The sequence below is a fragment of the Sarcophilus harrisii genome, chromosome 4, assembly GCF_902635505.1.
Source record: "Sarcophilus harrisii chromosome 4, mSarHar1.11, whole genome shotgun sequence".
Taxonomy (NCBI): Eukaryota; Metazoa; Chordata; class Mammalia; order Dasyuromorphia; family Dasyuridae; genus Sarcophilus; species Sarcophilus harrisii.
The window spans coordinates 284,099,730-284,203,480 of record NC_045429.1 but is presented as its reverse complement, the minus strand read 5'-3'; the positions used below and the strand labels follow the sequence as shown (position 1 = coordinate 284,203,480).

General features: G+C 41.1%; 8 protein-coding genes across 22 annotated transcripts; 3 read left to right on the top strand and 5 right to left on the bottom strand.

Annotated features, from left to right (window-relative positions):
• The first annotated feature begins 36,484 nt into the window (after positions 1-36,484).
• LOC100934526 (40S ribosomal protein S18) lies at positions 36,485-42,374 on the top strand. Of its 2 annotated transcripts, none has more exons than XM_003768950.4 (6): positions 36,485-36,592; positions 37,139-37,237; positions 41,591-41,677; positions 41,768-41,869; positions 41,957-42,048; positions 42,255-42,374. In XM_003768950.4, exons 1-6 carry the CDS (start codon positions 36,590-36,592, stop codon positions 42,328-42,330), a joined length of 459 nt encoding a protein of 152 aa, XP_003768998.1. In that variant the 5' UTR covers positions 36,485-36,589; the 3' UTR covers positions 42,331-42,374. The 2 variants fall into 2 exon arrangements, with proteins under 2 accessions (XP_003768998.1, XP_023358683.1); XM_023502915.1 differs by lacking the exon at positions 36,485-36,592 and adding an exon at positions 36,599-36,734.
• Positions 42,375-43,977: 1,603 nt separating this feature from the next.
• Positions 43,978-44,934, top strand: B3GALT4 (beta-1,3-galactosyltransferase 4). Its single transcript, XM_023502916.2, is given in 9 exon segments — positions 43,978-44,026; positions 44,028-44,051; positions 44,053-44,125; positions 44,127-44,208; positions 44,211-44,271; positions 44,273-44,311; positions 44,313-44,665; positions 44,668-44,717; positions 44,719-44,934. Coding segments are annotated over 9 exon segments (909 nt in total). The 5' UTR covers positions 43,978-43,991; the 3' UTR covers positions 44,911-44,934.
• A 1,975-nt stretch (positions 44,935-46,909) lies between these two features.
• Positions 46,910-65,175, bottom strand: WDR46 (WD repeat domain 46). Of its 2 annotated transcripts, none has more exons than XM_003768951.4 (15): positions 64,963-65,175; positions 63,367-63,645; positions 62,856-62,939; positions 62,535-62,647; positions 62,261-62,348; positions 62,015-62,076; positions 61,571-61,675; positions 61,294-61,444; positions 60,982-61,117; positions 60,480-60,579; positions 49,014-49,327; positions 48,278-48,372; positions 47,883-47,978; positions 47,294-47,407; positions 46,910-47,162 (listed from the first exon to the last, which is right to left on the bottom strand). In XM_003768951.4, the coding sequence occupies exons 1-15, from the start codon at positions 65,020-65,022 to the stop codon at positions 47,046-47,048; spliced, it is 1,914 nt and encodes a 637-aa protein (XP_003768999.1). In that variant the 5' UTR covers positions 65,023-65,175; the 3' UTR covers positions 46,910-47,045. The 2 variants fall into 2 exon arrangements, with proteins under 2 accessions (XP_003768999.1, XP_012404414.1); XM_012548960.3 differs by having other exon boundaries at positions 62,535-62,644.
• A 72-nt stretch (positions 65,176-65,247) lies between these two features.
• On the top strand, positions 65,248-66,994 carry PFDN6 (prefoldin subunit 6). Its single transcript, XM_003768953.3, has 4 exons — positions 65,248-65,700; positions 66,065-66,135; positions 66,221-66,345; positions 66,801-66,994. Exons 1-4 carry the CDS (start codon positions 65,637-65,639, stop codon positions 66,928-66,930), a joined length of 390 nt encoding a protein of 129 aa, XP_003769001.1. The 5' UTR covers positions 65,248-65,636; the 3' UTR covers positions 66,931-66,994.
• A 1,093-nt stretch (positions 66,995-68,087) lies between these two features.
• Positions 68,088-75,249, bottom strand: RGL2 (ral guanine nucleotide dissociation stimulator like 2). Of its 3 annotated transcripts, none has more exons than XM_031965086.1 (17): positions 75,084-75,249; positions 73,766-73,849; positions 73,205-73,383; positions 73,042-73,092; positions 72,643-72,940; positions 72,093-72,344; positions 71,805-71,908; positions 71,549-71,633; positions 71,368-71,439; positions 70,735-70,809; positions 70,526-70,558; positions 70,296-70,417; positions 70,068-70,163; positions 69,833-69,944; positions 69,444-69,740; positions 68,929-69,043; positions 68,088-68,785 (listed from the first exon to the last, which is right to left on the bottom strand). In XM_031965086.1, exons 1-17 carry the CDS (start codon positions 75,228-75,230, stop codon positions 68,574-68,576), a joined length of 2,334 nt encoding a protein of 777 aa, XP_031820946.1. In that variant the 5' UTR covers positions 75,231-75,249; the 3' UTR covers positions 68,088-68,573. The 3 variants fall into 3 exon arrangements, with proteins under 3 accessions (XP_031820946.1, XP_012404410.1, XP_031820947.1); XM_012548956.3 differs by lacking the exon at positions 75,084-75,249 and adding an exon at positions 73,974-74,882; XM_031965087.1 differs by lacking the exon at positions 72,093-72,344.
• Positions 75,250-77,712: 2,463 nt separating this feature from the next.
• TAPBP (TAP binding protein) lies at positions 77,713-83,221 on the bottom strand. Its single transcript, XM_003768955.4, has 8 exons — positions 82,984-83,221; positions 82,626-82,823; positions 81,693-81,938; positions 79,310-79,705; positions 78,684-79,025; positions 78,483-78,572; positions 78,140-78,177; positions 77,713-77,835 (listed from the first exon to the last, which is right to left on the bottom strand). Exons 1-8 carry the CDS (start codon positions 83,129-83,131, stop codon positions 77,824-77,826), a joined length of 1,470 nt encoding a protein of 489 aa, XP_003769003.3. The 5' UTR covers positions 83,132-83,221; the 3' UTR covers positions 77,713-77,823.
• A 479-nt stretch (positions 83,222-83,700) lies between these two features.
• On the bottom strand, positions 83,701-87,127 carry ZBTB22 (zinc finger and BTB domain containing 22). Its single transcript, XM_031965094.1, has 2 exons — positions 87,030-87,127; positions 83,701-86,125 (listed from the first exon to the last, which is right to left on the bottom strand). The coding sequence occupies exon 2, from the start codon at positions 86,056-86,058 to the stop codon at positions 84,196-84,198; it is 1,863 nt and encodes a 620-aa protein (XP_031820954.1). The 5' UTR covers positions 86,059-86,125; positions 87,030-87,127; the 3' UTR covers positions 83,701-84,195.
• An 816-nt stretch (positions 87,128-87,943) lies between these two features.
• Positions 87,944-94,115, bottom strand: DAXX (death domain associated protein). 11 transcript variants are annotated; one of them, XM_031965078.1, is made up of 10 exons: positions 93,887-94,115; positions 92,957-93,648; positions 92,447-92,600; positions 91,096-91,351; positions 90,120-90,948; positions 89,790-90,004; positions 89,413-89,614; positions 88,724-89,210; positions 88,389-88,602; positions 87,944-88,117 (listed from the first exon to the last, which is right to left on the bottom strand). In XM_031965078.1, the coding sequence occupies exons 2-10, from the start codon at positions 92,967-92,969 to the stop codon at positions 88,058-88,060; spliced, it is 2,430 nt and encodes an 809-aa protein (XP_031820938.1). In that variant the 5' UTR covers positions 92,970-93,648; positions 93,887-94,115; the 3' UTR covers positions 87,944-88,057. The 11 variants fall into 11 exon arrangements, with proteins under 11 accessions (XP_031820938.1, XP_031820937.1, XP_031820939.1 ...); XM_031965077.1 differs by having other exon boundaries at positions 91,096-91,285; positions 92,957-93,055; positions 93,887-94,103; XM_031965079.1 differs by having other exon boundaries at positions 92,957-93,055; positions 93,155-94,101.
• Between the last annotated feature and the right edge of the window lie 9,636 nt (positions 94,116-103,751).

Genomic DNA, 103,751 nt, shown 5'->3' with positions numbered 1-103,751 from the left:
TGAATCATTTCATTGTTGAAAAGAACTAAGTCCATCACAGTTGATCATCACATAATCTTCTTGTTGCTGTGTACAATGTTTACTGGTTCTACTCACTTCATTTAGCATCAATTCAAGTAAGTCTCTCTAGGCCTTTCTGAAATTATCCTGCTGATTGTTTCTTATAGAACAAGAATATTCCATTATATTAATATACAATAACTTATTCATACATATCCAGAGCATTTATATATGTATACATGTGCACATACATACACCTATATATACATGTACATGTGTATATGCACATAGATCAGGATTTGATATAATTGCATGTATAAATTGTGTATCTATCTATCTATATATAGATATTTTTTAAATTACATAATTGACCTCCTATTTTATATTACTTGCCTTTCTGCCTAGTGAAGAAATCATCAATGATTACTTGGATATTGGAGAAATGATGTTCACTGGGAGGTCAGATCTTCATTAAGGATTATCAGTTGGCAGGCAGGTTGCTCACATATTGTGATGAGAAAGAGATTGCTGCAGACTATTTGGGAAGAATATAAAGTATTGGGCAAAAGAAAGAAGAAGAATCAGATGCAGTATTTTACTGTGTTAGCTGCCTGAATCTCAAAGTCTTTCTTTCTTAGTACCCCAAAGAGAAAACTATTAAGGAGAAATTAGTAATATCCTCTCTCTTCTTGCCAACTGTTGTCCAAGGACTGATGAGTGAGTTTAAAACTCTCATTGTCATTAGGATGGATGGAAGAATGTGTAGAGAGCCTATAGAGAGTCATTCTTCCCAGAAATCAGGGACTCAGTGATAACCTTCTTTGGGAGAGGAAATTATCTACTGGTACTACAGACTGCTCTACACTGTTGTAGACTGAACAGTAGGGCAAAGGGCTCTCTGGTCATCTAAGGTTATTTTCACTATGACATGACCAATTGGCTAAAGAGGAAGTCTTTACTGGCTGCCTAGAACATGCCAAATCATGCTAGGGGCCCAGTGTAGAACAAAAACAAGTATTATTGCATATCTGCTCACACCAACCCATTTTCAGTTCTCCTTTATATTTTATCTTCTCTCCATTAAAATATAAACAGGCAAGGACTTTCTTGTTCGATTATTTATATATCTTCAGTACTTGGCACAATCCCTGGCATACAATAAGTGTTTAATAAATGCTGTCTGTCTCTATCTGGGTCTCTTTCTCTTTGGTACAGTTATTCATCCACAAATCTAATTTCCACACAGCCAATTTTATCTGCTTGAGGAAGCAGAGATGGAGGTAAGAAAAGTGCCACCTGTGGTCTTGCATTTTTTAGCCACTAGGAACAAATTCTGAAAGCTTGTCTGATCATTTTATTTTTATTGTTATTATTGTTTTTGTTTTTTTCTGAAGCAATTGGATTTAAGTAACTTGGTCACACAGCTAGGAAATGTTAAGTATCTGAGGTCACATTTGAACTCAGGCCCTCCTGAATTCAGGGCTCATGCTCACTGCACTACCGAGCTGCCACTTGTCTGATCCTTTTTCAGACAACTAGCATCATGGACAAGATAAAAAGAATCTTATTTGTATTTATGACCTCTTCCTAATCTCATTTGGATTTCCAGTGTTTGGAGAAAAAAGAATCTTGGAAACGGAGCACATGGTGGAAGCAGGGAACCTTAAGCAAAAGGGCTGAGGACCTGTCCTGGGCAGAAGATCATTTCTACCCAGAATCTTTGAGTACTAGGAACACTTAAAGAATCTCATTCATTATTTAATTAGAAGATTCCTCCCTACATTTCATTGTTCCTAAGAGAAAAGGAGCATTTTCTCCCATTTATTTAGGAGCTAGTTTTTGCTTGCCTGAAAAATTTTACTTCTATGAAACTCAGAAAAAAAGTGATTATAAAGAGGAGAGACATTAACAATGACTGTAACAATGATTGATTGTTTCCGCATAGGAAAGATTATCTATTTTCCTTTTCATGTTAGTCTAGATAAAATAAAGTTGCAGTAATTCCATACTGAATGATTAAATCTATTAACAGGGAAAGATGTAGATAGAATTCACAATGTCCAGGGCATAGAACTAGATCCAAAAAATACACTTATGTTATAAATTTTAATATTTGATCATCAGTTTTAAGACTGAGAGGAAGGGACAACCCTGTTGAAGATGGAAAAACCTTAAGAATTTTGCAGAAGGAGGCTGGCTGAGCTTTGAGCACTTTCTAGTGGCCAACAAGCATATTTAAAAAAAACAAACAAAAACCTTATCCTCCCCACTATCTAGGGTGGGACTATCCCTCTCACCCCTATTCTCTCTCCCCTTCACATTTCATTCCTCCAGTCTTGAGAGAAATAGCTATAGTATATTGGAGTCCAGCTCCTGTACTGATTTAAGGTTGTGAAAACATTCTGGGGCTAGGCGGAGAAGTTCGAATTATGAACTCTTCAAAGTTTATTGATCAGAGAGACAAATATACATATATACTCTTAGACTTGATATAAAGTACACTCTTTGAAGTTCCTATAATTTTCTCTAACATGAAATCTATTAAAATGTAAATGATTAAGCCCCAGAACTTGGTTACTTTTTTACTTAAACAGAGATGCAAATAGTTGAGATACATCAGTGTAAAGTTTATCATACCTTTGTCTCAAGTATCTTTCTCCCAAATGCCTTTAGTCTCTATTATGGACTGTTTTTCCTGTACTAAATTCAAAGGTTTGCCTTTAATCCAAAAAGTCATATTTGCATTTTGCTTCAGTTGCCAGATTATTAATTTATTATATTGACAAGCAGTCTCTGCTATTTCAGTAAGAAAAGGGAGTTTTGGTGAGCCAAGTTACTGTAAGATTCAAGACCTGGAATGAATTTCTGGCCCTCTCCTGGCCCTCTACAATAGTAGAGCTACACTTTTATGTCCAAAACAGATTCTTTGCCTGAGTGACACCATGCAATATTCCAGCTAAAGAGTATTCATGTTTATCACATTACTGAGAATTGAAGAATCAGTGTTTTCTGCTGTTTTAAAGTGGCTCTGCAGTAACAACTATGCTCCAGATATTTTAGGAATAATAGATGCAGAGAAGTTAAAATTTGGAGATTTTCTCAGTGCTTGAAAAGTAGAATTATTTGAAAAAGAAACTCAGCTTAAGGGCCAATGCATCTTTCTTCATCCCTTCTAATTTTGGTTGTAGTGGCTTTCTTCTTCCCTTCTTTCCTTCCCTCCCCCTCCCCAAAACAGCAAGCAAATCTGCTATGTGCAATCATATTTCCATATTTATTACTTTGTGCAAAGAAAAAATCAGACCAAAAGGGAAAAAAAAGAGGGAAATAAAACAGAAAAAAAAAAAAAAACCCAAAAGGTGAAAATGCTATGCTTTGTTCTACATTCAGTCTCCATAGTTCTCTCTTTGGAGGTCAATAGCATTTTCCACCCCAAGTCTATTGGAATTGCCTCGAGTTGAATTGAATTGTAATCTTGAGAAGAGCTATAGCCATCACAGCTGATCATGACACTATCTTATTACTGTATATAATGTTCTTTTGGTTCTGCTCACTTCACTCAGCATCAATTCATGTAAGTCTTTCCAGGCTTTTGTGAAATGCTTATCATTTCTCACAGAACAGTAATATTCCATTATATTCATATACCATAACTTATTCAGACATTTCCCTACCAAACATTTTTGTGCAAAAACTTTTTAATTTAATGTAATCAAAATTATCCAACTTACATTTCATAATGTTCTTTATCTTCTGTTTGGTCATAAATTCTTTCCTTCTATATAGATCTTCGAGGTAAACTTTTCCTTAATTTGTTCTCTTAATTTGCTTTATGTCTAAATCATGTACCAATGTCAGTCTATGCCTAGTTTCCGCCACACTGCTTTCCAGTTCCTCAGCAGTTTTTGTCGAAAAGTGAGTTCTTGATGCTGAGTGAAATGAGCAGGACCAAGAGATCATTATATACTTCAACAACAATACTATATGATGACCAGTTCTGATGGACCTGGCCATCCTCAGCAAGGAGATCAACCAAATCATTTCCAATGGAGCAGTAATGAACTGAACCAGCTACGCCCAGAGAAAGAACTCTGGGTGATGACTAAAAACCATTACATTGAATTCCCAATCCCTATATTTATGCCCACCTGCATTTTGGATTTTCTTCACAGGCTAATTGTACAATATTTCAGAGTCTGATTCTTTTTATACAGCAAAATAATGTTTTGGTCATGTATACTTATTGTGTATCTAATTTATATTTTAATGTATTTAACATCTACTGGTCATCCTGCCATCTAGGGGAGGGGGTGGAGGGTAAGAGGTGAAAAATTGGAACAAGAGGTTTGGCAATTGTTAATGCTGTAAAGTTATCCATGCATATAACCTGTAAATAAAAGGCTATTAAATTTAAAAAAAAAAAAATGTTGAATAATCTAAAAAAAAAAAAAAGAAAGAAAGAAAAGTGAGTTCTTATCCCAGAAGCTGAAGTCTTGGAACTTATCAAACAGTGGATTGCTTGAGCCATTTACTATTGTATCTTGTGTACTTAATCTATTCCACTGATCTACCAAATTATTTCTTAGTCAGAACCAACTAATTTTGATGATTGTTGTCTTATAATAAATATAGTTTTATAGAAGGCAAGACCACCTTCTTTTGCAGGTTTTTTTCATTAATTAGCTTGATAGCCTTGATCTTTTGTTCTTCCCGATGAATCTTATTATTATTCTAGCGCTAGTGTTTGTAATAGGAACTGGATGTGGGAGTTGTATAGGAATGGGTGCTGTATTTTGTCAAGGATTTTTTCCTCCATCTATTGAGATAATCATATGATTTCTGTTGGTTTTGTTAGTGATATGCTTCATTATGCTGATAATTTTTCTAATACTAAACCAGCCTACACTTCAGACCCACTAGGGTTGACCTCTTTGGAGCAGAGCTGGATCCCTCTAATAAAGTATTATTGGCTAAGAGTTCTGCCTCAATTTCCCTTTTGGCCATTAAGGGTGATTTCCCCTACTATCACAAAACAATAAGATAGCTTGCATCATGTACCAAGGTAAGATCTAAATGGATCTATGAGAGATATTAAAAAATCACATCAAAAGAGAAGCAAGGAAGAAATTGCTTTTTAGATTCATGAATAAAGGAAGAAGAGTTCATGGGTAAATAATCAATAGATGATCACAAAAAAAGGAAAAATTTAATTATGTGAAATAGAAAAGGTTTTACCCAAGCAAACCCAATGTAATAAAAATTAGAAGGTAAAAGGGTAACTGAGGAAAATTTTTTGCAACAAATTTCTAATAAAGGATTCATGTCCAAAGATATATAAAGTAATTAAAATTTATAAGACTAAGAGCCATTCTTCAATAGTTAAATGGCCAAAAGATATATCTATACACACATACACATGTGTGTGTATATATGTAATACATATATGCATATACACACATACATATATACACATACCTACAGTGTGTGTGTGTGTGTGTGTGTTTCATAGTCCATATAGAATTTGTCTAGATGTGGTTCTCAGGGAGGCATGAATATCATTTAGCTTTAAAGTCTCATCCACCTACCCTTTTCCAAAGCAGATTTTGATTCTTGCCTAATGGAAAGCATGAGATTGGAGCCAAAGCATAGCCATTTTGTTTTTCTCAGAAAGAGGGACTTCCAGGCCAGAACCGTATGAGTCTATCCCTCCCATCTATTGTTAATCTAGATAAATAATTTAAACTTGATTACAACTCCTTAACATGGAAGGCATGTTCAATATCCAAAACTATAGAATTATTATCTCAAACCAGATTGCTAAATCAGATGCTCCCTCCTTCCTAGCTACCACAACACATTTAATTCCCTCCCTTGTTTTTATGCCTTATAGTTCTTATAGCTCCAATACTTAGCAAAGGCCCTACTATGCAGTAAGCATGTAATAAATTATAATTATTTTTTTATTCACTCATTCACGTGGATTATATATAATAACTATGTAATATATATGTGTATATATATACACACACACACGCATAACAATAACTAACATTTATATTGTGCTTTAAGGTTTATAAAGTCCTTACAAATATCATCTCATTTGAGCTTTAAAACAACCCTAGAAGGTAATCTCTATTGTTAATCCCATTTTACATTGAGGAAATTGAGGCAGACAAAAGTTGACTTGCCCAGTATCATACAGCAAGTATTTTAAGGCTGGATTCAAACTTGCCTTTTTTATTTTAGGCCTAACACTCTATTCACTGAGCCATACAAATGTTCACTAGCCCTGTGTAAATGTACACACATCTATAATAAGAAATATTTTTCTCATATTAATAATTATTAATTAAGATTTTCCCTTTTCAATTTCCTTACTCTGAAATAAACCTTTGTAGGTTATATAGTCAATCTTCATGAAGGACATTGGTGATAGATGAGATTACCCAAATCCTCTGGTTTATCCTTCTTACCCCACCCCTTTTTCAAGGAGAATTTAATCTAGGTGGACTCCATATCCCATCATCATACATTATTCACTGATTGGGTATCCTATGTAAAAGTAGTCAGGCTTGAGATGAATCTGTCTTTGTCAGTGAGGATATGATCAGTCCCTACTTAGAATAGGTCCACCTTTCTTTATAATATTCATTTTTCTCACTAATTGTTAAACAATCAGAATTGATTACCAGTTGTCAGAAACACCCACTCTTCCAAGGACATATAAGCATCAACAAGCCTCCATCTTTGGTTTACTGAGAGTAAGACCATGACCATCCTTTTATTAATTATTTCCTCTCCATAATTAATAAAAGAATTAATTACCCAGAAATTGTCTCTCAAACTTTTCACACATCACAATATATAATTAAATACACATATAAGTATATTTATAGAAAATGGAAGTAGCTACAGTTATAATTGAACAAGACTTATCAGCAGCCACAATAAAAGATCACGCGTCCTAGAAATATATAACAGCAATGAAAAGAACTAGGCCAAAAATATCATGTCCAGCAAAATAATCCATAATGAATTTTTTTAAATGGACATTCAACAAACTTGCAAATTTTCAAGACTTTCTTTTAGCCAAACCCAAACTCAATTGAAAATTTAACATATAAGAGGCAATATCAGTTTTAAGGAACTTAACTTGGACAAATTGTTTATGTTTTTTACATGGAAATATATACCAAGTGTTTAAGACTGATATCAGCAAATGGGAAGCTCAAAAGAAAGATTGGGGCAGAATTGAGCATGATCTAACTTTAAAAAGCAAAATTGCATAGGAAATGGTTAAAATAGTTACTACATTACACAAATGAGGTTCAAAGTAAGAATAGACACAGAGGCATTAGAGGGAGAAGAAGGGCTTGTAGTTCTGAAAACTTAATCTCACCAGGAATGGATGAAATAGGCAATACTACATATATACCATGAAGAGTATAGTACTCTCCAAAATCTATAAAGAAATAAGGTGCATGAGTGGAGGGAGAAACAAAGTATGGGGGAAAAAGACAAGGGAGGAGTCCATGGGTAGGGGAAGGTTAGATAATAGCAAGGTAAGTTAAGGAACAGAAATAAAGCAGAAGAGTCAGCAAGGATAGGAAAGAAAAGACATGTACAAACACTACAACAAGGATCAGGAGTAGAATTTATTAGAAAAAAAAGTACACTAATAATCATTGATCTTAGACAAAGTCAAATTCAATAAGAGAGAAATCTATATTATATGTCAGTCATTCTAATATTGTTTTAGATGCATGATTACATATGGGTAAATATGCATGTGTGTATGTGTCTGAGTATATGTAGCATATACATGTTACTCTATGTATATGGGTCTGTAGGTGGGTATGATTGTATATGTATACATGTGTGGGTATGTGTATATATATAAATATATCTGCGCTTAACTATAATCTGTTTGGGAGAAGTGGGAGTAGGGATGAAAGGGAGGGAAAAGAATAAAGTAAAAATATATTTGAAGCAGAGAATAAAAGAGCAGTCTACAAGGAAGCAAAGAAAAGAGGGACACTCATGAATATAATTTCTCCTACTATTATATATCCTTTCTTGAACTGGTAATTTATTATTATACATTTTAATCCTCCCTGATGTTCTGCTGGATACATGACTATGTTCTGTTTTGTTTTATTTTCCTTTTCTGTTTTTTTTCTATTATGTATGTATTTTTTTCTATTATGTTTTCCTTTAAATAAAAAAAGAAAAAAGAAAGAAAATGGAACTAATACTACATCATTGGGGATGAATAGAAAAAAGTAGCCTGATCCTCTAAGAAATAGCATCAGGAATGCTAGGTCTCTGAGTTTGACTTTGATTCTTGGAAGAATTCTAAAATGCATTATTAAAATATTAGTAAGCATTTGGAGAAGGAAGAAATGATCTTTTAGAATCAGTCTAGCTTTATCAAGAATAAATGATGTGGATGTAGGTAACATGCTTCATTATTCCTTCCCTGGAATTCTGAGTTATCAGTTTTCAAGTCTTTCAAAGCTGTTTTTATAACATTAGGTTGTTTTTTAGAAGGAATATTTAAATGAGTCATCTGTGAACAAAACAGAATGAAAGTCTCTGAAAGCAGATTTCATTTATGTCTATATCACAAACATCTATGAGAGTTCCCAGAATGTAGTAGACACTAAGTAAATGCTAGTTGATTCAAAGAATACAAGACCTCTATATGTATATAGCTATACCTTCTATATTTTTATACTTATATTTCTACCTTTAAATACTTAAAATAGGAGAATTCTCTAAAAGAAAGGGAAGTATATTAAACTTGAAAAGTAGCACTCTTTTATAAAAGTCTTTTTGATAGTTTAAAATATTTTTTCAGATTCTGAAACAAGAAGGAAGAACTCAGTTTGTGAAAAACTAAGAATGGTTATTTAAGATTAGGATTAGAAGCAGGTAAGCGTAAATTGTGTTTTTTGAACTAGGTCAAGAAATTTAGATTAAAATAGCTTGGGCTACAAAGAATTCAAGCCACAAAAAAGCACTTGTGTTTATTTACTAGTTTGCATTACATGATGAAATCTGAAAATTTGGTTAATTAGAAAAGTTACTATAGTATATGTTTAAAATGTTTCTTCAAAACACCAGATTTTTATGTGTTTTTCAGTATTAAAAGATTCCCTAGGGCAGCTAGGGAGTACAGTAGATAGAGAGAGCACCAGCCCTGAAGTCAGGAGGATCTGAGTTCAACAGACACTTAATACTTCCTAGCTGTGTGACCCTGGGCAAGTCACTTAACCCCAATTGCCTCAGCCAAAAAAAAAAAATGCACTGTATAACAAATGTATCAATAAATTCTATGTCTAAAATAAAGTTTTCTTTCCACTACTAGAAAGAATAAATGATTTGGGGTTCCAAAAAGATGGCAGAAGGTTGTAATTTTTTAAAAGTCCAGCTCTTCAATATTTTCTCTATAAATAAAAATGCCCCCAAATAAATGTTAATTAATTAAAATGGAAAAGATAGAATAAGAAGATCAATTCAAAAGAAAATTGTTTTAGGTAAGAAAAGAGTAAGAAGATATTCAAGCAAAAAATATGATGAACAAATATTAGGGATTTAAATATTCCAAAGAAACATGATCATAAGGGAAAAAATAATGCATCAACTCCACTAGCAATAGAAACAAAGATGAAAATAATGCAAGACTCTATGGAGTTAGGTTTAAAAAACAAAACACCTTATAGGAAATAGGAAATGAAATGAAATGAAAGAGAATTTAATGTCAATAAAGTTCTGACATCTGGAATGAGAACTCATTTCTCCCCTTCCCCCTTTCCCATCTGTGATTTCACCAGTGTAAGAAATTTGCTCTTGTACAAACTCTGTTCACAGATGCAAGTCAGCACCTCATTGGTCACTTATAGTTTTAGAAAACTGTTTGTGGGGGTGGGAGGATTGAGAAGGTAAATAATTTGTGTCTGTCTGTCAATAAAAAGTTACTATTAAAAAAATAATAATAATTTGTGTCTGGTGAGTATCTCATATAATACATGGTTCATAAATTTATGTGCTGCCTTACCAAAAAAACCCAGTACATTTTTGTATTAATTAATTAGTCAATAAGGGTATGTAATATATAATTTCCCCAGTAGGTACTTATGCCCCTGTAATGTTCTGATTAGCTTTCTGGAGGTCTTTGGACCAGCCTTCATTTTAGCAGAGTAATCACCACGAGAATAGCCAGAGATAAAGTCCAAATTCTTTATTATCTCCTTTACAATCTGTCTCCTTCACTTGGGGCCTGGCTAGCTTTCTGGAGGGCCTTCAGACGGGCCTTGGTTTCAGTGAAGAAATGAAGGAGGACAGGCCAGCTACCACAATGGTGGGAGATGGAGTGTCTCTCATTGGCTCTTATATACTCTATTATAATTACATCATTGTAGTTATTAATCTTGTAGAACTATATTAAGCACTAAGTACATATACTGAACTAGAGAACTATTAATCACCAGGCTAAACTAGATCACCATTGTCTCATCAATTCCACTGAGTTAGCAGCTTGTTTAAATCAATCATCTTGCTCTTTATGTGCCACTACCTATGGTCTCCTCATCTCTGATGTATGCGCCAGAAATCCCCTTTAATATATATGTCTCCTACAAACACCAATATGAGCTTCAAATGGTGAGGCATTTTTTATCTTTCACTGATCAGGTTCTGAATTCTTACTAATAAGTTGATATCAAATAGGGATAGGAATAGAGACCTGACCTGTAATTTCATTAATAGAAGGAACTCCCAGATAAAGAAACTTCCTTTGCCAATGTAGATTTGGCACTTTCTATGTTACTTAGATTCTTGTAGCTTACTCAGGGTCACACAGTCAATAGGTGCAATCATTTCTTTTTTACTACATCATGCTGTCTATAAATATATTGATAAAGGAGCTAGGTGGATAGACTGCTGAATCTGGAGTCAGGAAGACCTGAGTTCAAATCCAGCCTCAAACACTTTCTATGGGGCCCTTGGTCAACTCATTTTGACTTTTAACTTCCTCAGTTTTTTTATTTGTAAAATGGGGTTAATAATAACAGCCACCTCCCAGAAATTTTGGAAAGATCAAATCAAATATTTCAACATTCATTTTTGTAAGATTTTGAGTTCCAAATTTTTCTCTATTTCTCCTCTCCCTCCTGAATCCTCATGACAGCAAACTATGATATAGGTCATACTTATACAATCATTTTAAACATATTTCCATATAAGACATGTTGTGAAAGAAAAATCAAAACCAAAGGGAAAAATTACGAGAAAGAAAAAATACAAAAAAAGTAAAAATAGTATGTTTCAATCTGCATTCAAACTTCATAGTTCTAACTCTGAATGAGGATAGCACTTTCCATCCAAAGTCTATTGGATTTGCATTGGTTCACTGTCTTGACGAGAAGAGCTAAGTCAAGTTGAACTTCATACATTATTGCTGTTACTGTATACAATGTTCTGGTTGTGTGCATTTCACTCAGTATCAGTTCATGTAAATCTTTCCAAATTTTTCTGAAATCAGACTGCTCATTATTTCTTATAACACAATAGCATTCCTTTCCACTAAATACCACAACTTATTTGACCATTCCCTAATTGATAGACATCCACTCAATTTCCAATTCCTTGCCACCACAAAAAGAGCTATTATTTATACATATGAATCCTTCCCCCCTTTTTATGATCTCTTTGGGATCCAGCACAGCTGGATCGAAAGGTATGAATAGTGTTATAGCCTTTTGGGCAAATTGCTCCCCAGGATTGTTAGATCAATTCATAACTTCACCAATCGTGCATTAGTTTCCCAGTAGTCCCATATCCCCCTCAATATTTATCATTTTCTTTTTCTTAGCCATTCTGACAGGTATGAGTTGGTATCTTAGGGTTGTTTTAATTTGAATTTCTTTAATCAATAGTGATTTAGAGTATTTTTGCATGGCTATAGCTTTCATTTTTTCATTTGAAAATTGTTGGTTCATATTCTTTGATCAAATCATTTGGGGAATAAGCAGAAGACAAAGGCACTGGATTTGTTAGCAAACCAGGCCATTGAGACTAGAGAAGTAGTACTCCAGTGTGAATTGATGTTAGATTGATGTTGGCTGAAGAAGGTGGAGTTTGTAGGAAATTAAATCTATCTACTTGCTGTGTGAAAAATGATAATGCACAAGTAGTGAAGGAAATTGCCAAAGATGTTAAAAAAACTGGCTCATGTCCAATTTCCTGGTCCTCACCATTTAATACCTTTTAGTGGTCTTGGTCTGGAGGCAGCTGGTAGAAACAAGTTCTTCCATTCCTGCTGATAGCTTTAACTGGAGTCATACAGTAGTATGGCTAGCAGAGATATCATTGTAAGGATGGTAAAGATTGAACCTGGAGTAGTAGGTCTAGTTAGACTTATTAGTTAGAGCATTAAAGGACCAGAATGGACCCCAGTAGAGAAAAAGAACTGGAATTGGAAACTGAGGACAAGATGGTTGAGGAAATATAGCAAGAATGGTGTGAAAGATCTTCAAAAGTTAATAAATAAGAGGAGGGATTGAATAGTTTTGACCATTGAGTGAAGATCTCTCATAAGAATTTGGCCTTGACTTATTCCCCAATTATGACTTGAGATTTTTCAATACAAAATTGAGCTATAGCTAAAAGTTGCAGGTGTTCTATTATCTTAGATAAACTTCCATTTCCTTCCTGTCCTCCCTCCACCTTTATATCAGCATTTAAGTACCTAATAAGGTAAAAAGTGTGTTACTGACTAGTATTCTTTCTTTCTGAGTTCTGGGTAAATTAGAACTCCCCAGCCCAGGGGAGAAATGGTCAGAAGCAGGGGTGCGGGCTTCTAATTAGAATCTATATAATCTTGTGTTTTGCAATTTGCATTCCTCTATTGATATTTTGTCTGTTAGGAGTTGTCCTTTCTCTCAAGATTGTAATAAATCTTTTTTTACCTTTTACCTTGAGTCTCTGATTTTAATTTGGGTAAGTATCATTGTTCCACACACAATTTATAATTATAAAAATTAGATTGGAGAAATTAAACTCCCTCAGTGCATTCAAGATGGGAGGAGAGTGAGACTACAAGTCTCCCTACCTGTTGAGAAAACATCTTATTTCTCACTCTTGTTGCTGGGGAAAAATTTCAGAGTAGGGGAGACATAGATTACACTCTAGAATATATATAAACCTGCTGAGAACGGTTCTTTCTGATCCCAACAGTGGGGGTGGGTATCCTTTCTCAGGAAAAAGCAATAAATTCCTTTTTGCCTCTTCTAAGACAAGTCTATGGTTAATTGGATTGGGGGGGGGGGGCAGTGATGCTTCTCACACAGAACTTAGCAAAGATCTTCATCATGAGCACATCTTTTGTAGGGGAAATATTATCTCAGGGGTTTCTTAGGAGAAGTACCAGGGAAGAATTTGATAGCTCAGAAGGAGAGATCAAGGAAGAGCCAGATGGAATCCACCTGACTGACCAGGTCCCAGACCCTTCTAAAGATATGTTAATCAATATCTCAAAGGTTGTTTAAAGATGGTTAGAGGTTGGGGGGATAAGAACTAGAGGCTGACAAAGAGTTCCATTCTTTCATTACTCTACACAAATGGGATAGTCTGAGACTTAGTTAAGCTTGATAATAGCCAGATGGGCTTCTGCCTGGTAACGGAACAAAGTCCACATTAGAACCAGAAGAACATTGTACACAGTAACAACATTATATGATGATCAATTGTGGTAGACAATCACAATTAACTATACAATGATCCAAGATAATTTAAAAGACTTGTGATGGAAAATGCCATCCACATACAGAGAAAGAACTATACCTTCCTTCTTTGTCTGCATTTTTTTTGCAACATGACTAACATGAAAATTTTTGCATGACTACACATATGTAATTTATGTCAAATCACTTGCCTTCTCAAGGAGGGGAGAGGAAAGAGAGAAGGAGAAAATTTAGAACTTAATGTTTGTTTTTGTTTTTTTATTGAAGCTTTTTATTTTCAAAACATATGCAAGGATAATTTTTCACATTGACCCTTGCAAAACCTTGTGTTCCAATTATCCCCCCCCCCCACCCTCTCCCTTAAATGGCAAGTAATCCAATATATGTTAACCATAGTAAAAATATATATAAATCCAATATAAGCATACATATTTATATAATTATCTTGCTGCACAAGAAAAAATCAGATCAAAAAGGAAAAAAAAGAGAAAGAAAATTATATTCAAACAAATAAAAGAAGTGAAAATGCTATGTTGTGATCCACATTCAAGAACTCAATGTGTTTAAAAAACAAAAGTTAAATTTTCCGTGATCAAAGCATAGTATTATCATCTTTTGTTGTTGTTGTTTGTTTGCTTGGGTTTTGATTTTTGCTTTTGATCTGATTTTTTTTTTTTACACAGCATGATGAATATGGAAATATGTTTAGAAGGATTGTACAGTTTAACCTGTATCACTGTATCAGATTGCTTGCTATCTGAGGAGAGGGAAGGACAGAAGAGAGGGAGAAAAAATTGGAAGGAAAGAAGGAAAGAAGGGAGGGAGGGAGGGAGGGAGGGACGGAGGGAGGTGAGGAAGGGGGGGAGGGAGGGAAGAAAGGAGGAAGGTGGGGAGGGAGGGAGGGTAGAAGGGAAGGAGGGAAGGAAGGGAAGAAGGGAGGGAAGGAAGGGAGGGAGGGAGGGAAGGAAGGAAAAAAAAGAGCCAAAAGAAACTTTCTTTTCCACATATTTTACCATTTTTCCAGCCTACATCTAATCACTCTGTTTCTTTTTGATATCACAAGGCTGATACTGATGAATATTAGCTGAAATGTTAAAGATGCCCTTAGTAATGATTGTAAAGATCTCTGCCTTTGTGTGGAGCTTTGTTGTAGTCCAGAGAACAGCTGGCTGCCTTTGCCATGATCTGAACTGTTACTCAATAGTTTCTCCTCTACTGTGACCTCTCCCAATGGCAAGGAGCAGCCATCACCTTTTCCTGGTCCCCTTTCTGGATACTCTTCCTTTCTGGCCGGGTCCCTCACCCCTACCCAGAGGACCTCATAGGTCTCATACTGCCCCATGACTAGAAGGAAAACTTGTACTTTGCGATCACTACGGGTGAGGAGCCTCCCTCCTCAGACCTGCCTAGGCCTTGTCTTTTCTTCCACAAGGTCCCTGAGGGGCTCAATGCTTCCTGTGGGATTCAGGAACAGTCTCTATCCCTGAGAGCCAATGATTTCTGTTGGAATCTTTACTAAAGTGTTAAGACATTTCTTTACAAAGTGTTAAAGACATTGGAGTTAATTTAATCTTAGAGTTATTTTGGGCCAGAACTTGAAACAAGATACTAAGTGGAACTGATTGAACAATGCTTGTGTTCACACCTGTAGAGAGCTCATAAGTATCTAAGTACTCAATGGAGTTCACACGAGAATTCAGGGCTGGCTTAGTCTGAATTCACATCTCCCTTGAAATTCTTAGGACCAGAGAGCACTCGGGGAGATAACCCATAATCCCTGCCTCGAGAAGGAGGAGTTAACTTTTGGGAGATGATATATTATGGAGGAAGCTCTTGGAGCTAGGGAGAATTTCTCCAGAACATCAACAGGGCTCTGAGACAGAACACTCTGGAAGAAAAGACTACTCGTAACAGACTGGAGATTGAGAAGCCACCAGTCGGTGCTGGCTGGAGGCTGAAGAAAGCAGAGGCAGAAGCCAAGATCTCTTGGAGCCAGGCAGAGAGATAGGCCTCACTTAACCAGGCTAAATTTGGAAGGAGAAATAAACATTTGCAATTTTTACCAGCTGGCTGCAGAGTAATTATTGATTGTAACTTAAACTAAGGCTGCCTCCAAAAAAAAAAAAACCACCACAGATTTCCTCTTCTGCCATCCCCACCTTCACCTCATACCTAACCTCCATCTGCTAACCTCCCCACTCCCACGTTGTAACCTTTTCCCCAGTATGGCCACCTTGGCTACCACCCCCAGAATGAAGTTCCCATTGATAAAATCTCACTAATAGTCCATCCCTCACCCAGGGGCCCCAGTGCAATTATCCATTTTGCAATTTTTGCCAATGACACAAATTTCTAGCTTAGTTTCCGTTGTGATTTTATAATCTGCACCATAATTTCTCTGCCCTCCTCACCAAAACAAAAAAGGAAAAAACACCATCACTATCACCAACAAAATCAACTGTTTACATTTCTACTGCCCTGGAACTTCTTGTTCTTCTTTGGGGGAGACTGAAGAGGAAAACACTTCATCCCCCACAGCTCCCAGTATCTCCCGGCACGACCTGCTCCCTCTTCCTCCTCATCCTGCCTGAGCAGCTGTGATGTGTGTACAGAGGAAGGGCTGGAGGGGGAAGGCGGAGGAGGGTACTCCTAGTGTGCCTGTCTGAGGGTGTGGTATCTATCCCTGCTAAGCTTCAATACCAAATGTTTAAAAACAAATTTTAACATTGACAGAAATATTTTTTTTTAAATGATCTATGGAAAAAAGGGCGGCATATGAGTCAGGTGTAGAGCATTTTGTAGTATATTGATGACTCACCAGACGGCCCCCCGGCTACTCCTAGGTTTGCTACTTCCCCATCCCACTCCTGCTTCTTGGACCCCAGAGACTGTTGCCCGCCCTTTCACTGGAAGTCTATTGTAGCACCTGGAATATAACCAACATTTTCAAAAATGCAAATTTCTTCATCTCATTAAATCTCCAGTTCCATCATATTCTCATTAAATCTCCAGTTCCATGATATGACTTAGTTTTCTTTCAATCACAACTTCCCAAACTCACAGGAAGAGAGTGAGATTATGGGAACTGTGGGTAGGTGTGGGAGAGGAGCTTCTGGGAGTAGTTTAACTTCCAACAAAGCTACCCGCAAGCAGCGGTAAAGTGGCTCGTTTTCTTGTTAAGCTCCTCTCTGGGGTCAAAGGGGGGATTCTAAGGTATGCTCAGGAATCTCATTAAACTTTCAGAAACTTTTTTCCTAATTGGTCCGTCCCCATCCCAATCAGATGGGAGAAAAAATCTCTTCTTGCTTTGGGTCAGCTTAATCCCATGCAGATTTGTTCACAAGTTATATTAGTAGCCATGGACTTTAATAATGTAAATAGAATTAAATACAAAAAAGTATTAAAATAGCAGGCTGCAGTATGGATGGCAATCTGGGAACTAGACTGTTTTCTCCGCCTTGCCCTCCCTTTCCTTCTACCATTCTGAGAGAAAAATAGCAAAATGATACAAATCAAACCTCCCAAAACTTGGACTGGGAAAACTTGGTCTCCAGGAAAGCAAGGTCAGGAAATCAAATGAATAGGCCAATCAATGATTGGCCTAAATACTATATGCCTTGATTTCCCCCTCATCTCCCATCCCTGGTTCCTGGATTTCCTCCTATCAGTATATCTTCTTAATATTAGCATGCTATTCCATCTGTTTTACCTGTCATTATCTATAGATTATTATTTATTTATTTCCTATAATAACTGTATACTTCCTAATAATACCTATAAAATCTGTATACCTTTAGATACTGCAGAGGTATAACTGTATACTACCTAATTCAGTTCTCTGTGAGTTTGAATTTGCCTCTTTGTATTAAAAACAAAAGGACAGTAGGTGGCAAAGTGGATAGAATATCAGGCTTGAAGTTAGGAAGACCTGAGTTCAAATCCAGTCTCAAAAACTAACTAGTTATGTGACTCTTTACTAACTAGCTAACTAACCCTGTTTGCCTCAGTTTTCTTATCTGTAAAATGAGCTGGGGAAGGAAATGAAGTAGGAAATGCCAGTATCTTTGCCAAGGAAACTCTAAATGGGATCATGAAGGGTTGGATACAACAGGAAGAATTGTTCCAAGTTATCTATAACAAAATTAGGAACTCTAGTTCACCTTGCTTATTACCCATATTTTCTGCATCTGTGAATAGACATTTGAAATTGTGGTATATATTGTGGTCCTTTTCTTGAATTTTGTCCCTTGTGAATTACCGATCCACTTTGTTAATATTCTTCCTGTTGTGTATTATGTTATGTCTTGGCAGATATATGTGGACGGTTCCTCCTTTCCCTTCCATTTTCTTTTTTTGGGGGGAGAGGAAGGAGTTTGAGGCAGTTTGGGAAGTTGCCCTGGATCACACAGATAGTAAGTGTTCCCTTTCCATTTTCAATGAAAACTTTCTAGATCAGTTTTGGATGGCTGTAGGGAGAAAAGTTTTAAAGAAAATTCATTAAATGAATTCCATCCATCACTCTTGAAATAATGTAATGCAAAGAGAATATCTCTAATGTAAAATAGCAGAAGTCTCCACATGTAGAGAGTAGGGGTGTTTTAAAATTGTATATTTTTTTCTGGTTCCTTTGACCATCATCACACCTCCTATATTCTAGTTAGTATAGTAAGTTATATAGGTGGCTACTATAGGGCTATTGCAGGAAATAAGATTGCAAAGGAGAAGCTGAAAGTCACATACAAACTATCTCAAAGATCAAAGGAGCAAAATTTACAAATTATTTAGTAACTAAAACTTGCATGCTGGTAAATATGTGCTAAGTCGAGGAAAACCACTTTACATTACAAATACTTGCTGTAAGTTTTAGAGAAATACTGCTTAATTTTTTAAGGAAAAGCTCCCTTTGTCCCTATGTTCTCTAGGGTTTTTAATAGGAATGGGTGCCGTATTTTGTCAAAAGCTTTTTCGGCATTTATTGAGATTATCATATGATTTGGGTTGATTTTGTTATAAATATGGTCGATGATGTTTTCCTGATATTGCTATGCATTCCTGGTATAAATCCCACTTGATCATATTGTATTATCCTGCTGAGAAGTTGCTATAATCTCTTTGCTAATACTTTATTTAAATTTTTTTGTATCAATATTCATTATGGAGATGGGTTTGTAATTTTCTTTCTGTGTTTTGGCTCTTCCTGGTTTAGGTATTAGTACCTTATTTGGATCAGAAGGACTTTGGCAGGTCTCTTTTACCTATCTTGCCAAATAGTTTACATAGTATTAGAATTAATTGTTCTTAAATATTTGGTAAAATTCACTTGTGAACCCATCTGGCCCTGCGGGTTTTTTCTTAGGTAGTTCATTAATGATTTGTTCAATTTCTTTTTCTAAAATGGGACTATTTAACTAATTTATTTCCTCTTTTATTAACCTGGGTAATTTATATTTTTGTAAATATTCATCCATTTCAACTAGAAGTTTGTACAGGAAAAGGAGAAAAGGGAAGGTATAATGAGAAAATTAGTTCACATTGAAGAGGGGCAAAAGAGCTATTACAATTGAAGACAAGGGAGGGGGATAAGCATTATCTGAAACTTGATCTCATCAGTTTGGGCTATAAGAGGGAATAACTTAATCATTCAGTTGGGTATAGAAATTGATCTAACCCTATAAAGTAGGAGAAAGAAGAGAAAAATCAAAGGGAGGGACAGGATAGAAGGGAGGGTAGAAACACTAGGGAAAAAGTTAAGAGGAGGAAAGGATTGATAGAAGAAGGTAGTGGGTTGGATGAGTTAAAAAAAACATCACTAAAAGACGGGGAGAGAGGTGATAGGAGATAAGGTAATGGGTGGAGTGGGTAAAAAAAAAAAAAACACTAGTAAGAGAAGGAGAAGGGAAAATAGGAAATAAGATAGTGGGTGGGATGAGTAAACAAAAAATAAGACTGAGGATAGACTGGAAAGCGAGAACAAAAGAATATACAGGGGAAGAAATAGAATGGAGGAAAATACAAAGCTGGTAATCATAATTGTGAATGTGAATGTGAATTTATGTCCCATAAAAAGGAAGGTAATAACAAAGTGGATTAAAAAACAGAATCTTATATGTTTTCTTTACAAGAAATACCAATTTGATACAGAGAGACATATACAGAGTAAAGGTAAAAGGCTGGAACAGAATTTATTATGTTTCAGCTGAAATTTAAAAAAAAAAACAGGGGTAGCAATTCTAATCTCAGATAAAGCAAATGTAAAAATAGATCTTATTAAAAATATAAGAAATGAAAGTACATCTTGATAAAGGGTACCTTTAATAGTAATGATAGTAAATAGTAATGATACTAAATGTGTATGTACCAAGTGGAAGAACGGGCAAATTCCTAGAAAAGATTTTAAGCTAGTTATAGGAAGATAGAGACAACAAACTATTTTGTTGGGGGACCCCAATCTTCCCCTTTCAGAATCAGAGAAATCTAACCACAAAATAAACAAGAAAGAAACTAAGGAAATTAATAGGATCCTAGAAAACCTAGATATGATACACCTCTCTAGAAAAATGAATACAGACAGAAAGGAATAAACATTTTTCTCAGCAGTACATGGCAGCTACACAAAAATTGACCATACATTAGAGCATAAAACCTCACAATCAAAAGCAGAATGGCAGAAATAGTAAATGTTTCCTTTTCAGAACACAACATAATAAAAATTATATCCAATAATATGAAAAGATAGACTAAAAACCAATTAGAAATTAAATAATATAATTCTAAAGAATGAGTGGGTCAAACAACAAATCACAAAAATAATTCATATTTTCACTCAAGAGAATTACAATAATGAGACAACATACCAAAATTTATGAGATACAGCCAAAGCAGTTTTTAGGGGAAATTTGTAAGTCTAAATAGCTACATGAATAAAACAGAAAAAGACAAGATTAATAAATTAGGCATGCAAATAAAAAAGCTAGAAAAAGAACAAATCTAAAACCCCCAACTAAATACCAAATTAGAAATTTTGAAACTCACAACTCCAACAGCAATGTATTAGTGTCTCAGATAATGATATTTATCATTATCCTTTCCTGTCACCTTAGCCAGTCTGAGAGCTATGTAATGGTACGTCAGAGTCATCTTAATTTGCATTTCTCTAATCAATAATTATTTAGAGCATTTTTTATATGACTAGAAATGGCTTTAATTTGTTTATCTGAAAATTGTTCATATTCTTTGACCATTTATCAATTGAAGAATGGCTTGTATTCTAATAAATTTGAGTCAATTTTCCATATAAGAAATCAAACATTTGCTGATAATAAATCATAATTTCACAATCTCCACATTCAGTTAGACAACCCCATATGGGATTGTTACTCACAGTTTAAGAACTTTTGATATAGAGGTCTGTCTTCATCCTTCTGTACTCTCTGTGGGCAGGGATATGCTGATATAACTTCAACCATTATATTCCTGAAAGAAACATTTTAATGTTAATTGGCATTATCAACATTTCTCCATCTGAAGTCTAGACAATCAGCAAAACAATAAATGAAATCTTGATTTGTAGAATATTTTGAGCTACACTGAAAATTTAGTTTTCACTCAAGCTAGCTCCATCATGACCCTATTTCTCCCTCTCAGAGATCTCTCTATGTGACTTTGGTTATTACCTCTGGGTAGATGATTGTAGAATTTATGAGCAGTGTCACAGAAAGAGTATTGGTTTGGGGGGAAGTGAAAAAATTAGATTTGAGTCCCAGCTCTGATACTTTCTAGCTAGGTAACTTTTAGTAATTCACTTTACTTGGTCTGAGTTTCTCCATCCATAAAACTAGACATTTGGACCCTAAGTAATTTCTAAAGTTGGAGTTATGAACTGATCCTAGGCCCAAAGGGCTATCAAACATCCCAGGGGTGAGCCAGTGTAAACTCTTTGGCCTACACCAAGCTACTCATTTGGGAAAAAATGCTCTTCAATCCCTTGTGAAACCCATTTTCACTGGTCACTGGAAAATAGTATGACCCTAGAAAAGCTATTGGTAGGAAGAAGAGGAACATGTTACAATTGGAAGTAGTTTCACTCCTAGTATAGCCCAATCAGAAAAATTAGCAGAGAATTCAGATCTGTGCAAGTTAATAGACTTTTATTTTGAAGTGGGATGTAAAAATTAGCCAAATCTGAGGGGTTTGAAAAGAATATGGAAACCAAATTATTAAAAAGGAAAAAGTGGGGCAGCTAGATGGCACAGTGGATAGAGCACCAGCCCTGAAGTCAGGAGGATCTGAGTTGAAATCTCAGACACTAAACACTTCCTTGCTGTGTGACCCTGGGCAAGTCACTTAACCCCAATTGCCTCAGTAAAAATAAATAAATAAATATTTTTAAAAAAAAGAAAAAAATGGGGGAAATTGTGAGAATTGGTAGACATTTGTTTTCCACAGTTATGAAAATTAACATGGAGAAATGAAACATATTAGAAAACTGAAACCCACAAGGACATCAAGGAATAATCAAAGGTGTAGTTTTCTACAGAAGTAGTTTCCTCTCAAAAGAATGTAAGCTCCTTGGGGGCAGGGACTGGCTATGTAATGAGTGGAGATTTGTGTTACTTCTGTAACACCCAATTAATGGAATTGGGGGAAGGACTTTGCTTCAGGATAGGAAATAAAATGCTACCTTTGAAGTTTCAAAAGTGTGTCTATTCATCTAGGCACCAGTTCTTGCAAGAATTAAAATAAATTTTTACTGCGTTCATCAGTGAGTCTATGGAGTTCTTGTTAAGATATTTTTAGTTTCTTACATTATACAATGTACAACATAGATTGTACAGAACCATTCATTACCTTAACACAAATTGTGTTAAAACACAAAAAAACAAGTTCACAGAGAAAAAAATTTTAAAGCCTCATAACTGATATGATCCCTAAAGCTTATAACCTTGCTAGCTGCCAGAAAGAATGGGCTAACAGATCTAAGAATAAAATCCATCTAGATAAAATTTTTACTTTATCAAATAACTCAAGAGAATAATTTATCCCAGTACTACAACCTTAGAAAGAATCCAAGAACTCAATTAATATCTACTGAGAAGCTTTAGCTGATAGATTTTTTTAAAGAAACAAGACAATTCTAAAATAGGTGATAACTAAATAATTTTGAGCGAAAATTTCACAAAGTAAGCACACATGCAGATCATTTACATAAAGGAATAGCCAGTACTTGATCAAATATGTGGGGACCTTTGTGGAAGCCCTAAGCTACCTCCATGTAATGGACATGACTGCCCATGTTAATTGGTGGGAGTTATGTTTCCCTGGATTTGCCCCTTCACTGGCAAAAAGAAATTGTGAATCTTTATACAATGGTATGCAAAAAAAAAAAAAAAGCATCTTTAAGATCTAAAGTAGAAAACCATTGTGTTACCTGGGATACTTGTATTGGGTTTATGGCTTCTACTGACCATTTGCTCTGATTATAAAAATTTGTTATAAGAGGAAAAAACAGAGACGAGTATAATAGCTCCATTACAGTCCCAAGAGATTTTATCTCTAATAGCAAATTCTATTAATTACAGGTTAGGGCTAGATACATTATTTTAAAAGTTTAGTATGACTTACATAGGAGATTTTAACATATTTTATATGTTTAAATTTATTCTGGTGCAAAGGATCAATCATTAAACCGGTTTGTAAATTCTTAGTAAACTATAAATCCTAAACATGCTCATTTCTCAGGACTGATGACCTTGCTTACCCTGATGTTTCAAAAATATTGGCAAGCTTACAAATGAAGGGGAGTTGACAAAAGACTCTAGAAAAGGGACTAAACTTACTGTTGCTCACCCCAACTATTCTTAGTGTTTTCGTGGGCTGGGTTGTTTGTTCCCCACTCTGTGAAGGAAGAAAAAGGTGTTGTACACCTCACACTTGAAAGGCTTTCACCTCACCTCTCTTGTTCTACACAGAGTAATTACCAATTCTAGGTTTAATATGATGGCAATCACTCCAAATAACTTAGTTAACAATTTTAGAATTTTCCTAATAGCCAAATAGTCTTAGATAAGTTTCCCTCTTATTTTAGGGAGAAAACAATTTTTTAAAATTGAGATAGAACAGATTTTAAAATTGACTTTTGTTAATGAGATTCGCTAAATTCTGATTAAATGTTCTAGACAAACTGAATTGCTACTTGGTTATTTTCCAATTTACCCAAATCATTTCTCGATTGTGAGCTAGGAAAATGGTTAAGATGCTAGTTTTTACTGACAGGGCCTTCAGAAGTCTGACTCTACATACCTCAAAAGCAGGCTGTTTGGGTTGCCAGAGTTTTTAAAGTAGTAGCAAACTGCTTTTGCTGCTTCCCCTATTTCTACAGGTGAGACAGAATTTGATTTCCCTACACTTTTGAGATGAGAAGAGTTAGCAAACAGAGAGACTTGGGCTATATTGATCTTGTTAGTAATCCTCACACTAAGATACACTCAGGATCATTCCAAGGAGTGGAGTGCATTCCTCTCCATTAAGGAGAGGCTCCTTAATGCCTTCTGGAGTGCATTCCCAAAGGAGCAGAATGGGGGACTCTGAGTCAAGTGAGTCCAGGTGAAGCTTTTTCAAAGAGTCTGAGATAGAGTAGGTCTGACCTTAGGCCTAAGTTACATGATCCCTATTCCCAGAGATCTATGAAGATGGAAGATCAGGTCTTGGACCCAGGTTGCAGGAAGTCACATAATCTCTAGTCCTAGAGGTCTCTAAAGATCAGACCCTAGATCAACTTCAGGAAATGGCATGATCCACAGAAAGCAGACAATATTGGTGACCATTGGTCAATGATGGCTACTTCCTTTTAGTCTAGTCAATGAAAAGATGGGTCTTTTGCTATTTAAACAGCTTTACTACATCCTGCTAGACAGTCCTAGCACATGTTGGGAGCAAAGATGCTTCCAAGGTGGGCTTGGGCTGCTCCCTGCAGGGACAATGCTTTCTGAAGATGTCTCTGATTAATTAATTTGGGGAAGGGGGTCTAGCACCTGTCCCCCACACAAGGAAGAGTTAGCCAAACGTTTCTATTTACCTAGTTTTATTTTCTTAGTTCCAATAATTCTATAACCACATCCATCTTACCTTCAGCCTTTTGTCAAGCTCCTGTTTCAACAATTTAATATACTCACCAAACCATTTTATAAAACTGATTTACCTTCTATTCATACTATTTACCTTTCTTCTCTTACTTTGCTTTGCCAAGGACCTTCTCTTTTCCTTTTTGAATTTACCTCTTTGGCTCAAGTCACTAATCTCCTTGATCCTCCTTGTTTATATCCTCATTAATTTCTTTAAGCCAAGTATTTTCTCAAACTAGAAGCAGAATCTGGATCCCTCTCTGGTTCAGAGATTGTTCCTCAATGTCTTCGAATTTTTTCCTCTAAATTCAATCTATTTCTTCAGTAATCCAAACGCTTCCAAATTACCTAAACAATTTCATTTTCCTTCTAATCTATCTGAAGTTCTTGTCTCTCATTGTGTTCCTTCTTTCATAACCTTCTTCCATGAATATAACATGAATTCAACATGAATATAATGCAACATTACTGTGCTGTAAGAAATTATGAAGAATGAGCTAGATTTTTTATAGGAAGAATAGACAAAAAACAGGACTTCATAGATGGGCAACAAGTTATAACTGGTTACATAGCTTAAAGAAAACAGTATGATTGGTTGCATCATAGATGAGGGAGACAACTGATTGGCTGGAAATTGAAAATGTGGGGCTAGTAACAAAATCTGATTGATTTATAGAGCTCATCTATATCTGACAGGGCTTGTTAGTTGACCAAAGAACAGACTTCTTGCCCATTTACATCTTAGGCTTACTATGTGATAACTAAATCCCCTTAATAATGCATAGGCAGTAAAATATGTAGATATATTTCTTTGAATTAATATGATTTATGAGACAATTAATCTAGAGAAGAAAGCTGAATCTCTGAAATTCTTTTAACTTAGAGCCAAAGACAAGGTCTTAGGTACTTGTATTAAAAAGGCTAGATCAGAAACTATTATGTTGGCTGAAAAAAGGCCAAGAATAACAATCATGATCTCAGACAAATAAAAGCAAAAATAAACCTAATTAAACACGACAGTCAGGAAAACTATATTGTTAAGAAGCACACAAAATAATATGAAAACAATTTACAGCAAGTTTCTATGCTAAAGGCCTCTTTTCTCAAATATAGAGGGAACTAAGTCAAATTTATAAAAATTAAGAGCAATTCCTCAATTAATAAATGCTCAGAGGATATTAATAGGCAGTTCTCATTAAAAAAAAAAAAAAATCAAAAGGGGTAGCTAGATGGCATAGTGGATAGAGTACTGGCCATGAAGTCAGGAGGACCTGTGTTCAAATGTGACCTCAGACACTTAATACTTCCTAGCTGTGTGACCCTGGGCAAGTCATTTAACACCAATTGCCTTAGCAAAAAACAACAACAACAACAACAAAAAAACCCCAAAGCTATCTATAGTCATATAAACACATTCTAAATCATTATTGTCCAATTAGAGAAATACAAATTAAAACAACTCTGAGGTACCATCTTACACCTATTAGAAATGATAAAGGCTGGATGGGATAAAAGGAAAATTAATTTTTCAATTAAATTTAGTTTAATTGAGAGACTATTTTTCAAGTAGTAAACTGGTTGAAACATTTTGAAGAGTTTGGAACTATACCCAAAAGACTATAAAACTATGCATATTCTTTGACTCGACAATGTAAATACTAGATCAAAAAAAAGAACCTATAGGTACAAAAATATTTATAGCAGCTACTTTTGGGATGGCAAAGATCAATTGAGGAATAGCTGAAGAAGTCATGGAATATGATTGTAATGGATTATTATTGTGCTATAAGAAATAATGGGGGAGGGAGGTGGTTTCAGAAAGAACAAAGCAAAACCTATATGAATTGATGCAAGATGAAGTGAGAAGAACCAGGATGCACATTGTGCACAATGACCACAATGTTGTAATGATGATTAATTATGAAAGACTTGGCTACTCTAATCAATACTATGACCCAAGATAGTTCTAAAGAATTCATGATGAAAAAATGCCATCTACCTGCAGAGAGAGAACTGATGAACTCTAAGTGCAAATTATTGTATAATTTTATTTTTTTTGCTTTTTAAAAAAATATATAGCTAATATGAAAATATTTTGCATGATCTCACATGTACAATTGATATAATTTTACATGTGAGAGAGGGCTGGGAAAGAGAATTTGGAACTCAAAATTTTTTTAGATGTTAAAAATAAATTATATATACATACATATACATATACACATACACATACACACATATATGTATTTGAGTATATAGTATCTCCTACCCATAACTGTGAGAGATATCTTTTTGATGTTAACATATAATGGCTTTACAGGAGAACAATAGCAACATTATGCAATGATCAACTATTAATGACTCAGCTTTTCTCAAGCAATAAAATGATCCAAGACCAAAAAAAAAAAAAAAAAGAAAGAAAGAAAGAAAGAAAGAAAACCACTACCTCATGTCAATTCTCACTTGTAGTGGCCAGCCAGTTGAGTACCCAGAAAGTGGCTGTCTTAACACTTTCAGAGTTTTAGGGGTAGCTGTGAGGAGATGAGTTTCTAATACTATTGATCAGGAGCTCCCACTGATGTGCTTATCATTGATAAGAGAATTGGATGGAGTTTTTTTCACAAAATTACAAAAATTGAATTAGAGAAATAAAGTGGAGGCAAGGATGCAGAACAAGGAAATAAAAAATTTTTTAAAATAGGAAAATACAATGGTGGAGATTTAGAATAAGAAGCACTATGTAATTAGAAGTAAAGAATCACTAAGGGGAGGGGGTGTAATGATGTAATGAGGGGTGGAGACATTCTAACCTAACACCCACTCAGTGAGGAATCAGGAGAGGGTCTTAACATTTTTCAAATAAAATATTTTTATTTTGGGAAATAAAAACTGTCTTGAAGTTTCAAAAGTGTACTTACTAACTTAGATACCTGCTTTTGCAAGAATGTAAAATTTTCTTGGATTCATCAATAAATCAGTAGAGCTCTTGGTAAGAAACCATTTGTTTCATTGATAATCATCTAAAGTACTCAAATTAATTTTTTTATTATAGCTTTTTATTTACAAGTTATATGCATGGATAATTTTACAGCATTGACAATTGCCAACCCTTTTGTTCCAATTTTTCCCCTCCTTCCCCTCCACCGCCTCCCCCAGATGGCAGGTTGACCAATACATGTTAAATATGTTAAAGTATAAATTAAATACAATATAAGTATACATGTCCAAACAGTTATTTTGCTGTACAAAAAGAATCAGACTTTGAAATAGTGTACAATTAGCCTATGAAGGAAATCAAAAATGTAGGTGGACAAAAATAGAGGGATTGGGAATTCTATGTAGTGGTTCATAGTCATCTCCCAGAGTTCTTTCCCTGGGTGTAGCTGGTTCAATTCATTACTGCTCTATTGGAACTGATTTGCTTCATCTCATTGCTGGAGATGGCCACATCCATCAGAATTGATCCTCATACAGTATCATTGTTGAAGTATATAATGATCTCCTGGTCCTGCTCGTTTCACTCAGCATCAGTTCATGTAAGTCTCTCCAGGCCTTTCTGAAATCATCCTGCTGGTCCTTTCTTACAGGACAATAATATTCCATAACATTCATATACCACAATTTATTCAGCCATTCTCCAATTAATGGGCATCCACTCAGTTTCCAGTTTCTATTACTCCTCCTATTACTCCTCCACACAAAATTCTTTAGCAATTTCTGACTGCCTCCCCCTTAAAATTCCAGCTCCTTTGCTTGGTATTTGAGGCCTCCATAATCTAGTGCTGTCTAATCTCATCAGTCTTAACTCATATGATTTTCCTTACTCCAGGCAAGGAAAAGTCCTCTGCCTCTATCTAAAACACCCAGTGTCTCTGTACATTAGTATTGTTTTCTATTCTTGGAAGCTCATCTCTAACACTCTATTCTACAATAATTTGTGTCCTATCTTAATTACAAATTACATAAAAGGACTGTGTCTAAACTTGAATCTCTCTTAGCATGGGTTGTTGTTTTTATAAATAAATGCTATTTGTCAAATGGAGATTTACAGACTGGACAGAGATGGGTAAGGAATCAAGTCTTGTTCAGCATGAGTATTAGAATTATCAGGGTCCTGTTCAATGCAGAATTGTTTCCTTTAAGTAAGAGAGTCAGAAGTCAATAAAGTCAAGAGCAAGATATTAATGATCTGTGTAGTACAGGGACATCCCTCTCAGCAGCAATGTTGTGAGATCAGAGGACAATGTGGGTAGAAAAACAGCAAAGGCATCACAGCAATCAGCCAAATAGGATTCTAGATGTTTCTGTAAATTGGGAGTAAAAAATCACAGTGGAACAGCCAAAGGGAAAAGAGGGTCCAAGAAAGAAAGAAAAATTGCTTTCATTTGGCTGTTTCTTTTAGGGGAAGAGCAATAGTAAAGAATATCAAAGAAAGGAATAATTTCTCACTCAAATCTCCCACTCTCCTACCAATCCATCCTGTTTTGTGTGAGAATTCCTTTGTTAGGTGACAAAGGGGGAAAAGGTGGAAAAGACCTATTGAGATCATGATTATGCCCTCCATGTGGCACATTTCAGAATTGGGGCAAGGCAGGATTTAAGAAGCCAAGGTTTGGGGAACTCTTATTTCAGAATTCCCACAGGTCACATTGAGAATGTGTTCTATGAGACTGGAATTCTACTCTGTAATAAGGGGTATCAAAGTTTTAGCCCTAAGTTTTGGGAAATCTCACCAGAATCATGTTGAGAATATGCCCTATCACAGCATGGCAAAGATCATAGTGCTGGCCCCAGAAGAACACTTCAAAGGGATACTTGAAACAAGAAAGGCATTGAGACAGAAGAAGTAGGAGAGGAGAACTGGTAAATCCAGCATCATTCTCCTTATAGGCTAGCAAGTTTTTTCTACTTCACTCAGACTTAGCCTTGAGAAAACAGCAAAGAAGAATCAAGATTGGGAAAACCCCCCACCATTCCTAAGCATCACCATCTTTCTCCAATTCAATGCTGGTCATAGAAAAATACTTAAATGAGTACTAGGGAAATATAAATAGTAGATGTAAAAGATGTCTATAACACTGACATCTTCCATACCCAATTATTCCTTATCTAAGAGAGATGCCTTCTTCGTCCTTTTTGCCCCAGGTTACACTGTATTCCCACTACCCCTGCTCATCCCATTCTCTGCCTCTTCACATCCCACTATAATCCAAATCCCCGGTACACCTCCTACCCTTTGCTCCCCATGTTGAGCTGTATGGGATACCAAGATGGGAGCCTCAAGCTCCATAGGAAAGATGACAGAAGCCTGGATCCCCAAGGTGAAGACTGTGTTTCTACTTCAGAGGGATGGCTTTTGAGAAAAATTGTGATTGGGAAGGGGTAAGAAACAAAGGAACTTGGGCACACAGTTGTCAAGACACAGAATTTTTTTTACAAAGGAACTCCCAAGTGACCAGGTTCCCTTGTAAAGCTTTCATAATTCAAATATCAAGAGCCCAAGTCACTCGTTCAACCAAGACCTCAGTGCTAGCCACCCTCCCCTTAGAAACTAGTGTTTCTCCCAGCAAACCTCTGCCATGATTCCTTGGCTCTCAGGACATCTTTCTTCGATGTATCTTCCACACTCATTAGATCATCTTTCTCAGCCACCTTCTCATACTGGGGAGAAATATGGAGAACAAAAGCTGACTATCTCCATGCTTATTTTTCCTTCCCCCCTTTCCTCAAACAAACAAAGCATTATGTCTATAGCCATCTCCCATGGCTCAACTGAAATGCATCTCAGCAGGGTCCTCCTTCATTTCCCTTACCTCAATTTGCCCCCCTTAACTCCCTACAGTTTTACCTGAACCTTCATAAGCCTCCCCAGGTAGGAATGTGAATAGGATAGATAAACCTTGCCCAGCATTTCCATATACTGGTCCCTGACCTCTCTTGCTGCTGCTCATTAATTTCCCAGCAAAAACAAGACAGAAAAATCTGCAATTTCCATGGGAATAATTCCACAGGAAGGCTCAAAAAACATTCCCCGCCCCCATCTTCTATCCTGGCTCTCCCAAACCCTAATGCCCCTCCTCATGCCCTGTTCCACAATTGTGACCTGTATCTGAGCAAGACAATCTGTGGAATCTGATAATCATTGGTTTGAATAAATCTTCAGAAAAAACTCTCAGATCTTGGCCATAGCCTGATGGGAAAGGATCACACATATAAGGAAAAGACCCACATCCCTCCTCACAGCTAAAGGGGATCAGGGAGAAAATAATAATGAGATTGATAATGGAAACTTCTCAGAGTTTCTGATTATTTCCAAGAGAATTTCCTGGAGAGAGGAGGGAAGAGAGCATTACTTATTTGGGGTGTGGGGAAGTCTTGGGAGGGATATTCTGGATGTCTCAAGGGCCACTAGGGACACCATCATTCTCTTCCCCACCTTGACCCTATGCCAATCCAGGATACCCCTGATATCTGCACAAGCTGCTGTCCCATGAGCTTCCTTCTTTCTGACAGCAGCTGCCTTGGCATCGAACTCTTGGAGCTGTTCCAGGAACTGAAGATCAGTATTGGTGCCTCTAAGATTGCTATGGACTGAGGAGATGTTAAGTTATTGTGTGACAAGGAGAAACTCCCCCTTCCCTGCCCAAGAACAATTATTTTTTTTATCAAGACTCTTCTCGATCCACTGAGCTGTGAGGGCAGGATGGAGTTATATGACTTTAGTAATACTCCTGATTCCCATGGGATCTCTGGCAATACCACTCAAGAAATGTCTGACCCAAGATAATTCCTTTTTTTCTAACCCCTGCCTGATTCAGGTGATTTGACCGAAGGAAATGCTCATCAATGAAAAAATTTCTCAGTTTTACTGAATAATCTTTGTCTACCTCCTTTCTCTTCTCCCCCCAACCCCAGTTTACCTGACTCAAAAACGCTTGATAAGAAAGTGAAGCACTAATCTTTTAAAAACATATAAAACTGGCTCTAATCTGTGATTCAAGTGATTTATATTATCAAATGATATCACGTGACTAGGGCAGAGGGTACATATTCAGTATACTGTAATGATGTAATTGTATATAAGGCTGAGGACTGGAAATAAGACATTCCATTTTTGACCAGCCTCATGATGGCTGTCTTGCCTTTCACTCCTCCACTAAGACCAAGGACTTGGGATGATCTGGAGGTCCTCCAGAAAGCTAGCCCGAACATTACAATTTTCTATCTCCATAACATCTCATATTCACTCCACTTGCTTCCTCCATCAAAATCTCATATCTCCTCTTGCATCTTATTTAGTCTCCCTGTCTCGACTTGACTCAACTCTTTTTCCACTTTAAACCATCTTCTGTATAGCTACCAAAGTAATTTTCCTAAAGTATAGTAAATTTATCAAGCACTTGTGAGTATAAAGTAAGGAGATTAAAAAAAAGAGAAAAGCAAAACAATCCCTGCTTTTTGTATTCTAATAGGGAGAAACTATATAAGTATAAATATAAGTATAACTATATATATATATATATATATATATATATAGAGAGAGAGAGAGAGAGAGAGAGAGAGAGAGAGAGAGAGAGAGTGTGTGCTATAAGATTCCAGCTGCAAGTCAGATGGAAAAACCCAATAGTCCTGAGGATACAGGAGAAAGATAAGTGGTAAACCATTTGGTATGTCACTCCCTATTTAATAAAACTCCAATGGCTCCCTCCTATCACCTTCAAGAACAAATATAAACTCCTCAGTTTTTGCCACCTGTTTCCCTATCTTTCCAATCTTAATATTACTCTTCCTTTATTACTTAATAGTATTAAAATTAATTAAAAATTACTCTCCTCCATAAATTCTACATTCCAGTTATTCCTAGCACAAGACATCCCATCTCCCATTTTGTGCTCTCCCCTCTTCCATATCTGGAATATTCTCCCTCCTCTCTTTCCTTCCAGAAATCTCTGGTTTCCTTCAAAACTCAGTTCAAGTACTACTTTCTACATAAAGTCTTTTCTGAACCCTCCACTTATTAGTGCAACACCTCCCCAAAATAATGTATAAATGTTGTAGGGGTCCCTCTCCTCTCATTAAGTATAAGTTCTTTGAAGGCAGGGACTGATTCATGTTTGTCTCTGTATCATATAAAATTGTTTAGCACATTATAGGCACTGAATAAATGCTAGTTTATTGATTTTGTCATGGACCATGAAAATGGTAGCAGTATTTATATCAATTTAGACCTCATAGAATCTTGATTACATAAGAAAATGGATCACTAAACTCAAGGACTGCATCACAGGCTGTAATCTGGCTGTGCAATGATTCAAAGTTCTCACTTTCCTGGATATGTGAGTCATGGGAAGTTAAGAGGATTCGCAGAAAGGACAGAGGCCCCCAAATCTCTGAAGAACTCTTACTTGTTATGCACCCACCTTCTCATATGTCAGACCTGGGAGAAGAGGAGACAATCTTGGCTATCCCTTCCACTTCACCCCTGAAGTTAATGGGTTTCTGGTGGTCAGGGAGTTAAATGATAAGGTCTAGTGGCATGTTCGAGGTGCTTTTGAATAATGACAGATACACATCCTGAGAGGACTAGAAGACAATCCAAGAGTCTGAGGCTCTGCAGGCATAGGCAGAAAGAAGTAGAAATTAAGATGAAGGGAAAATATCAAATTGTCTCAGTAGGGAAAGATTACTGGATGTAAAATGGAAGAATGGAAGACAAAGGACAGAGAATATTATAGGAAGCCTCACGGTTTTAAAAGCCTCCTTTTACTAAATAATCTTCTAGATTTGTCTGAATGTGAAATCGAGAATTAAAGCACACAGTTCTTTACCTCCCAGAACCCTCCCCAAAGAAATCCAAACATTTGGCCCACCCAACAACTTTCAATTTTTCCCATTTTCCAACCCTTCCTTATTTTTGAAACTTAAAATCCAGAGTTGTACCCCGACCACACCCTCCCCCTTCTCCTTCTCCCTTCCTCCCCCTGATGCAATCTGAGTGGTCTCAATTCCTGGTGGTCAAGATGATGAAGGGACCCCGGAAACTCTAAATATTCTCAAAGGAGAAAATCTCTTTCAACTCTGCCTCAGTGAGGGACCCCGCCCCAACGGACAAACAGTTTGTTTGTCCCTAGATAGGTAGGTGGGGTCGGCTCAATCCTAAACTCACTACACTCAATTCAAATTACAGCTCAAACTGAAACCCAGGTATGAGCCAACTTGGGACTCTACCCACGAGTTCCCTTCAGTTAAAGGTCCCATTATATACTGTATGAAGATGTAATCTGATGGAAGTGGATTTCTTTGAAAAAGAGACCTAATTCAGTTTCAATTGATCAATGATGGACAGAAGCAGCTACACCCAAAGAAAGAACACTGGGAAATGAATGTAAACTGTTTGCATTTTTGTTTTCCTTCCCAGGTTATTTTTACCTTCTGAATCCAATTCTCCCTGTGCAACAAGAAAACTGTTTGGATCTGCACACATATATTGTATCTAGGATATACTGTAATTTATTTAACATGTATAGGACTGCTTGCCATCTAGGGGAGGGGGTGGAGGGTGGGAGGGAAAAATCGGAACAGAAGTGAGCGCAAGGGACAATGTTGTAAAAAAAAAAATTACCCTGGCATGGGTTCTGTCAATAAAAAGTTACTATAATAATAATAATAAAAAAAGCTCCCATTATAAAAGAACCAAACTAAAACCCTCTCTTTTCAGAGGTTCCAAACATGTCCGTTCCATGCTTGGGATGCCAAGGAGCCTCTGCCCACTGGAATATTCTTTCCAGTGCCAACCTCTCTTTACCCTCCCCTATTTCCCTAATGAGATTTTATGCCTCTCTGTCAGGATTTCTAACCTTACTTCCAATCCCCACAATAAACCTCTTTTATCTGTCTAGGTTTTCAGGTTTGTAAATTCCTTTACAGAGAGAATCTCTTCGCCACTAGAAGGGAGTTCCCCAAACTCCCTGCCCTTGAGCTGAATCCCAAGGGGGTGCAGGGGAGCCAAACCTCTCCATTTGGTTCCCTGAACCCCGAACCTGCCACTAAACCTTATCATTTAACTCCCGACCACCAGAAACCCTAATCTCACTCTGGTTCCCTAAATCTAGACCTTATCAAAGAGGTTAGTGGCAATAAGAGAGTTGTTAAGAATCCCCTTTAAATTGGCCACAGGTTTTAGGAGTGAGAGAATTCACTCATTCCTGAATTAGTTGTAAAATGAAAGTTTATTGTTGGATAGAAATCAGTTTCTTGTGAGAAATGGAGTGTTGGCACTGAGAACGCTTTCTCAGTGGGCAGAAGGATCCTGGCAGCTGAGAGTGACAGAGATCTCAAGCTACCTAGGCCCATCTGCAAAGACCTTAGTTGAGGGAAGCTGTTACATTGGGTCTCTTGGGGGGATTTGGGCCAGCCCGAGCTGATCAGACCAGGTGGGACTGGGACTGCTCAGACCAGGATTCTTCAATTGAATGAGAATTTAGAATTTCTGTGGGAGTTGATTCTCTCATCCTGAAAGGTTTGGACTCTATCTCAACTCCTTGGAACCTTGGGAGATCCTGATCAAAGGAGACACAATCTCAGAGTGATCATCCTAAAGGGACCACAATGTATAGTAAAGGAAACAGTTCCCTCCCGCTTCCGGGCACCCTCCCCCCTCCTCCCTCACCGCCCACTTCATCTAGGACGCATTCATCAGATGTGTACCCCGCTCTCGCAGCTGCAGGGGCTCCGGGATCCCAGGGCGGCTCCCCTGGAGAGAGCAATGAGCCAGCGAGATCTAAGGGATGCGCCCGGGCGAGGCAGTCCCCTAGGCACAGCCCACACCTGGTGCAGTTGGGATGCGGTCTATGACAGCACACGCCCCCCACAGCTCCCGGGGGAAGCGATCTTGGCCGCGCCGGCCCCGGTTCCGGCCTCCAGAGCCCAGCGAGGTGAGTGACGGCCCGAGCTTCGCGCAGGCCACAAGCCCCGCCCCCTCCCGCCCGAGCTTGGCGGGGCAGCAGGGCGGATGCGGGCCCCTCACCAGCGCCTTCTCCGCCTGAACCGCGTCTGAGGCGCGGGCCGCGGGAACTGTCACTCCTACCGTCTCTGCCCCGCCCCCTGGGCTACTTCCGCCAGGTGTGTGTCAAAACAAATCCGTCCATTGCCCAGGTGCAGGAGGGGGCGGGAACAAAGTCAAGATTTACAAGACAGTCGCTAGGATGACGCTATGCCTCAAAGGCACGTGTGAAGACCTTCCGCCAATCCCCCGACCACTCGGGGTCCTCAAACTACGGCCGCGGGCCAGATGCCGCAGCCGAGGACATTTATCCCCCTCACCCCGGGCTATGGAGTTTCTTTATTTAAAGCCCCACAGAACAAAGTTTTTGTTTTTGCTATAGTCCGGCCCTCCAGCAGTCTGAGGGCCAGCGAATGGCCCCCTGTTTAGAAAGTTCGAGGACCCCAAGCCGGGACCAGCACACTCCCTGCTCTGGACCTAGATTTCAGTGAACCTTCATTCCCAAACCGATGGAGCCTGAAAGCCCACTACGGAGATGCCGAAAGCCAGACAGCGCGCTGCGGGCGGGAGCGCCGGGCCGAGGAGCAAGAGCGGGAAGCGCACTTTTGCTTTAATTAAGCCTTTCCTCCTTCCCCTCCTCCCCGCCCTCGGGACTGCTCTACAAACGGGGATACGTCACTTCCGCTTCCTCTTCCAGAGGAGGTTCTCCCACCCCTTTCACAGCCATGGTAAGGCTCCCGACCGGGTCTGGGAATCCGGCGACATCGGGCTCAGGGCTTCGCGCACCGAACTGGGTGCCCTTGGAGGGCAGCCCAGCCCACAGGGCTACGGTGTGCCCGCGAGATGGCTGAGCGCGCCCGCGGCGTCAGGGCAGGCAGAAGCTCTTGGGCGCGGAGCCAGCTCCTGGGACTTTTGAGGGGAGGGAAGGGAGAGTGACGCTGAGGGAGGCAGGGATCATCCTGGTCCCCGCCCTCCAGTCTGGGGTGGCTCTGCACTAAGGAAGGAGGCTCCCCTACCTGATCTGGGTCTCGTGCTGACACTCCGCTTTCCGGCTTCTTAAAACTTCAGGGTCAAGTGCGGGCCTGACGGAGCTCCTGGTCCTCCTGCGAGGCAGAGGGTAGCCTCGGGCTTCGTAACTGTTACTGTAACGTGGAGTTTCCCCTTCCGCTTTAGTATTGGTTAATTACATTAATATTAGTATTGGCAAATTAGTATTGGTTAGTTACACCTGTCACTGACTTAGGTTGTTCTTTCTTCTTGTCTCGGTCCTCTAGTCTCTAGTGATCCCCGAGAAGTTCCAGCACATTCTGAGAGTGCTCAACACGAACATTGACGGACGGCGGAAAATAGCTTTTGCCATCACAGCCATCAAGGTAAGGAGCAGCCACAGAGACGAGGGGGAGGGCAAAATGAGTTTTTCACTGAGACACAGAAGAAGAGAAGACTAAAGTTGGGACTTCTCTAAAAGATGAGTGTAACCTAATGAAATGAAACATGGTAAACACTAACGTAGTTTTTGTACGCTAAGTGGTGCCCATCCACGGAAACAGATTCACCCCCACCTCCCAACGGCTGCTCACCTACCTGCCCTCTTTAAATCTATGCGAATCGGTGTATTCTATATACTTAAGCTAACACACACTTGCACAGGCAGAATGATATAGTCTGGACAGAATTTTGTAGTCCTGGCTTCAGGTGTCTTCAGACAGTGAGGAAAATTCCCTTAAGTCTGCCTTTCTTCATCTATGATAGATGGATGAGTGATCTTTTGAAATCCTTTCCAACTCTTAAATGTCCCAGTCTTTACTAAATCTTGAAATGTAGTTGGGAAGATAAATAAGTAGGAAATAATTGCTTAGAAAAGTGCACTAATGGATAAATAACCTAAAAGTAATTTTTTACTTTTAGTAAAAGTAGTAAAAAAAAAAAGTAAAAAATTACTTTTAGGTTATTTATCCATTAGTGCACTTTTCTAAGCAAGAAAAAAAATACAAGCTAGATGCTTAAAATAATCAATTATTTTAAGCATCTAGCTTGTATTTTTTTTTCCTTGAGGCATTTCTAATTTGTGTGTTTTATACCTTATTTGTAATGTCTTATTTTGCTAGACTTTGCCTTCAAGATTACAGCGATCCTCCTGATATTCTTAGTACAGTATTTTTTGTGTAAAAGCTTGTTTTAGTAAAAAAAAAAAAAAAAAAAGTTTTAAGGTGGAGGGGTACCAGTGAGACAAACTTCTCATTTTTAACACTCTTGAGACAGAAATCCTGTTCTTCCCCAGATCCAAATTTCTCTATTTTTATTCTGTAAAAGCATCATAGGAAAGCCTCTATTCTGTAAAAGCATTATAGGAAAGCTTGCTTTGTGTATAACCTTCCAAGTTAAGGCAGTAGGGGAGGTCCTTTTGAGGTTGAAACTGACAGTCGAGGGAATTGGAGTGGGAGGGAGTTAAAGGGAAGGTGTTCGTTAGTTAGTAAACATTAAGTTCTTATTATGGGCCAGGCACTGTACTAAGGATAAAACTGCAAGGTAAAAGACTGTCTGTCTCTGCCCTCAAGGAGTTCACTCTCATCTAAAGAGGAAGATAACTTGTGTTTACACTATCTTCGAAATAGAATTGAGAGGGATGGGAAAATTTTCCTGGTGAAGAGCATTATGTAAGAGTCTCAGCCTTTCAAGATGTGGATTTCACACATTTAAATTTTTTTAATTTCACATTTAAATTCATGTAACCTAAATTGCAGTAATACTTTACTACATTTTCTTCAGCCTTCAATTATACTCTCACTTCCTCTTCAGAACCTTAGTTTCTTTTTTTTTTTTTTTTTTTTAATTAGTTAACTTTTTATTGACAGAATCCATGCCAGGGTAATTTTTTACATTATCCCTTGCACTCACTTCTGTTCCGATTTTTCCCCTCCCTCCCTCCACCCTCTCCCCAAAGATGGCAAACAGTCCTATACATGTTAAATAGATTACAGTAGATCTTGGATACAATATATGTGTGCAGAACCGAACAGTTTTCTTGTTGCTCAGGGAGAATTTAGAAGGTATAAATAACCTGGGAAGAAGAACAAAAATGCAAGCAGTTCACATTCATTTCCTAGTGTTCTTTTTTTGGGTGTAGCTGCTTCTGTCCATCCTTGATCAATTAAAACCAAGTTAGATCTTGTCTTTGTTGAAGAAATCCCCTTCCATCAGAATACATCCTCATACAGTATCGCTGTTGAGGTATATAATGATTTCCTGGAGAACCTTAGTATCTTTAAAGGCTAACATCAGGTACTGTCTTCATGAAATTTTTCCTGATCCCCCTGGTTGTTAGTGCTTTCCTTTCAATTATTGTACTATGGTAGTTCCATTTTGTAGATGTACACTTCTTCAGTAAAGACATGCTATGGTCTCCTTTCCCTTCCTGAGCTAGTTTTCTTGCAAATAAATAGTGAGGGAAATAAAGTGGCTTGCCTGGAAACCCACAGCTAATAGATGTGGGAGACTGGATTTGAACTTGAGTGTTCCTGACTCCCAAGTTCAGCCATCTGTCCCAGTAAGCCTCCTAGCTACCCATCAGTAGCAGTAGTATCAACTCAAATAGGAAGGAGTCACCTTACATTAGGATTCCTGTGGGGCCACATATTTAGAAAACCACATTATTAAGATGTCCAAATCATGTTTTCATTTGGGTCATTCAGGCTACACAGGCAGGGGGAGAGGGGCAGGCTGGGCTGGTGGTTAATGTGCTAGTGTGTGGTACTTTTGCCAAATTCACATCATTAAAATGAGTTGGAAAAAGTTGCATATCATTAATAGCAATTATAGGCAATATTTATATTTTATACAAGTCTTATTTTGGGGGAGGCACAATCTACAGTTGAAGCCAATTTTTGGAGAAAAAGAATCATAAGTGAAGAGGATTTAAAAATATGATTTGAATTTTCTGTAGAAGAAAATTAATGCATTTTGCCTGGAGAAGATGACAGAAAGAAAGTGAAGGTCATAGCTTTTAAATATTGGAAAGGCTGTAAAAGTGAAGAGGGAATAGGCCAGTGGATAAATTGTCCTAGGCTTGAAATCCTGAGTACAAATCTGGCCTAGATGCCTACTGTGTAAGCAGGGAAAGTCCTCTTTTTTTTTTTTTTTTTTTTTTTAAACTCATTGTTTGCTTCAATTCTCCCAAATTGCCCTGTTACTGTTGATAGTACCACTATCCCTCTAGTTACTCAAGCTTGCCACCTACGTCTCATTCTCAAATTCTCAAACTCACCCTATACATACCAAGTTCTGTCATTTCATTGTTCACAGTATCTTGTAGATGTGTTTTAGTTCTATACATATCTGTTTATTCTGATGTTTATCTATTACAGGCCACTCAGGAATGATTTTTCTAAAAATACAGGTTTGATAATGCTACCCACTTTGGCATTCAAAGCTTTTCACAGACCCTCCCAGTCTGTCTTACTCTTTCCCCCAATCCTCTCCCATACATTGCTAGGACCTTTCTAACCCTCTGCATATAACTTGTACAATTACTTGGCCTGCTGCTTCCCCTTTAGAATGTGAGCACTTTGTTTGAAGACAGAGACTATATTTTTGCCTTTATTTGTATCCTATATGCTTCAGAATTTGTGCTAACGGTAAGCACTTGCCTTTTCTTTACTTTGTTCTTTACCCTTTTCTCTATATTTGAAGTGATGCAAAATACTTTATATTCTCTTATTTAGTCTTTATAACAGCTCTGTATGATGGTTGCCCCCAGATACAGATGAGGCAACCGAGAACAGTAGTGTTTGAAGTTAGATTTGAATTCAGGTCTTCTGTCTCCAGGGCTGTCATTCTCCCTGTAAACTACAATACCTAACTGCCATAAAAGGTACAAGGTACCATTTCTCACTTGTCCTGGATAACACAGCTAATAAATGCTTGGAAAAGGTGGAATATGTGTTTGCAGTGTTAGGCCAGAACATTAGTACTGGGGATAATTAGACCACTAAAGTAACATTAGAGGTAGAAGAAACTTTGGGAAATGGTGAGGCAACTTTTAAGAGTAAACGCTCCATATTTTATAGTAAGAATGCATGTAAATTGTGTTATGAAGTAACTCCTCACAGTGAGGAGATAATAGGTGGTTTTGATTGTTTCTGTATTTGGATATACCTGTTTTTAATGAGTCCTTGTCCCACTATGGTCCAAGGTTCTCCTTTGCACAGGGGTAAAAGCTATTTGGGGAAAGGTGGAGATATCAGGGAGGAGTAACAGAAAGATTGCATTCTCAAAGTACAGATCCCAAAAGGTAGATATCCCAAAAAGCTAATGTGATCTTAGCTTACTTTAAGGTATAGTATCCCAGGGTTGGGGAGATGTGCTCTGCCCCTAGTCAGACACAGAAATCAAGAGTACATTTCTAAGCACCAAACTTTATGGAAGGTTGTTAATAGAAGGGGAAGACCTGTCAAGAAAGCTTTGGGGGAAAAACACAAATTTGTGGTTTAGTAGGATTGCTAGATTGGGGTCCTTAAAAGCAAGGACCCAAACCTTTTCTCTCCAAGAACTATAGAACTCCCCAAAGACAAAGAATTGTGGCAGTAAGCAATTGGTATTGCCTAGATGTAAAATCCTTGTGGAAGTCAAATTCCCAGATCCAAATAACTGTTACTCTATACAAATGCTTCTCATTACTGTGTGATTTTGATGGTCTTGTCTCTCCTTATACTGTTTTTTTCCTCCAGGGTGTGGGTCGAAGATATGCTCATGTAGTGCTGAGGAAAGCAGACATTGACCTCACCAAGAGGGCTGGTGAGCTCACTGAAGATGAGGTAAGAAATTACTGGAAGTGGGTGAAGGGAGCATCCATTTTAGAAGGGAGCTTTAAGTTTGTACTACATGCATTACTGCTTCCATCACAGGTGGAGCGCGTGATCACCATCATGCAGAATCCTCGCCAATACAAGATTCCAGACTGGTTTCTTAACAGACAGAAGGATGTAAAGGATGGAAAATATAGCCAGGTAGGCAGAGGAGGCAGGGCAGGGAGGTCATAAACTGGGGCAGTCTTGGGAGGAGCCGGTAGAGAAATGTTCTGTTTACCTATACAGGTTCTAGCCAACGGTTTAGACAATAAGCTGCGAGAAGATCTGGAGCGGCTGAAGAAGATACGGGCACATCGTGGGCTTCGACACTTCTGGGGGTGAGTTAGATGGGAATGTTGAGGAAAGTTCTAAGGACCTAGAACATCCTTTGGATTTTACTTGGACAAACAGTTGGTGATATGGTCCTTTGGGTCAAGGCAAAGTTGAGTTTCCAGGGCAGTAAGTTATTAAAATGCCTAGATTAGCTCATCGGATTTCTTGGCTGCCAACTCATTCTGATTTTTGTCCCTTTTATTCCCTGTAGGCTCCGTGTCCGAGGCCAGCACACCAAGACTACAGGACGCAGGGGTCGTACTGTGGGTGTGTCCAAGAAGAAATAAACACTGGCCTTATCCATTAATAAATAGTTTATATCAAAATTGTCCATGTATATGGTTTCTGTCCTTCCTTAAATGCAAGAGTTTTTAATCTCAGTTAATAAGTCCCTGCTTAATGTAAGATGCTTTTATTAACTTTTTCTCCATGACAGCTGAAAAGAAGACTCAAAATCAAAAGTTGTTTTAGTTATCTGAAACATGGTGCCAGAAGGCTCTGGCCATAGGAGTTTCACCCTCTCCCCACGTATCTTTCACCCTTTTTAAGAAGTCTAGGGGCAACTAGGTGGCACAGTGGGTAGAGCACAGGCCCTGAAGTCAGGAGGACCTGAGTTCAAATTTGGCCTCAGACACAACACTTCTTAGCTGTGTGACCCTGGGCAAGTGTCTTAACTCCAGTTGCCTCAGCCAAAAAAAAAAAGTTTCACAAGACATCTCTGTCTAAATAAGCCTCCTAGTGTCAGCTAATTGCACTCTTCAGAAATTTAGTCAAATTTAAGGAATTTAAATTGCCTAGTTAATTGGATGAGGAATTCCTCCCCGAGGTTTTCAACTGGGGCAGAAAACTGGGAGATGCTGATCGATAGTATGGAGGTCACATCCTTTGCCTGACTTCGAGAGCCTCTGGCATTTTGGGGCACTACTAGCTCTTGGTAGCAACTTCCTATACTGCCCCAGGCGCCTTTGACTGCCAACAATTTCAGAAAGCGCCTTAGGGCTGGTGGAATCTGGCTGTTAGGAAAAGTAAACCAGATTAGACTTTCCTGGGTGGGACTATGACATCACCCTGCACACCCCGATTCCAACCACGTGGTGGAGAAATAGTGGAAGCGACCCCCAATGCTGGAGAGGTTCAGGGAAGTAAGGGCGATGGAGCCAGCGCTGGAGAAAGATGCGGGGGAAGGAGCACTGCACACGCAGCTGCTGAGACAACCTTGTCCCTGAACTGCCGGCCCCTGGGGAGAATGCCTCTTGTTCCCCTGCACCGTGAGGATGGGGAGGGGGCAAGGTAGAATAAGCGTCCCCCCGTGACAAAAACCCCTCCTTAGTCCCAGAATGACACAGAAAGGGAGAGGGAGAGCCAAAGAAAAGCTCAATGGGAGGTAATGGGAAAAGACCATTCAAACCCAGATGAGGGTGGAAGGAAAGAAGGGAGAGAGGGCTGGCTGGACCAGCAGTCCCAAGGCAGAGGGTAACTGTAGTTACTAGGCCATCATGGGGTGTGTAAGGAGAGGGAGGGAAGTTAGGAGGGGATAGGGAGGTGATCAGAAACAAGGCAGGTGCACACCACTGATAACCAGCACAACCATGGAGCCAACATTTAGGGCATGCTGCACTCAAGATAACCCACTTTTAGTACCCTTTGTCCCTCGCTCCCGTTCTACCCTTCCTCCCTAGGCTTTCCCAAACTCTCTTCTGTCACTCCTCCATCTTCTGCAAACAGCACCCGCAGATCCATTGCCCCATATCCATTCCTCTCTTCTGTCCCTATTCTCTCCAGCAGCAGGACTTAGGGAGGAGGATACTGGGACTCAGAGAGGTAGTTGGGGATGAGGCCATCCAGAAGGGTGGGTGAAAATTAGATGACTGTCTTTGAAGGATTTCTGCCTGTATTCCAACTCTTTCTAGTCTCTTCCCTCTCCCCCCTCCTCCAGACCATTTTTCTCATGTTTCCCATCATGTCCTCCTGCCTTCTGCATCCTCCTGGCAGCCTTGGCATTCTTATGTCTCCATATTTGGTCCCTCTGGGTTAAGGAAGGAACTATCCTCCACTCCCCCAATGCCAACTCCAGCTGCATCTGGGCCCCCCACTCTCCTTGCCCCACCTTCTGATTCCAAATGTAGGGGCTTGCAAAAGTTCTGATTCCCAACCTTTTCTTCTGATCTTAGCACTGCACATGAGCATCAAGAGCAGAGAGATGCTATTCAAACTCTTCAAGAGACCCAGTCACTTGGTCTGGACACTCTTTATTCTTGGGGAACCTGATTAGCTGTTGGGAAAACATTAAGGAGGTACTAAAATGAGAAGCACAAGTTGAAGGGGATATCATGCAGGCTGCTTTCATTGACTCATATTGAAACCTTACCCTAAAAACCTTAAGTGGACTGGCATGGGCAGCCAGGTATTGCCCCAGTGTTCATTAGGTCCTCAAGACTGAGGATGATGTTTACATCAATGTCTCTGGGCTTGTGGCTGAACTTGACAAAAGAAAGGATCTGCAACAGAGACATCCTAACAGAGATGAAATCGTTCAAGAAAAGGCCAAAACTGGAGAAAAGGAATCACAGCATACCAATGGGGTGCATCCTGAAGTGCTCCCTCTGTACCTTGGCCAAGTCCACTGAGAGTTTACCCTTCCCCTGTGAAGAGGGGCAGGCATCAGGTGTCAAGGGGTATAGTGACCTTTTGATTGGGGTCCCTTACTCACTTATGGTTCAGGCACTGGCTCTGTGTTGTCAGTCCCAATCCTGCAGCTGATTCTGAGGGTAGCTGGTGATGTGATTCGCGCCTGTCCTACCATTCTGTGCTGGCTTGATCTATTGGTGTATAGAGAGAATGGGAGGAGGGATGAGAGGGTAGAGTAAGACAAGCCAGTGCGACTCCTGGCCGGATTCCTGTGTCTATTCCTCTGACTTTGACAAAGAATAAAGACCAAGGGCTTTTGCTTATCCTGAGTTCAGCTGCTTCTAAAGTATCCAGGGTGCTAACTCGGTCTTCACACATCTGAAATCTGGTTCAATTGTGCTTCATCCTGCAAATCACATCAGTTGGATTGAAAGCAGGCCTGCAACGGTCTAAGAGAAAGATGAAGCTAAGACCTCCCTTTGCCATTAGAAAATCAACTGAGGGGAAAAAAATTAGGTTGTTTAGGAAAAAATAGGTAGGGATCAACTTGAACTATTTGGCCCAGAGAACAGATCCAAGAAACAGGATAGAAATTGGGAGGAAATATATAGATTATTAATCACATGCTATATGTGCCTTACTTTTCTATGTACTTTTTTGAGTTTGAGTTTACTGCCTTCTTGACCTTGGATAAAGAATAATGGCTTGCATTTATTTATATAACATTTTAATCTCATTCAGTCCTCACAACAACCCCGTGAGGTAGCTGCGACTGGTTATCCCCATTTGTAAGATCATGACAGCTAGTGTCTGGGGCAAGCCTCTAACTAACTTGGCTCCAGCACACATTCTCTGTGCCAGCTAGTGGCTGAACCAAATTATTTCACCTCCCTGAGCCTTGGTATCAATATCTTTAAAATAGAAAGGGTTGGATTACATGTCAACAGAGATACCTTTCAGCCCCAGAGCCATGACTGTAATTAAGTGTCTAGTTTTCAAGAATTAGCTATTTACTTCCAGCTCTGGTTTCCTCCCATGGATAGGGCAGGCACATACTTGGGTCAGTTCCTGCCTCTCTAGAAATCTCCTGTATATCATAATGTAAGAGAGGTAAAGGCCTTATTCAGGAGGATCATGTGGGTCCAGATCTTCTTTAGTACACCCCCACCCCCACCCCCAAACCAATAAAGGGCTGACCACTGAACTTTAGAGTCATATTCTTTAAGTCACTAGGTGGTCTGTTAGCAGTATCCACAGCAAACCCAAAATACATGAGTCTTGGACTGAATAGGAAATGCATAGAACATCTATTTCAATGCTACAGCAGGAGTGGGCCTCTGGGATCTAGTCCACAACTGGCCCTGTGGGAATCCTTCCCACAAAAAAAGTCTGAAAGAATAAAAGTCCCACTACAAGATTCCTAATATGGTCATCTAGCCTCTTCTTGGAAGACTTCCAGAGAGGGGAACTTACCCCCTACCATTACAAGCACCCTATTTCCACTACTGGACAGCTTTGAAGATTTTAAAATTTTCCCCTACAGTGATAACAACCCTAAATCTGCCTTTGTTAACTAGACAAAGCAGTTTATTTAGCAGGATTTGGGTTCAAACTGCAAGGGTGCTAGAGAGTTTTACATACATGGTTGAGACTGTGGAATAAAAATAATTACTAATATGTATCTAGGGCCTTAAATCTATTTACCAAGAACTGTTCACTTAGTCTGTCAGACCACTTACAGATAGATTTAAGAGTGTAAGGAAAAACTGAAGTAGAAATATTTAACTAGAATGAGCTACCTTGACAGACAGTGGGATCCCCTCACTGGGAGAATTTCAAGCATGCTTAGAGTTAATTCAGGTATAGGTGAAAAGTCTGTTAGACTGTTGTCTCATATATGTTCTGATTCAAATTCTATGACTTATGGGCTCTAGAAACTATTAAGTTGTGATTTTAAAATAGGAAATTTCTTCTGCTTCTTTCAAAGGAAAAAAATGCAGGGAAGAGATTTCATTTCTGTATGTTTCCATCTCTAGACATCTATAATGATGAACAGCTTTGAGGATTTTAACATTTTCCCTACAGTGACAGCCACAACTAGAAAGAGATAGAGAAAACGGGGAGTATGGTGGCACTTCTCTAGGCTTAAAAGACAAACAGGTTCTCACTTGGAGAAAGCCAGGTTAGTCAAATAACAAAACTGTTTCTCTGCCAAAGGATGGACATCCTCATACAAAGTATCATATAAAAAACCTAAGTTTTTATTTAATACATTCCTCCCCCCATAACTCAGATGTCCAATCTCTTGGGCAGGGGTACAGGAAGGAAGTTCCAAGTCTGTAGCAATACACAAGATCAGAAATCTGGGCCTTCATCAGCGTTTAAATCGATCCAGAGCAGAAGGTGGAGGTCCAGTAGATATGGGAGGGGTTAGTTTCTTCTTCTTTTTCTGTTGTTGATCTTGCTGCTGCTGGCTCTGCTTAACCTTCTCCTAAAAGGAAAGACAGCAAAGTATAGGAGAAAGGCTGGAATAGTTTGATGGGTAGGAGAGCCTGCATCCTATAAGGCTTTCTGTTTTGTTTCATTCTTCACTCCCCATTTGGTGTCCCCAGTTTCTCTTACCCTCTGTTTCTGGTCTTTAACCTTAGTCTTCCTCTTCACCAAGTTCGCTGTTGAGCTCCGTCCCTTCTTTTTCTGCTTTGGCTGGAAGGGAGCCTTAGCTTCAGGGTCGAACCCCTGAGAAAAGAAGTGGTTGGCTTGTGAAACAACAGAATTTACTTTCTGGACATTCCTGACTGAGATAAGGCCATTTCTCTACAAAGGCCTATGTATAGGGAACCAGCAACATATTTGCCCCAGACACAGAGATAAGTCCTGATTTAGATGAGGCTCTGGGTGGTTCAGGGACCATACATTTTCTCTTTTTTTAAAGAGATGGGAGAATGAAGGTGTCCAGAGTTACAGACTGGCCTCTTGGCATCTACCACTTTCTGATTCTGTCCATTATAGATAATGTTTAGAGATGGAAAATGTCTTCCTCAAGGTCACAAGGATCTTAGGGGCAGTCAGGTTTTGTGCTGAAATCTTCTGACTCCAAATCCAGTAAATTTTTTTAACGTACCTAACCTAACTGTTTCTCTAAGAAGGATTTGAAATTGATCATATGGGGGGAGGGTGAAAGAAGAAGGTATATAGAATGTAATGTTCTCACCAATCGCTCTATTTGTTCCTTTTTCTTTTGTTCCAAAGAGATGACATCAATTTCACCCAGATTCCGTGGATCCAGATCAATCAGTTCTGCTGGGATCTGGGGGTGTCATGAAGAAAAAGAAGAGGAAAAAGTTCTATCACAGGTTATTAAGGAAAGGGGATCAGGTTATAAAAAGGGCTCACCCATAGGAATTAACAAGCCTAACCCTTCTTAATGGTCCTCAGCACATATATACCTCTCATCCTGACACATTCCAGTATCCACCTGACCTCCTACACAGAAATATGTATGCATCCTCACAACAGCCTCTACTTTCTCCCTTCTCCTCTCCCCCCAACCCTCCTCACCCGCCACATTCACCTTAGGAGAGCCCCAAAATACAGCTAGGCACTCACTTTCTCCATGAGAGCTTTCACTTCCCATTCCTGACGCTGTTTATGGCTCCTATAGGGGTTGCTCTCGAGTCCATCAAAGTTGGGTTCTCCAGCCCCTAGGAAGTGAGGGAGCACAATTTCAGGTACAAAAAATAAATATAAAAATCTTACCCTGATTCTATCCCCCTCTCTCCAGAGGCCACTCTTATCCTTATGCCCTCCTATTCATTCTTCTTTACTGCCCTCCAAAGCCATTGTTGCTTACTTATGGTCCCCTAAATCACAGGGCATCAGCAGGATGCTGATGTTTATATTGTTCATCTTATTCTCTTGTTCTCCTAATCTCCCATATTTAAGCTTATTTTCAAGCAATTGGGTAGCAGTAAATAGAATGCAATACCTGAGGTCAGGAAAATATATGCATATATACAAACATATATAACTTACTGGCTGTGTGATCCTAAGGAAATTACTCAAACCTTTCTTCCTTTGTAAAATGGGGATAATAACATCATCTCCCTCCCAAGGTTGTTATGAGGATAAAACAAGTTAATATATACAAACAATTTTACAAACCTTACATTACTCTAAGCAAAGCTCCCCATAATTAGTATTAGTAAATGTGGGAACCAGCATGCTAGTGATGTTTACATTGTGTCCTCTCTTATATCTTCCTATTCCTCTTGCTCACTGAGCATCAGCAAGGTAATAATGATGCTTGTGCTATGGCTCTATCTTCAGCAGATCCCCAGCTTACCAGGTACCAGGATGCTAGTGAAGCCTCTGCTGTGGCCTGCCCCTAGCACATCCTCAAAGGGGCAAAACTGAAGGCCGTGGACATGGCCAGGGAGACGATGGGTCAGATATGGCTGGTCAAGGGAGACAAAGTTCCCTTGCCCCTGTGTCCGCCATATATTCACCACATCCCCCATGCCTCCAGCCAACAGTCCTCGCTGTGAGAATGCCAAGTGGCCAGCTCCCTGTGGCAGAGCCCGAGATGTCAGAGGCTGGAATTTTCCCCGAAGGTCAAAGATCTTCACCTGGTGGTCCAGACCAGATGTTGCCATGTACCTGGAAAAACCAATCAATATTTACTGAGCATTCATTCATGTGCCCAGAACTGTACTAGGCTGCTGCAGGGGATATAAAAGAAGTTTGAAGCGGTTATGAGCCAGCAGTTTCTCTTGAGTCCCCTATTATCCCTAGTGTGTACCCTCCTATTCATTCTTCTCTGGAATGGCTTTTAAACTTACTAAGTAGGTGACCTTGAGCAGGTCATTTAACTTCTCATAGTACTCAATTATCTAGTCTACAAAATGGAGTAATTGTGTGATTTCCCTTAGGGTACCACCTCTGTAAAACTTAGAAGTACTCTAGAACCATAAACTATTATTACTGAACAATACCCCAAGAGGTGAGAATTTATTATAGACACAAAGTGTTCAAGGGTTACTAAAAAGTTCCAGGTGGGACAAATAAAAACTTTAGTTTGGTTAGTTGCAATTACCCACCATTCAATAAATCTAAAAACACAAATTACTCAGGAAAGAACTCCCTATTGGCTAATAACTGCTTAGAAGACTGAAAAGGAAGCAGTCTGGCAGAAATAAATTTAAAATGGACATTTAACTTGAATATTAAGATTAATGAAAAAATGAAAAGAAAAACATATCTTTCATGGCTATAGGCCATGAAGTATTTAGAGCCAAACAAAAAATGAAGGCAATTAAAAAGATAAAATAGATCATGTTGATTGAAACTAAAAAATTTCTGCACAAACAGAATTAAAACACCAAGGATAAGAAGGGAAAGTTGTGGAAAAAAATCTTTTTTATCAAGTTTCTCTGAAAAGAACTTGGTATTCAAGATCTATAGACAACTAAGAGGAACATGCAACCAAAAACCTAATATTTTCCTAAGATACTTTGGTCAAAGATACATATGGTTTCCAAAGATACACGAGTTCTTAACTGGAAACCAGAGTAGGCCAAAAGAGAAGTGCAAATTAAAACATCCCAAAACATTCATTTTCTTTAAAAGAATTTTTTAAAAATCTTTTTACTTTTTCAAAACATATGCAGAATTTTCAACATTCACCCTTGCAAAACCTTGTGTTCCAAATTTTTTCTCCCTCTCTTCTCCCTAACTCCCTTCACCTAGACAGCAAAAAATCCAATATATGTTAAACATGTGTAATTCTTCTAAACATATTTCACATTTATCATCCTGCACAAGAAAAATCAGACTTAAAAAACAAGCAAGCAAACAACCATAAAAGGTGAAAATACTATGTTGTGATCCACATTCAGTCCCCATGGTAATCTTTCTGAATGTAGATGGTTCTCTCCATCACAAATCCACTGGAATTGCTCTGAATCAATTTAATGTTGAAAAGAGTCAAGTCCATCACAATTGATCATCATATAATCTTCTTGTTGCTGTGTACAATATTCTCTTGGTACTGCTCATTTCACTTAGCATCAGTTCATGTAAATCTCTCCAGGCCTCTCTGAAATCATCCTATTCGTCCTTTCTTACAGAACAATAATATTCACATATCATAACTTATTGAGCCATTCCTCAATTGATGGACATCCACTCAATTTTCAGTTTCTTGCCACTACAAAAACATTTTTTCACATGTGGGTCCTTGTCCCTTTTTTTATGATTTCTTTGGGATGCAGGTCACATGTAGCAAACTGACAAAGATGATAAAAGGAAGAAATAGTCAATATGGAGAGTGTGGAAAGATGGGCAAATTAATGCATTGTTAGCAGAGCTTCAAATATGAAATCATTTTGGAAGGAATTATGAGATCCCACTATTACTATAGCAAAATATTTCTATGAGACTTAAGAATTACAAACAACATGGATATCCATCAACTGGGGAATGGCTAAACAAACTAAATATTTAACAAAATATTTCAGTGCTATAAGAAAACAGGGACGATAAATGCAGAGAATCATAGCAACACTTCCATGAACTGAAAGTGGTAAAGTAAGCAGAGCCAAGAAAAAAAATATACAATGTCTACAACAATGTGCTCTAAGTGGAATCAATCACAAAACAATCAAAAGTGAGGGATGCAAAACTACAAAGAACAAATATTCTTTCTAGGTATTACATGCCCAGACTGAAGTGAAAAGGATCCATGTATACAAAAATATTTATAGCAGATCTTTTTTGTGTGTGACAAAGAATTGACAACTAAGAGAATGCCTATCAAATAAGGAATAACTGAATAATTTATATTATATAAATATTACTGAATTCTATTGTTATAAGAAATGATGAAGTATTTCAGAAAATTTAGAAAGATTTGTATGAACAAGGCAAGAACAAGTTTTAAGAATGACACTGTAAAGACAAAAATACTCTAACAGGAATTTTGATGAATCATACAATCAATAGCTATAATTCTACATGGCTGATGAAATAGATAATTGACTAGAATAAAGAATTACAAGTTTCTTCTGGGTGAGAGTGGGGGGATAATGATTAACAAAGAAATTTGTTTTGCTTTACTCTGCAAGTTTGTGATGGGTTTTGGTTTTCATTTTCTCAATGTAGGAAAAAAGGGGAGACGTGAGAGAGAGGTAAAAATACAAACTTTAAAAAATAAAACAGAATTTTTAAAAATTTACAAAAGACAAGTATAGACCCAAAATAAAGTTATGAGAAGACATCTTCCTCAACTGCTTTGAAGAACTGAGTGGGAGTTGGAACACTGCATATAGTTCCAGATTTTTTTAGATGTGCTGATTGGTTTTCCCAAGGTTTAAAGTTTGGAAAACTATAAAGGAATCAAATATTAATCTGGGACCTTAATAATAATGGAACTTTAGAGTTGGAAGTAACTTCATAACAACTGAGGGCCCCCCCAAAAAAACCCTATTATTACATACAAGCTAAGTGGTCATCCACTTAAAGATCTGGAAATGAGGGCCAACACCCTTCCTCCCATACTAGTAGGTCTGCTGTACTTCTGAAGCACAGCATCCACTTTTAGAAAGTGATTCCTGACACTAAGGCTAAATTTCCTGCCTTCAAATTCCTAGTTTGGCTCCTAGTTTTGCAAAATCCAATACTTGTAATCACTCCTCCATATGACAAAATGGTTTTCATGGTTTTTTTGTTTTGTTTTGTTTTGTTTTTAATAATTATAACTTTTTATTGACAGAGCCCATGCCTGGGTAATTTTTTTACAACATTATCCCTTGCACTCACTTCTGTTCCGCCTTTTCCCCTCCCTCCCTCTACCCCTCCCCCAGATGGCAAGCAGTCCTATACGTGTTAAATATGTCACAGTATATCCTAGATACCATGTATGTGTGCAGAACCGAACAGTTCTCTTGTTGCACAGGAAGAATTGGATTCAGAAGGTAAAAATAACCCAGGAAGAAAAACCAAAATGCAAACAGTTTACATTCATTTCCCAGTGTTCCTTCTCTGGGTGTAGCTGCTTCTTTCCATCACTGATCAATTGAAACTGAGTTAGATGTTTTCTTTGTTAAAGAAATCCACTTCTGTCAGAATACATCCTCATACAGTATCGTTGTTGAAGTATACAATGATCTCCTAGTTCTGCTCATTTCACTTAGCATCAGTTCATGTAAGTCTCTCCAATCCTCTCAGTATTCATCCTGCTGATCATTTCTTACAGAACAATAATATTCCATAACATTCATATTAAATGGTTTTCATGTTAATGTATTCTCCTATACTCCACCCTCATCTGGAACTGAGGTAGAGGAAAGCTGAATGCATCTGCTATAAATTTCAAGGAGGCCAGGAATGCAGCAACTCAAGTTACTCCTCAATCTTAAATGACTCTTTATCTTACCACTATAGCTGTCCTAAACCTTTTATTTCTCCTAACACCTCCCATACCATCTCTGCCTTCTTCTTTCCCTCTAGCAGAGATCTCCTTTAATATTTTTCTCAGAAAACAAAGCCATTCACCAGGACATCCTCTCTTCTTTATCCGCTAAAACCGATAACTACCATTCTTTGTGAACCTTCTCACCTAAGCTAATGCATCTCCTGGAATTGATCTCACTCTCTATTATCTTCTCCATCAGGCTCTCTTTTATCATCATTGCCCTTAACTCCAATTGATTCTTACAGCCTACAAATATGCCTAAATCTCCCCATCCTTAAAAAAAAAAAAACAAAAAAAAAAAAAACCTTCATTGGATCCTGCCAATCTCTCAAACTATATTCTCTAGTGAGGGGTTATTCTACTTTTTCCTGTTTTAACAGAACAAGTGCTAAAATGATTTTAAGAAGGCAAAATGGGGAGGGGATGCGTGAGATTCTGGGAAGATGGAGAAATTGGATTGGTAAATTTCAAGCTCTTCGGATTTCCTCCATAAACAGAACACATTTGTGTTTCAGGGCAAACAGATTTGGGGGTAAGACAGGGATCCTCCAGATACAACCAAAGAAGACTGAAAAAAAGAGGTGGGGCTAGGATTAACCCATGTAAAGTGCAAACACTTGGCTAGCTCCACAGAAACACCAGTAAGGCGCCCTCAGACTAGCTGGGTATGGCTGGACCCCCAGCAGTTACCACAGACTTTTTCACCTTTGGGACTGCTTTGTGGACTCCCAGTCTAAATTTGAGATTAAGGGAACCTTGGCTGATTAGGAATGCCAGGCCCAGCTATGCTGTGGGAAACGGCCCTGGGCAAGAAGGAATCAATACCCAGTGAGTTCAGAGACAATGGAGCAGAGACTTTGCAAGCTGTGAGCACTTACTGGGCAGTGGAGTTCATGGTTTGGGGTTCCTGGTCAGAGGGGAGAGCTAAGGTGAAGCCAGAGGCACCATCCCTCTTCCCCCCCAGGATTATAAGTACTTACACTAATATCACTTATTTAAAAAAACAAACAAAAGTAACTGGCAAAGAAGAACCCTACCATAGAAACATATCTTCAGAAGAGGATGCTAAAGTAAAAAAAAGCTTCTACCCCATAGAGAAACATAAAATGGCTCCCTGCCCAGAAAAAATTTATAGAATTCAAAAAAAAAAAAAAAAAAATCAAATGAGAGACATTGAGGAAAAACAACAATTAAAAAAAATCCAAGAAAAACAAGAAAATTATGAGGAAAAAAAAGTTAACCAAGTAGAAAAGGAAATACAGATGAAAATAACTCTTTGAAAATTAGAACTGGACAAGGAGAAACCAGTGAAGGTATGAGATCAAGAAATAACAAAACAGATTATAAAGAATGAAAAAATAGAATAGAATGTGAAACATCTTATAAGAAAAACAACAGATCTGAAGAATAGGTCAAGAAGAGAAAATATTATAATTGGACTGCCTGAAAGTTGTGACCAAAAAAAGGACCTTGTCACACTAATGTAAAAAAATAATCCAAGAAAATTGTCCAGAAATGACATAACACAAGGGGAAAGTAAAACCTCACAACTTCAAAGAGATCCTTTGTGGAAAACACATAGGAACATTATTGCCAAATTTTGAAACCCCAGATCAAAGAGAACATTTTGCAAGAAATTAAAAAAAAAAAAATTCAAACATGCTGGAGCTGCAATTAGAATTGTACAGGACTTATCAACAGCCACAATAAAATATAGCAGTTCCTGAAATCATATCTATCTACAATCAAAAGAACTAGGCCTGCAACCAAAAAATATATCCAGAAAAATTATAATATTGAAGAAACAAAACCTGACATTCAATGAACTTGCAGATTTTCAGACTTTCTATTAATCAAACCTGAACTTAAGAGAAAATCTAACATATAAAAGTCAGTATCAAAAATCAATTTCAAGGAACACAGCAACTTGGATAAATCTTTGTTTTTTTTACATGGGATAAACATAGCATATGTTTAAGATTGACAACAACAAGACAGCTCAAAAGAAAGATTGAGGCAGAGGTAAGGTAAAAATAGCAATTATATCATATAAATGAGGTACAGAGAAGAATAGAGCATTAGAGGAAGAAGAAGGGTTTGTAGTTGTGAAAACCTACTCCTATCAAGAACGGGTTAAGTAGGCAACATAACATGTATACCATGAAGGGTATAGCACCCTCCAAAATCTATAAAGAAATAAGGGGACAGTGGATATAGCACCAGTCCTTAAGTCAGGAGGACATGAGTTCAAATTTGGTCTCTAATACTTAACACTTCCTAGGTGTGACCCTGGGCAAGTCACTTGACCCCAACTGCCTCAGCAAAAAAAAAAAAAAAAAAAGTAAGAAAGAAAGGAAGAAAAGAAAAAGAAATAAGAGGGTAAGATGGGTGGACAGGGAAGCAAAGGGTGAGGGAAAAAGACAAAAGAGAGATCCCCCAAAAAGGGGGAAGTTAAGTAATAGCAAGGCAAGTTAGGAACAATATTAAAGAAAGAGTCAGCAGGGATAGGAAAGATATATGTATGTTTGTGTGCGTTGTGTATCTATATATAAATATATCCTTTCTCATAGGATATATAGGAAAGGATAGAATAATCAGCTTGGGAGTAGGGATGAGAATGGGGGGGGGGGCGGGAAGAATAAAGTAAAAAAGGTGTGCAGCAGAGAACAAAAGAACAATTGACAAGGAATGAAAGAAAAGATGGACACTCATGAATATAATTTCTTTCTTGAACTGCTACTTGTTATATATTCTGAATCCTCCCTGATGTCCCGCTGGGCACATGACAATGTTTTCTTTTTTTTGTTTCATTTTATTTTGTATTCCTTTTGTTTTTCTTATTCTGTTTCTTTAAATAAATTGGGGAGGAGGAGAAGGCAAAATGCATATAAAAATTTCTTTTCTGAAATTATTTTAATAAGCATGAATCAATCCCTATCTTCCATTGTACCCTTCCCTAAATGAAGACTAAAAATCTCATAACAAATATGCATAACTCAGCAAAACATCTTCCCATATTGGTGTACTGCCTTTCTATTGTTCAAAAGCTCAAAGTTCAGAAATGGAGTGAATTGTTCATGGAATAGCCAGAAGCCAGAACATCACTGTATTAAAGAATAAATGACAAGGAATAAGGTGTAAAAATGTTGGAAAAGTAAAAGGTTATAAAGTGATATAGCTGCCACAAAGTATTTTGTATTTGATCCTGGAGACAATGGGAAGCCCCTGGAGTTTATTTAATGGGGAGGTGACGTGATCAGACCTATAGTTTTAATAAAATCACTTTAGCGGTTGAATGGAGAAGGATAGAGATTAGAATGAGGAGAGACTTGAGACAGGCAAAAAGTCAACTGGCCAAAAAAAGAAAAAAAAGAATTTTTGTATCTCGGATCATAAAAAAGGGAAAAGGATCCACATGTGCAAAAATGTTTTTAGCAGCCCTTTCTGTAGTGACAAGAAGCTGTAAACTGAGTGGATACCCATCAACTGGGGAATGGCTGGATAAGTTATGATATATGAATGTTATGGAATATTATTGTTCTGTAAGAAACAACCAGCAGACTACTGGGCTTATACCCCAAAGAGATACTAAAAAAGGGAAAGGGACCTGAATGTGCCAAAATGTTTGTAGAGCCCTGTTTGTAGAATGGCTAGAAACTGGAAAATGAATGGATGCCCATCAATTGGAGAATGGTTGGGCAAATTGTGGTATATGAATGTTGTGGAATATTATTGTTCTGTAAGAAATGACCAGCAGGATAAATACAGAGAAGCTTGGAGAGATACTAAGTGAAATGAGCAGAACCAGGAGATCATTATATATTTTAACGATACTGTATGAGGATGTATTCTGACAGAAGTGGATTTCTTCAACAAAGAAAACATCTAACTCAGTTTCAATTGATCAATGATGGACAGAAGCAGCTACACACAAAGAAAGAACCCTGGGAAATGAATGTAAACTGTTTGCATTTTGGTTTTTCTTCCTGGTCTATTTTTACCTTCTGAATCCAATTCTTCCTGTCAACAAGAGAATTGTTCGGTTCTGCACACATATATTGTACCTAGGTTATACTGTGACATATTCAACATGTATAGAACTACTTGCCATCTGGGGGAGGGGGTAGAGGGAGGGAGAGATAAAGTCAGAACAGAAGTGAGTGCAAGAACCTAAATCAAAAAAAGAAACAAACAAACAAACAAACAAACAACCAGCAGGATGATTTACATGAACTGATGTTAAGTGAAGTGAGTAGAAAACCAAGAGAACACCACAAGATTATGTGATGATCAATTCTAAGACATAGCTCTTTTCACAGGCCAGTTCCAATGGTCTTGTGATGAAGAAAGCCATCTGCACCGAGAGTCAGGACTGTGGAGACTGGGTATAGATCACAACATAATATTTTTACTTTTTTTGTTATTTGCTTGCATTCTGTTTTTCTTATTTTTTTTCCTTTTTGATCTGATATTTCTTGTGCAGCATGATTATTGTGGAAATATGTATAGAAGAAATGCACGTGTTTAACATATATTGGATTACTTGCCATTCAGGAGAGGGGGTGGAGGGAAGATGGAGGAAAAAACTGGAACACAAGATTTTACAATTTGAAAAAATTTATCTAGGTATGTTTTGAAAATAAAAGGCTTTAATAAAAAAAAAATCTGATAAGCAAAATATAGACACAACTAACAAAAATATACCACCAAAAGTCTTAAAAGGACTTAAAAACATATAAAAGAATGTTCCAAATCATTGATAAAAGAAATACAAATCAAAATCCTACCTCACTGCCTGAAAATTTTAAAAATACAATAAAAAAAGGGATTAGTTGGAGGAGCTGTGGGAAGTCAGCAACATAAAAGCATTACTGTTGGAGCTATGAATTGATACAACCATTCTGGAAAACAGTTTGGAGTTATGCCAAAAAAAAAAAAAAAAAAAAAAAAAGGACTAAATTGTCCATAGTTCCCAGTCAATACTATGGAATTGACATATATGTATACATTTATGTGTGTGTGTGTGTGTGTGTGTGTGTACATAATCAGTAATAAAAAGACTACTGGATATTTCTACTGGGCTTATACCCCAAAGACATACTAAAGAAGGGAAAGGGACCTGTATGTGCCAAAATGTTTGTGGCAGCCCTGTTTGTAGTGGCTAGAAGCTGGAAACTGAGTGGATGCCCATCAAATGGAGAAATGGTGAAAAATTGTGGTATATGAATTTATGGAATGTTATTGTTCTGTAAGAAATGACCCAAGGATGAATACAGAGAAGATTGGAGATTCGAACTGATGCTGAGGAAAGGCAGAACCAGGAGATCATTATATTCCCCAACAACGATATGTTGAGGATATTTCTTGGAAGGGGATTTCGAAAAGAAAAGATCCAACAGTTTAATTGACAAGGAGGAAAACATCAAAAGAAAGAACACTAGAAATGAATGTAAACGTTTGCATTTTGTTTTCTTCCGGTTATTTATACCTTCTGAATCCAATTCTCCTGAGCAAAATGAACGTTTGGCTCAATATTTATCTAAGATATACTGTAACCCTTTAACATGTATAGGACTGCTTGCCATCTGGGGAAGGGGGTGGAGGGAGGGAGGGGAAAAATTGGAACAGAAGTGATAATGTTGTAAAAAATTACCCTGGCATGGGTTCTGGGAAGAAAAAGTTATTAAAAATAAAATTAAATTAAAAAAAAAAACAAGAGAAGGAAAAAAAAAAAAAAGACTACTGGAATATGTATAGCAGTATTTTTGTAGTAACAACTAAAAGCTAAGTGGATTCCCAATGTGCAACTATACACAACTACTTAAATGGAAAAAATATCAAAACAATCGAAAATTGTGACATCAGTAACTTCCTTCACCCCTTCAGAGACAGAGGACTATAAATTACAGATATGAAATACAGAATATTACAGATGTCAAACTTTATTCCTTTCAATTTTTTGTTTTAAAAGAATGCCATACACAGGGAGACACAGGAGGAATACAACAGGAAATGTAAGTGGCATAAAAACAAAAATAAAAACTTGAAAATTTTTTTTGAAGGGCAATGAAAATATTTTAAATGTATTAATCAATGAATAAGCATTTATTAAGCATCACTCTATGCCAGGCATTGTGCTAAGCCTGGAGTTAGGAAAAACACAAAAAGAAGGACCAGGACTGGGTCTTGAGGTACTCCCACAATTAGGAGATGAAAAAAGGAAATTACCATAGAAGGAGTTTTTTTTTCCCCTCACAACTATCCATAACTGTGCCCTCTAAGAAGTACAAAAAAAAAAAAAAAAAAAAAAATCTAAGAATGATAATTTACCTTTAAAGATAACCCACCGAAAACAGAGACACTAATACATTGTTGGTGGAATTATGAATACATCCAGCCATTCTGAAGAGCAATTTGGAAGGTATGCTCAAAAAGTTATCAAACTGTGTATATCCTTTGATCCAGCAGTGTTTCTACTGGGCTTATATACCAAAGAAATCTTAAAGAAGAGAAAGGGACCTCTATGTCACGAATGTTTGTGGCAGGTCTCTTTGTAGTGACCAGAAACTGGAAACTGAGTGGTTACCCACCAATTGGAGAATGGCTGAATAAATTGTGGTCTATGAATGTTATGGATTATTACTGTTCTATAAGAAATGATCAACAGGATGATTTTAGAGAGGTCTGGAGAGACTTACATGAACTGATGCTGACTGAAACGAGCAGGACCAGGAAATCTTTATATACTTCAACAACAATACTATACGATGATCAATTCTGATGGACGTGGCCATCTTCAACAATGAGATGAACCAAATCAGTTCCAATAGAGCAGTAATGAACTGAACCAGCTACACCCAGCAAAAGAACTCTGGGAGATGACTACGAACTATTACATACAATTCCCAATCCCCATATTTTTGTCCGCCTGCATTTTTTATTTCCTTCACAGGCTAATAGTACACTATTTCGAAGTCCGATTCTTTTTGGACATGTATATGTCCAAACTGTTTGGACAATAACTGTTTGGACATGTATACTTATACTGTTTGGACATGTATACTTATATTGTATTTAATTTATACTTTAACATATTTAACATGTATTGGTCAACCTGCCATCTGGAGGAGAGGATGGGGGGAGGGAGGGGAAAAATCAGAACAAAAGGTTTGGCAATTGTCAATGCTGTAAAATTACCCATGCATATAACTTGTAAATAAAAAGCTATAATAAAAAAAAAAATTTAAAAAAAATTAAGATAACCCACCTTCCCCTTCATTCCTAGTCCTATTCAAGCCAAAATCTCAGGTTCCTGAACTTTAGCATTCAGTGACTCACATGCCAGAGGAATCCACAGCCACAGATCGGACCCCACCATGGTGACAGAGAATCTTAACCAGTGGCTCTTTCACAGCTGGACACCAGAGGGACACAGTGCCTGGAGATCAGGAAGTAAAAAGTCAGAGGAAACAGAGGCCAGATAACCTCACAGGGATTAGACTTAAAGACTAAGGTAAGGGCATAGGAGAAATCATGATGCCTGGAGCCTGAGGTCAAAGTGCTCATGGGAAGCAAAAAGGAAATGTGAGAAGCCACAAGGTGTGACCTGGGAGAAAATTAACCGAGTGAAGTAAAAAGACCACTGGGTAGGGATGAAAGGATGTGATTGTTCCTCCTGCCTTTGTGACGTGACCTTCAGAAAATCACTTACCCTCCCTTGCTCTCAAAGTGCTCAACTGTAGAACAAGGAGGCTAAGCTAAATGATTTCTAAGGTATGTTTGCAGATTTGAACATTTGAATGGCCAGGCATAGAACACAAAACAGAAAATGGTCACCAACCATTGCTGTGGCCAAGATGGATGATGGCATTATAGGGATTCTGAGTCATCACATCCAGACGCCCAGCCCGAGCTGTTAGGGATGCTACAATCTTGCCAACAGACACATCCAAGTAGGTAAGAAACCCAGTCTCTGACTGTAAGGGAGAAAAAATAAGACAGAAGGTCACAACTAAGGCCTCTCTCCCCTCCCTCCAACCCCCAAGGTTCCCACCAATGGGGCACCCTGCCACCAAACCACACCCTGTGTCAAACATCCTGCTCCAAAGATGGAGATGTGATTTCCCAACATTAATCAATGAAAAATTCTCACAGCTGTAGCCAACAGGAAGTGGAAGGGCAGGAACTCAAGTCGAGTGACACGATCACATCTTCGAACACAGTGGAGTTCAATCCCTTGGTTATCATAGATATGGAGCCAGCGTTTCTGGGCAACTGCAAACAATGTCTCAGAGTGTAGGAACCTAGAATCAGGAATCACAGTCCATGCCACAAAATGACCTCAAGCTTGATCAATGACCCCAACTACCTGCAGACCCTTATAAGGTCAGAGCCCCACCCACTCAATGATGGCCTGGGATCCCACTGACCGTATGTCCCTCACAGCTTCCATGACGTTGATTTCACACATTAATTTCTTTGTTATCCAGTCAAATGTGGCTACGTGACCTCTCCGCCCACACAAGGCAAGGTGTCTGGTGGAAGAGAAATGTATATTCCTGTGTTAAGAACCCTCAGTTCCCAGAAACTTTTATTATCTGCTCTGCCCCTCCTCCTTTTCTCCCTCCCTAAGAGAAAGAGGAGGACATAAATATTGGTTCAAAAGAATGCATGCATAGAAAGTTATTAAGATACACTGAAACTCTCTCCTCTACCCAGAAGGATAGTTTGACTGCCAAAGAGTCAACCTCATTGCCCATTGGTGAAAAAGACCAGCCAATATTTGTTAGTTATCTACTAAGTGCCAGGCACTATACTAGAAAAGAACATTATATGAGAAAGATTCACAATATAAACAAGAGAACATCCTTTACCTTCCAGTCCGTGAATAATTGAGCCTATAGGGTCCAAACTGGTGCAAGTTCAGGTCAAAATGCTATATTAGAAAAGTAAGGGAAAGGGAATAAATATTCATACAGCGCCACTGGGTTAAGTACAGAGACAGTCAGAGACCAGACAAACCTGGAAACCCTCCACCCAAACCCAACCACATCATGATACTTATGTCTTCTCCACATCATCATCATCATTATCAATTTCTTCCCAGCTTTCAACCTCACCTTAGCTGCACTTGCAATGTCCACAGCTTCTGCAATGTCAGCCTGGCGGATTGTAGCTGTGTCTTCCCCATCCTCTCCCTCTAAGAATCTGTAAAGGATGAAGGCTCATTGTAAAGTTCATTAGGACAGGGTTGAACAAAACTCAGAATACTGGCTGTGAGAAGGGGAAGAAGAAGATAAGAGGATGACAACAATAACAACACAGTTAGAATGCAGGGGCTGTGGTTATGGACCTCTGAATGCAGGAGCTGCTAAGCAAGTTTGGCTCACTTACCCAGGCTCCTCAGAAAGCAAAAGTTCAGCCTGAGCTGCACGGACACTTGTTTCCTCCTCTTCATCTATAGCTGCCTTGAGCTTGTGTTCAGTCACAAACTTGAGGGGATACTTCTGAGGGAATGTGGAACCAAAGGTCATAGGTTAAGAATCAGAGACTGAGAAATCCAACTTCTTTTAAACACTGATATCCATTAACTGGATGGTGATTCAACCATAAGAAATGGGAAAATCAAAGGAGATCAACAATGATCAACTTCAGGTCTTCCTTATCAATAGCTATAATATTTAGACCCCATTCCTCCCCAGCCTGCCTTCTTACCTTAACAAATTTAGAACTTCCTCTTTGAAACTTCTTTACAGCATTCTCTGAGACTGGAGCTGGCCCTGGGAATGGATCCTGAGCCTAGGGGCAGTGAAATGGAATTTGCATCAGAAATGGAGACTATCTTACCTTTTTCCTCCCTCATGGTTTTATTAATTACAATGCCTTTCCTTTATATATCACTTTGCAATCCAAGGTTCCACCCACTTTTCTGGGGGAAAAACTATTTAGACATAAGGAAACTTATCCTAATTATCCCATCACCTCATACTTTTTTCCAAACTCCTTCCTTTTCTTCTCCAACCCCTTTGTTTACTCTCATTTTACCCTAATGCCTTAATTCTCCAAACAGATCTAACTCTTTCCTTTCCATTCACAAAATCCACATCAAAGCATCTCAGAAAGTGGGCATGAGAGGCAAATCAGTTACTTGCTGATGAGATTCTTTCAGTTTCACCTAATGACTCAAGGAGGATGCAGGCTTCCTCCTTCTCAACCTGGAACTTACCCCAGATAAGGTGTGATTCAATCTCAGCTCCTGTTTCTGATTTGGGCTCAGATCCTTCTTCAACTGCAGGTGCTTCTGGTTATGCTTTGACTTCAGATTCTTCTGGTTCTGTTTAGACTTAAACCTCTGTGTCTGTTTCAGCCTCTTCGATATCTGGGAACCCCTGGGCTGGGTGCCATCTTCCCTTTTCCTCTTGGTTGCGATGACAGAGTCTGGGGCAGTAAGATTGGATGGGAGAGAACTGGCTTCGTCAGCTTTCCCTTCCCAGTATCGTAGAGGCTATTGGGAGGGGAGAAGAGGTGGCTATGAGCAGGGAACAGTAAGGTCTGTGCCAGATTCCTGCCCAAACCACATCCATAAAGGATTTGATTCCTGGGCATTGAAGGTTTAAAAATGCTAAAACTTTGCATTAATTGCAAAATGTCTTATTTTCCTTATTTTTCATGCAAATTTGTTGTTTGTCTTCTTAAAAGTGCTGAAACTTTGGATAAATTGTAAAATGTTTCATTTGTCTAATTTTTTCTAACACTTCACTTAGGAAAAAATGTGAACAACTGGTATCTATATAGATATAGAAATAAAAACTGAAGTGGAAAAGCACCCCAGGTGGGGCCGGGAGAAACAACCTTGAAACTCTCTAGTTATCAGTTTGTTACTAGCTCTTCACGCCCTAATGCAGATGGTATTTTTACACCCCCAGATGCGCTGCCCTAAAAACTCTAAGACCTTGACAACTTGATAAACATAAAGAAATGCTGTCTTATTGCCTGTCTGGGAATGGCCCCCTTAGTGTGAAAACCTTTGCCTTCTGTCTAGGATAGAAATTCCTTTTATTATGACAAGTGTATCAGGAAACATTTTGACGCCTCTCTCTTCCTTATATACCCTGAGACCACTCATTCGCTGACTCCCCTGTTGTGGTGGGATTCGGTCACTAGCTCGCAAAAAACGCTCATTATTTTGGCTGTCCTGCATTTTCTCTCGAATGGCCACCTCAAAACAACATCTAAAACTATTTTAAAAAGTGAATTCTAACGTTCGTTAAAATCAGGCTTCGATACAAGGAGTGGAAGCTTTCGCTCCATTCGCAACAACAAAAATGTGTGAATATGGATTTTCAACAGAATTAAAACTAAAAAGTAAAAATCACCACGGACGTCCAAAATGACACCTGTTGTCTTGTTAAAAACCATCCCATCAGTTAGCGTTTCTTGCTGAAGCTCAGCAACGAGTCTTCCCACTGACACTTAAATTTTTAATTTAAATTTAAGCTTTTACAAATAAAATTCAGCTTCAATTTACTTGTATTTTAAACGCGCTGTGTTGTTGCTTAGCATGTTAACGGAAGCACATCTACTACTACGTCACTCGTTTGGCTTCCTACTACCTTGCAAACCGTCGCGCATTTTGCTTGACGCCTGGAAGTCTTTTCCTAAGGCTTCCGCAGCCTGCCAAAGGGCTGCACGACACAAATGCAGCTTAAAAGTCCTGACTTAGACAACAAACAAGTGATGTTCCCCCCAAACAGCGCAGCGCGGGGTGTCCGCGGTCCCTCCCGCTTCCCCCGCCGGCCCAGGGAGCAAAGGCGCGCCGTACCTGTTTCTTGCCCCGGCCCTGGATGCGGGCCTTGCTACAGGGCTTCGGAGCGGCTTCCATGCGCCCGGCTCCCCAAACTCCCCCCAAACCACGTGGAAATCCTCCTCCACAGTCCCACACTCCGGCAATGGATAACACCGGAAGTTATTGTTGGCGTGGGAGGAGCCCGAAGACCAGCAACCAATCGAGGACGGCCGTTTTCCGGAAATCATGATGGGTAAAGTTTGTGTCTGCGGGCAGCGACGTTGAACTTTGGCGCAGGGACCGTGACGTATTTGCGAAAGATAAGAAATCATCTTGAAGGTGGCAACTAGGCTGCCAGAGAGGAGCCGGGAACTTTTATTTTCTTTAGGTTGTTATTCCGCTGCTGAACACCTTTGAGGTACCGGTTTTCCCGGTTGACTGGCCTGCTTGTAAAGATGCCGGGACTACATTTCCCGGCGTGCCCTGTCCTTTTCCTTGCTCCGTGCCGCTAGTTTTCCCAGCGTCCCTTTATTACTTCCGGGTTCTGGAGTGCCGCTAGAAAGTGAAGGAACGGTGTCCAGGTCTGCAGCATTCTTGGGGTCGGAAGGATTAGAGACGGCGACGTTCCCGAAGTGTCACGGGACTCTGCTGCCGGTTGTGTGGCGCCGTCCTCCCGCGCCTGCTCCGAGTGATTCCCCGGCGCTCCCGCCATGGCCGAGGTGATTCAGAAAAGGCTTCAGGGGGAACTGGAGAAGTACCAGCAGCTACAAAAGGGTGAGTGGGCCGGCACGGGGAGCCGCCCCCACGGGAACCCCCTCGCGCCGCCCCGCGGGGCCCACTCCCGGAAAGGGCTGAAAGACACACGGATAAGGTTTTTAGCCTCTCCCATCCAAGTGCTGGCCCTTGTCAGTAACTTCACGGGTCACGTTGGGCGGGTCATTTCCCTCCGGGCCTTTTTTCCTCATCTGTAAAATGGGTTTGTCTTCCCTTACTGGCGCCGTGGTAGTAGGGGGGGAAGCGAGTGCTTTGCAGGCCAGATCTCTGTTTTTCACAGTGAATCACTGAGGTTTGTGACTTACTTGATGTATTGGGTGTTCCAAGTGTTCTAACTTTGCTTTCCCATTTCTTTCCCCCCCAGACTTGAGTAAGTCCATGTCTAGCCGACAGAAGCTAGAGGCGCAGTTGACAGAAAATAACATTGTGAAAGAGGTGAGAGACTGGGTTTGAAGGTGTCCAGGAGCCATGAGGTGTTTGCAGGCATGGTGTATCTCCAACCATTTCTCTCTAACTCCAGGAGTTAGCTTTATTGGATGGATCCAATGTGGTGTTTAAGCTTCTGGGCCCAGTGTTGGTCAAACAGGAACTGGGGGAGGCTCGAGCTACTGTGGGCAAGAGACTGGACTATATCACAGCAGAGATGTAAGTATTATCCTCCCTTCCTGCCCCATGCTCCCATGCCCAACCCCCACATTTAACGCTTACCTTTTGTCAGTATGATTTTCATATCATTTCATTTTCAAATATACTATTTCTTTTTCTCCTATTAATTCTATTTATCCCCAGTACTAAATCACAAATTGAACCCTCATTAGTTTACTAATCAATTGTACAGTTGTCCCAAGCTTTCCCCTCCCAAATTGTCAAATCCTTACCATGATTATCTTTTTGGTAATCCCTTTTGTCAATATGATTTTCATATCATTTCGTTTTCAAATATACTATTTCTTTTTCTCCTATTAATTCTATTTATCCCCAGTACTAAATCACAAATTGAACCCTCATTAGTTTACTAATCAATTGCGCAGTCGTCCCAAGCTTTCCCCTCCCAAATTGTCAAATCCCTACCATGATTATCTTTTTGGTAATTCCTTTAGTAAACGATATGAATCTCAGCTCCGAGACCTGGAAAAACAGTCTGAAAAACAACGTGAAGCCCTGGCTCAGTTGCAGCAGGAATTCCAGCGGGCCCAGGCTGCCAAGGCAGGGTCTGTGGGAAAGGCTTGATCTTTGGTTGGTGAGGATATAGAGAAGGAAAAGACTGTGGCAAATAAAATGTGAAAATACCTGACCCTGGTCTTGTTTTCTAAGCATTATATTACTTTACTTTCATCTATTTTCCTGCCTCCCTTCCTTCCCCTTCCTAAGGCTGTTTCAATCCTGTACCAACCATAGTTTCACCTTAGTTTCTCCTGTTCAACCTTATTTCTTTCCTAGCGAATGGGGATTTTCTAAGTCTGATTAGAACCTTAAGTTACAGACTAAAAATTAAATCTGTTTTTCACCCATGCCCTCAACTCTCTATTCCATTACTATAGGTTGTATAGTCAGATATTAAAATTTCATATAGAATAATGATGCCCAATAATGAAGCCCCTATAAGCTAAAAGACAGTTATAGCTTGGGGATGTGAAGCAGATATGTTCTTTGATCATAAATACAAGAAACATCTAATATTGTGTGCTAATCACTGTGTGATGAACCTATAATTATATTCCATATTATTAACCCCAAAAGGTTAGTGACATCTATCCCTACCTGACAAGGTTTTTATTGAAATTATGGAATAGACCTCAGAAGTCATGAAAATTGGTGCCTATTTAGTCTGTTTTAATAGAACTGGAAGGGTCAAACTTTAAGAGAAGTCTGCAGGTGTGTACACTACCAAGGGTATATGCACTATTTTGTCCAAACATCCTTACCTTCTCTGTAAACTGCTATGCTATATGATCCAGAAATTTGAAGTGAATTTCTTGAAACATTTTAGTTTACACTACTTTTTAGAATCAAAAGTTCTATTAGTTGAATACTTTCTCTTTAGCTTGTCCTTAACATTCTCTTTTTCAAATTAGCAACTAGCAGAGCAATTTGGTACTCACGTTATGAGTTTTTGGTATGTGACAGTGATCCAAGATCGGATGACTATAAGGAAGTACAATATACTTGTTGGGTTCTGAGCTGGGAAATGAAGGTTGACTATAGGAGGGTTTTTTAAATGATAGTATTATGGAGTTAATGGGCTGAACATGAATTCTTGGAGAATTAGAACATTGTTGTCAAGCCCTCTCACTTGAAACCCTTCCATGGAAATGGCAGCTGGCATGAATCAGGAGTTGGATCTGTGAGCTTCCAAGGTGCAAAGATTCTAGAAGTCAAAGGATGAGTCAGGATCATGTAGTGTGTTTATTGTTTTAGTGTTGTCATAGCCCAGGAGTTCCTGGCTGGGAGTGGGGGATCATGGAAAGGGAGCCCCTGTAAGACCTTGCTTTTTCTCCCCTCCCTCCACCCATTCTTAGTATTCAGAGCCTCTAGGCCAAGCTCCTTTCAAGCCTTTCCCTGGCCCTTGCATTCTGAGTGTGACAAGTAGAAAAGAGTCAAGGGTGACAGTATGACACAAATAGTAAGACTCAGAAGATAGGAGCCATGAGAAATGTTACCTTTCCCTGTCTTCTACCAAAATACCCACAGGAATCCAAAGTGGTTGTCTAACATAGCTGTGTAGTAAACAACCCAGGGCTGTTCCTTTCTGACCAAGCATGATGAATTACCATACAAGATCATTGTCTCAATCCAACATGGCTATCACCATTCAAGATAGCTAATATCCAACAATATAATCACCATTGCTTCTGCAAAACAGTATGGTTTCCTCAGAACAGTGCCCGAGCAATTTTTCGTCCGGTGGCCTTGATCCTGGGAAAGGAACCTCCTCCTCCCTCACTGGAAGAATCTGCAGAGGTGGCAGATCTACTGGAGAAACCAGGAATTACTGAAGAGGGTTGCCGTCGATGTCTCAACAGGAAATCACTAGAGGCACCATCCATGGCATAGAAGACATTAGCTGATGGTGGAATAGTCAGTTCTGAACAGTCATCAGAGAGACATAAGATCCAGGGTCAAAAAATAAAAGCAGAATTATTATTCCAAGTCACTGAGGTTCCCAATGACCAAACCCATCACTTTACAAGACTGGTTTTTAACCTTCCTCCCTCTGGGACATCTGACCTCGATCACTTGGCAGAAGTTGCACCAATTCAAAATCTGCAGCTATTGCTGGATCCCGATTATTTTTTTTCAGGACACAACTGATAACACTTGGAGCCTTGTCCTGACTTGTCACCTAAGGGCAATCAAAGAACCAACCTCATTGGACATTGGTGCCCATATTTAACATGACTATCCATACCTAACATGCTAATGTATAAAAGAAAATCAACATAATGACTGATCCAAAAGGAGCCAATGATACCCACTGGACATTGTTCACAGCACATCTCATTGATAAATCCCCAACATCACCACCTCCAACCTTTCATATTACCAATTATTCAAGAAATGGCCACCAAATGTGTCAGGTGGTTTCTGATATTCAATAGGATCAACACACATACACACACAAACCTACGCCTTTTGTGTATTTTGGGGTGCTGCAAAAATCTAAGACAGCAGACAAATTCAAACTGGTTCACCTCATTCTATTTTTGTCTTCAACCCTCTATTAGTGTCCAGCTTCCTCTCACCAGTATGCTCTTGTAGACACTTCCATCATTTCCAAGCTCCATCTGCACACGGATGATGCGACAGTCAGAGGCCCCTGGTCCACTTCCCTTCCCACTCCCAGAGCCTGTCCCAATGGCAGTGCCCTCCTCTGATCCACTGCTAAAAGGAGAGCCACAAGAGGCAGAGCGGCGGTGACCTCGGGTGGGCCTGGGAGAACGGGATGTTGGGGAGAGGAAACTAGGATTGGCAGGAGTGTGAGAGGAAGGAGCCCCATCCAGGGCAGAGTCCAGAGAGGAAACAGATGGCCATTTCATGTGCTGGAGACAGATGAGACATAATAAAAGTCAATGGAAAAATAAGGAAGACACAGAGAGAAGGACAGCACTAACGTCTAGGATCAGGGCCTTACCTGGGCAAGGCGAGTGAGCAAGGGAGCAGGAGAGTCGGTCGTGCTATCTTCTCTAGGACCAGGCTGATCCCAAGAGACCAGGGGAGTAGGACCACCAACAGATCCTAGCACACTGTGAGAAAGGACTGGATAGGTTAGAAGGAAAACAAAGTCCCCTACTAACCTCTTCTAGAGGCTACTCTTTTGCTTCCATAGAAACACCCTCCCCTAACCCCCATTCTCTCCATTCTCTCACTCTGTCCAGTGAGAGATGACCAATGTTGGCCGAAGCATCCGGGGAGCTGGGGGATCACTGACTCCAGATGGCTCCACTTCACAAGACACATGGTGACTGGTGGAGGTTCAAAGTTCAAAAGTCAGAACTAGCTACCCCAAATATCTCCTTATGTTAAACATCCCAGTCTCCAGCTCTCTTCTCCCCTCTCCCAAGCTTCCATTACCCTTGGGATACTAAATTAGTCACCTTTGAGCCTCTGTCAAAGGCTGGAGCCCTTGAAGCCAATGCTGGACATTAGGATCAGGCTGAAGGTCATAACGTCGACATTCATCCTGAAGACGTCTAAGCTCACACAGGACAGAGAATTCCTGCAGGAGGTACCCCAAGAATGAGTTTTCCTTGATACTGAGGGAGTCCAAAGTCAACCCTCTCCTCATCCCTTCCCTAGGGAGCCTGCATCCAACTCCCCTCATTACCTTCCTCCTCTTGTCAAAGTTGATGTAGCCATTCTAGTGGGGGAAAAAGGGAGGAAGGTGGAAGAATGAAAACTTTCCTAGAACTTAATTCCTACCCAACCTCTAATCACATGTTAAAAAAAAAAAAAAAAAAAAAAAAAAGCCACGCTGACCAGTTTTCACCCAATAATGCACTACTCTTTCCCCCAAGGCTAGCCACACACACTGACCTCCAGCTCATCCCTGGAGGCTGCATCCAGCATTACCAGATCTTTCAGGAAGGTGCCAAGGTATGGGACCACACCCTGAAGGCAGGAAGGAAGAACCATGGTTTAACTACCTCCCCACACTCTTGGTTGCCCTCTTGGAATAGAACATTTGCCCCACCATCATTTTGTCCTTTTATAATGATGAGTTCATATTTCTAGTGCTTTACAGTTTATGAAATATATTCCTTACAATCCTAAGGTAGATAGTGTCATTAAGTATAGGGCAGGGACTGGACTGATGATTTCAATGGCATAGGGAATTCCCTCCCAGAAGAGGAAATTTCCTCTAACAATTCAGGCTGACATCTCCTTTGCAACTTAAGAGTTTTCTTGAACACTGAGATTAAGTGACTTGCCCAGTATCTATCAGGAGTTGGTGTTGACCCTGAGCTTTCCTGGCTCCAAGGCCAGTTCTCTTTTCTTTGCTATGCAGTCTCTTCATGTTACTGTATATACATTTTATAGACAAGAAAACTAACTAGTAAGTGAGAGTGCTGTTGCTTCAACTTAAAGCCAGATCTGTGTGACTCCCAATTCAATGTCCTGTCTTCCACATCTGATCTCCTTGTTCCCTTTCTCTCAGCAGACACTCACCCCACCCTGAGGCAGCACATTTCTCACAGGTTTCTTGATGTTTGACTCCAGCGGCATTAGCACTTTTGCTTCCTGGAGGAAAACAAGATAGTTTGGGAGAAAATTAAAGAATGAGATATGGGGACTGGCATTTGAGGAGTCAAGAGGGGGCAGTAAAGAAATGAAGAGGTAAGAGGAGTACCTGGAGTAGGAGCTCCCGGCTTTGGGAATAATTATCTTCCTCTGAGAAAATCTGACAGAGGCTGGAGAAGAGGCGGAGGCTGTCCCTGGTTAGAAGAAGGAAGAGAGATCCCGATAATCTTTATCTCCAATCCTCCTAAAATCCTCAGGATCCATCCCTTAAGACCATCTTTTCCTTAGTAGTGTACTCAACTTTCTCTCATGAATCCAGATGAGGACTCTACCCCTGCATCTATGATTCCATTCTCCACAAATACCTGGTTATCTCTCCCCAGGCCAACCGGAGCCTGTGGATGGGACTGGATTGAAGGGCTGACACAACAGCATAAACAGATGAGAAATTCCGGAGAAGACGACACTCCTAGTTAAGGGTGGAAAGGTAGTGTGATTATTTTATCTGGTATCTAGAATCAGAATTCTCTGATTGCTTCAATTCTTCAGCCAGGAAAAGCTTCTCTTCAAAATCCTGGCTAAGTTTGCCTTTGATCTCCTCTTGCTCTACCTTCCCACTCTGGGTGCAAAGCGTTCCCTAAAAGTCTTCTCACCTCTGCCACCCGGATCCATTTCTCTAAGAGCCTTGCCCTCTGGGGGGGTCGGAGAGGCCGGATGTTCACCTCTTCAAGGCCCTCTCCAGATGCTGTGGCTCCCAAGACAGAACTAACCACAGCTCCAGCTACCTTGTTAAACTGAGTAACTGTTGCTCTGACAGAAGGACAGAGGTGGGAGTGACCAGGCCGATCCCTGTGGCCCCATATTGCGCCAAGGCACTGAGAAGGGACCAAGGAGAGGAACAGCTCCTGGTGGGGCAAAGATTTAGAGGTCAAAAGTTACAGTTGGGATCCTTCAAAAAGAAGGGTCATGGAAAGGTGAGGGTCAGTGTTCCAATAATCTTGGGTTTGGAGACCTCAGATGGCCAATGAATAAGTTTCCATGGAGTTTGTAAATATAAACAGGCTTCAGTAGGAAAAAACTGACAGGGACAAGGATGGTTATGGGGGAAAGCATCAGAAGCAAGGGAATGATCCAGGAGTAAAGGATAATTTAGTGAGAGATCATTTGAGGGAGGATGGGAGAGGTCAGAGGTCAGGGTCTCACCGCATCCAGCAGGGTCAGCTGCTCGGCCAAGTGGTCAGCGAGGAACACCAGGACATCCGTGGGATCAGCAGGGGGATCGCCAGGGGAAACCAGGGGCTTAGGAAGGTCAGGGACTGGGAGGGCCACCCGGGATCGGAGGTCTTGGATGAGATCAACGATGTCCCCCCCAACAACCTCCCCTGCTTCATCCCCTGTCCGTAGCAGGAAGCTCTCAAGCCGGTCAAGTTGTCCCCTGACCTCAGAGCCAAAATCCTCAGGGTGAGAGGTCAGCCAAGTTGAAAGAACAGAGATGGCTAACCTGGGGGGAGGGGATCAGCCTAGTATAAGAAATCAAGCTGGGGTCAAGCCATAGCTAGAGTGGAGTGGGATAGGAGGGTCAAAGGTTCAGGAGTCACTTACCCTCTTGTTCTGCACAAATCAACACTGGCACTGGATTCTAAGGCTTCCAATCTGGAAGGAAAAGAGGGAAGTCCATCTGTCCATCCTTCCCAAAGACCCTGTGGCCTCTGACTTCTCTAGCTAGATGACTCTTTGGACCTTCTAATCCCCCATTCCCCCTGACCTGTCAGCCAACAATCCCAGGACAGTCGGTGTGGAGGTGAATGCCCTGTGGGTGGCCAAAAAGGCTGGCATGAAGGTCAAGTCAGACCCTGATGTCCTGGCATCCAGCAGATGTCTGACCAGAGCAGACAGAGTCCCAGCCCGAAGTCGACGGGAAGAACGAGGAGGAGGCAAAGGAACCTGCAGAAGACAGGAAAGGGTTGCTGACTGTTCGCTTACTCCACTTCTCCGCCCACCTCCAACTCAGAACTCAAATTCAAACAACTAAGTGGAAGAAACTAGCAAGTGGCCTATGAGGAAGTCTAGAATATCTGTGAAGTCAGCAGAAGAGTCACCAGGAGCTACGGAAGGGTTAGGTGTTGGTATAAAGAAAGAAACTGAGGTTCAAAGGCAAAGTTTCTTGCTCAAAATAATAAAATCCATGGCAGAACAGAGTCTAGAGCGTAGGTCGCTTGATCCTTGATTTTGATTCATAGTTGCAATGCAATTTTCAGGAAGACAGATATAGGAGAGCAGGGAGGTGAAGGCATAGAAGGCGAGAAGATGGGAGACCCGCTCTCACCAGTGGATCAAGCGGCCGATATTGGCGACTGGTGACAGTGAAGGTAGCACCATCCTCATCTTCATCCCAGACAGACACAGGAGCCTGGAAAGGGAAAGGGTTGGGGAGAGGGAAATGAGTCAGTGTTAACTCATTCCTCCTCGCTACACTGCGCTGGCTCCCTGCCTCCCAATCATCCCCATTTCACTCGTAATATTTGTTCCATCACCTGAGGAGGGGAGCAGTACCATCGAGTTAGGGCAGTGGGAGAGGTTGTGAACCCCGGATCCCTTGTCTTGGGAAGGAGGCAGTCCCCCCTCCTCCAAGCCATCTCAGTGCCTGTTGAGGGGTGGGGGGTGGGAGGGGCACTGCAGTGAAGGGGAAGATTGGGGACACAAGCCCAGATCCTGGGGGTCCCTCCCTCCCACAGCGGCAAGACGCAGGCAGAGACAGAAACTTGAGTTACATAGTTTCATTTCAGTTCCCTGCCTCCCAACTAGGGCAATGTCTAAGTCTGGGGAATGGCCTGTCTCCCCCACTCTCCACAACCGTATTCCCCTGTGAGTTTCCCCCTACATCCTCTGTTTCTCTCTCCTCTCAACCCCCAAGAACCCCCTTCCTCAAGGCAGCAGCTCCGATCCTGACAGGAAGAAGAAGGGGAAGTGGGATTAGCTGGAAGCTAAAGTGGGGGTGGAGAAGACTCAAGGGTCACGTGGCCCCAGTCCCTCCTAAAACCAGTCCAGAAAAACCAGCCTAACAGGTCACATCACTCTAACTTAGCCCAGGACCCAGAAGTACAGGCCCTGGGGCCCCACACAGAGCTCCTGGCTACCCCATCCCCAGAGAAACTCCGGCATCTGACATCTCCACCACATAGACAAACACTTCCTCCACCTCCACTACCGACCTCATCTCGGCCCCTCCCAGTAGAGGAAACTCCCCGGTCTTTTCCCTAAACTTTCCCCCATGGCTAAGGGGAGGGGTGACAAATCTGAGGGCTTCCTCCCCAATCCCAGAGCAGGAGGATCAGGTTACTGTGGAAACAAACCCCTCCTCCTCAAACAAGGGAGAACAGACAGTACACCATCTGTGTACAGAAAAGGGACAGTGATAGACACGGAGGGAACAAAGCAGGAGCAGGAGGGAGAAGGAGCAGAAGAGGTGACAAGGAGACAGGTGGGCAGGCAGGTAGATGGGCGAGCATCTGAGACACGCTGGAAAATAGAGCCTAGAAATGGAGCCACAGAGACAGAACAGAGGCAGACTTAGGAGAAAGCTACTAAAGGAACACTTTATTGTGCATACATTGCTTCCCCCCCCAGCTATCCCCAAGTCTTACCTCTTCCTCTTCCTCCTCCTCCTCTTCTCCGCCCTTCCCCAGGCTTCTGCTCCTTTCAGGGTCCCGGCTCCTAAAGCCGCTCAGAACGACTCCCTCAGGGGAGGCCTCTCCCGAGTCCAGCAGCAACCTCAGGGGTCTGGGGAGCATGGCTGAGATTAGGATTTAGGGGATCAACCGGGTCGAGCCATGGGGCCGCCTGGGAAAAACAAGGAAGGAGGAGCGTCGAGGTGGGGGAAAGAGGAGGAGGAGGACCCCCAGAGAAGGGCTGGAGAGGGTGGACAAGAGGACGGAGCCAGACGCGGGGTGGACAAGTTCATTGGATGGAGGCATCCGAAGGGGTTACAAGCACAGCGGACGGTATGTGGAGTGGGGAACCAGAACGGAAGGCTTGGGTAGGTCCAGGAAGGAGACTTATATATGGTATGTGGGGATTCTGGCGGGAAGAGAACAGAGATATTTTGGGGGCCGACCTAGGGGAAAGGACTGTGTCCGGGTGGAGAGGGGGGCTCTGGGGCTCTGACCTGGCTCCAGTCGGGGCAGGGATGGCGCGGGCCTCTGGGCAGCTGTTCTTGTCGGTCTCAGGCCGCAGTCCCGAGTCCCTCCCTGTTTTTTCCGCCCCCCCCCCCCCTTCCGCTCCTCCTCCCTCTTCCTCCTCCTGGCAGTCCTCCGCTTGCTTAGAGTGCAAGAGTCCAATAGAGAAGGAAGTAAGGGGGAGGTGTGTTCAGAGAATCCGGACATTGGGTGTGAGCTGAGTGGGGGAGGAAGGGGAAAGAGGGTGTCATCTCATCAGATAGCCAGGACACCCCCTAGGCTTGAAGCCTTTCCTCTCTGGGGAACCCAGCCCCCAAGTTCTTGTTTTTACACCCACTCCCACTCTAGTCCAATTAGCAAAAATGACAAGAATCTTTGCGGCTCCTACGAGCCGGGAGCATTATAAATGGGAAGTATCCACCTCTCTTCCTCTCTCTTATTAAGGAATGAGGCGGGGATAGAATCCAGTACTGGTTTTCCACGAGGCCCACAGGGTTTAGGTGGAGGGGAAAACAGTAGGGTAAACTAGCACATCTTGTTCCGAGTCCCTAGGCTCTGGAATTTATCCTCTGCTGGTCAAGGCTCCTTTGAAGGTGGGCGAGCCTGCTTTCCCGGGTCCTACTCTGGGCCCTTTTCCCCCAAACTTGCACTCTTATGGAATGCCGGTATCTGGTGTGTGTTAGGGAATAATTGCTAAGGGAATGGCTGCGACGAAACCGTACGAGGACAGGGATGATGGGGCCTGATGCTGGTGCTGGCATATGAGGTCTCTATTTCTCAACGGCAATCTGGGGATCATAATCCTAGCTCCAATTTTCTACCAACCCTCCTTAACTGAGGACGGAGCAATAAATATTAAGCGTGTAAGGGGAATGGGAAAGATGGACAATCCTGCAATCCCTGTTTTGGGAATGAAGCAAGTTCCCTTAACCCAAGCAGCTCGGCAAAAAAAGGGTGCTGCCAGTGAAGGGAGCCAAATCTAGACCCTGGGGGCTGATCTTTTCTAGATCTGAACTCCAAACAGTGATGACACACGGGAAAGAGCTCTTTTGGGCTCTCACTTAGAATACTGTTCCCCGTTGTGGAGCCACCACAGCAGCTCTCCCCCCACCTCCAAGAGACCCCAGATTCATCGTCCTGGGACCTCCTAATAGAACTGATAAATTAAAGCCCCCTTCCCTCCCTGCACCATTTCTGGAATTCCAGGTGTCAGGTCCCATCGGGAATGCCCTGCACTAGCTAAATTGATCCGCCTCCCTGAATAACCTGGCTTCTTCCTGAATTTTTGGAGCCTCTTTAAGGACACTCTGACATATAAATTCTCCACCTGTTTCCCGAGGTCTGGAAGCAACTTAACTCTTGAAGTGTCCTTCCTTTCTAGCAAAAGTTACCAGGAGTCTTCTTCCTTTCCCAGAACAGTCCCGCTTCTCACTTGATGGGACTGAGGGAAGGCACACACACCACACATCTAGTCCTTGGAAGCCATACTCTCCCAAGTCCTCTTGAGGAGGATATGGACTGTTTCTGTTCCAAGTGAAAAAATCTTAGTTAAACTTCAGTAGTTCAGAATACTGAAGTGTAATGTTCTTCTCTAAAATATATTGTTCTCTGGGAGCAGGTTTCTTGGGGGGCTTCTGGAGGCAGCCAGTAGTTTCAGTTCAGTGTAATCACAAATGCAGCCAGGGATTAAAGTCCAAATCCTTTATTGTCTCCTTTGCAGTCTTGTCTCCTTCCTGGGACCCAGTTAGCTTTAATAGAGGCCTATCTCTCTCCTTGGTTCCAAGAGCTCCTGCTGCTAATCCTTTGCCTCTGCCAGCTTCTGCCTCCAGCCAGCACAGAGGTGGAAGATGGAATGAATCTGTCTCCTCCTCCAAGACCTTCTAGGGGGCTTCTGTGTCTGACCCTGAGAGCTCCTCCTGTATATGCTCTCTTAAAGGTGTGACTTTTGTGGAATTATAGTAAGTACTAAGGACGTGTCAATTAGAGAATCATTATCTCATCAATTCCACTGACTTGGCACCTTGTAAGAATCCTAACACTGAAGGGATGTGGGGCCAAAGAAATGGTGAGACCATAGGGTGAATTAACCATAACTGGAACTGTTCCATCTGATCCAACTTTATTTTGATGACATACTTTCCCCTACCCAAAACACTTCCTATCAGTCTGGCAGGACTCCCCCGAAGCTCTAAGCAGCTGGGTCTTTTTCTCAATAGGATTTCTGGAAGCAAGAATGAAAAAATAGGAGATGCAGTATAGTGGGCAATAGGCGTCAATCGGGACTCCAACCCTTTCTGTTCCAACCCAAATGAGGAAATTAAGGTCCAGATATGACAAATGACTTGTCCAACGTCATGACCACTAATAAGTAGCAGATAGTGATTAGGGATTTTAGGAGGTAGAATGGGGTGTTTAAGCACTGATAATGAAAAAAATAAAAAGTCTATATGGGTCATGGAGCAGATGAAATGGAGACCAATTCTGAGGATATATAGTAGGACCTTACTCTCTAAGAAGCTGATTACCTTTTCCTTTGTATCTGGGGAAGGAGACCGGAAGCTCACTGGAAGAGAGAGAGAAAGTGGTGAGAATGGTGATTCTGGTTACACAGATCTATGAATTGTGAGAAAGAGAGAGAGAGAGAGAGAGAGAGAGAGAGAGAGAGAGAGATTGTTCAGAATAGAAGATAGGATGCAGAAATTTAAGAAAAAGGAGAATGAAGATAGGATTTTGAAACATTGTGAATAAACATTTTGGCAGGGTCTCCTCATTTTGAGGACTGATAGAGTGAAGTTTTAGGGGGATACATTCCCCCAGGTTTTTGGGGGAAGGGGTCCCAAGATTTGAAAGTAAGATGCAGAGACTTACTGATCCACTCCATTCCTTTGAGGAGTCCAAGAAGGAGAAATGCTGAAAGGAACAACCCTACTCCATCTTCCAAGGAAGGCCCAGAAATTCCTGAGGGGTGTAGAAGAAGTGGGAGATCGCATTTATTTTGTCTGGGATCTGTGCTCTCAGAACTTGAGACCCAGAGACTTCCTCTTCTCCCATCACCTTGTCCTTCCTTACCTGCCACTTCTAGAGACACTTGGGCACTGAGTCCTTTGGATTGAAGGCTGGAGTGGTGAACTACACAGATATAACGAGAGCCATGCTGTTCCACCGTGACTGGGGGTGGGCGAAGGTGTGCTGACACACTGATAGTGCCATCAGGGTGATATCGGTAACTAGAGCGCCAGGCTTGGCCACCTGCTTCCCGTCTCCCTCCTCCTGTACCATTCTGAAACTCCCAGGACACTTGTAGCTCTTCCAGGGGGTAGAAATGGGAAATGAGGCAGAGGAGCTCTGGAGGAGCTTGCCCTGGATATGCCCAAACCATAGGAGATGGGGTTAGGCTCACTTTGGGGGGCTCTGCAGGAAAAAGGAGGAAGAGTATTGGAATTATCAATGTCAAGGGGCAATTAAATACAATTTTGCCTTTTAAAAAGGCAAATTCATCTCACCCCCACCCTGGGGAGCCTTAACTGGCCTCTTCCTGGTTTGTAGAACTCTTTCTTCTTCCAGTTCAATTTTGCTCTCAGTTCCCCTCCAGATTCAATCTCTCTCCACACATGCTACTATTCCCACCCCATCTCAATCCCAGGCCCCTTTTCCTACTTCAGGTATTTCACTATCCAGTTCCCCCTTTCACTTACTTTGTATTTTCAGCTTCAGAGCTACTTGGGTCTGCAGGTGAGGAAGGTGGACAGTAGCCAGGTAAGTACCCTCCTGGTGAGGTTTCACATCGGGCAGCAGCAGGGTCCCGTTCCCACTCCATGGGCTCGCCACTCCTTTCTCATCCCAAGTGGCAAATGCCACTGCCCCTTCTGGAGATCCTAGTGCCTGGCCACCCAGTCCTGGAGTCACGGCCAGGAGCAGCTGTCCAGTCCCCCGATGCTGTCGCCGCCACTCCAGCCCAAAGGGAGGGGGACCCAGGGAAGAGGAGGCCCCACTGGAGTGGGGAGATGAGTAAGTAAAACTCAGGTCCAAAGTGGCATTCTCACCGGGTCCCACCAGGACAACAGGAGAGTGAGAGAGAACTGTCAGCACAGCTTTGCGGGGCAAAATGGAAATACAAGAGGAAAACGTGGAGGGCATGAAATAGTAGGGGCAGGGCAAAAGGGAGAGAAATACATGAGGGAAGGGGACAGAGTAAGTGACAATTGGAAAAATAGGAAAAGATTGGGAATGGTAAAAGGAAATAGGAACATAGGAAAGAATTTGTGAAATGGGAAAAATTGCAGAGAAATTGAGTTAATGAGGGCACTTCATTTAGGGAACCTATCTCTCAATCTCCCTTGTCTTGACCAGTTTCTATGTTCTCTTCTCCTTCCCTTCCTCCTCCCCATCAGTTAGCCAAACAAGAAGACTCTTGCACTTTCTCCTGTCACTGGTCACCTTGACAACAACTCCCCTTCTCAGTTTCCTGATTGTCATGACAATGTGTTCCTAAATAGTCTCATTACATGCACTTAGTTTTTTTGGGGGGACAAAGTAGAGGGGTGCCTGAAATGGGAGGGTGTGTCAGAATATAGATCACTACCATGATCTTTGAAAGGCTGCTCCCCCCTTCTTAACCTTGAGACCTGATAAGTCACTAACAGAAAGTTTTAAACTAACCTACCCACCTACTCATTGACCATATACATACCCATTCTCATTCTAGCTAGTATAGGGTGAGGGGTGGATAGGTAGAGGGTTGAGGGGAAGGGGAACCAAGTACCCATTCTCATTCTAGCTAGTATAGGGTAAGGGGTGGATAGGTAGAGGGTTGAGGGGAAGGGGAACCAAGTTCATAGAGGTATATAGTAGGATATTAAAGCTAAAGGGAGTCTAAATTGAGTGGAGAGCTAGGAGTAGGCCCCAGTAGGAGATGAGACACTGGTCCTGGAGGTTTGAGGTAATTCTGTCCCAGGGCCATTCCAGTCTCCCCAGTGGAAAAAAAGATGGGATTTAAGCAAGGTATAAGAATGAAGAAAGAGATGGAGAAAAAACTATTTACTGATGTTTATGATAAATAGCTGGTTTATAAGGGGTAGAAGATAATTGCAGAACACTAATTTATCCATTGATGCCTGAAGTCAAAACCAAATTGCTGTGCATAGGATGCTCTGCTAGACACTAGGGGAGATTCAAAGTTTAGATGAGACTAAGTCCTTTGCTATAATGGAACTTAAAAGTCTAGTAGACGGATATAAAATACAAAAACTATAATGCATCGTAAGTGCATTACAGAGAGATGCATATAGGCTGTATTAGGAGTTGGAGGTAGAGCACATTCTATGAGATCATATGATTATATGAAGGTTAAAAAAAAAATAAGAAAGTCCACAAATCTTGTGGAGCCATACATGTCCTTAGAAGGGACAAACTTAACATTGAAGAAAGCAAGTAGGCTTCACATGTGAGCCTTTTGAGTCACATTTGAGTCAGATAGTTGAGGCAGCTGCCTTATATTTAAATCGATTGTTCCACCTTTTCCTTCCCATAGTTTACTTTTGGTGGGGCTGGGGTGAGAAGAAACAAGTCTCCAAAAAATAGGAAAAAAGGGAAAAGGAAACTTAAGTGTTGGCAGAATAAAAGGGCAATTTATGCAACATGTGAAAGCAATCTAAGGGAAGGCAAATGTGTCAGAAGGGACATTATAAACCATTAAGTCTAATACTCTCATTTTACAGAGGGGAAAACTGGGAGATTATATTTGAAAGTAATTAATTTAGGGTCACACAGTCATAAATCAGTGGTTGACCTGGGATTAAAACCTTAGTTATCCTGATTCTCAGTTGCCTTTTGTAAGGGAAATATTTGCTGGGGAAAGAAATTGAAAAGAATGAGGAAAAGGGGGAAAAGAAGTGAAGGAAGTTAAGGGGAAGAGGCAGAAGACCCTCAAGTCATAGTCCTGCAATAACTTTAAGTGCCTTCCCCTTTAAATATCTTAAGTGATCTGATTAAAAGTATGTAAGAGTTCTGACTTTCAAAGCTCCAAACCCCACTTGGCTTTAGCTCCAAGATGCCCCCTCCCTTACTTCTGTCCCTTACCTGTTGCTATGGTAACCGAGGAGGTGGCAGACTGGGACTGAGACAGCTGCAAGAGGCTGGAAAGGCATACTTGGGGGCTAGAGAGGCTAACCACCAGCCAAGTCCCATCCAAGGATCGAGGAGAGTAAGGCTCAGGGGTTAGGACAGCGGCCCAGTCTGAAGTTGCAGGGCTTGGGACATATCGATTCAGCTCACAGCTTGGGGCTACTGATCCCTTCAGGGAGTCCCCAAGAGAGCCAGCAGGATCTGGGGCAGGAGAAAGAGGGAGTTATCAGCTAAGAGAGTCAGGACTCGAAAGTAGATAGGTGGCATGGAAGGAAAGTTTCCTGCAGTAGAGTGGAGGGGAGGGACTGAGCAGATTAGGGAAGTGAGACTGAGAACTGATTTAGCAAAACCTCAATAAATGAAGGGAAGGGGGCCTAGAATAATGATTAATAATGGCTAACATTTGCAAAGTACTTTAAGGTATAAAAAGTTCTCTGCAAACATTAACTCAGCCAAATTCTCTGGAAAGGGGACTGGCTCTGGAGTCAAATCTGACCTCCTGAAATTCATTCAATTAAATCTTTGGCCTCAGTTTCCCTAACTGTAAAGGATGTTTCTGGACCAAATGACTGCTTAGGTACTTCTGGTCTAAATCTACAATTCTTAGAACTATTTTGTATAAGACAGATTGAGCAAATATATTAATCCTCATTTTACAGATTCAGGTTAAGTGACTTGGCCAAGATCATAGAGCTAAAGGATAAAATTCAGATGTGAGAACCTATGTTTTTGGATTCCAAATCCAGTCCTCTTTCCACTATATTACTGATGCAAACTCTTTGATAAGTACAAGTGGAGGGGGTGGTGACAGAGGTGAGACCTCAAGACTGAGAAGCTCCTTCCAAGCCAGGAAGAGAGGCTTAGGGGTGTCCAAATCAGAACACTTACCATGCACTTTCAGGTAGAGGGAAGAGTCAAGATCAGGCCTTGGTGGTGGCTCCCCAGTCCCCTGTCTCAGCAGCAGCACAGCGGGTCGTTTGGTCACTCCCTGAAGCATGCCCCTACCACCACCCTGCTCTTCTACAAACCAGCACTCCAACTCTGAGGGCCCTAGGCGAGCAGTGCACCGTCTGACTGCTAGTATGCCTAGGGAGAGGAAGGACGCTGGGGAAAGGGCGAAATTCTCAAGGAATCACCTCCCACCCTGATCCCAATCTTAATAGGGTCTTAGAGCACTAGAATCCCTAATTAAAGAGTCGGGGGTACACAACTATCAGGGGCTCAGGGAAATGGGAGAATACCTCACCTACGGTTAGGAGCAGGTACAGTGGCTTCATAGTTCCTCTCCCCAAGCCTCTCCAACAGCTACTGCAGCCGTTGAGAGGTTCTCCTTTCAGTTTCACTTTCCCCTTAAAAGGCAAGTACCGGGAATCCCCTCCTTTAGCAAGAAACATCCGGAAGAAGTAGGTGAGATCCTAATACCATCCCACAAGGGAGGATACCTAATTAACTCACACAACCCTTGAGAAGTCGAAGGACTCAACTACATAGCCCAGACAGATCTTCCCAGCCCCTACCACGCTAAGTCCCCACTCCCTTCCCTAGACCAGGCATTTGGTCATAGAATAATGCCATGTCATACCTGGAAGAAGATTTTGAAGTTATTTAGTCCAACCCTCTTGTTTTAGAGAGACAGAAACAGAGACCTACCTTTCCCTGTATCCCTAGTCCCACCCTGATCACTTTTTTCTTGTCAGCCATTAGCAATGAAACACAGGTGATTGTCAGGTCAAGTGAAGAGACCAATAAATATTTTAATCACCGTTAAAAAAAAATTAAAAAATAAAAACTTTAAATTCCCAAAACTGGTTCCCTTCATGTCCTTGAAAGCCCCCTTTCCCAAATATGTGCATACCCCTCTGGGACTTACTGCAGGGATGGAGTATGATGGAAGAAACAGATATAGGTTTAATAATCCTGTAAAGGGGAAGAGGAGATGCAAAAGGTATGAGATGGCAGGTTAGTCACCATAGTGACACACACAGATTCCAAGCACAAACTACAAATGGGACTACCTGCCCTGTAATCCTTGGGGATTCTGGACATACCCCTACCCATGCACACTCTTCTCCAGGTAGATGATAACCTGGGGGGCTGAGTCTTGAGTTATTTATCTACTTATTCCCACTAGTGAAGGGAAAAGTAGAAGGCTCACAGTTCCAGAATTTTCCAAATGTTGGGGAATGGAATGGGGTTAATGTGGGGGGAGGGAAGAGAACTGTCATGAATTTCCTTCTTTATATACAAATCCATAGAGGAGAAAGCCTATTACCAGGAGTACATAGTCTTAGATCTCCTCCCCGCCCCGCTCCCATCCAAGAATTTTTGGAGGACTCAAGCTCTTGGCCTATGCCCCTACTCTTCCTTTCTAGGGGCGTCAACCTAACAAGAGTATTATGGGAATTACTCATCAACTGCTTTCTCCAGTTCTTGAATTCAGTCATGAAGGAATAGTTCCTTAATGTCCACCTCCACTGCCATTGAAACCTATCTCTACTTTGTGTGCTCCTGGCGGGGACCAGATTCTCCTGTTGGACTCTCCTACTTCGTCTCCACTGCCACCCCCGGGAGGCTCTCTCTTGGGCAGCCCCATAATTCCTGTGGGTCCCCCTCCACCCAAGCGATGTCTCCGTTCACAATGTCCTCGGTGTCGCATGAAGCTGTCCCTCCACATGAATTTCTTCGCGCACACACTGCACTCATAAGGTTTGAGGCCTGTGTGAGTTTTCATGTGCTCTGTCAGATGGTGTTTCATCTTGAATTTTTTGTTACACACTGGACAGTCAAAGGGGCGAAGATTCAGATGCATATTAACATGCCGATCACGCATGCTCTTGTGTGAAAAAGCTTTCCCACAGTGACAAAGGAAGATCTTGTTCCCATCCCCACCACCACTTCCCCCAGAACCACCCCCACTACTTCCAGACACTCCCAAGTTGCCCCCTCCAGTCCTTCCCAAGGGCACTGCTCCGTGTTCATCTTGGTTTCCAGGGAGCTGAGTGGAAGCCTGAGAAGAGGAGGGAAAAACTAAGATTTGATTGCCCTGCATGTCCAGGGGCAACAAAGGACGGGGTTGGTGGGAGACAAAGGAAGGAGTTGGTCCTCCAGGGTCATCCAGCCCTGGCCCAGCTGTCCCAGATTCATAAGGGCTGAAGTCTTCAGATGATTCACAAAAATTCACTTGTTCCTCACCTTTGTCTGGGGGACCAGTCAGTGTCCGTACATCGGTAATACTTAGGCCAGGGTCAGAACTCCTACCTGGTGGGCCCCCTGAAGCTCCACCTAGCTCCTCATCCTCATCATCCTCACATGTCAGTACCAAATCTTCCTCCTCATCCTCTTCATCCAAGTCTGGGTCTTGAGAGGTAAGAGGAGCTGAAGTAGAGTAGCCTCCCCCACGTTTAACATATACCCAGTGTTTCTGAGGCACAATGCTAGGGGGCACATAGGTAGGCCGCTGTAGCCCAGCCCCAGGAACTACCATCCCAACTCCATCCACTCCGTCATCACTCAGCTCATCTGCCTCTAGCAATAGCTTTCCAGAAGGGCCACCCCTGCTGCCCACCACCGAAGTAGGGAACAGAGGGCCTCCTCCACTTCGTCTTTCTCCTCCCCCCATAGAAGAAGTTGAATATGCATCATGAGAGGAAGATGCGAAATCAGCAGAGTCTCGGGGGCTGAAGTAGTTGCTGCTGCTAGGGGACTGATTCTCGCTAGCTCTACTGGACGAATGAGGGCGGCCAGAGCCTGTTGCTGTGGTAGTTGGTCCTGCTCCTGCACCTCCTGTTGGGGCTCCTGCCCCAGAGGCAATGGCTGCTGTAGTGGCCATGGTGGTGGCAGCGGCGGCAGAGGCCCGGCCTTCTCGAAGGAGCTCTGTGCACTTGTCCACAATATGCCACATCTGGAGCACGGAGCCAACAGTGAGAAAGTTGACAATGTCTGCGGCAGCCATGCTAAGCCGGCCTGTATAGGCAGAGGCTAGAACAGTTTCAAAGGCTCCAGGGTCCATGACGCTGGGCAGTGAGATTGAAGTCATGCCCTTGAGCAAGACTTGATCATGGAAATAAGGGGAAGAGGCAGCCAAAACAGCCCGGTGAGCCCGGAATTCACGGCCCTGCACTCGGATCGACACATCACAAAGCTGCCCTTGTAGCCGCTGCTGGTTAAGGGACTCTAGCAGTGCACTGGTCACTTCAGGGAAGGACACATGTACCACAGCAGCTGCTGGTAGTGGCAGTGGGGGTGGTGCCAGCGACATAGGCTGGGACAGAGAGGCCCCCTGGGGAGAAAGAGGGGTTGGCTCCATTGCAAGAAAGAACATAGGGAAGGGGGCACTCCCCCCCCCAGCCACAGGTACAGAGAAAGAGAAAGGGCGGCCGGGGGGGTTTCTGTGAAGAGAAAGAAAAGAGATGGGTCAGGAAAGTGAGGGATGTTTTAGGGACAGGGAGCAGCTTTCTTTCCATACTCTAAATTCTTAAAGTCAAAGTTGGGAGGGAGTTCAGAGGCCTAGGACCTCCCTGTGGTATGGTGGAATAAGCACTAGAGAGTGTGAGATGCCTCTGTTGAGAAAGATGTGGATTGCCCAAAACTGGATGAATGGTGAATTCTGAGTTAAATGTTTTGCTTTCTCCAGGCCTCAGTTTTCTCCTGTCAAATCAGTAGGTTCAACTAGGTAATCTCGTAAGATCCCTTCCAGGCCTGGTATTGTGACCACATAATGTCATTTCTACTCTGCTGTCATGTTTAGTGATGGGGGGAAACTGAGGCACAAGGAAAAATAACTCTCTTCTTCCTTTCAGAAACCTCCCTTCTCCTAGGGCCCCCCTCCCCTTGTAATCCCTTTTGATTGTTCTGCCTCTCAAAGCAGAAGTGAGAGTCGTAATTTCCCCAGGGTGTTTCTCCCCATCTTTCCCTGTCCTTGAAGCCCCACCCCCGACGCGTCCTCAGACCACGCCTCTTAGGAATGACCACGCCCATCCCCCTACAAACCGCCCCCACTCAGACCTTGCTTCCTGTGAAATCCCAAGCCACGCCCCTTAGACCACGCCTCCCCAAATCCTCCCGGTCCCTCCTCCCCCTCGCACCTTCTAGGACACACACACACCCCACACACACACCCCCACCCCACCCCCAGACACATACCCCCCACATACACACATACACACACACACCACACACACACACGCGCGCGCACATACATACACACACACACATGATCTTCTCACCACTGCACACCCAGCACTCCTCTCTGCACTAGCCCTTCTCCCCCTCAAGGCGCGCGTCCCCGCTTACCGGGCCGCGCGCCCCCAGGCCCCCCCGCCCCTCACTCAAGGACCACAGCCGCAGCCCGGGCCCCTCCCGCCGCCGCCATCTTGCGCCGTCTCCCTCCTCTCTCCGCCCCCAACCCGCCCCCGACCCAGCCGACTTTAAGGGTGCCAGCCCAAACTCCGACGTCCTACTGGGACGGATTTCGCCGACTCTTCCACTTCCCCTTTAAGGAAAAAATACACTTCACTTTAAAGGTACTAACCCAGAATGTTCATGTACTGTTTCAGCCGACTCGGTGTTTTTCCCTTTAAAACAGTGAGCCTACCTGTCCCCACTGACGATAGGTTCGAGAATCAATCAATCATCGCTTAGGCAAAACGAAAGCAAGCTGAACTAAGAGCCAACTAACCAATGGTAATACAAACACCTCTGTATGGCTACCAATTGGTTAGTTGGCTCTTAGTTCTGCTCCCTCCCTTTTACCCGCCTCCATGCTGTTTGCTTCTCTCAGAAAGGGTAAAGCTTCCTTGAGTCGAGCACGGATTGGCTAAAGATACTTGAACTTGGCGCTGGATTGGTCCTCTTATTCAAAAAGAGGGCAGGCAGTAGGAAGCATTTTCGCGGCTGGCGAACCAGCTGGGTATACAGGAGCAGGGGATGCAGAGTGTGGTGTGGAGAACGAGATTATTTTGAGTAAAAGTGGAAAACAAACCTAGAGTTAGTTCTAGTCTGCAGGACAAAGCAGTTAATCAAGTAAGCAAAAGACTTTAGCTCCCTTTATACTGGGCTCTGAAGGAGGATATTCCCCTTGTGCAAGGATTGAGTATCATTAAATTAAATTACAGGGTGGGTTTGAGAAAGGGGAGGAGGTAGATGAAGTTTGGAAATGAGAATAAGTTACCGTAAGAAAAGAACTTTTATTTAGTTTCATTTTTATAAACCTTTAAAGTTTTTATTATTTTCAAAACACCAACAAAAAGGGTACAGCTCAGCTTCCCCCTCCCCCCCAAAAATCAAAACCGTGGGAAATGAGGGCAGGGAAAGCCAGACAGCTAGTCAGAGTCTGAGAGGATGATGATCTCTTCGGGATCACATTGTGTTGCCACACTCATCTAAGGGAGAGGAAAAAGAATTGGGAAGAGGTTGGAGAAGACAGTTAACATATGGGAAGGAAGCTTCAAAGGGTCAAAGGATCATAGACTCAGATCTGAAGGTCATTACGCTCATTTTACAAATGAGCAAAACAGCTCAAAAAAAAAAAAAAGACAAAATAAGTGGTAGACAGACTAGCAAAATCAGAACAATGAGAATAGATGGATAAAAATGGCAAAAAAAAAAAAAAAAAAAAAAGACCAGCATCCCTCCCTAACCCCCATTTCTGACCTTGCGGACTGCAGGCCTGGTAGCTTGTGGTCTAGGAAGCCTGGATGGTGGAGGACTACACCTAGAACTGGTGACCAAGCCATGGCTGGGCGAATCTGCTCGTGTAGAAGAGTCAGCAACTGGAAGCAGGGAAGAAACCAAAGGGAAGGGGGCACTGGGGAAATGACACCTCTTCCCGTTCTCTCTTTCATCTGCAGCTTGCACCTCAATGCAGCTGGGGAAACAGGAATTAAGTATTAGTACTTCTTGAAAAAGCCCATCTCCCAAACCCCCACGTCTAAAGATTACTTCATAGACAAAAAGCTCCCCCACCCCATTACTCCTATTTATGTTACCTGCACCCAATTAGTTCTGTTTCTGCCATGTCTTCCTTCCGAGACTTCTTGAGAGGGGGACTAGGAACCCTCAAGGTGTTAGGAGACACTCCACCATTGAAGGAAGTAGAGGTAACAGTGGCTGCCCCATTCTCCAGGAGGCTGTTGGGGAGGGGAAGTACTGGGCACTTCTTGGGAGAAGGGAGATCCCTGTCCTCAGGAGAGGGGACTGTGTCCAAGGGTAAGGCTTCAATCATCAATTCAAATAGTTGGGAGGCTGGGCTTTCAACATCCTGGGACAACTCTTCTGATAGGAGCTGTTCCCTGTTGTCTTCATTTTCAAGGCAACTGGGAACAGGTTTTTTCCTTTGAGGTAGGGAGTATGACCCTGACATTCCTGCTTCATCTTCTTCCACTGAAGAGCTGCTACTATTGCTCCCCTGTTCAGGCTCCAGCTCTTGCTCAGTAGTCCTTTGAGATGGAGACTGAGAAGCTACATAATTCTTACCTGGAAGTTGTAAGAAATAAACAGGAAACAGGATTAGTATAGAAAGTGACAGTTAATCACTTTAATTAATCTATCACTTTTCACACTAACTCTGCCTCCTGTTTGAAGGAATAAGAAGAAAATGGAAGGGGAAGATGGGAAACTGAATATGGAGAGAGAAAACAATTTGGGAAGAATAATAAAGTCCCTCCTCACATAATACCTGGCTCATCTTCCTCCCTTAGGCCCTCCTGCCTCTCTTCCATCTCTTCCTCTGAATCTGTGAGTTCCTCATCTTCATCTTCATCATCTTCTTCCTCTTCTTCCTCTTCCTCTTCCTCCTCCTCCTCCTCTTCATCCTCATCCTCATCTGTATCAATTTTGGAGACAGTGGGGCAGGATGTGGACTTTTTCCCACTAGGGCCCTGCAAGAGAGGGAAGGCCTCTAATGAAACCATTCTCCCAAATCTTCATTCTCCTGAGTACTTTACTTAAAACTAGTCACTCTCATCCCCAAAGATCTAGTATAAGGCCTGGGCATGATTCCACCCTCCAGGAATATCTGTTATAACATTAAAATCTCTTATCTTGCCTCCATACCTCTCCCAAGTCTGTGGATGCTGTTGGAAGGTCTTCATTGTGAGGAGAATTTCCTTGGGAAAGCCGGGCTCTTCTTCTTTGTCTCTCACCCTCCTCACTCTCATCTTGCATCATTGCATATTTGGAGATCACTTCATCCAGCCTACTGAGCGCCAAGGTTCTATTCTCTCGAAGCCTTCGGGCCAGGACAGGATCTGACAATGCAGGGTCAATGCCTGAAGTGGGAGGGAAGTATGCAGTGTGAAGACAAGGAACCAGAACTCCTAGTTCCAAAGCCTAAGGAATAACCCCCTCCCCACAGGTCTAGTGTGTATGGTCCCCTCCATGTACCTGGCCTATAGTCATCTGTGAGGTGACAGCCAAAGTTGTAGACAAGATCAAGATGACGCCGCTCCTGTAACTTGGTGCCAACATCTCGAAAGGCATCCTGAGCAAGGAGCTGAAGCTGTCGCCTTGGGAGGCAGAGGCCATGTCTGGTGGCTGCCTTTTCCACAGCCCGAAGGACATCCCCATAGTCAGGAAAAGTGTCTGGGCCAGGTCTATTGATGAGACGCTCTACACGGCGATTGACCTCTGGGTATCGAGTGCCCCGGTAGGGTATCCTTTGCTCAGTCACACGGCCTGTCAGTGAGCTACATGCTTTTAACTCACATAGACGCCCAAAGAGTCCTAGTAGCTTACGTTTCAGCCGCCCTTCCTGCAAATATGCGGAGTCCGGGTCATCTAACTCAGATAGATCCAGCTCCTTTTCCTGTAGTCGTTTTATCTCTCCCACATACAATGCCAGCAGTTGCTCTAAGCGCTGGATCTGCCTCCTTGAACCTCTGGGTCGAGAGGAACCAGGAGTAGTTTCTTCAGTAGGGGCAGAGTTAGAGGAAGGATTAGCAGGGGGAGCATCCCCAGGGGGCTCAGTGGATGTGGAAGCAGGGGTCAGGGGCACCTTCCTCTTGATTGAATGGGCTTTAAGTAGTGTACAAAGCTCGTTAATGTAGACATAGAGCTTGGTAGGCCGAGATTGGGCACGGGAAAGGACTCTAGAGAGCACATTTCGGAGCTCAGCTGAGGCCAGGAATGTAGGGCGAGCACGTTGTCTTCGATTACAGAGGAATGGGACGACCTCAGGGTGTTCTCCAGTTTGCTTCTTACATAGATCAAGAAACTGGGATAGGGGAAGAGGAAGTCCAAGGAACAAGGAAGAAGGATGAGAAAGACAAAAATATAGGGTTAGTAGGGAGAATCTGACTAAGGACAACTTTTTTGGTTCCCCCCCCTCCCCCAAGCATAAGAATCTTCCCCTTTGGCTCACCTCTTCAAACAGCTTCTCGTTCTCCAGCTGGTAGCATTTCTTGCTGCCCCCACTACTGCTGCTGCCTTCCCCACTGGACTGGAGGGAATCAGAGGCTGCTGCCAGTGGTTGGACCCGATTTGGAGCTGGAGAGGAAGGCCCTGGCTGGGCAGCTGCTTCATCCTCCTCATCATCATCCAGCACGATAATGCTGTTAGCGACAGCCATGGGGGGAGCGAAGCCCCTGGTGGGGGTGTTGGGGATTTCAGGAATCCTGCTGGGGGGGATGGGGCCTCAGAGACAGCCCCTCCAGGAAACCCCCCTCCCCCAATCTCACACCTTCTAGCATCAGTCTCATGTTCCTCAGTTGATGCCTGCTTCCCCTTCCTCCCCAAGGACCTATCTGTCTGACCTCCCTGTCATCTGTGTCTTGTCCTCTGAGACAAGGCTTACTGCACAAGTTTTCTCTAAGATCCCCAACATACTCCTCTCCACCCCAAAACCCTCAAGTCCCACCCATTTGGCTCCATTCCCCAGCCCTCTCCTCTCCACTTCCGGTCCCATCCTCTCTACTCCCAGCTCCCCAGATCTTATTCTTTCTTAAAAGATCAGCACTGTCACAGCTACCACCAGGGCTGCCATTCCTGCCCGCAGCCCTCACACCTTTTAGCAGACCGATTCCCTCTTCTCCCCGCCCCAAATGTGCATTTGCCCACATCTCGTCTGCCCACCCCCTTCGGGGCTGTCAGCAGCGCATATGACCCAGGGATTCCCTGGGCATGGCCCCGGCAGACACTTCCTCTCCTCAGCCTGCCCCCCAATTTCGCCTCTCCTTATGGCCCCCACTCACGGCCCCCTCGCCAGACTCCGCAAGCCCCCGGCTGAACCCCGTCTCCTTGCCTTCGGAAGGACTTCCCCCCCTCCCCCCATTCTCGAGCACACACGCACACACACACACACACACACAAACACACACGCACACACATACACGCGCGCGCGCGCGTTCCCTTCCTCAAGGGAGGGTCTCGGGCTGCTTTCCCCCTCTCCCCACCCCAGCCTTGTCACCGGGTCCTCCCCTCAGACTCTTCCCTCCTCCCGCCCGCCCCGTGCGGCCCCCACCTCAGAAACAGTCCCTACGCCGCGGCTGCCGCCTCCACCGTCGCTGTCCGTCCCTCCCCCCCTCCCCTTACCCCCCGCTCAGTCACCTCAGCTCTCCTCCCTCTCACACTCTTCGCCCCCCTCCCGCAGCAGCCACTGCGCAGAAACGGAAGCGATCACGCTTCGGCCCCTCCCAACCACGTCCCTAGACGCCGCCGTCCAACCCTAATGGAGTCGGCCACAGGAATGTAGGAAGTGAAGGCACGCAAGATACCTGCTCGGCCCTTCTACGGGAGGCGGACGGCGAGTCGCCCGGTGATTGCATCGGCCCGATCCGACCGAGTACTTCGGAAGGACGGGTCTCTCTGAGGCCGGGAGACTCGGAAGTCCCTGAGGGGAAAGGAGGAGGCCATGTTGCCGTACGGCATCTGTTATGACGGAGGGAACCCAATTTAGTCCGGGAGAAGCAAACCCCCTTTGGGGATTTGCCAAATCAGTGATCGCGACATGGACCCCCTGCTTTACCAACCAGAGGCCGGCGCCCCCTCCGCTTTTTTCCTCTGTCGTTTGTCCATAGCGCTCCCAAGTTAGAACTGGAGAGCGCCACAGCGCGGGGCGAGGGGCCGGGAAGTGAAATTAGTGGGTGCTTCGATCCATTTTGGGGAGGAACTACCCATCTTACTGGGATATAGGGTGGGCTTTCCTAGGGCCGCTCTGGAATCCCGAGGAGTGGGGAGAATTATAGAGAGAGAGTTTCCTTTCAAGGCGAATGCCGATATCTAACCTTGACTCTGCATTTGATGCGTGCCCCGGCCACTCTGTCCTTCCAGACCGCCTCTCTGTCTGTAGCAGCCCCCGAGAATCGGCCCAGGGCCTCCGGCTTCTACAGACGAGATTAATTTTATGTATACGGAATGTATGCGCGTAAGTAATTTTCTCCACCAATCACAAGAGTCTTATGCAAATAATACCAGCCTCGAACCTTAGAGTCGCCCAAGTATTTAACGCCGACTCTAAGCGTCACTCCACTCAAAGGGCACCGTGGCAACTGAATGAAGAGAGCCGGTCTACAACCCCGGCGCGGGGACTTGTCTGCCGTACGGCAAGATGGCGGCCTCCAGAGCGTGGGGAGCCATGCTCCTTTCCCCTGGCGGGATGTGGCGTGGGGCCTCTCTTCTCGGACGCTCTCCTCCGTCTGAGGATCCTAGGGGCTCGGTGGGAGTGGCCGGCGGGACCCCAGCACTTGGTGTTTATGGTTGGGGTGGGAGGTGAGGGGCGTCCCGATGCCTCGGAGAAAACGAGGCTTTTAAAAGGGCCTTAGGTTTGTCTTCCTGTGTAATGGGGGGTGGGGCGGTTTCGACCGAGAAGCGGAGAGAAAGGAAAAGAAGCGGAGACTGACGCTTCTCTCTCAGTTTATTGGGCTGGGAGGGGAAGGCTGGGGAGACCGATGGCTGTTTCTAGCGCGTGTCCTGGATTCTGGAGGAGGAGAAAGGGGTAACTAGAATGGGGCACCGGAGTGTGCCCCTTCCCACTTGGCTCCTTTCCACATTCTGGCTCTTTTCCTTGTCTTGGGGTGCACGCGAGACCCGAGTTCTAGTCCTGCTCTTAGTTTCCTTTAGGCAGCTCGGTCTCCCTTCTTTGGGATGAGGCTGATAGGTATTGCAGTGGACAGAATCGGGAAAACCTGAACTCAAGTCCTGCCCCAAACACTTACCAGTTGTACGATCTTGGGCAAATGATTTTAATCTCTGCTTGCGAGTTTCCCACCTGGATTGAGAGGAAGGAGGCATTCAGTGATTGCAGCTCCCGTTCCTCTTCTTTTTGAGGTTTCCAAGCAGTCAGCCCCAGCAGTTTGCCCAGGGTTTGGCCACAACAACTTGTAGGCAGCCTCTAACACCAGCACTCCCAGGAAGAGAGCAAGAAAAATGAAAAAGGCCCTGTCAAGGGCTCGAAGGCATCTGGGAGGAGCAGGACCCTGGGCAAGTGCCAAGAACACATTTCTCTCCTCCTTATCGCCCTCCTCCTGCTCTGCCATTCTGATTTGAAAGCCTAACAGCTGAGCAGATCAACCTGAATGGGATGGAGACATTAGCGCTACTTGGAGTAGTGGTAATTGGGGGGTGGGGGGTGAGTTTTCTTGCTGAATCTGCTCTCTGTGTTCTAATTCTACAGAGACAGCCCTTTAAAATGTTTTACATATTAGTATGAAGGACCCTCACAATCCCATTAATGTAAATATAGAAGGAATAGACTAGACTCAATCACAAGTGTAAATGAGGCATATTAATCAATTTGAAAACATTTTAGGACTGACCATTGGATGAAGACAAATGAATGACACCAATAGGAAACAATTATATTCAAAGGAAAGAATAAAAATACAAATGGGATCCTGTAGTTCTGAGTATTCAAGTTTGATCCAAGCCTGTAAGAGGGAATTGCTCTGCTCATTGACCATATTATTATAAAGATGTTATTGGATCAGTAGTAGAGAGTTCACCCACCTGAGATCAGAGAGACTAAATCAGTATCAAACTATATATATAGCAGGGAGGTGTCAAAGACCCTCATAACAGAGAATTGACCAAGTATGAATTCTATGAATCACTAACCCTCAGAGCCCAGTGGATGTTGCTGATGGTTAACCCTAAACCAACTTGTTCTCAGGAATTGCTGAAATAAATCTATCCTGTTCCTATTAATCATATTGATGGAGTCATGTGACAAGGTTCAGGAGAGCGAAGATGAAGTGAAAAGATTGTGTATAATCACAGTGCAGCATTTTCCCTGCCAAAAGTTACTTTTATTAACAAATAAAGGTCTCGAATCATGATTTTGGGCCATATTCTGAAAAGGAGCAATTTTTATAGACAAGAAGGGGTTGAAGAAGGCAGGAGAATAGTTTTGATAAATAGTTGGGGAGATGTTTTGCTTGTAGGATAGGATCAGGGAGGAGTGGGGAGAAATCATGGATAAAAAATAAAGTATGGAGACCATTAGGGCCCCCTAGGGTCCCTTTGCTTACAGATAAGTGAGGCCTATTCCGACCAGCAGAAACTCAAGGCCTAATAATGCAGAGATTGTGAATAATGATGAGACAGGGAGCAGAGGTGATGCAAACTCCTTTTATTCCAGCTTCTACCAGCAGCCTTAAAGCCTTAGTTACATCAACATTGTAAGAGCTCTCTAAGCCAATCATACTAAACTACCAGGGATTCTCACTTCTATTCACTTCCATTCAGACATGCCACATGGTCAACGGGTGAGGTTCCTTCTCCTCAACATCATCTTGTTATCCACAGGGGTGGGGCTCCTTCCTCCCTGTGTCATCTTGTTCAACCCTTACAGCAATGCCCTCAGTTTACCTGATTTGCATTCCATGTGGTTATCCAAAGATACCTGAGAGTTGGCAACCCCTTACAAAGCTCCTTTTTTGTTTTTGAAGTCTGTCTTTGAGTTCCAATGTGGCAAATGTTCCCTAAGAGTAATCAGAGTACATTTTAAAATTAATATAAAAGCAATTATAACAACTAAACATCCAATGAGACTAGTTCCTATTGGAGTGAGTAAACTTTTCACAGTACCCCAAGGGTCGGCTTTCTGAAAGAAATTCAAGATCTTGTTGGCTCTCACATCAGGCCGAATTTGAGCATCAGCTTCCAAATCAACATCAGACACCAATTGAGCCAATCTAGATAATTCCAAAGTAACATCTGGTATGAGCCCATGCAAATGAGCTCTTATCAGTTCCTATACCATATAAGTTTCATTATATTTCTTTGGTGTAAGATAAAAGGTATTATAATGATAATCACATTGTAATTTTTGTAGTAATTCCAAATATGCCACATCCTCACCCAACAATTGTGTGACCTCTTGTAAGGTATGAATAGCACCATAAATCTTTATCTACTTTCAACTGTATTCTGAGTCCTTCAGACACATTTTTCATAAGGTCATGAAATACATCTTTTTGTTCCAACCATTAATTGATCCATATGTTCTTCCAATCTATCAAATATCTTATCCCCAGGAGTTCGAAACCATCCTTTTGCTTTTACCACAGTCATATTTTGGCCTTGTTAATACAAAGACTTACCCAGTAATCTCATATCCTATATATTGCCAAACTTTACAAAATAAACAAGTAAAATTGAATATTCCAGTCCTATACACAATTGGGATTAGTCCCCAATGTGATCCACTTAAAACACATGATCTTTCCCTGAACATATCTGTGCTGTTTGGAATCAGTTGCACTGTCTATTCCCCTACAGCTAGAATCAATTTATCCAAATCCTTTATTGTACACCTTTATTGGTGACATATTATTGTGAAAAAGCACTTATTTGAGAATCAGATGGATAGAGCATGGTACTATGACATGATACAAGTGTTTCAGTGTATTCCTTATCTTTAAGCATAGTATGACATTGATGTATATCATAATCTTAGAAGGTTAAAAACCCCCGGATACTTATGATAAAGAGTTAGATTGTGTTTTATACCTATCATGATGAACAGTGTCACATTCGGCCTGTATATCTAAGAGGAACATCTATCCCTTCAAGTCTCCAAGTCCAAAAATTAAAAAATCTCTCATCCATGCACACTGAAAACTATCTTTGTTGAAGAGCTGCAGCTTTTTTGAGGAATCTTTGTCTTCTCCGTTGAGGGCCCTGTGAAATCTAACGGCATCCATGATCCCAATTTTCCTTATTGGGATCCAACGTTCCTCTATACCTGTGGAGACACGCACATAACCCTTTCCCCAGGTTAGTACAGGGTCTGGACTATGCCATTCTTTATTATTGTCCTGCCACATAACCTTTCGATGGTCCATTATTGTTTCCAATTTATCATCATGATTAATAATTTGTTTCATGATCTTATTTTTTTAGTATTTTGTTTCAACTTTAGATTTTATGGCTGAAGACAGCCCTTTATCATCAAATTTCAAATTATTCAGAGTATAAATTGCTCTTTGTAATTTATTGTCAGGAGAAGAATATATTCAGGAGAAGCCATATAACTATTTGTTGTGAGGTATAATGTGTATAAATGGTATCAGGATCTCTTCTTGTGAAAGCAGAGTCTTCCAATAGTGTTATGAAGTATTGGCCACCAATATTGTATAAGTATGACAAGCTCTATTCTTAACTTGTGGTAAATGCACTCATTTTAACATATCCTTTTGATGTATAACACCTGTTGGTAATCCTATAGTAAAAAGTATAGCGACCTCAACATCACACCATTCCTGAATCCTTTCTGTCATTTGACTTTTTAAGAAATTCTCAATTAATTGAATACATTTTACTACATTTGGTAGTAGTAGGGGGAATATAATGCAGATGAACCCCTTAGAATAGCATAAAGAGGTGCCATGTGATTGGTGGTAATATCCAATCTAGATCTGACCTACTGAATTTGTCCTATTAATTTTTGAAAATCATTCAAAAGAGTCACTTCCATCAAATCAAATTTTGGTGCTCTCACATTCATACATGTGTCATATATCTGATAACCTAAATAATTTATGGGAGTACTTCTTGTATCTTTTCCTCTGCAATATCTAATCCACTTTTTCTAAGCTCTTTAACTGTCTCTTCCAACATATTTTCCAATATATCGGCGTCCAAATGTGTAGCTAATATATCATCCATGTAATGTATGATGATTGCTTTTGAAAATCTCTGCCTAACTGGTTAAATAACTTTATCTACATAACACTGACTTAAGGTGGGACTATTTTTCATCCCCTGAGGTGACACTTTCCACTGACATCCATGTGAAGGTTCTGTCAAATTGATGGAAGACAAAGAAAATGCAAATCTATGTTTAGCCTTTATAGTAATGGGAATACTGTAAAAACAGTCTTGATGTCAATAACCCACAATTTATAATCCTTTGGTATCACTTTCCTTTGGTGATGAAAGGCCTGGTTGAAGAGCAATCATAGTGGTCATAGATGCATTTACTGCTCTCAGTAGGCATTCTCCATTTTCCTGATTATGTAGTTATAACAAACAATGGAGAATTCCAAGGACTAGATGATTCTTCAATATGTCCCAATTGTATTTGTTCCTGAACTATGTCACGCAAGGTTGGCAACTTCTCTTTTGTAAGGGCCCACTGGTCAATCCACATGGGATTTGAAGAGATCAACTAGAGAACCTCACCAGGGGGCTCCATTAAAAATTTGCAGTCATGGTAAGTTTTTCCCTTTGCTGGAAGTTCATCATAAGCTCTCTCAATACAACAGACAAGCCTTTCATAATTGTTGAGTATCACTGGAATAATCTCCAGTTCCAAATAATTGATAATAGTATATTTGAGCATTAGGGCCATTACTAGGGTTAAGGGCGAGCACAACTGCTCTCCACTCTCCAGCAATAAGCTGAAAAATGTAACATACTCTCCTGGACTAATAGCCTAAAAAACCAACTTCCAATCATTAGATGTTAATACAAGTTGCCTATTCTTTCAGTCGGAGATTAACATATGGAGATTTTAAACCATACTCCATAAGTGCCCTTTTCATTTATTTTATAGAGCTCGAAGATACAGCAGTGTTCAACCTGTACGGTAAACCATCATCTCCTGGAGTCTCTAATACTGGGGGAAAAAAAAACAAACAAACCCTAGAATCACCTTTTGTACAGGAGTTTTTTGACTAGGTAGCGCTGTTCAGCATCCTACGAATTGATTCTGCTTGTCTGTGTGCAGACCACCAAATGTCTCCCTTCCTTTCTGTTCTACTGTATGAAGACCGCTAGATGTCCCCCTCTCCCTCACTACATGTCTCACTTTCGCCACATTTACAAAGTTCCTTTGTTCTCACTATCTTGTTAGAAACTTTCTCATGGCCTAAACCTATTTTTGTGCTGTCCTTCCCCGGACTTATCACCAATAGTCTCAGTCCTGATACTTTCTCTTGAAGATTTCCCTCTCTCATAGTTTTATTCTCAAATTGTTGCAGTCTCCTCATGAACTCCTCTATTTCAGTTTGCATTTGAATATCCTTTTCTTTTTCCTACTGAGAGGTCTGGATATAACTTCTCCCGACTCATCTCCCTAGAACTAGAAGTAAGTTTAATCGAGTACTAGTTGTAAATTGTCTTATTCACGTGGAACAACCTCTTTCTCCTGTCTGAAATATCTCTTTAATTACATTGTACAAAAAGAAGGTGATAACAGATAATTCTCCTGGCTTTTCCAAATCATAATGCCTCAATTGTTCTCACTAACTTCCAAGAATGCAATATCATGGGGGGTGGGGGGAATGGGTCTCTCCATCATAAGTCTGTTGGAATTGGTCTGAATCACTTTATTGTTGAAAAGAACCATGTCCATCAGAATTGGTCATCGCATCATCTTGTTGTTGCTGTGTACAATGTCCTCTCGGTTCTATTCACTTTACTTAGCATCAGTTCATACAAGTCTCTCAAGGCTTTTCTGAAATCATCCTGATGATTATTTCTTATAAAACAATAACATTCCATTACATTCATATACCATAACTTATTCAGTCATTCCCCAATTGATGGGCATCCAGTTTCCAGTTCAGTTTCTTGCTGTTACAAAAAAGGGATGTGGATGCTTTTCCCTTTTGTTATGATCTCTTTGGGAGATCATAAAAATGGGAGATTCTGATGGATCAAAGGGTATGCACAGTTTGAAAGCACTTTGGACCTAGTCACTTTCCAGAATGGTTGGATCAGTTCATAACTCCAACTTTAGAAATTACTTAGGGTCCAAATGTCTAGTTTTATGGATGGAGAAACTCAGACCAAGAAAAGTGAGTTGCTAAATGTTACATAGCTAGAAAGTATCAGAGCTGGGACTCAAATCCAATTTTTTCACTCCCCCTCAAACCAGTACTCTTTCTGTGACACTGCTCATAAATTCTACAATCATCTACCCAGAGGTAATAACCAAAGTCACATAGATCTCTGAGAGGGAGAAATAGAGTCATGATGGAGCTAGCTTGAGTGAAAACTAAATTTTCAGTGTAGCTCAAAATATTCTACAAATCAAGATTTCATTTATTGTTTTGCTGATTATCTAGACTTCAGATGGAGAAATGTTGATAATGCCAATTAACATTAAAATGTTTCTTTCAGGAATATAATGGTTAAAGTTATATCAGCATATCCCTGCCCACAGAGAGTACAGAAGGATGAAGACAGACCTCTATATCGAAGGTTCTTAAACTGTGGGTAACAACCCCATATAGGGTTGTCTAACTGAATGTGGAGATTGTGAAATTATGATTTATTATTAGTAAATGTTTGATTTCTTATAAAAAAAATTGACTCAAATTTTTTAGAATACAAGTCATTCTCCAGTTGATAAATGGTCAAAGGATATGAACAATTTTCAGATAAACAAATTAAAGCCATTTCTAGTCATATTAAAAATGCTCTAAATAATTATTGATTAGAGAAATGCAAATTAAGATGACTCTGAGATACCATTACATAGCTCTCAGATTGGCTAAGGTAACAGGAAAGGATAATGATAAATATTATTATCTGAGACACTAATACATTGCTGTTGGAGTTGTGAGTTTCAAAATTTCTAATTTGGTATTTAGTTGGCGGTTTTAGATTTGTTCTTTTTCTAGCTTTTTTATTTGCATGTCTAATTTATTAATCTCGTTTTTTTCTGTTTTATTCATGTAGCTATTTAGAGATATAAATTTCCCCTGAAAACTGCTTTAGCTATATCTCATAGATTTTGGTATGTTGTCTCATTATTGTCATTCTCTTGAATGAAAATATGAATTATTTTTATGATATGTTGTTTAACCCACTCATTCTTTAGAATTATATTATTTAATTTCCAATTGCTTTTTAGTCTATCATTTCATATCCCTTTATTGGATATAATTTTTACTATATTGTGTTCTGAAAAGGAAACACTTACTATTTCTGCTATTCCGCATTTGATTGTGAGATTTTTATGCTCTAATGTATGGTCAATTTTTGTGTAGCTGCCATGTACTGCTGAGAAAAATGTTTATTCCTTTCTGTCTGTATTCAATTTTCTCCAGAAGTGTATCACATCTAGGTTTTCTAAGATCCTATTCCCTAGTTTCTTTCTTGTTTATTTTGTGGTTAGATTTCTCCGATTCTGAGAGGGGAAGATTTTGGTCCCCCAACAAAATAGTTTGTTGTCTCTATCTTCCTATAACTAGCTTAAAATCTTTTCTAGGAATTTGCCCATTCTTCTACTTGGTGCATACACATTTAGTATCATTACTATTAAAGGTACCCTTTATCAAGATGTACTTTCCTTTCTTATATTTTTAATAAGATCTATTTTTACATTTGCTTTATCTGAGATTAGAATTGCTACCCCTGCTTTTTAAAAAAATTTCAGCTGAAACATAATAAATTCTGTTCCAGCCTTTTACCTTTACTCTGTATGTGTCTCTCTGTATCAAATTGGTATTTTTTATAAAGAAAACATATTATAGGATTCTGTTTTTTAATCCACTTTATTATTACCTTCCTTTTTATGGGACATAAATTCACATTTACATTCACAATTATGATTACCAGTTCTATATTTCCCTCCATTCTATTTCTTCCCCTGTATATTCTTTTGTTCTCTCTTTCCATTCTATCCTCAGTCTTGTTTTTTTGTTTACTCATCCCACCCACTATCTTATTTCCTATTTTCCCTTCTCCTTCTCTTACTAGTGTTTTTTTTTTACCCACTCCACCCATTACCTTATCTCCTATCACCCCTCTCCCCTTCTCTTAGTGATGTTTTTTTAATTCATCCAACCCACTATCTTCTTCTATGTCTTCTATTAGCCCTTTCCTCCTCTTAACTTTTTCCCTAGTGTTTCTACCCTCCCTTCTATCCTGTCCCTCCCTTTGATTTTTCTCTTCTTTCTCCTACTTTATAGGGTTAGATCAATTTCTATACCCAACTGAATGATTAAGTTATTCCCTCTTATAGCCCAAACTGATGAGATCAAGTTTCAGACAATGCTCATCCCTCTCCCTTGTCTTCAATTGTAATAGCTCTTTTGCCCCTCTTCAATGTGAACTAATTTTCCCATTATACCTTCCCTTTTCTCCTTTTCCTGTACAAACTTCTAGTTGAAATGGATGAATATTTACAAAAGTATAAATTACCGAGGTTAACAGAAGAGGAAATAAATTAGTTAAATAGTCCCATTTTAGAAAAAGAAATTGAACAAATCATTAATGAACTACCTAAGGAAAAGCCTGCAGGGCCAGATGGGTTCACAAGTGAATTTTACCAAATATTCAAAGAACAATTAATTCTAATACTATGTAAACTATTTGGCAAGATAGGTAAAGGAGACCTGCCAAAGTCCTTCTGATCCAAATAAGGTACTAATACCTAAACCAGGAAAAGCCAAAACAGAGAAAGAAAATTACAGACCCATCTCCATAATGAATATTGACACAAAAATTTTAAATAAAGTATTAGCAAAGAGATTATAGCAACTTCTCAGCAGAATAATACAATATGGTCAAGTGAAATTTATACCAGGAATGCATAGCAATATCAGGAAAACATCATCGACCATATCTACAACAAAATCAATCCAAATCATATGATAATCTCAATAAATGCTGAAAAAGCTTTTGACAAAATACAGCACCCATTCCTATTAAAAACCCTAGAGAGCATAGGGACAAAGGGAGCTTTCCTTAAAATATTAAGCAGTATCTCTCTAAAACTTACAGTAAGTATTATTTGTAATGTAAAGTAATTTGTAATGGAGAGAAGTTGGACAAATTCCCAATAAGATCAGGGGTGAAATAAGGATGTCCATTATCACCACGATTATCAACATTGTACTAGAAATGTTGAGTTTAGTAATAAGAAAAGAAAGTGGAAGGAATTAGAATAGGCAATGAGGAAAGAAAACTATCATTCTTTGCAGATGATGTGAGGATACACTTAGAGAATCCTAGAAATCATCCAAAAACATACTGAAAATAATTCACAGCTTTAGCAAAGTTGCAGGATAGAAAATAAACACACAACTCATCAGCATTTCTATATATCACTGACAAAGTGCATCAGCAAGAGATGGAAAGAGAAATTCCATTTAGAATTGCTGTAGACAAAATAAAATACTTGGGGAGGTCTGTCTGCCAAGACAAACCCAAGAACTATATGAATGCAATTACAAAACATTTCTCACATAAAGTCGCATCTAAACAGTTGGAGAAATATTAATTGTTCATGTCTAGGCTAAGGTAATATAAAATGGCAATTTTATCTGAATTGATCTATTGTTCAATCACATATCAAACTGCCAAAATATTATTTTGTAGGACTAGAAAAATGACAAAATTCATATGGAAGAAGAAAAGATGAAGAATATCAAGAGAATTACTGAACAAAAATACAAAGGATGGTGGCTTAGCAGTACCAAACATAAAACTATATTGTAAAGCAGCTGTCATCAAAACCATTTGGTACTGGAAAAGAAATTGAGTGGTGGATCAGTGGAATAGATTAGATACACATGACATGATAATCAAATAATTTAGTATTTGATGAACCCCTAAACTCCAGCT

What these genes read in the sequence shown, in the direction of transcription:
- LOC100934526 (XM_023502915.1), top strand. Translation starts at nt 36,708, where the DNA reads ATGGCTGAGCGCGCCCGCGGCGTCAGG. An exon ending in AGGATGGAAAATATAGCCAG is followed by an intron (nt 41,870 to 41,956) that starts GTAGGCAGAGGA and finishes TTACCTATACAG; the next exon opens with GTTCTAGCCAACGGTTTAGA. An exon ending in GGGCTTCGACACTTCTGGGG is followed by an intron (nt 42,049 to 42,254) that starts GTGAGTTAGATG and finishes TATTCCCTGTAG; the next exon opens with GCTCCGTGTCCGAGGCCAGC.
- WDR46 (XM_003768951.4), bottom strand. Translation starts at nt 65,022, where the DNA reads ATGGAAGCCGCTCCGAAGCCCTGTAGCAAGGCCCGCATCCAGGGCCGG. An exon ending in ACATTGCAAGTGCAGCTAAG is followed by an intron (nt 62,077 to 62,260) that starts GTGAGGTTGAAA and finishes TTTCTAATATAG; the next exon opens with CATTTTGACCTGAACTTGCA. An exon ending in AATTATTCACGGACTGGAAG is followed by an intron (nt 61,676 to 62,014) that starts GTAAAGGATGTT and finishes CTCTTCCACCAG; the next exon opens with ACACCTTGCCTTGTGTGGGC.
- PFDN6 (XM_003768953.3), top strand. Translation starts at nt 65,637, where the DNA reads ATGGCCGAGGTGATTCAGAAAAGGCTTCAGGGGGAACTGGAGAAGTAC. An exon ending in GTACCAGCAGCTACAAAAGG is followed by an intron (nt 65,701 to 66,064) that starts GTGAGTGGGCCG and finishes TTTCCCCCCCAG; the next exon opens with ACTTGAGTAAGTCCATGTCT. An exon ending in GACTATATCACAGCAGAGAT is followed by an intron (nt 66,346 to 66,800) that starts GTAAGTATTATC and finishes TAATTCCTTTAG; the next exon opens with TAAACGATATGAATCTCAGC.
- RGL2 (XM_031965086.1), bottom strand. Translation starts at nt 75,230, where the DNA reads ATGCTCCCCAGACCCCTGAGGTTGCTGCTGGACTCGGGAGAGGCCTCC. An exon ending in AATGGATCCGGGTGGCAGAG is followed by an intron (nt 71,909 to 72,092) that starts GTGAGAAGACTT and finishes ACCCTTAACTAG; the next exon opens with GAGTGTCGTCTTCTCCGGAA. An exon ending in CCTCCAGGGATGAGCTGGAG is followed by an intron (nt 70,559 to 70,734) that starts GTCAGTGTGTGT and finishes TTCCCCCACTAG; the next exon opens with AATGGCTACATCAACTTTGA.
- TAPBP (XM_003768955.4), bottom strand. Translation starts at nt 83,131, where the DNA reads ATGTTTCTTGCTAAAGGAGGGGATTCCCGGTACTTGCCTTTTAAGGGG. An exon ending in TCTGAAGCTGAAAATACAAA is followed by an intron (nt 79,026 to 79,309) that starts GTAAGTGAAAGG and finishes TTTTTCCTGCAG; the next exon opens with AGCCCCCCAAAGTGAGCCTA. An exon ending in AGTGTCTCTAGAAGTGGCAG is followed by an intron (nt 78,573 to 78,683) that starts GTAAGGAAGGAC and finishes TACACCCCTCAG; the next exon opens with GAATTTCTGGGCCTTCCTTG.
- ZBTB22 (XM_031965094.1), bottom strand. Translation starts at nt 86,058, where the DNA reads ATGTTCTTTCTTGCAATGGAGCCAACCCCTCTTTCTCCCCAGGGGGCC.
- DAXX (XM_031965075.1), bottom strand. Translation starts at nt 93,962, where the DNA reads ATGCCTCCTTCCTCTCAATCCAGGTGGGAAACTCGCAAGCAGAGATTA. An exon ending in CCCGTAGAAGGGCCGAGCAG is followed by an intron (nt 91,352 to 92,446) that starts GTATCTTGCGTG and finishes CATCCCCCCCAG; the next exon opens with CAGGATTCCTGAAATCCCCA. An exon ending in CACAGATGACTATAGGCCAG is followed by an intron (nt 90,005 to 90,119) that starts GTACATGGAGGG and finishes CTCCCACTTCAG; the next exon opens with GCATTGACCCTGCATTGTCA.